The sequence below is a fragment of the Halichoerus grypus genome, chromosome 5 (genome assembly GCF_964656455.1).
Source record: "Halichoerus grypus chromosome 5, mHalGry1.hap1.1, whole genome shotgun sequence".
Classification (NCBI taxonomy): Eukaryota; Metazoa; Chordata; class Mammalia; order Carnivora; family Phocidae; genus Halichoerus; species Halichoerus grypus.
The window spans coordinates 10,336,495-10,480,673 of record NC_135716.1 but is presented as its reverse complement, the minus strand read 5'-3'; the positions used below and the strand labels follow the sequence as shown (position 1 = coordinate 10,480,673).

General features: G+C 39.5%; 1 long non-coding RNA gene across 2 annotated transcripts; it reads left to right on the top strand.

The window, feature by feature from the left end:
• The first annotated feature begins 24,570 nt into the window (after window positions 1-24,570).
• LOC118548251 (uncharacterized) lies at window positions 24,571-91,988 on the top strand. 2 transcript variants are annotated; one of them, XR_013447468.1, is made up of 6 exons: window positions 24,571-24,766; window positions 25,455-25,548; window positions 58,572-58,651; window positions 61,158-61,575; window positions 65,783-65,930; window positions 91,702-91,988. It is a non-coding gene; the product is annotated as an uncharacterized LOC118548251 (long non-coding RNA). The 2 variants fall into 2 exon arrangements; XR_013447467.1 differs by having other exon boundaries at window positions 58,572-61,575.
• Window positions 91,989-144,179: the final 52,191 nt, after the last annotated feature.

The following is a 144,179-nucleotide window of genomic DNA, read 5'->3' as shown; positions in this document are numbered from 1 at the left end:
TCTATTTGGGGAGGTTCTCATGTGTTTTTTCTCAATTTTACACAATGAATAAGGTTTGGCCACGTAGTGAGCTTCACAGTAAAATATTCCAATTTATTCCATCATTATTTAAAAGGATTAAAATTATTTTCCAACTGGTGAAAATGACTTCTTGGGGTTTTCTAGGAGGATCCAGTTGACTATGTCTTGGAACTGATGATAAACCTGCTAAGTTTAATGATCACACAATACTTAGAATGACATTAAAAAAAAATGACTTTCCAATGGTGCCAAATTAATGCAACTATAGACTGTTCTGGCAAATGACCCAGACATCTCTGCCAACAGAATTTTATTGATTTAGACTTCTTTTGCTGTTTCTTACTGTATGTACTTAAACCTGTAAAATTCAGAAATTTTATAATTACAAGTTGATTTTTACTCAGTGCCCAAGAATGAGGGATTAAGTGAATATTATGAAGTTTCTAATATGTACTTTATTCTTAGCTTGAAATGCATTATCTCATTCAATTCCTTCAAACCTCTTTTTTTAAATTTTATTATGTTATGTTATTCAAACCTCTTTTAAAGTAAAGAAACCAAAGCTCTGAGAGGTTGCGGGGGGGTGGGGGGGAAGAGGATACCTGATGGAACATAGCTAAAAAGTCATAAAGTAGCAACCTGAAACCAAAACCTCAAAACCCATGTTTTTTTTGAGTAAGAAAATACCTACACCAATGAAATTTTTTTCTCATTTAAAATCTGAAATGTGCAACACTGCAGTGATGAATTTGAAATCCTATGATGACTCCATTGTCACCTTTGTGCTTTCTGAAATTAGATGTGGACAAATTTATTAATGAACAGCTTTTTTAATGGAAGAAATCCACATACTGAAGAAATATAACAAGAGGCAAATCACATACTGAAGAAATATAACAAGAGGCAAATCACATTCAATTATAAGATAAAAAATATTCGTTCCATAGTTAAGAAAATGGCACTCTTATAGACAATTCAGGAAAAATACTTCTTTTGTATCCAAAACCAGGAATAATTCTCTTATCATAATGAATCAGTTTATGGAGCTTGAGGTACACCAGAGAAATATGCATAATATTTTATGTGTGTCTGCTCAGGGAAAGAGAATTTAATCACTGCACTTGGGCTGATAATGATTATGAAACTCTGTAACATTGTTCTATTTCAGTAATAATAATGATTTCCCTGAACATATATGCTGCTCTTCATTTAACAAAATGCTTTCAGTAATGTAGGTCTATTTGATTTACAGAATCCTCAGAACAGTGCCAGCAGGAATTAACATCCTAATTTTAGCAGTAGTGAAATTGAAGGTCCTAGAGGTCAAATGCTGTGGTTGGGCCACACAGCAGGTAAGTAGTGACACCGGGGATGGTGGCAAGGACTTTGACTCCTGGGCTATCCCTACTACAACATACTGCTTCCAGAAAAACAGCTTTCCAACTTGTTGGGTTCTTTAAAGAACATGGAGTCTGTTAGATTATTTCAGAGTCACAGAATGCTGGGGGGTTTCTGAAACTGTCTGATAAATGGCACCCCTCTTCCCAACCCAGGTTCTACACAAATGGATAGGGAAAAAAAAATATCTTGGTGGATAGAGCACCAAACTGTCCCCTTCGTACTGGGAAGACAGAGTTGGACTATAGCTTGGAGTGAGAGCCTATGGAGCCTAGTACTTAAATCTAGAACTGAGCTAATTACCCATGGGTTACAGGTGGCTCTGAATGGGGGCAGGCAGCATTAGGTTAAGGACAGCCTGGCTTTGGAGGAGAAGCAGCAGGACATGGTGTCAGACAGCATACTTGTAAGGAGAGGAAGGGAGCGTCTGAGCTGATCATGTCTGTTTATGCTTCCCAAATTTCCCAGTTCCTTTGTCTCCTACAGGGAAAATTGAGTAAAAAGATGAAGTGCATTACAATCAATGGCGATTCATGTCTTTCCAAGAAACATCAGGTTTGCAGGGAAAGAAATAAAGCCTGACATGCCTGTATGTCATTCATTCATTCATTCATTCATCTGTCTAGTATTTATTCGGCACTTCCTCAGTGCCAGGTACTAGTGACATACAGGCAAACAAATCTGTGACAGTCCTTAAATTCATGATCATTAATTTCCTGTCCAGATTAGGATGGCTATTATCAAAAGAATGAAAGATAACACAGGCTGGTGAAGATGTGAAAAACTATAACCCTCGTGCACTGTTGATGGGAATGTAAAATGGCGTCACCCTGAAGGAAAGCAGTATAAAGTTTCCTCAAAAAATGAAATATAGAACTGCCATAGGATCCAACAATCCCACTGCTCAGTATCTATCCAAAGCAAATGAAATCGGTATCTTGAAGAGATATCTGCACTCCCATGTTCGTGGCAACATTATTCACAATAGCCAAGATATGTAAACAACCTAAATGTCCAATGATGGATGAATGGATAAAGAAAATATTGTACATACAGAGGAGGAGCAAGATGGCAGAGGAGTAGGAGACTTAAATTTAATCTGGTCCCAGGAATTCAGCTAGATAGGGATCAAACCATTCTGAACACCTACGAACTCAACAGGAGATCGAAGAAAAGAATAGTAACAACTCTCTGAACAGAAAAGCAACCACTTTCTGGAAGGTAGGACGTGCGGAGAAGTGAATCCGCGGCGATATTCGGGAGGAGAGACGGCGGGGGAGGGGCCTCCGTCGGCCGCTTCTGGCAAGTGATAGAGCCGCGGAGCACAAAATAGGAACTTTTAGAAGTCGGCTCCGCTGAGGGACGTCGCTCCGGTGGCTAAGCGGGGGATGGAACCCTCACGGGACTGTGTGGTCTCAGGACCCTTGGGGTCACAGAAAGACGGGGGTGCCTGAGTGCAGCAGAGCTCACTTTGACAAAGTACAGCATCCTTTCTTGATCAAAACTCTTCAGAGTATAGGGATAGAGGGTACATACCTCGATATCATAAAAGCCATCTATGAAAAACCCATAGCAAATATCATTCTCAATGGGGAAAAACTGAGAGCTTTCCCCCTAAGGTCAGGAACGCAGCAGGGAAGTCCACTATTACCACTGCTATTTAACGTGGTATTAGAAGTCCTAGCCACAGCAATCAGACAACAAAAAGAAATCAAAGGCATCCAAATCAGCAAAGAAGTCAAACTCCACTCTTTGCAGATGATATGATACTTTATGTGGAAAACCCAAAAGACTCTGCCCCAAAACTGCTAGAACTCATACAGGAATTCAGTAAAGTGGCAGGAGATAAAATCAATGCACAGAAATCAGTGGCATTCCTATACACCAACAACAAGACAGAAGGAAGAGAAATTAAGGAGTCAATCCCATTTACAGTTGCACCCAAAACCATAAGATACCTAGGAATAAATCTAACCAAAGAGACAAAGAATCTGTACTCAGAAAACTATAAAACACTCATGAAAGAAATTGAGGAAGACACAAAGAAATGGAAAAACGTTCCATGCTCATGGATTGGAAGAACAAATATTGTGAAGATGTCAATGCTACCTAGAGCAATCTACACATATAATGCAATCCCTATCAAAATACCATCCACTTTTTTCAAAGAAATGGAACAAATAATCCTAAAATTTATATAGACCAGAAAAGACCCGGAATAGCCAGAGGAATGTTGAAGAAGCAAAGCAAAGCTGATGGCATCACAATTCCGGACTTCAAGCTCTATTACAAAGCTGTCATCATCAAGACAGTATGGTACTGGCACAAAAACGGACAGATCAATCAATGGAACAGAATAAAGAGCCCAGAAATGGACCCTCAACTCTATGGTCAACTAATCTTCGACAAAGCAGGAAAGAATGTCCAGTGGAAAAAGACAGTCTCTTCAACAAATGGTGTTGGGAAAATTGGACAGCCACATGCAGAAGAATGAAACTGGACCATTTCCTTACACCACCACAAAAATAGACTCCAAATGGTTGAAAGACCTAAATGTGAGACAGGAGTCTATCAACATCCTAAAGGAGAACACAGGCAGCAACCTCTTCGACCTCAGCCGCAGCAACTTCTTCCTAGAAACATTGTCAAAGGCAAGGGAAGCAAGGGCAAAAATGAACTATTGGGACTTCATCAAGATAAGAAGCTTTTGCACAGTGAAATAAACAGTCAACAAAACCAAGAGACGACCGACAGAATGGGAGAAGATATTTGCAAATGACATATCAGATAAAGGGCTAGTATCCCAAATCTATAAAGAATGTATCAAACTCAACACCCAAAGAACAAAGAATCCAATCAAGAAATGGGCAGAAGACATGAACAGACTTTTCTGCAAAGAAGACATCCAAATGGCCAACAGACACATGAAAAAGTGCTCAACATCGCTCGGCATCAGGGAAATCCAAATCAAAACCTCAATGAGATACCACCTCACACCAGTCAGAATGGCTAAAATTAACATGTCAGGAAATGACAGATGTTGGCTGGGATGCGGAGAAAGGGGAACCCTCCTACACTGTTGGTGGGAATGCAAGCTGGTGCAGCCACTCTGGAAAACAGTATGGAGGTTCTTCAAAAAGTTGGAAACAGAGCTACCATATGACCTAGCAGTGCGCTACCGGGTATTTACCCCAAAGATACAAATGTAGGGATCTGAAGGGGTACATGCACCCCAATGTTTATAGCAGCAATGTCCACAATAGCCAAACTGTGGAAGGAGCCAAGATGTCCATCGACAGATGAATGGATAAAGAAGAGGTGGTATATATATACAATGGAATATTATGCAGCCATTAAAAGGAATGAAATCTTGCCATTTGCAACGACGTGGATGGAACTGGAGGTATTATGCTGAGCGAAATAAGTCAATCAGAGAAAGACATGTATCATATGCTCTCACTGATGTGAGGAATTCTTAATCTCAGGAAACAAACTGAGGGTTGCTGGAGTGGTGGGGGGTGGGAGGGATGGGGTGGCTGTGTGATAGACATTGGGGAGGGTATGTGCTATGGTGAGCGCTGTGAATTGTGTAAGACTATTGAATCACAGACCTGTACCTCTGAAACAAATAATACATTATATGTTTAAAAAAAAAAAAAGATAGTAGGAAGGGAAAAATGAAGGGGGGGAATCAGAGGGGGAGACAAACTTTGAGACACTATGGACTCTGAGAAACAAACTGAGGGTTCTAGAGGGGAGGGGTTAGGGGGATTGGTTAGCCTGGTGATGGATATTAAAGAGGGCACGTACTGAATGGAGCACTGGGTGCTATACACAAACAATGAATCACGGAACACTACATCAAAAACTAATGATGTAATGTATGGTGATTAACGGAACATAATAAAATAAAAAAATAAATAAAAAGTAAAGTAAAAAAAAAGAAAATGTTTTACATACATACAATGGGGTATTATTCAGCCTTAAGAAAGAAGGAACTATTCCCATGTGAAACATCATGGTTGCACCTTGAAGACATTATGCTAAGTGAAATAAACCAGTCACAGGACAAATATTACATGATCACACTTATATGAGGTAATCTAAAGTAGTCAAAATCATAGAAGCAAAGAGTATATTGGTGGTTACCAAGGACTGGGAAGAAGGGAAATGGAGAGCTGTCCCTGGGTATAAAGTTTTAGTTACGTGAGAAGAATCTTTTGGAGGTGGTAGGTGCGCTTAAGATTTTGTGCGCATATATGTATGTGTTCATTCCTGCCAATTTGTGTATGTTAAATTTGTACAGCTTTTTGTATATCAATTATAACTCAATAAACCTGTTCAAAATAATATAAACAAGTAAACAGTCAGCAAATGATGATTTCTCCAAAGAATAAAGGCTACAAAGTAAATGATCCAGAGTACAATGATAGTGAGTGATTGGAGAGGTGTGTGCTTTATCCCCTTTCTCTTGTCCTCAAGGTCAGATGCACAGAGAGAGCAGAACTGGCCCTGCATGGCTGCATGCCCTTGTTTGAATCACTTAGTTTCTCCCAGCCTTGATTTTGCCTGGCTTTAGCCACCTTTCTCCACAACCTTCTATGTTAGGTTCATCTTGGTCCCCAGGAGCCAAGGTTGTTAAACATACAGATCCTCAGCTCCCTTGCCCCTATATCTTCTCCCACAAGAGTGTCTGAGACTATAGCCCCTGGATCTGCATTCTTGACAAATCCCCAGCTAACACAGGTGATTCTTGGATTATATGTGGTACAAAGTTGCTCCAGAGACATAAGTCGCTCCAGCCCCAAATGGGTGTCAAGCCTCACTCACTAAAAGTCTCACCTTCTCATAGTTTTGGTATTTGTTGAAATCCCAGCTCTGCAGCTGTGTAGCCCTGGGCATGTTGGACAAATTTTCTTTGCCTCTGTCTCCACATCTGCAAGATGAGAAAAAATAGCTCCTGTTTCTCAGGATTGGTTTATCTATTAAAAGAGATGATATCCATGAAAGGATATAACCGAGTGACTGGATTCTCGCAGGTGCTCATAAATCCGTGATGAGTCAAATAAATTAAAATAAATGAATGAATACATCTATGGCACCTTTTCAAAACCTAGTTCAACTTCTTCATTCCTTGTTCCTTTTATGAGAGCTTTCTCATATTTTCATGTCTGAGCTGCTCCTTAGTAACATCCTAATACTCCAAAACCTCAAGGACCAAGCCCTCCACCTCTTTGTTTATCCTATTCCACCTCCTGGGCAGAGTCCTTGTTCTGACCTCATGCTCATAGCTTTGTTGTCTGCTAACAGGCCCCCTCCCTCCAGCACTATCAAGGAGTCAGTGTACAATCTCCCACTTGCTCAGTGTTAGCATTATTTTTAGGGGAAGAGCATCCTAGGAGAACTTACATCCATATTCACCACTTACATGTTACAATTTGAAAATTCTGTGTTTACCACAGTGCTTTACTTTATACACCATGAGGGTCGATGCTCCATACTCAGCATTGGTTTGGCTCAGAAATATAACAGTGGCACCCATGGCCAGCACCAACTTCCAGGGCATCTGTCTTCACTCTGTGCATGACTTGGCTAAAGTGTTTGATCTGGGAAATAATGCAGAGAAGAAAGCATTTGCTTAGTCTGCCATGAAAATGGGTTGGAAAGTGAAAACAAGAAAATCTTGGCTTGTGGCACAGAAAATAGAGTAAGAAATGCTCCAGAAGAGCAGAAAAGGGAATGCGAGGAGGAAAGAAGGTGAGAGGAGCTAAGACATATGTGTTTTTAGAGACGAGGGTTTTAGAAGGGAGATTTTTAGAAGATACAACATAGTCCCTTTACCAAGAATGTTTCCTCATCTAGATTATGAACTTTTTACTTGTCAATTGTGCCTTTTATGCTTCATCTTTATGATTTATTATTCACCATCAGTGTATTATGGGATGGGGGATTTACAGTGGCTCAGAGAGTAGACTCTGAGGGGAGAATATGGGTCAATTCCATGGTGATCTTGAGCAAGCTACTTCTGTGTCAATGTCAATGCCTCCATTTTTAAAGTGGAAACAATAGTAAATATGACACAGGTTTTTTGATTTTTAAAGGAGGAGATGTACTTAAAACACTTAGCAGAGTGGTTTCTTTGGGGTGTATGCTCAATATGTTTGCTATCATCATAATCGCCTGCTCTTCAGTCCTGTTGGGCTGCACTCTCTGCTGGAGACCTCCTTGAGAGAGTAGGCAGTGACCTATCTCCTGGCCCAAATAATGCAGGATTCGATCTTCCATTCTTTAGGTGTCTGATTTCATGTTATGTATCAGAAAACTCTTTCTGGAGTGTCCAATCTAACAGAGCACCTTTTACTTCCCATGGTCACTCTTTGCCCTGTATCTTAGTTTTTCTCTATAATGTCTATCACTGGGGGTCACACTATGTGTTTGTTTTTTCTGTACCTCCTTTTCTCACCCACCCATAAAATTGTAAGTTTCATGAGGTCATGACTTTGTTCTGTTCACTGCTCTAAGCCCGAAGGCCTGACTCAGAGTGGGCACTCAAAGAATATTTGGTGAATGAGTGAAAGAATAATGTGTACTTCATGAACACAGACACAAAATGTTAGGACTATTAGTCAAAGGGATGTTTAATAGTAAAGTAAAATTGTAAGCAACTTGGAGAAAGGGTATCAAGAACTATTTTTCCTGCCTACATTCAATCTCTGATATTTTGAATCGCTTTGATGGTCATACATTTTGTAGTTCCATCTTATTGTTCAGAAAGCATCTATTACTTCCCATATGTCAGAGATAAGAGCCATCTTCACAGACAGGAAACATTTAAGTTCCTCAGAGGCAAAAGACCTTCTCGAATTAAGTGTTCAGGTGCCAATACTATATTAGCAGATTTTAAATCTAGTTTATTTACCAGTTTTGGGACCTCGACTCTGGTGTTTTCATAAAATAATAACAATCAATACTTACTCCATGGGGGTTTTTATAAAGATAAGGAGATGATGTATGAAAGCATTCAGTACAATGTCTGGCAGATGCTCAGCACTCAGTAAATCTTAGCTGATGTTAATATGATCTCCAAAGCATGAAGTCACACACCCTGGTCATGGTGTGACTATGGAAGGTCACAGATAAGCCAAATCTCCTCATCAAGGGGCCATGTGGACTTCTTCTCCTGCCCATCAACTCTAAGATACACATCTCTTTCAAATTAGAATGGATTTCACATTACTAACAGCTGGACAACAGTCATGACTTTGATCTTATAGCCTCTGAATGTGCATCAAAACTTGCAGAAGGAGCATAAATAGCTTGGAAGCAAATTCCAGAAGTAACAATGGAATAGCTTTGGTAACATGTTACAATTCCAACACCATAGTCACAGAGGATGATGTTCTGCCAAAGGGGGGAAAAAGAAGATTTCAAACTCCAAATGTGATTTTGAAAAATCAGATAGTGTGGAGAAATTAACCAATGTACTTCACTTTTATCCTTTTTATGTATACACATAGATGATATTGGATAAAAATCTATTCCTTAAAAGTATAAAACAATCTTCCAATAAATATAAAATGAAAACTTCAAGTGATAAGAAAACATTGTAGTATCATTTAATTGGTAGTTTTTCCTTTGTTGGACATTCATAATTAATGTTGCAACTTACAGTTGATGGTATTTTAGATTCTTTAGACTTCATTGTGTAGACTGTCATAAAAAGCTATTGGGAGTAAATTGCAGAATATATTACAATGTTATACTGAAACTATGTAGAGAGAATTTGTCCTTCAGAGAGCCTGACTCCTATGATATGATGGATGTAATGTGATCAGTCAGATCTCCGAAGATTATTCCAACACAATTCCTGTGTTTTCCAGGATCCTTAGATTCAGAGTTGCAGGAAGGATGGGCTTTGGAACTAATAACAAAATGCATTTTTGAATGAGATACCAAGTTAGGTGGATAAAAGCTCAAGTAGAAATAATGTAAATCATGGTTTGTCTTTAATCTAGACACCTCACTCAAAAGTAGACCATAGCTCCCTATCATCAGCATAGACTGCTTATCTTTTTTTTTTTTTAGATTTATTTATTTATTTGGGAGAGAGAGAGAGAGCGGAGGGAGGGGTAGAGGGAGAGGGAGAAAAGCAGACTCCCTGCTGAGCGTGGACCTTGACGTGGGGCTCCATTTCACAACCCCAAGATCATGACCCCAGTCTAAATCAAGAGTCGGATGCTTAACCTAGTGAGCCACCCAGAGACCCCCTGCCTACCTTTTTTTCAAGGATTCCATGACTGACCTCTCTCAACCTATCCAACTCTATCCCTGAACCTTCTTAATTATATATCTTCTCTAGTATAATTTATCAATCAAACCTGGCATATATTTGAGAATGAAATGGGGAGCCATTAAAACTGGGAGGGGGGCAATTAAACAGTAAAAAGAAAGAATGGAAGCTTTTTTTTTTTTTTTTTTTTTTTTAAGATTTTTGTTTATTTATTTGACAGAGAGAGATACACAGCGAGAGAGAGAACACAAGCAGGGGGAGTGGGAGAGGGAGAAGCAGGCTTCCCGCAGAGCAGGGAGCCCGATGCGGGGCTCGATCCCAGGACTCCGGGATCATGACCTGAGCCGAAGGCAGACGCTTAACGACTGAGCCACCCAGGCGCCACCAGAATGGAAGCTTTTAAAGCTATTAAAAATGTTCTTGTTGTTGGGGCAATAAATAAAAATAGGGACTGTCCCAGGAAAACAGGACATATGTTCACTGTATTTATGTGCTCCAACTGGAACAATTTCTTCAGTGAGCTTCACAGACATCATACCCAGTCCCCTTTCGTAACTTTTCTTGGGCCATGCTTCTTCTTTTCCTCACTAGGTATTGATTCCTCACTTCATATTTTTGGATATTCAAATATGACAGTTTGACCCCAAGATAGGAGTTTCCTTGAACAATCTTTCTCAGTGAGAATCTTCCATGAAGCATTATCCGATTCAGGACTGGGGGTGAGGATGGGTAGGGGATGAAGAGGAAAGCGACTTTTTTCCCTGGCTTCATTCCAGGGTATTATTTTATCTCATTTAAATCTCACCGAAACTTTGTAAAATAATTTTCTGATTCCCATTTCAGGGATTCAGTCACTAACATTAACACAGCTCATCAGTGGCTGGACTGGGGTTCAAACTATGGAATATCTGACTCCAAAGTAAAATATCTTTCTGGTATTGCCTCTTCTGTAATAATGTGTTTTTATCATTTTATTTTACTATGTGTTGTCCCCACAACTAGATTATAAACATTTGAGGTACAACTACTTTTTCAAAATTTCCCACAATATTTATCCTAATGGTGAAGACACAGGAGACAGGTATATAATTTACGTCATTGTGAATTTAAGTATAAATTAAAGTATGATTACAGTAATTTCCACAGTTCATCTAGGTTAGAAGTAGGATTAAAAATAAACAAATTTAGTGATTATTTCCATAATGCCATCCCTTGGACATAGGATGATTTCTCTGTAAAATGCCTTTATTTTCATTACCCAATTTGATTTTCACAATTAGGAGGGTACTATTATCCTCATTTGACAAATAAAGAAACTGAAGCTCAGAGAGGTTAACTGGTATAATGAGACACTGTGGAATAATGGAAAAGAGATAAATTTTCAAGCAGAAACAGTATTCATTAAGTATTGCTTTGGACACTGTTATTTTCTAAAGCTCTGAAATGTAGAATCGTGCAAAATGGCATTTTTAAGGGAAAATGTCAACTGCTATAAAAATAAAATTTAAAGTTTAGCTGTGATTTATATATAACCCTAGAGATTTTTATCAAGATTTTCTCTTAAGGAACCCAGTTGTGAGTTTTAACCAATCAATTTCTACTATAAAATAAGTACAAGCAGATTTTATCAAGCACTTGCTAATAAATCCACTGATAAGGATTTGTTGCTTTTAAAACAATATATTATTAGAAAATAAAAATAACTTTTCACATAGTCCTAATGCTTAGAAATCCCACAGAATGATCAAAATTTATCAAAATTTTCATTTGGAATATCAAGGAAATACAGAAATAACATGAAATTATAAGTAATGAACAACATCCTATCACCTTTTTTTAAATTTTATTTTATTTTTTATTAACATATGATGTATTATTTGTTTCAGGGGTATAGGTCTGTGATTCATCAGACTTACATAATTCACAGAGCTCACCATTATGAGGCACTTGTGTCTGCACTTTGGGAAAATGGACATAAAGTGTCATTAAAAGAAAAACAGAAAAATATGAACATAAATAGTGTAGAAGGATTTCATTTTTAGTTCTACATGTGAGGAGCTTGAAAGTCACCACTCTGTCCTAAAAAGCTGAACTAACTGAAAAATCAATTACTTTTCTAGGATCTGTAAGAGAAGTGAAGACATGGGGCAAGCCCCACTGCTCCCAAGATTAGAGAGACCACAGGTGAATGGACAGAGTAACAGCTTAGCAGAGCACAGACTCACAGGCAGAAACTATATCCACACAAAACCTAGGGTCGACATCATAATTAACGGTGAAAAACTTGAATCTTTCCCACTAAGATCTGGCACAGGGCAAGGATATCCATTCTAACCATTCCTTTTCAACATCATACTGGAATTCTTTACTAACACAATATAGCAAATGAATAAATAAATAAAAGATATACAGTTTAAATGAAGACATAAAGCTGTTATTGTTCATAGATGACATGATCATCTATGTAGAAAACCCAAAAAATTTGATAAGAAAATCTCTTGGAACTAATAAACAATTATAGCAAGGTAGCAAGATACAAGGTTAATATACAAAAGTCAATTGCTTTCCTGTATACTAGTGATGAACAAGTAGAATTTGAAATTAAAAACACAATACTATTTACATTAGCACCCTCAAAAATGAAATACTTAGGTGTATATCTGACAAAGTATGTACAATATCTAGAGGAGGAAAACTACAATACTCTGATAAAAAAATAAAAAAAACTAAACTTATGGAGAGATATACCATTTTTATGGATGGGGAGACTCACTGTTGTCAAGATGTCAGTCCTTCCCAACTCGATCTATGGATTCAGTGCAATCCCAATCAAAGCCCCAGCAAGTTATTTTGTGGACATAGACAAACTGGTTCTAATGTTTGTATGGAGGGGCAAAGATCTAGAACAGCCAGTGAGACACTGAAGAAGAACAAAGTTGGAAGGCTGATGCTACCTAATTTCAAGAGTTACTATAAGCCTATAATTATCAAGACAGCATGGTATTGGTGAAAGAATAGACAATAGATCAGAAGCCAGTTTCTTAAAAAACTAAACATACTCTTACCATATCACCCAACAATTTATACTCTTTGGTATTTGCCCAAAGATTTTGAAAAATTATATCCACACAAATACACATACGAGGATATTTGTAGCAGTTTTATTCATAATTGCCAAAACTTGGAGTCAACCAAAATGTCTTTCAATAAAAGAATGAATAAATAAATAATCTTTGATACATCTACACAATGGACTATTATTCAGTGCTAAAAAGAAATAAGCTTTCAAGGGAAGAAAACACAAGGAGGAATCTTAAATTCACATTACTAAGTGAAGAAGCCAATCTGAAAAGTCTACATACTATATGATTCCAACTGTAGGACATTCTGGAAAAGACAAAACTGCACAGACAGTAGAAAGATCAGGGTTACCAGGGGTTGGTGGAGGAGGAATGAATAGTCACAGTGTAGAGGATTTTCAGGGCAGAGAAAATACTCTGTATGATACTATAATGATGGAAACATATTATTATAAATTTGTCCAAACACATATAATGTACAACACCATGGAAGAACCCTAATGTAAGCTATACTTCTGGCTGATTATGATGTGTCAATATAGGTTCATCAATTTTAAAAATATATACCACTGTGGTGGGGAATGTTGATAATGGGGGAGGCTGTGCATATGTGGGGGCAAGGGGTATAGAGGAAATCTCTGTACTTTTCTCTCAATTTTGCTGTGAACCTAAATTTGCTCTAAAAAAAAATACTGTCTTTAAAAAGATTTGGAGAAAAGAATTTTGAGAAGAACCAAAGGATGACCCCACAGAGTCCTAAGCAAATGACATGTCAACACCAACCATCTGCAGCGGGGCAGTCTATAAGATAGAGTGCCCTTAAATAAACCGTGGGAGCACCTGGTAGCTGAGAGGGGGCACAGAAAGGAGTGACAGAACCACAAGCATGGGAAAGTGACTATAGTGTCTGAGGGTCCCAAGTTCTCACAGTCATGGCCCTTGCTCTCTGCAGGTGGCTTCTTCCCCAGCTCTCTTTTGACCTTATCTTAGCAAGGGCCAATATTTTGCTTCCCAGACTGCAGTTGCCATCAGAAATCGGGATGCTGATATGGCAGAATACCAGGTGCCATCCAGATGGGGGAAATATGATTCCTAGCACCTGCAGTGTACCCCTGACCAAGGAGAAGTTCCCTCTGGCATGTCCTTGATCTTTCCCAGAGCTATTCCTATACTCTATAGTCTCTTGGTTCACAGGATCTGAATGTGAGGACCATTTCTTCTCAATATACCCAAAGGTACTCACCGCTGCCACACCCATGTCTGATTTTACCGAGTAATAATCTTGTTCAGTTTCTACTTTGAGAAAAAAGCACTACCAACTCCATAAATTTGGGAGTTTCCTTGATTTAACTCCTGAGCTGATCTTGGTCTATGTTGTCCTATAACTACCCCGACCTTACCCTCATTCACCCTCTGACGCTGTGCATGTGAATGTTGGGGTTACTCTGATGGACTCTATGAAAGCCCTTTGGGTAAGGGATGAAGTGCACTAAATTTTCACTACTAATCACTTGAAGAAAGTCAGGTTCTTAATAAGTAAAACCAGAACTCAGAAGATAAATCCTAATGATGTAGGAAATGGGATTACCCTCTTTCTTCTGATTTCAATCTCTTGTGTCTAGACTCTAAAGAATGGATTCTAGAGGTGTGATCCTGGATAAAGATACTCAGATGGTGTTCTTCCTCTGGTGGCAGGTTGGGAGCAAGGAAATGATAGTACTCAAGAATATCCAAGACTCAATTTCTCTTGGAAACCTAATGAATTATTTTCACATGGTTTCCTTTTTATTGTCTATTATCTGCTGAAACATGAAGAACATTTTGTGTGCTGGCTAGAATTTTGTCTCAGCTAAGCCTCAAAGTGCAACATTGAAGGATGAAGCCAATAATGAGCATGAAAATGACCCTTTCTCACTCTTCCTACCTTCTTAATTCCAGAGATAAAATAGTCGTGATGGCAGCAGATCTCAGTGAGACATCACCACAGGGGCTACAAGGTGAATAAGTGTCTTTCCCCATTTAAAGAAATTTCTTTTAGCATGAATCCTGAAAAACCTGGCTTTTCTCTTCCTTGAGATAGATTCAATTTTCCTTTCACTTGATTAACTCGAACTTAATTAAGTTACTAAATTACAAAATATTTTGTAGGACTAAATCCTATTAGTGGCTGTTTATCATTTTGGTGAAGATCTAAAACACATACCAGTCTTTATGGAATAATGAAGACTGACAAAACGAACAAAAAACAAAAAATCACAAATTTTTATTTAGATCTCAATCATAACATTGCCAATTAAAGGTGTCCAAAGAATGCAAGAATTTGTATTTTCTCATGCTCTTTTTTTGTGTGCTTATATAAGTTTTCTATAATTGGAACTGTTGCACAGATACAATTTTGCATTCTTGCTTTTGACAGAAAATTAAGAATCCCCATTTTGGTACATTGTTTCTATACTTACTCTTTTAAAAGTCTGACTCTTAATTCCTCCAATTTACAATAAACAGACACACAGATTAACAATATAAATAGTTTGTCTTCAGCTCATTTGTTTTGTTCTTGTACACATTTTTAAATCTCAGGAAATAGGATCCAAACAGCATCTGAAAACCTTTTGTAAGTATGATTTTTAATTGTTCTCAAGGAAAATGATGTTCAGAAAAATGGAATGACAATGGGAGCCACAGAACATACTAGTGCTGAAAAGAGAAGAGAAGCCAAATTGGTCTGGAAACTTCTGGTCTTGGAACCCGAGGCTGGTGAGAGAAAAGATATTAGGAAAAACAACTTTCTCCTCTGTCTTGGGAGAAAAAGAAAACATACCTTGCTCTTCAGACTCCCTAGGAAGCAGCAGACTGGTGTTGCCAAGTGTGGCATTTCATACACAGTATAATATACAGGATGATTTCAACAGACTCATTTTATAGTTACACCTTTATTTTAAAGGGCATTAGAAAAAATATTACCAGTATTTCAAACACATATAATTTTAGGGTTATTTTGCTTAACACAAATATTGAAAAGTGAGTAGATTTAAAATCAACTTAAAGAAAAATATCAACCGTTGCTCTGTTGGTACATTGATGTGGTAAGAAAAAAAATGGTGGCACATGAATGACTTGAGACTGGAAACACTGGTAATAAAGGAGTCGGGAAATGATAATTGAGTTTCAGCTCTTTTGCTGATTGGCTGCACTGATTGGCTGTAGATTTTGACATCATTAAGACATGAGGATTTTAATTAGGTGATCACTAAGCTACCCTGTACCTTTGTGCTTTAGAGGAAACATGAAAATCACTTTGGATAAGAAACATGGAATCTTCTGTTTCTTGAAAAGTGATGATCTGACTGTGGTCTACATTATCATGCTCTGTTCATCAGAACAGGTGATTAGCTAGATCCCCTCCTTTTCTCTAGGTGAACTTCTGATACGCTGGATATGACAGAATCTAGAATTTCACTGTTCTCATTGTCTTGAATGGATAATATTTCCAGGCTTACAGCTCTCCCAAACCATGACACAACATATAATAAAATTGTTGAAAAACAGTCAGAGGAAAAAACCTAAAGCAGCCAGAGATAAAAGATGTTACCTAGAGGTGGACAAAATTAAGAAATTCACTGACATCAGAAACAATGCAAGCCAGAAGATGATGGAAATGTCTGATATTTTTAAAGTGCTAGAATAAAAATAGAAACAAAATTATCATCCTAGAATTCTATGTCCAGATAAAACATCCTTCAAAACTAAAGGCTAAATAAAAACATTTACAATAAAAGGCTTAAAGATTTTGAGGCAGGGCGCCTGGGTGGCTCAGTGGGTTAAGCCTTCCTTCGACTCTTGATCTCAGCTCAAGTCATGATTTCAGGGACATAAGTTCAAGCCCTGCTTTGGGCTCTACACTGCACGTGGAGCCTACTTAAAAAAAAAAAATTGTCACCAGCAGACCTTCACTGCAAGGAATATTGAAGGAAGTCTTCAAGTTGAAGGAAAATGAAATAGGATGAAAAGTCAAACCTACCAAAGGAATTAACAGCACCAGAGGTGGTTAAATATGTGGGTAAATATAAATGGAGAAGGATTGATTGTTACTTATTTAGCAACAATTTTTATATTCTACATTCATTTTTAATGATGATAACATCAGATTTGGTTATTTTTCAGTGAAGAAGTTGTGTCCAAAGCTCACAACCTACAGCTTGTCATTTCATTGGGGGTATTACATATTTGCAATATTCTCTGTTAATTCATTTTTAATAGTTAGATCCATTGGAAACATTTTGCTGAGTATGGGGGAGAAGAAGATAGGAAACTTGATAGTATATCCAATTATTGAACTCTTTACTTTGTTCTTATATAATTTTCCCTGGAATTCATAGGTAGGCATCATAAATCCATGATAGAGATAAGAGACTAGACTCTGAGAAGTTAAGCAATGTGGCCAAGGTATAGAGTTATTTAATTTGCTTCTCGAGTCCCAGATCCATTTAACTTTAAACACTTTATGGAGACACTGTGTTTTATTTTATTTTTATTTATTTATTTTTAAAAGATTTTACTTATTTTGGGGGAGAGGGGCAGAAGGAGAGGGAGAATCTTAAGCATACTCCCTGCTGAGTATGGAGCCCAATGTGGGGCTTGATCTCAAGACCCTGATATCATGACCTGAGCTGAAATCAAAAGTCAGACGTTTAACCAACTAAGCCAACCAGATGCCCCTGGAGACACTCTATTTTAAAATGTTCTAAAAGTCCATGCCAGAAGGAGTGCTCTAAGAATAAATAGCATCTCCTAAGTAAGCAAGTCACTATACACTCCTCTGGTTCTCAGTTTTTCTGTCTGCAGGGTGGGCAAAAGGGCCCGGGATCAAATGGTACCTTTTTTCCCTCCCATCTCCAAATCTGCCATTCTAAGCCCAAGCACTGTTACTGAAGTGGTAGATTCATTCTGTACTCAACACCACTGGCCAAATGGCCAAATAACAAAATAGTATTTGATGGCAAACAGGTAATTTATTCAATGGCCAGAGAAGGAACGGAGAAGGGAAGCTCATGCTCCAAAGGCATCTTCCCCCTGATTAGGTCTCATGGTCAGGGTTTTATGGGGTTAAGGTAAATAAGGGGCTGGTAAGGAAGCTGACATCAGGTTTTTTTCCGGGAAGGGGGAGCCTTCTCAGGATCAGAATGCCACCTTTTTTGTCCCTTAAATGGGTGCAGTAAGACCTATCACTGGCACTGGTAGGTATGTGGGGTTTTTTTTCTTTATTATGTTATGTTAATCACATTACATCATTAGTTTTTGATGTAGTGTTCCACGATTCATTCTTTGCGTATAACACCCAGTGCTCCATGCAGAACATGCCCTCCTCAATACCCATCACCAGGCTAACCCATCCTCCCACCCCGCCTCCCCCTCTAGAACCCTCAGTTTGTTTTTCAGAGTCCATCATCTCTCATGGTTCATCTTCCCCTCTGATTTCCCCTCCTTCATTCTTCCCCTCCTGCTATCTTTTTCTTTTTTTTTTTAAACATATAATGTATTATTTGTTTCAGAGGTATAGATCTGTGATTCAAGTCTTGCACAATTCACAGTGCTCACCATAGCACATACCTTCCCCAATGTCTATCACCCAGCCACCCCATCCTTCCCATCCCCCAACACTCCAGCAACCCTCCGTTTGTTTCCTGAGATTAAGAATTCCTCATATCAGTGAGATCATATGATACATGTCTTTCTCTGATTGACTTATTTCACTAACCATAACACTAGCCAGTTCCATCCACGTCCTTGCAAATGGCAAGATTTCATTCCTTTTGATGGCTGCATAATATTCCATTGTGTATATATATATATATATATATATATATATATATATATATATACCACCTCTTCTTTATCCATTCATCTACTGATGGACATCTTGGCTCTTTCCATAGTTTGGCTATTGTGGACATTGCTGCTATAAACATTGGGGTGCATGTACCCCTTTGGATCCCTACATTTATATCTTTGGGGTAAATACCCAGTAGTGTAATTGCTGGGTCATATGGTAGCTCTATTTTCAACTTTTTGAAGAACCTCTATACTGTTTTCCAGAGTGGCTGCACCAGCTTGCGTTCCCACCAACAGTGTAGGAGGGTTCCCCTTTCTCTGCATCCCTGCCAACATCTGTTTTTTCCTGACTTGTTAATTTTAGCCATTCTGACTGGTGTGAGGTGATACCTCACTGAGGTTTTGATTTAGATTTCCCTGATGCCGAGCGATGTTGAGCACTTTTTCATGTGTCTGTTGGCTATTTGGATGTCTTCTTTGGAAAAATGTCTGTTCATGACTTCTGCCCATTTCTTGATTGGGTCATTTGTTCTTTGGGTGCTGAGTTTAAGAAGTTCTTTATAGATTTTGGATACCAGCCCTTTATCTGATATGTCATTTGCAAATATCTTCTCCTATTCCGTTGGTTGTCTTTTGGTTTTTTTGACTGTTTCTTTTGCTGTGCAAAAGCTTCTTATCTTGATGAAGTCCCAATAGTTCATTTTTGCCCTTGCTTGCCTTGCCTTTGGTGATGTTTCTAGGAAGAAGTTGCTGCAGCTGAGTTCGAAGAGGTTGCTGCTTGTGTTCTCCTTTAGGATTTTGATGGACTCCTGTCTCACATTTAGGTCTTTCAACCATTTGGAGTCTATTTTTGTGGTGGTGTAAGGAAATGATCCAGTTTCATTCTTCTGCATGTGGCTGTCCAATGTTCCCAACACCATTTGTTGAAGAGACTGTCTTTTTCCACTGGACATTCTTTCCTGCTTTGTCAAAGATTAGTTGACCATAGAGTTGAGGGTCCATTTCTGGGCTCTCTATTCTGTTCCATTGATCTATGTGTCTGTTTTTGTGCCAGTACCATACTGTCTTGATGATGACAGCTTTGTAATAGAGCTGGAAGTCCGGAATTGTGATGCTGCCAGCTTTGCTTTTCTCTTTCAACATACCTTTGGCTATTTGGGGTCTTTCTGGTTCCATACAAATTTTAGGATTATTTGTTCCATTTCTTTGAAAAAAGTGGATGGTATTTTGATGGGGATTGCATTGAATGTGTAGATTGCTCTAGGTAGCATTGACATCTTCACAATATTTGTTCTTCCAATCCATGAGCATGGAACATTTTTCCATTTCTTTGTGTCTTCCTCCATTTCTTTCATGAGTGTTTTATAGTTTTCTGAGTACAGATTCTTTGCCTCTTTGGTTCGGTTTATTCCTAGGTATCTTATGGTTTTGGGTGCAATTGTAAATGGGATCGACTCCTTAATTTCTCTTTCTTCTGTCTTGTTGTTGGTGTATAGGAATGCCACTGATTTCTGTGCATTGATTTTATATCCTGCTACTTTACTGAATTCCTGTATGACTTCTAGAAGTTTTGGGGTGGAGTCTTTTGGGTTTTCCACATAAAGTATCATATCATCTGCAAAGAGTGAGAGTTTGACTTCTTCTTTGCTGATTTGGATGCCTTTTTTTCTTTTTGTTGTCTGATTGCTGTGGCTAGGACTTCTAATACTATGTTGAATACCAGTGGTGATAGTGGACATCCCTGTCGTGTTCCTGACCTTAGGGGGAAAGCTCTCAGTTTTTCCCATTGAGACTGATATTCGCTGTGGGTTTTTCATAGATGGCTTTTATGATATTGAGGTATGTACCCTCTATCCCTATACTCTGAAGAGTTTTGACCAAGAAAGGATGCTGTACTTTGTCAAATGCTTTTTCTGCATCTATTGAGAGGATCGTATGGTTCTTGTTCTTTCTTTTATTAATGTATTGTATCACATTGATTAATTTGCAGATGTTGACCCAATCTTGCAGCCCAGGGATAAATCCCACTTGGTCATGGTGAATAATCCTTTTAATGTACTGTTGGATCCTATTGACTAGTATTTTGGTGAGAATTTTTGCATCCATGTTCATCAAGGATATTGGTCTGTAATTCTCCTTTTTGATGGGGTCTTTGTCTGGTTTGGGATCAAGGTAATGGTGGCCTCATAAAACGAGTTTGGAAGTTTTCCTTCCATTTCTATTTTTTGGAACAGTTTCAGGAGAATAGGTATTAATTCTTCTTTAAATATTTGGTAGAATTCCCCTGGGAAGCCATCTGGCCCTGGGCTTTTGTTTGTTGGGAGATTTTTGATGACTGCTTCAATTTCCTTAGTGGTTATAGGTCTGTTCAGGTTTTCTATTTCTTCCTGGTTCACTTTTGGTAGTTGATACATCTCTAGGAAAGCATCCATTTCTTCCAGATAATCTAATTTGCTGCCATAGAGTTGCTCATAATGTGTTCTTGTAATTGTTTGTATTTCTTTGGTGTTGGTTTTGAACTCTCCTCCTTCATTCATGATTTTGTTGATTTGGTTCCTTTCCCTTTTCTTTTTGATACGTCTGGCCAGGGGTTTATCAATCTTGTTAATTCTTTCAAAGAACCAGCTCCTAGTTTCATTGATCTGTTCTACTGTTCTTTTGGTTTCTATTTCATTGATTTCTGCTCTGATCTTTATTATTTCTCTTCTCCTGCTGGGTTTAGGCTTTATTTGCAGTTCTTTCTCCAGGTCCTTTAGGTGTAGGGTTAGGTTGTGTATTTGAGACCTTTCTTGTTTCTTGAGAAAGGCTTGTATTGCTATATACATTCCTCTTAGGACCACCTTTACTGCATCCCAAAGATTTTGAACACTTGTGTTTTCATTTTCATTTGTTTCCATGAATTTTTTTAATTCTTCTTTTATTTCCTGGTTGACCCATTCATTCTGTAGTAGGATGCTCTTTAGCCTCCATGTATTTGAGCTCTTTCCAACTTTCCTCTTGTGATTGAGTTCTAGTTTCAAAGCATTGTGGTCTGAAAATATGCAGGGAATGATCCCAATCTTTTGGTACTGGTTGAGACATGATTTGTGACCTAGGATGTGATCTTTCTGGAGAATGTTCCATGGGCACTAGAGAAGAATGTGTATTCTGTTGCTTTGGGATGGAATGTTCTGAATCTATCTGTGAAGTCCATTTTGTCCAGTGTGTCATTTAAAGTCTTTATTTCCTTGTTGATCTTTCGCTTAGATGATCTGTCCATTTCAGTGAGGGGGTGTTAAAGTCCCCCACTATTATTGTATTGTTGTCGATGTGTTTCTTTGCTTTTGTTATTAATTGCCTTATATAATTGGCTGCTCCCATGTTAGGGGCATAGATATTTACAATTGTTAGATCTTCTTGTTGGATAGACCCTTTAAGGAGGATATAGTGTCCTTCCTCATCTCTTATTACAGTCTTTGGTTTAAAATCTAATTTGTCTGATATAAGGATTGCCACCCCAGCTTTCTTTTGGTGTCCATTAGCATGGTAAATTGTTTTCCACCCCCTCACATTCAATCTGGATGTGTCTTTAGGTCTAAAATGAGTCTCTTGCAGAGAGCATATCGATGGATCTTATTTTTTTATCCAGTCTGATACCCTGTGTCTTTTGATTGGGGCATTTAGCCCATTTATAATCAGGGTAACTATTGAAAGATATGAAGTTAGTGCCATTGTATTGCCTGTAAGGTGACTGTTACTGTACATTGTCTGTGTTCCTTTCTGGTCTATGTTGCTTTTAGGCTCTCTCTTTGCTTAGAGGACCCCTTTCAATATTTCTTGTAGGGCTGGTTTTGTGTTTGCAAATTCCTTTAGTTTTTGTTTGTCCTGGAAGCTTTTTATCTCTCCTTCTATTTTCAGTGACAGCCTAGCTGGATATAGTACTCTTGGCTGCATATTTTTCTCATGTTGTTTCATCTTATGATATTGCTTATCTCTTGAATTCTTCCCTTGTGATCCAGTAGTTGCTTATCTCTCTTTTCTCAGCTTCTTTGTTTTCCATCATTTGGTCTTCTATATCACTAATTCTCTCTTCTGCCTCATTTATCCTAGCAGTAATAGCCTCCATTTTTGATTGCACCTCATTAATAGCCTTTTTGATTTTGACTTGGTTAGATTATTTAGTTCTTTTATTTCTCCAGAACGTGTTTCTCTAATAACTTCCATGTTTTTTTCAAACCCAGCTAGTATCTTTAAAATCATCATTTTGAACTCTAGTTCCAACATCATACTAATGTCCATATTGATTAGGTCCCTGGCAGTCAGTACTGCCTCTTGTTTTTTTTTTGTTGAGGTGATTTTTTCTGTCTTGTCATTTTGTCCAGAGGAGGATAGATGAATGAGAGAACAAAATGCTAACAGGGTAACAATGTCCCCAGAAAATATACACTAAACAAATCAGAAAAGACCTGAAACCGGGGGAAAAGAAAGGGAAAGAAAGAAAAAAGAAAAAAAAGAAGAGGAAAAAAGAAAAAGAAAACGATAAAAACAAACAAAAACAAAACAAAACAAAAAAACAGAATATGATCAAATATGATCAGGCTGGTGCATAGATCAGTGCCACACTCTAGATTCTGGGTGTATTTTGGTCTGTTAGAAGAAAGTGCCTCCCAAAGTTTTAAAGAAAGAAAAACTTATATATGTACAAAAATAAGGGTTAATATGATGAAGGGATGGAATATGACTGTAAAGATGAAAATTTTAAAAGATTTTATAAAAGGAATTGATAAGAAGTTGGTTGAAAAAAGAAAGAAGAGGATTTAAAAAAAAAAAGGAGAGAATGTGATCAGGCAAGAGACTAGAATAAAGCCATACACTAGAGATTTAGGGTATATTTTGATCTGTTAGAAGAAACTATATCTCAGAATTTTAAAGGGAGAACAACTTATATATATATACCAAACATAAGGGTAACTACTATGAAGGGATAGAATATGACTCTAAAAATGAAAAATAAAAAAATATTTTTTAAGAAAGGGATTGATAAGATCTTGTTTAAAAAAGGGAAAAAGAAAAATTCAAAAAAAAAAGAAAGAAAAAGAAAGTTAAAAAAATTAACTTTGAAAGACTAAAGAATCATAGTAAAAAAGCCATGGATTCTATGTGCTTATTCCCCTAGCGCTGGAGTCTGCCGTTCTCTTTAATTGGTAAACTTGGTCTTGGCTGGCTGTTCTCGCTGATCTTCTGGGGGAGGGGCCTGTTGCCGTGGTTCCCAAATGTCTCTGCCGAGGCGGAATTGCCCCGCCCTTGCCGGATCAGGGCTAAGTCATCTGCTCGGGTTTGCTCTCGGGAGCTTTTGTTCCCTGCAAGCTTTCCGTATAGCTTTGGAGGCCGAGAGTGAAAACAGCGGCCTCCCAATCTCCGCCCGGAGGAGCCGAGAACTCGGGGTCCCGCTCCTCAGTGCGCCCCCAGAGAAAGGCAGTCAATCACTCCCGTCTCCCCGGTCTCCGGCCACACTCGGTGCTCACCTGGCCTGTGACCCAGCGTTTCTATCTCCGGCACCCGACCCCGGGTGGAGTCTCCAAACCCAGCAGATCCCTGTGGTGCGCTCCCGCCCCTCTCCTCCCGGGGGAAGAAGGTGAGTCTCCCCGGATCTGCCGCTTGTTGGGTCCCTGCTGGAGGAGCAGTGGCCCGACTGTGCCGCGGATCACGGTTTATGGCAACCCCGAGCTGAGAGCCTGTGCCTGGGCTCCGATCCCTGGGAGCTCTGCCGCACTCAGGCACCCCCGGTCTTCCTGTGACCCCGAGGGTCCTGAGACCACACTGTCCCGCGAGGGTTCCACCCCCCGCTTAGCCACCAGAGTGACGTCCCTCAGCGGAGCCGACGTCTAAAAGTTCCGATTTTGTGCTCCGCGGCTCTATCACTTGCCAGAAGCGGCCGACGGAGGCCCTTCCCCCACCATCTATCCTCCCAAATATCGCCTCGGATTCACGTCCTACCTTCCAGAAAGTGGTCGCTTTTCTGTTCAGAGAGTTGCTGCTATTCTTTTCTTCGATCTCCTGTTGAGTTCGTAGGTGTTCAGAATGGTTTGATCCCTATCCAGCTGAATTCCTGGGACCAGACGAAATTTAGGTCTCCTACACCCCCACCATCTTGCTCCGCCCCCCGGTAGGTATGTTTTTTGTTCATTATAATTGGATGCTGATGATCTTGAGGTCTTCCGGAGGGTTGGCTTCATGCCTGAACTGGATTAAATCTGTTGAAAAGTGGGTCCTGGGGGCTTGCTTGGAGGTTGTGGCTTCTGACATCCAGGCTTAGTTTCCAGCGGCAAGGAGCACCTGCAGACAGGACTAGAAAGCGGGTTACTGTGGCTTGTGAGCGAGTCCTTGGTGACAGCATTTGTCCATGGTACCACCATTCACCCAGTTGCTGTCACTGCATCATTCTGGGATTCTACCCAAGCATCCACCCACAACCAGTCACTAAGCCCCATTGATTCTATTCGCTGCCTAGTTCTCAGAGTAATCCCTTGCTTTCTATTGCCATTTCTTCTGTCCTAGCCCAGGACAGCTGTGTGTCTTATCTGGACGACTGCAACAGCTTCCTAATTCCCCTGTATCCTCTATATGCAACAAATGGATGTCGACATGTTTTTAGTCCTTTTGAAAAAGGAGAAATATTTCAAACATGTAGAGAAATCAGAAAATCATAGAAAATAGATACAACTACATTCAGACTCAACATGTGAATTTTGTCATTTGTTTCAGATAACTTTTAAAAAAAGTAAATGTAATTTTTATTGAAGTTCCAATTTGTATGTCTCACGGTTTTGGTTTCCTTGCTTCCTCTCATAAAGGTATACATTGCCCTAAAGATGGTGGGCAGTCCCCCGAGCTATTTCCAATATAGAAGGTCTACGTGTTGTGGGGCCTAAAGGCTATGCAATTTCGGTGGGTAAATATTTTGTCTTAATTTAAAATTATGAATTCAAAACATAAACAAAAAATATTTTTATGTTTTTATTTAAATTCCAGTTAGTCAACATACAGTAGTAATATTAGTTTCAGATGTACAGCGTAGTGATTCAACACTTCCATATCACACTAGGTGCTCATTACAACAAATGCCCTCTTTAATCCCTATCCCCCATTTCTCCCATTCCCTCACCCACCTCCCCTCTGGTAACCATTAGTTCTCTAGAGTTGAGAATCTGTTCCTTGGTTTGCCTCTGTCTCTCTTTTTTCCCCTTCTCTCATTTGTTTTGTTTCTTAGATATAAACAAGAGTTTATATTTATTTGGAAAGTAAAACTTATAGCAATTGAAAAAAAATAGCTGACAAATGTTACATAAATGACAAAATACAGAAAAATAACATAATATTGTGTTAACTAAAGGCTTGAGTCATCTCTATAATACTTGTTCCCTAGAGTTTTGGCTGCATATTCTTTGACTGACACTTCAAATTGGAATGCTTTTGTAATACCATTTTGTATAGAGAGAACAGAAAGATAATCCAATCATTTCTCCAACACAGTTAAAACTTGCTTCTTTATTATTGATACTTTAGAATAATTTGTTCAAGCTTTACTTCATTTTGGTAGTGCCTTGTAAACTTGGGGGATTTTTGTCCAATTTGGTGACAATTTAATTAAACTTCCTTCATATATGAGCTGTAATATTTCAGAGTAAATTAAGTTTTCTTGTGCAGTGACTAATCTTAAACACCTTTTGGGTGGACAACCTTGATTAATCACCTCTCATGTCTTCCAGTGCTAGATACTTTAGGAGACTTTCATATTCACATATGGCCATGCAAGTATATGTCCCAATGTCTGGTGGGTTAGCACACAGGATGATAAGAGTGCTTCTAGAAGCCATTCCTACATGGGGTTATGTATACAGAGAAGTGACTGAGCCACAAAAACATATTTCTCTAAACCCAGACTAAATTATTTCTAATTCAACTTTCCCTTAGCAGATCCTGAAAGTTCTCAAGTCTATTCCAAAGTCATTGGCACCAGAGAGAGTTGAATAAAGGGAAAATGGAGTGGAAAGAGGTACTGGTCTTAACCAATTGGGTTAAAATATCAGATTTTTGCAAAATTTACGAAAGCATATGACAGTGAGAACAGCATGCCAGGCTTCCTCCCAGGACTTTGGAAGGAGCCCATAAGGGAGACGCTTGAAGGTGAAGTTTCTATTAACTTCCTAGCAAATCCTCCTCTGATGACTGCATACACAATGCTGTGTCTGCAGACCCTGCTTGTCTAACATGGTACCTTGTGCTAATTGGTTAAAAAAAAGTGCTCCACTAAGTGGACACACCTCCACAAGTGAATGGCTTTATGAGAAACAGCATCTTCGTGTAAATAACATGGTGCTGATTTCCTCCTGGCAGATGAAGCTCTGATAAGGTGCAAGGCTTGGCAAGCAGGGTGGGGGCCAGATTTTGTCCCCGCTGGTTGTGTTAGCCTGTTGCCTGATGTTGCACAATCCTGGGCTCTGTATGCACCCGCTCAGAAGAAAAATGTAGTACACTCTCGTGCGAATTAAATTTGTATTTAAATGGAATCACGCGGACATATCTTTCTGCAATTATCTCTCTTATACAATAGGTTTTTGAGAAATACTCATGATAATTTGAATAGATAGATGGATAGATATAATCCAATCATTTTGTCTGCTATAACTGCATTCCATTGTTTGAAGATTTCGAATTATATTTAATCGATTCCCATACAACTTAACATTAAAACTATGTCCCCCATCCCCTCTCCCCCACCATTTTTTTATTACAAATAAAGCAGCAATAGGCATTTTGGACATGTTTCTTTTTTGTTCATGAGAGTTTCCAACCTATTTAATTGGAAGTGGGATTTCTTGGTGTGTAATTCGGTGCATATTGGCAAATTATTCTCCAACATTTTTGAAACTATATACATCTCTTCCAATAGCATATGACTTCCTAACTCCCTACATTTAAAAAATAATTATTTTTGGTAGATTTAAATTTTTGCCAATTTGAAGAGGAGTGAAACTGTATCTAATTTTATTGTAAACTATGTTTTCTGTGAATACAAGAAAGGTTGAGGAAGTTTTAAAATACCTATCACATTTCTAGCTTCCTCTGTTGTGAACTGAATACTTATATGCTTTTTCCATTTTTCTATATGGTTGTTTTACTTTAACAAAAACTAAATTGGCAGCTTTTTTAACATTTTCTGACCTCTAATATTTTTTGTGTATGTGGGTGACAATTTTTCCACTCTGTTGATTATCTTTTGACTTTGTTTATAGTGAATTTTCCACACAGAACATTTTCATTTTAATGTAGTTATGTTTATTAGTCTTTTTATTATGGTTTTCACTTTTAGTATTTTTCTTAAGTATTCATTTCTTATCCCAGATGAGTAAAAGTTATTCTATTTTATCTTAGTTATCTGAAATAGGTTATTCGATTTTATCTAGATATTGAAACATTTTAATGGCAACTTTTAATCCATCTAGTATTTTTTTTTCCTGTGCAGTATAAGATAGGAATCATTTATGTTTGTGCTTACCTAAAAGTAACCAATTTTCTCCCAATGCCATTTATTGAATTGCTCATCTTTTGCTTCTGACCTGCAATGCCAACCCTATCACCTGCCAAGCTTCCTTGTGTGAGCAGGTTGTTTCTGAGTTCTTTATCTGCCTCATTTATCAACTTGCTCAGTCTTATAACATCCTGCAATCTTCTAATTTCAACTTCTTTAAAATGCCTTGACATCTGATTAAATGATCCTCCTTTCCCTTTTATTCCTTTACCTGCAAAATTTCTTGGCTATTCTTGGCTCTGAACTTTTACACATATATTTTAGAACCAGCTATGTAAGTTACACACACACACACACACACACACACACACACAGCATCCACATATATCAAATATATTGTGATTTTGTTTGAAATTTCATTATGTTTATTGATTACCTTGGGGGGTATGACATCTTTATGTCAGTTTATTCATCCTATCTATAAACTCTACTAATATCTCTATTAATGTAGGTCCTAGGACCAAAGTAGTATCAGAAGCTTTTAGGGACAGATGGATTAAATTAATCTAGGAGCAGAGTCATTAATCTGTAAGTGGAAACATTCTGGAGGAGGATGACATTTAAGTGTTATCTGGGCACTGACTCAGCTTTCTTTGCCTGGGGATTAGAATGTGGCTGGAGAGGGTTTAATGTTTGTAAACATGGAACACAAGTGCAGAGATTGTTGGTATAGGCTATAATTCTAACACACGCTTATGGTTTAAGGCAAAGAGTGTAAAGAAGCAAAGGGATACCAAGTTTTCCTTCTTTCTCAATTCCAACCATACTTTCTCCATATGGAGAGAGCCACTTGCATTGTGGGTCCTGTAGGTAAGCAAGAGCCAAGGGGAGAGCTGAATTCATCTAACTCTGTGGAGCCAACTCAATTCTACTATGTTCTAAATCCTAGCTAAAAACAACTAGAACTTGTGTCAGAAATAATGTCATCCCCTGCTACCACTGCATTGATGGTCTGCAGTCACTGAAAGGAGTCATTTAAAAAAAAATATCTTTCTTAGAACTTAGTGAGCTCACTGCCTTTAAGGACTCAGTGTATGGATGTCGTCAAGCATTATGTATTTAATATTGTCGCTGCCTTGTTTTGTTTTGTTTTTTCATTTTTTTCAGCCTGAAACCCTTTTAGATGTATTTGGATCTCCTCAATATGTACTTTATAATGTCTTTTTATATGTTTTTTTTATAGTTTTCCTTTCTTTACATGTCTGATCTGTGACGTTCTGCATGGTGACTGAGGTTGCTACTTGAGGAACTGTGAAAAATCTGAGATTTTACACTATTTACAACCAAGTTAGCTTGTCACCATTTTGAATGTACACTGATAGGAAAACAGAAGACCTCTGGGTCAGAGACAAAAACAGCTTATTAGTCACAGCAAAGCAATAGCCAAAGTAACATCATAGCTTTGGATTGATAAGCCCAGCACTTCCATAGGGTGACAGAGAGAACCAAGTAATACCAGGACAGGCAGCAGGAATGTTTTATAGGAGAAAATCCTGAGTTTAGGAAACCCCAATCTTATATAGAAGCTTCTGGTAAACCTGCCTATCCTGTCATCTAGAGAGAGACATGATTTTTCTCACCCTTGCATGAAAACAAATGTTTCTGGGGAGGGAAGAAAATGTCTCTAGCTTTATTACCCTGGAATATCTCCAGGGAGAGACACCTCAGAACCTCTCCAGAAGGAGTTACTGTCTTTATCTTTACTTATCCATAATGTAAATGCATTTCTCCAGGGGAGTTCCTATCTCTATCTTTCCAGAGCTGCCTGCTTGTATAAACATTTCTGAAAAGATAGTCCTGGAACACATGAACTGTTTAATGCCAGGATGTGTGGAAATGTGACAAATTCATGGAGAAATTATTTCCCAACACCACATAAATCCTCTCTTGAGATGTTCTAATCTATTTTTAAACTCATGCCCTAAATATTTAATTTGTCTGTATAATTTTCGTTTCAAAAATTTCATGTTTCTTTTAAAATCTTTTTATGTCTTCTATTCTTGAATTAAATTATTTTTTTAGTTTTCTGTAAATTTTTTTCAAATTGTTCTTGCTTTGCTAATTTTTCTGTTGATTGGGTTGGGTCTTTAGTCTTACTCTTAGTGGTTTTATTTCCTCTTGTGTGTGCTGTTTTGGTTTTGTTTGTTTTGATGTGAGAATCATGTGCTTTGACTAATAAAGGTACCTCAATGTGCTCATGTTTGTACCTGACAGATCGCTAGGGTTTCTCTAATTCTAGATCAATTATTCCACTAGATGTTTTGGTTCTGGATTTATACACCAAAAGAGTAGAGTAAACTTGGACCACCAATTTGGACCCACAATTTCAGCTAAAGTTTCTACTTTCTACTGGTTTTTTAGTGCCAAGCATGCAGCAACTAAAATGTATCGAACACTTATTATGTGCCAGGTACTCTGTTAAGTCTTTGACATATATTACCTTACTTTATCCTTGCTATAACCCTGAGCTATATATTATTATTAATCCCATTTTGTGGATGGGAGGGTGAGGCTTGCAAAGATCAAATTATTTTCCTATAATCCAAGCTATTAGGTAGCAGAACTAAGATTCAAATCCAAGCAGTGTAGCCTCAGACCACCTACTCCTAACCTCTATATTAACTATCCCTTGAAGAAGACAAAAGAAATATGTGCTAAGTGAATGAATGAATGATCTAGCAATAATTCATAAGTAGATGCTGCCAGTAACCCATCTCCCCACAACCTCCCAAACCCATCTCCCAAGGTCAGTGTCAGGGTATCCACAACCTCATCAACTCAACTGTAACAACTGTGGTGATCTAAAACCTGAAGAACACTCAGACCTACTGCTGTCTTCCCAAAAAAGCCTTAAAGGCATTTCATGGTCTTTCCACTGGCATGGAAAATGCTATTAAAAGATTGTGCTGCAAAGCTCTACAGAGGCCAGTGTGCTCACAATCTTAACAGCTGCCATCCCGTCACCATCTGCAGCCTTTATTTGTCTGGGTGATATGTGGCACTTCTGAAGAGATCTGGGCTTTCGGGCAATGACAGGCCATGAGTGAGGGGAAACATGAGAGACCCTAGTTTGAGGGCCATTATCGAGTGGGTGACAGAGTGACTAGCCATAAAAGGCAGTCAAGTGTCCCAGCTCTGCAAATGCTATGCAGAAGCATTCATAGCTGTGAAATTAAATTCAGTCCTTTGTGGATTTATGGTGACCGTCTTCTAAATTTGGAATTAGCCAGGCTGTAGGATTCCAAGTCTCCCATTTACAGTGCAGGAGGTGGGGATGGCTGATAGGGGATAGGTTTTTTCCAGAGTCACAGGGGACCAGATAAGTGAATGTTCTGGCTGTAGATGTTATCAGGATAAATAAAAGCATCTCTGATAGTCCAACACCTATGAACAAATAAGTCTCTGTAAATACATTTTATTAGATTTAAAAATACTATAAAAGTAATACATGCTTATTGTAACATATCAACCAACTCAGATCTACTTACCAGAGGTGATGATGTTAATTATTTTGATTTGTGTCCTTCCATATTTTTCTTTCTGCTCTTAAAACATTGAACATGGGTTATGGAAAATACCAAGATCCTCAAAGGCAGAAAATTTTGCCTGTTCTGTTCACTGGTGTATCTCTAGTCCCTAGAACAGAGCCTAGTATATATAATAGGTATTCAATAAATAAATATATGCTGAATATGTCATATTTCACTGATTTTTACTTTTAAAGAACATTTGAACGACACTGAAAGTGATACATTGTGGTATCTCACAATTTGAAAAGGTAGCACATTTTGTTTTTTCTTAGTGGTGTAAGTTAATAATGTATCAAGGAATCATGCATTGGGTTCACTGAAATACTGTCTACACATAGACAGAGGGTTTTATTAATTTTTTCTTTTTTTAAAATAGAGTCATTCTTTATCTATTACTCTGGGACTTGATTTATTTAGCTATGTTTATGGACATCCTTCCATATAAAAGTGTCTAGATCTAACTCATTCCTTTTAATGCAGATATACTATTTTATAGGGTAGATATTAGTCAACCCATCCATTCTTCTAATTACTAACATTCACGTTCTTTCTAGTTTGGGTTTTCATTCTGAACAATATTGTAGTAACTATCTGTGTCCTTATATCTCTACAAATTGTATTTTTTATGTCTACAAGAAAGATTGTCCAATGTTACTGGTGACTTATAGGGGATTATCATTATTACCTTTAAAAGATACTGCCAGGTTACTTTCCAAGTAGTTTCTGGTAATTCATACTTTCACTAGTAACATGGAGTGTGTTAATAGTCTTACATTTTTACCAGCATTGTCTGTTATTATCTTCTGTTTATTTGTTTAAGGTTTCAATTTTTTAGAGCAGTTTTAGGTTTACAAAAAAATTTTGAGGACGGTAGTAAGATTTCCCATTGGCCATTGTAATAGGTATGTGGTTGTATCGTTTTGTTTTAATTTGCATTTTCTTGACGACATGTGATGTGGGGCATCTTTTCACAATCTTACTTGCCATTGGTATATCTTCTCTGCTGAGTTGTTTGTTAAGGTCTTTGGCAAAATTTTAAATCAGGCTGTTTTCTTATTGTTAGGTTGTAAGAGTTCTCCGTATATTTTGGATAGTAGTCCTTTATCAGATATGTCTTTTGCAAACTTTTTCTCCTAGTCTGTGGATTATCTTCTAATTCTCTTGATATTGTCATTTGCAGGGCAAAAGTTTTAATTTTAATGAAGTTCAGCTCATGAATTATTTAATTCATGTATCATGCCTCTGGTGTTGTACTTAAAAAGACATCACCATACCGAAGTCATCTAGGTTTTCTCTTATAGTCTAGATTTACATTTTTACTAAGTCTGTGTTCCTTTTTTTTTTAAATTTTATTATGTTATGTTAGTCACCATACAATACATCATTAGTTTTTGATGTAGTGATCCACGATCCATTGTTTTCGTATAACACCCAGTGCTCCATGCAGTACGTGCCCTCCTTAATACCCATCGCTGGGCTAACCAATCCCCCCACCCCCCTCCCCTCTAAAACCCTGTTTGTTTCTCAGAGTCCATAGTCTCTCATGGTTCATCTCTCCCTCCAATTCCCCCCCCATTTTTCCCTTCCTTCTCCTAATGTCCTCCATGCTATTCCTTATGTTCCAAAATAAATGAAACCATATGATAATTGCCTTTCTCTGCTTGACTTATTTCACTTAGCATAATCTCCTCCAGTCCCCTCCATGTTGATTTAAAAGTTGGGTATTCATCTTTTCTGATGGCTGAGTAATATTCCATTGTATATATGGACCACATCTTCTTTATCCATTCATCTGTTGAAGGGCATCTCGGCTCTTTCCACAGTTTGGCTATTGCAGACATTGCTGCTATGAACATTGGGGTGCGTATGGCCCTTCTTTTCACTACATCTGTGTCTTTGGGGTAAATACCCAGGAGTGCAATTGCTGGGTCATAGGGTAGCTCTATTTTTAACTTTTTGAGGAACTCCACACTGTTTTCCAAAGTGGCTATACCAACTTGCATTCCCACCAACAGTGTAAGAGGGTTCCCCTTTCTCCACAACCTCTCCAACATTTGTTGTTTCTTTCCCTGTCCGTTTTTGCCATTCTAACTGGTGTAAGGTGGTATCTCAGTGTGGTTTTGATTTGGATTTCCCTGATGGCTAATGATGATGAACATTTTTTCATGTGTCTGTTAGCCATTTGTATGTCTTCTTCAGAGAAGTGTCTTTTCATATCTTCTGCCCACTTTTTGACTTGATTATTTGTTTTTTGGGTGTTGAGTTTGAGAAGTTCTTTATAGATCTTGGATACCAGCCCTTTGTCTGTAGTGTCATTTGCAAATATCTTCTCCTATTCTGTGGGTTGCCTCTTTGTTTTGTTGACTGTTTCCTTTGCTGTGCAGAAGCTTTTTATCTTGAAGAAGTCCCATAAGTTCATTCTTGCTTTTGTTTCACTAGCTTTTGGAGATGTATCTTGAAAGAAGTTGCTGTGGCCGATGTCAAAGAGGTTACTGCCTATGTTCTCCTCTAGGATTTTGATGGATTCCTGTCTCACATTGAGGTCTTTCATCCACTTTGAGTTTATCTTTGTGAATGGTGTTAGAGAATGGTCGAGTTTCATTCTTCTGCATGTGGCTGTCCAATTTTCCCAGCACCATTTATTGAAGAGACTGTCTTTTTTCCATTGCATGTTTTTTCCTGCTTTGTCAAAGATTATTTGACCATAGAGTTGAGGGTCCATATCTGGGCTCTCTATTCTGTTCCATTGGTCTGTATGTCTGTTTTCGTGCCAGTACCATGCTGTCTTGGTGATCACAGCTTTGTAATATAGCTTGAAATCGGGCAACGTGATGCCCCCAGCTTTGTTTTTCTTTTTCAACATTTCCTTGGTGATTCGGGGTCTTTTCTGATTCCATACAAATTTTAGGATTGTTTGTTCCAGCACTTTGAAAAATGTCATTGGAATTTTGATCGGGATGGCATTGAAGGTATAGATTGCTCTGGGTAGCATAGACATTTTAACAATGTTTATTCTTCGATCCATGAGCATGGAATATTTTTCCACCTTTTTGTGTCTTCTTCAATTTCTTTCATGAGTGTTCTGTAGTTCCTAGAGTATAGATCCTTTACCTCTTTGGTTAGTTTTATTCTGAGGTATCTTATGGTTTTTGGTGCTATTGTAAATGGAATCGTTTCTCTAATTTCTCTTTCTATAGTTGCATTGTTAGTGTATAAGAAAGCAACTGATTTCTGTGCATTGATTTTGAATCCTGCCACATTACTGAATTGCTGGATGAATTCTAATAATTTGGGGGTGGAGTCTTTTGGGTTTTCCACATAAAGTATCATGTCATCTGCGAAAAGAGAGAGTTTGACTTCTTCTTTGCCAATTTGAATACCTTTTATTTCTTTTTGTTGTCTGAGTGCTGTTGCTAGGACTTCTAGTACTATGTTGAACAACAGTGGTGAGAGTGGGCACCCTTGACGTGTTCCTGATCTTAAGGGAAAGGCTCTCAGCTTTTCCCCATTGAGGATGATATTCGCTGTGGGGTTTTCATAGATGGATTTTATGAACTTGAGGAATGTTCCCTCTATCCCTATACTCTGAAGAGTTTTAATCAGGAAAGGATGTTGTATTTTGCCGAATGCTTTTTCTGCATCAATTGAGAAGACCATATGGTTCTTCTCCCTCCTCTTATTAATGTGTTCTATCACATTGATTGATTTGTGAATGTTGCACCACCCTTGCATCCCGGGGATAAATCCCACTTGGTCGTGGTGGATGATCCTTTTAATGTATTGTTGGATCCTATTAGCTAGGATTTTGTTGAGGATTTTGGAATCCATATTCATCAGGGATATCGGTCTGAAATTCTCCTTTTTGATGGGGTCTTTGCCTGGTTTGGGGATTAAGGTAAATCTGGCTTCATAGAATGAGTTTGGAAGCTTTCCTTCTGTTTCTATTTTTTGAAACAGCTTCAGTAGAATAGGTATTATTTCTTCTTTGAATGTTTGGTAGAATTCCCCAGGGAATCCATCAGGCCCTGGACTCTTGTTTTTGGGGAGGTTTTTGATCACTGCTTCAATCTCCTTACTGGTTATTGGCCTATTCAGGTTGTCAATTTCTTCCGGTTTCAGTCTTGGCAGCTTATAGGTTTCCAGGAAGGCCTCCATTTCATCCAGATTGCTCAGTTTATTGGCATATAGTTGTTGATAATAATTTCTAATAACTGTTTCTATTTCCTTGGTGTTAGTCATGATCTCTCCCCTTTCATTCATAATTTTATTAATTTGGGTCCTTTCTCTTTTCTTTTGGATAAGTCTGGCCAGTAGTTTATCAATCTTATTAATTCTTTCAAAAAACCAACTTCTAGTTTCATTGATCTGATCTACTGTGTTTCTGGTTTCTAATTCATTGATTTCTGCTCTAATTTTAATTATTTCTCTTCTAATGCATGGCTTAGGCATCATTTGTTGCTTTTTCTCTACTTCTTTAAGGTGTAGAGTTAGTTGGTGAATTCGGAATTTTTCTATTTTTCTGAGTGAGGCTTGGATGGCTATGTATTTCCCCCTTAGGACCGCCTTTGCAGTATCCCATAGGTTTTGGACCGATGCGTTTTCGTTCTCATTGATTTCCATGAATTGTTTAAGTTCTTCTTTGATTTCTTGGTTGACCCAAACATTCTTGAGCAGAGTGGTCTTTAGCTTCCAAGTGTTTGAATTTCTGCGAAATTTTTTCTTGTGATTGAGTTCCAGTTTTAGAGCATTGTGGTCTGAGAATATGCAGGGAATAATCTCAATCTTTTGGTATCAGTTGAGACCTGATTTGTGACCCAGTATATGGTCCATTCTGGAGAAAGTTCCATGTGCTCTCGAGAAGAATGAGTATTCTGTTGTTTTAGGGTGGAATGTTCTGTAAATATCTCTGAGGTCCATCCGGTCCAATGTATCATTCAAAGCTCTTGTTTCCTTGTTGATTTTCTGCTTAGATGATCTGTCCATTGCTGAGAGTGGAGTATTGAGGTCTCCTACAATTAACGTATTGTTATCAATATGACTCTTTATTTTGGTTAACAGTTGGCTTATATAGATGGCTGCTCCCATGTTGGGGGCATAGATATTTACAATTGTTAGATCTTCTTGTTGGATAGACCCTTTAAGAATGATATAGTGTCCTTCTGTGTCTCTTATTACAGACTTTAGTTTAAAATCTAATTTGTCTGATATAAGAATTGCTACCCCAGCTTTTTTTTGAGATCCGCTGGCATGGAAGATGGATCTCCATCCCTTCACTTTCAGTCTGGATGTATCTTTAGGTTCAAAATGAGTCTCTTGTAGACAGCATATGGATGGGTCCTGTCTTTTTATCCAATCTGCAACCCTGTGCTGTTTTATGGGAGCATTTAGGCCATTCACGTTGAGAGTGATTATTGAAAGACATGAATTAATTGTCATCATGTTGCCTGTGAAGACGTTGTTTTTATAGATTGTCCCTGTAAATTACTGTTGTATATCACTCTTGGGGTCTTTCTCCTTTTATAGAACCCCCCTTAATATTTCTTGCAGGGCCGGCTTAGTGGTCACATATTCTTTCAGCTTCTGCCGGTCGTGGAAGCTCTGTATCTCTCCATCCATTCTAAATGAAAGCCTTGCCGGATAAAGTATTCTTGGCTGCATGTTCTTCTCATTTAGTACCCTAAATATGTCTTGCCAGGCCTTTCTGGCTTGCCAGGTCTCTGTGGATAGGTCTGACGTTATTCTGATGTTCCTCCCTCTGTATGTAAGGAATCTCTTCCCCCTAACTGCCCTTAAGATGGTTTCCTTGGTTCTAAGATTTGCAAGTTTTACTATTACATGCCGGGGTGTTGGCCTGTTTTCCTTGATCTTAGGAGGGGTCCTCTCTGCCTCTAGGACTCGAATGTCTGTTTCATTCCCCAGATTAGGGAAGTTCTCAGCTACGATTTGCTCAAATACATCTTCTAGTCCTCTCTCTCTCTCTCCTCCCTCTGGGATTCCAATTATTCTGACATTGGAACGTTTCATGGTGTCACTTATTTCTCTGATTCTATTTTCATGGATTCTGAGTTGTTTTTCCCTGGCCTCCTCTTTTCCCTTTTTATCTATTATATTGTCTTCCAGGTCGCTTATTCTCTCTTCTGTCTCAGTTCCCCTAGCTGTTAGATTATCTAGATTGGATTGGATCTCACTGATAGCATTTTTAAGTTCTGCCAATTCACCTTTTATTTCTGCCCTTAGAGACTCTATGTTGCCATTAATTGATTTCTCCATTCTAGCCATTGTCTTCACAATTGCTAGCCTGAATTCCATCTCCGACATCTTGGTTATATCTGCATCCATTTGTAAATCTGCAGCATAAATCATAATCTCTGAGTCTTTTCTGTTTTGGGGGCTCCTCCTCCTAGTCATTCTGTTGATGGGTGTTTGAGGGAATGTATAGAGTCCAAATTATTGACCAGAACCCAAGCAAGATGCACCTGTTTTCTTGGGACCTTAGGGTTGCTGGCCTCTTGTTTTCCCAGCCTGTCTCCTGGGGGAGGGGCCTGCCGCGCTGTTACTCAGGCAACCCTGTTTGGGCGGTGTTGCCCTGCAACACCCAATGTTACCTGTTATATCAATTAAGAATAAGAAAAAACAATTTTTATTTTACTTAAAATCTTTCACTTATTCTTTCTTTGATGCTCTTCCTTTCTTCATGTAGATCTGAGTTCTGACCTATATTATTTTTCTTCTCCATAAAGAATTTTGAATATTTCTTGTAAAGCAGATCTATTGGCAAAAAATTTCCTCAATTTCTGTTTGTCTGAGAAAGTGTTTTTTTCTCCTTTACTTTGGGAGGATAGTTTTGCAGGGCACAGAATTCTAGGTTAGTGGATTTTTTTCTCTCAACATGTTAAATATTTCATTCCACTCTCTTCTGTTTGCATGGTTTCTGAAAGAAGCTGAATATAATTCTTATCTTTGTTCCTTTATAAATAAAGGGTTTTTTTTTTTTTTAAAGATTTTATTTATTTATCTGAGAGAGAGAATGGGAGACAGAGAGCATGAGAGGGGAAGGGTCAGAGGGAGAAGCAGACCCCCTGCTGAGCAGGGAGCCCGATGTGGGACTCGATCCCGGGACTCCAGAATCATGACCTGAGCCGAAGGCAGTTGCTTAACCAACTGAGCCACCCAGGCGCCCTATAAATAAAGGGTTTTTTTTTGTTTTTTTTTTTTGATCTGGCATCTTTCAGAATTTTTTCTTTATCTTTGATTTCTTGTAATTTGAAAATAATATGTCTAAGTGTAGGCTTTTTTTTTTTTTTTTTGACATTTATTCTGCTTGGTGTTCTCTGAATTTCCTAAATTAGTGGTTTGGTTTCCAGCAATAGCTTACAGAAATTCTCACTCATGATTTTTTCATCTTTTTCTGATCTTCCCATTACATGCATGCTACACTGTTTGTAGTTGTCCCACAGTCTTTGGATATTCCATTCTATTTTTCTCAGACTTTGTTCTCTTTGCTTTTCAGTTTTTAAGTTGGATCTTGATATATCTTCTAGCTCAGAAATTCTTTCCGCAGCTATGTCCAATCTACTAATGAGCCCACCAAAGGCATTCTTAGTTTCTATTAGTCTTTTTGATCTTTAGCATTTCATTTTTTTCTTTCTCAGGATTTCTATTTCTCTGTTTACATTGCCCATCTGTCCTTGCATGATGTCTACTTTATCCATTAGAGGCCTTAGTATATTAATCATCATTGTTTTAAATTCTAGTCTGAGAATTCCAACATTTTTGCCATGTCTGGTACTGATGCTTGTTCTGCTTCAAATTATTATTATTATATTATTATTGCCTTTTGGTGTGTCTTGTCATTCTTTATTTATTGTTAAGATGGAGTGGCAGCTTCTAAGTTCTGCACATGTGGAACCAGAAAACTTATTATTTTAAAAGAAATGGTTTTAAAAGGACAGTTCACATATATCAAAATGACTATAATACTTTGGGGTTTCTTTCTAACTCTAACAAACCTTGCTTTTAATTTTTCAGAAAATAGTTTTGTCTCAACTATTAAATATAATGTCAATAAAAAATAATTCTTCATATTATAGAAATAGAAAACAACTTATCTCTAATTTCTGGATATTGAACATAGGCTAGTGAAAATAATCTTGAAGTCAGTGAGAGGTCTTGCATTAAAATTTGTTTTCCGTTATAAGAAATCATCTGATGCTGGTCAATTTATTTAAATTTTCTGTGTTTTAGTTTCTTAATTTTAAGATTCAATATAGCCATTCATTCAACTTACAGTTGTGAGTTCCTATTACAGCCAGTCCTTGAGATAGATACTGATAATACTAGGACTATTAGAGAGATTCACCTTGTAAATTGAGCTGGATTCATGGAGGTTGTTTTTCAAGATAGAGTGAAGGGTCACACAGTCTGAAGAGATGGTGTCACATGTCATTATAGAAGTGGTTGTCTCTACGATGAAATTTCGTGTCTGGCCCTCCAGTGCTCTTACATTTTGGATTTTTTTCCTCTTTCATTTCCATTTATTTTTACACTCTATAAAATATAAGTACTTTGAAGGTAAGCCAATGCCTTATTTATCTTAGTATTCTCTGCATCTGTTATAGGACCTGACTGTAATAAGGACTAATACATATTGGCTGAATGAGTGAATTCAGAGTCTGAATAGAAGCTAATTCTAGACTATGTAAAATATATTCCTCCTTTTGGAAGGAGTAAGTGATATATAAATTCTGTAAAATAATTCTGTAATACATTATTTATTAAGACATGATTATTTTGCCCTCCATCTGTCCCTTCTTCCTCTTTTATTATCTTTCTCTGTACAAATTTAAGTAGAGAGATCTCAGATGAGATAGTCATAGATAATGCAAGATACATCTTTTTCAGGAGATAGTGATTGATATGAGTAACTGCATCAGCCTTTTGCCACAGCATCCTTTCTGCCCTTTTGCACTATGATTTCTTGACTTTGCACTCTGCATGATCCGAACAGCAGGGCAAGGCAAGTTAGGAGGGACATCCCTCTGAGAAGTGCATTTATCTGAGGGAGAAAGATGATAAAAAAGATGCCCTCTGCACATACGTGCTACGCAGCCCTAAGGGGACTGCTGTTTTGTGCAGGTTGGACTGTGGTAGACATGATAATGCTTTTTAATAATGTCTAAAAGCAATGTTCTAAGGAGAGAAATGTCCTTCTGTAGGGCAAGTACACGAAAATTGATTAAATCAAGGGAGAAAATATCATGATAAAGCCTTGGGAAGGGGTGTGAGACAAGAAATTTACAACAACATATGCCTAATGTTTCATGTTTTTATGTATACCTGGCATTTGTTCAACCCTTCACAATTGAGAGGACTTTCACACATCATTCATTCATTTATTTATTCACTAAACACATTTTACCAAATAGCATCTGGAGTTCAGGAAGAAGAAAGAAGGACTGAATCACAAGGGTCCTGACATTTAAAGAACAGTCACCCACCTTGTGAAACATAGCCCAATAAAGTCCTGGCTCTGACTGGTGGCTCTACCTCTCTTGGGAAAGAATCAATAGAATGAGTGAAGGGACAGAGACATGGGCAGAAATGTTCCTTCACCAATGAGCTGAGGCAAAGTATGCAATCCTTGCCCTTGCTGCTTTTAAGGAACTGATGGGAAAGCCAGGCAACAAAAGAGAGCATTTCAGAACTCATGATAAATACCACCAAACAGAGGCAAAAGGATACTTCAGGAGCCTGAACAGACAAATTTGCCCTGGAGTGGAACCCAGCTTGGCACTGGAATAGAGTCCACCCCAGAAGGGAACTCCCCTGAACAGTAACAGAATTCCCTGAGTCCACCCTGGAAGGTGGGAGACTGAGCAGCCAAAGAGACAAGTGCCCTGGTGGAGATCAGGACTCAGACTCACTTCTTTTTGTTTTAAGTCTTAGACTTTTTGTTTTATAATAACCTACAGTGATTGTTTCTCCTTTATTGAATAATCATTTCCCCCCAAATCCTTCAAAATAATATTAAATGTTTGATTTGTACCAGAAACTGTTCTAAGCATTTTACATATGCAACATATTCAATTCTCCCAAGTACTCTATAGGACAGATATTATTAATGTCCTGATTTTACAAATAAGGAAACTGAGGCATGGGGACTTAAGCACAGATTTAGTAACAGCAAAGCTGGGTTTTGAATCCAGTTTCCCTCCAGGATCTGAAATCAGTATGTGGTGCTACTCTAGTTTACCACTAATGGAACCTCACTTATTCTAAAAGATGAATTGCTAGGGACACCTGAGTGGCTCAGTTGGTTAAGCATCTGCTTTTGGTTCAGGTCATGATCCCAGGGACCTGGGATCGAGCCCCACATCAGGCTCCCTGCTCAACAGGAAGTCTGCTTCTCCTGCTTCTCGCTCTGCCTGCTTGTGGTCCCCCCCCCCCCCGTCAGATAAGATCTTTAAAAAAATAAAAATAAAGAAAAGATGAATTACCAATAAAAGCAAACTGAATTCAGAGGGAAGGACTAAGTTTCAACAAGAATGGTAGCTAAGAAAAAATAGGCAGAAGCATCAACCAAAATAAACAACTTCTATAAAAGAGTAAATCAATAATAGCACTATTAATGATTACTTTTGTGGCAGAAAGTGAAAAGAAGTGAAAATACAGACAATATAATATGTAGGAGAGGAGAGGAATACTAAGAGGTTAAATGTTTTGAGTTCTTATAATTTTGAAGAGACAGGTAGAAAAATTTATATTAGAATCTCTTTAGTGTGAACTTTAACTTCTTAAACATTACCTAAAAGAAGGCATAGAGTCCATAATCTTGAACAAATGGAAGGATAATAAATGAAAAAAAAATCTGGCCACTCAAAAGAAGGCAGGAAGATAGAAAAAAGCTTAGAAAAAGCAAGACATATAGAAAACACAAAATAAGATGGTAAAGTAAGTCAAAATAAATCTACAATTACCTATATAGGTTGTAAGAATGAAAAAAATCTTACCAATAAAGGGAAAGAAGATGAACTACTTGACTACATACTATCTATAAGAATAGTAGGACTGAAAGGCTGAACTTAAAAGGGTAGAGAAATATATGTTAGGCAAAGCCTAAGCAATAAAAAAATTGATGCAGCTATATTAAAATCAATCAAATAGATTTTAAGGAAAGACTCATTATTAGACATAAAACCTTACTATATGATGACTATAAGTTACACTTCATATAAAAAGATATAACACTTCCTAAAATTAATAGAATTCAAATTGACAAATCCACCAATACAGTGAGAGTTTGAACACACTTCCCTCAGTAATTGCTAGGGGAACAGACACAACCTTAACAAGCATATAGATAATATGAACAATGCATCAACAAACTCAATCTAATGGACAAATACAGAACCCTATGCCCATAAGCAGAAAATGCACATTCTTCTGAAGCACAAATGAAACCTGCATAAAAATGAACCACATATCAGGCCGTAAAACAAATCTGAATAAGTGGCAACAAATTAATATCATTTTAAAAAGAGATCTTCTGATGTATAAGCTATAAGAGGCAGCATTAAGGTGGAGAGTTCTTTGTGCACACTCATTCCCTCTTTCAAAGGGAAACAGCATCAATCCTGGAAAGGAGTTTGAAGTTGTGAGCCCAGGAATGAAGCCAGGTTGAGAACTGAAATAGCTGAATCAAGAATAAAAGATATCATATGTAGAATCCAAAAAGGCTAACTCAGAGAACCAAAGTAGAGTGGTGGTTACCAGGGGCTAGGAGGAGGAGGAAATGAAGAGATATTGGTCAAAGGGCACAAACTTTCAGATTAACAAGTTCTGGAGATCCAATGTACAGCATGGTGATTATAGCTAATAATACAGTATTAGAGGGACACCTAGGTGACTCAGTGAGTTAAGTGTCTGACTCTTGATTTTGGCTCAGGTCATGATCTCAGGGTCGTGAGATGGAACGCTGTGTCTGGCTCTGCACTGAGAGTGGAGCCTGCTTAAGATTCTATCTCTCCCTCTCTCTCTCTGCACCCCCCCACTTGCATGTGTGCATGCACTCTCTCTCAAACAAACAAGCAAACAGTATTATATACTTGAACGTTGCTAAAAGAGTAGATTTTATTTTCACCAAAAAAAAAAAAATTAATTATGTAACAGGACAGAAGTGTTAGCTAAGGCTATGGTGATGATCATTTTGCAATATATAACACATAGTACACTCTAAGCTTACACAATGTTATACATAAATAGTATTTCAATAATGGTAGGGGAAAAAAAGACAAGAATATGATCCCAGTCTTCTTGCTGCTCAGATATATTTTGCAGAAGGCATACATTGGCTCTCACCCAGAAGGCATCTTAAGCCACCTGTTGGCATGGGGCTGTGCAGACAGATTCACTGAAGTATAATAGGCAGGCAAGAATGGAATTCTGTTTCCCACTAACATCTTGCTATAGGACCGGGACCTCCAACTCTTGTATCAAAATGTGAGTCATGCTCACCAATCCAATGAAAATAGGAAAGTTATTGCTTTATTCCCCAGCTCTGCCAAAGGACACACTCCATTTGTGAGAGTATTTGTGGAGAAGTCCTTTCTCAGCCAATTACAAAACAGGCTAAAATATTTCAATCTCTGTTTGAACTCAGATGGTTATCACCTTCCTTTCTAAGCCACACGTTTTAAAGGAAAATCAATGCAGATTGTATTTGGGGCTAGTAAGAATCTAGTCCTACAGTAATTTCAAGTACATTACTTTTTATTCATTCAATGTTTTTCCAACCTATGGAGCATTGTTCTATTGTAATCAAATCACCATAAAACATCAGAAGAATTTTTCAGGAGTAAACACAGTAATCTGCAAGATATCCCATTCCAAGAAATTTCCACTATTTGAATCACACCACTCAAAAGACTTTCATGTCTCAGGGGCACCTGGGTGGCTCAGTTGGTTAAGTGGCTGACTCTTGGTTTTGGCTCAGGTCATGATCTCAAGGTCGTGGGATCAAGTCCTGCATCAGGCTCTGCGTTCAGCTGGAGAGTCTGCTTGTGGATTCTCTCTCTCCCTTTCCCTCTGCCTCTCCCTATGCTCACACACACTCTCTCTTAAATAAATAAAAATAAATAAATCTTTAAAAAAAAAAGACTTTCATGTCTCTTACAGTCTAAAAACCATACCAAAATTCCATAACAAAACTTTAAAAATGTAAGGTGAGTGTGTTTTAAGTAAATTGAAGAAAGGTTGGATGAATCACAGCACAAAATGGAAGGGATTAAAGCAAATTAAGAGAAAGCACATTTTAGGGATGACCCAAATTTATGGAAAGATCTGGGTCCTACAAGTTTAGGACCCCTTTAAAATATATTCTGAATTCCAAAGAAATCTAATTCTAGCCCTCAAATATCATGATCAATAGCATATAAATCCTCAAGGGAGACTGACTTATTTCCCCCTTGTAAGAGCTAAGGCAAACACAATTAAATTTTCTTATTATCTCTTTTATCTGGATGTTTATTTTTTGGTCTTTTTTCTCAGGATGCCATATTTCAGGGTTTCTGGTTTTATTTGGAGGAGGCAGGGCACTCAAATCCATGTCTTTTATTGAATTGATTTTATCTCCTGTCCCCGTGTCTTTCTGTAAAGCCACCTCTTTGGGCCATCACAAGTCAGCAGGTGCCTCCTGACCTGCTTGCTCACCTTTTTGAATATGTATTTTCTCCATGGATTGGCCTATGAATACTTTCCTTACTTTTGTCATGTCACATGTCCATTGAAAAGGATTGTGAAATGCATTGTTCTACCTGTTGTCGTAGCTTCAATTCTCATAAAAATGGAACCAGACACAAGGCTTGCATTTAGGCATTGATTTTAGGGAATGAGAGTGCAGAGGCCAGAAAGAGTAAAAGCAAAGGTGAGAAATCCAATGTCACTGTGAGTTATGGAAGCTGGTTAGTGCTCTGGGCATCTTGGGTTCAGTCCCACTGGGGACCTCTGAGAAACCATGTAGAACACACCTCAGATCTGTCCCCCAAGGCACGGGAAAGGGGAATATCTGTTCAGTATTTTCAGCCCCATAACCTCGGGAGGGGTTGTCTCTGTAGAATATTTTAGTGTGGGCATGTGCGGGAATGGCCAAGTAGGCACATGTCAGATGTCCCACCTCGCTGAGAGAGAGGGGATCAGGATACACCTGTGCAGAAGTGGTTGCCATAGAAACAACCAGAGCAAGAAGTTGCAACCAGAAGATATAAGAAGTGTCATGAAAGATGACCACCATGTGTGTTTTGCCAGGAATAACAAATTAGAGACTGGGTAGGTCATATTGCCAGAAACGTAACGTAAGGCTGGCTAACCACCTTGGGACTCTGGCAAGCTCAGCCTGTTCCACAGTCTCACAATGCTCCTCATGGCGGTTGACTTACTGTATTTTGGACTGCTTTACCTTGGGCCTTTGCCTTGCCCACCTCAATCTTAACTCAGGAAGGAAAAAGAAATGGACAAACAGGAGCATCTTATAATTTATCTTATTACTGTGGCTAAAACCCCATTAGGGAAAGCTAACACCCAAGGACATCAGGATTCAAACATGAGTAGTTGCTAGAAGTTACAACAGAAATTAACTAGTATGTGCTGTGGTCTGAATATTTGTGTTTCCCCACCCCACCCCACCCCACCCCAAAAAATCCAAATGGGATCCTAATGCCCATTGTGATGGTGTTAGCAGGTGAGACCTTTGGGAGATGATTAGATGGTGAGGGTGGAACCCCCAGGAATGGGATTAGTACTTTATAAAAGAGCCTCCAGAGAGCTCCATCATCCCTTCTGCCATGTGAGGACATCATGAGGTCTTCAACTTGGAAGAGAGCCCCCACTGGCATCCTGACCTCAGAGTTCCAGTGTCCAGAACTATGAGAAACACATTTCTGTTGTTTATATCAGCCCCAAAGGACTAAGACAATAAAACTGAACAAAATCAAGATGGAGAAATCTGAAGAAATTAAAAGACATAGGATGTCTTTAGGGCAGGTGCAAGTGCAGACTTCTCAAAGGAGCACTACCCACTGAGGCTGTCTCTTTGGAATGCAAGTTCTTAGCAGGTACGAAAGCACTTGAGAAGAAGAGCCATATGTGCTTTCTGCTGCATATCTAAACATTTAATGCATATAAAACACCTAATAAATATCTAGTAAGTTGAAAGATGACAACCACCTTCATATTAATCATGCATTGAATATATGAAAAATGTCATGTGTTGACTCCAGCAGTAGAGTGGAATGGGTGCAGAGTAGACACAGTGTGACAGGTCTGATTTTTCATTCACTTTCCCTTCCTTTCATGCTGCATTGTACTGGGCAACTCAATTAAACCTTCCTGAGCTCCTTGTAGATTCTGCATGGGTAAAAAGGTTGCGGTGGGGAACCTTATGTGTATAAGAGAATGTGCATGTCAATTTAGCCTGCCTGTTCCTTGTTCTTTGAACAAATTCCTTGTCCTGTGACCTAGACACAAGCAGGCAGAAGCAGAAGTGTATGTAGATTCTCAGTGCACTTTTGGAATTAGTAAAAGAAAGAATGAATGATTGTTTTAGTTCCTTGAGGGCAGGAATAATCATGTTTATATTCCCAGCCCTTAGATTGGAAACAGAGAGGGCAGGTACCCTGTCTTTCAATCATCTCTCTGTGCCCTGCCCCATGCTTAGTGCCTGTACAAAAGAAGCTCAACAGACATATTTTGAATAAATGTGTTGAATGAATGGAGGTTTGTTGGTTTATTGAATGGGTAATCAAATGATGAATGATTGTGTAAAGTGTACTTCTTTCCCAAGACATGACTCCCTACCCAAATGAAAATGTTCACTAAACCTAATTATTTTTCTTAGTGGAGATTCCATAGCATGTGTGAACCCCAAATGGTAGTTGAAGTGTGCATTTCATATCCTGTGCTTTATGGCACTAATAATGGCCTCACCAATTCAGAAGCACTTGAAAAAGGAAACAATCACCCTTTTGTAATTTAGGTCCCAAATATTAGTTTTGAATGGAAGTGAAACAAGACCCGGAGGACCTGTTCATGTGAGATTGGGTGCCAGCACTTCTAAGCAACTTCTGGTATAGATCCTCCCATTCATTGCACTTGAACAAGGTCAGGAGGCTTTTTTAAAGATGTTATCCACATATTTAACTTCTCTCAAATTCTCTCCTTTGGCTTCTCTAGAATAGCAACTTTCCCATTCATGATCTGTGGATCAGTATTCTCCAATTCTGTCCGTGTGAATTTTGCAAAGTGTGTGCATGGAAGCCAGATCCATGTGATCTGTCATATGTGAATTTTATGTGAGGAGCACAGGAGAAAAATCAGTGGTTTTGTGAGTCATGCAACCAGCATCTAGGCCCTGGATCTGCTCCTAACTCACTGGACGTTATGGGCCTCTGTTTTCCCATCTGTAAACCACACAGAGGTATTTATCCAGCAATCAGTAAGTTCTAGTCCTTGGGAATCCAGAGATAAGGTGGATGGGATTCACAGCCTCAGAATTCTGCTGAATCAGTGGAGAGACAGAAGTGCACACAAACACTTTCTTTTTTTTTTTTTTTTTTAATTTTTTTATTGTTATGTTAATCCCCATACATTACATCATTAGTTTTAGGTATAGTGTTCCATGATTCATTGTTTGTGCATAACACCCAGTGCTCCATGCAGAACATGCCCTCCTCAATACCCATCACCAGGCTAACCCATCCTCCCAACCCCCTCCCCTCTAGAACCCTCAGTTTGTTTTTCAGAGTCCATTGTCTCTCATGGTTCTTCTCCCCCTCTGATTTCCCCCTCCTTCATTCTTCCCCTCCTGCTACATTCTTCTTCTTTTTTTCTTTCTTAACATATATTGCATTATTTGTTTCAGAGGTACAGATCTGAGATTCAACAGTCTTGCACAATTCACAGCGCTTACCAGAACACATACCCTCCCCAGTGTCCATCACCCAGTCACCCCATCCCTCCCACCCCACCCCCCACTCCAGCAACCCTCAGTTTGTTTCCTGAGATTAAGAATTCCTCATATCAGTGAGGTCATATGATACATGTCTTTCTCTGTTTGACTTGTTTCGCTCAGCATAATACCCTCCAGTTCCATCCACGTCGTTGCAAATGGCAAGATCTTATTCCTTTTGATGGCTGCATAATATTCCATTGTATATATATACCACATCTTCTTTATCCATTCATCTGTTGATGGACATCTTGGCTCTTTCCACAGTTTGGCTATTGTGGACATTGCTGCTATAAACATCGGGGTGCACGTAGCCTTTCGGGTCCCTACTTTTGTATCTTTGGGGTAAATACCCAGTAGTGCAATTGCTGGATCATATGGTAGCTCTATTTTCAACTTTTTGAGGAACCTCCATACTGTTTTCCAGAGTGGCTGCACCAGCTTGCATTCCCACCAACAGGCACACAAACACTTTCTGAAAGATGTTTTAAGTGCTAGAGAGGGAAAGTGAAACATTTAAGGAAAATAATTACATTTTGACAACATAAGAAAACACATAGTATTCAAATTCTAGTGTGATGGTTGTAAGCTAGGAGTCGGTGGGGGTAATCTTAAGATGGTCCTGAATGAGAAAATGTTCAGACTTGCATGGTTTCATTGGAGCAAACAGAGAAGCATTTCTACCAACCTGAGGATTCCAAAGAGAATTTACTGGAAATCCTACTTGAGCTGAGAGTGAAGACATGAGTAGGATGTTGACAGGTCAGGTGAAGGATAAGGGAGGGGAGGCTGTGTTTATGACTGGAAGGTTCTGTGGAGCAGTGTCATGGCAAATCTTCACCATAGGAATTTGAACTTTATTTGAATGAGGTGGATGTTAGTGGTGTAGACTTTGGATTCAGATTATTCAAATTTAAATCTTGACGTCCCACTTATTAGATGTGCAGTTTGGTTAACTGTATATATAACTAACTATAGCAACTAATATAATATCTTTTTCAGTGTCCTAAACAATGAATGAAATCACAGAGCAAAATACCTAAAACACTGCATTGTGCACTGTAAGCACTTAGTGCATGGTTACTGTCCTCATTATAAACTCAGTGGCATCCCTCTTCTTTCAGTTTGAGATCCAGGGAGATTCGGAAATGCAGCTGGGGTGAGCTATAAGGAAGACGTAGATGGATCTAAATACTTTTCTTGCCATTAAGAGATCAGAACATCCCTGGCTAGTTAGGAAATTGTCCACTGCTAATGAGGAGATACAGTTCCCTGAAAAATGATGAGATCAATGCCTGAAAACAATTACTTCTAATTAGAAACAAAGTTTAAGTCACAGATTCGTTCAGGTTACTTGTCCTCATAAGGACCCTGATATTTATCATGTAATGGCAGTTGTTATGACAATAGGAAGATGGCTAAGCTGGGAAAGCATTGAGAAAGATCTTGCAATGAGGACATAGTTTTAACTTACATCAACCTTTGTCCATCTTTGATTTCTTGATGTGAATTTGAAGCAAAGCTCAGCATATTTCCATGGTGCTGGTGGACATCATTCAGATAATGAAATATCCCATGGGCCTATGTGGGAGATGGTCTCTGCATTCCCTCTGTCCTTGAACCCTGAAGGGCAGTCCATGGGCCATCAGCAGCAGCATCACAGGACAAATTAGAAATACAACCTCAGGAACCACTCCAACTCTCTGAATCAGAACTGGAATTTCTGGGCGCCTGGGTGGCTCAGTTGGTTAAGCGACTGCCTTCGGCTCAGGTCATGATCCTGGAGTCCCGGGATCGAGTCCCACATCAGGCTCCCTGCTCGGCGGGGAGTCTGCTTCTCCCTCTGACCCTCCTCCCTCTCATGCTCTCTGTCTCTCGTTCTCTCTCTCTCAAATAAATAAATAAAAAAAAAATCTAAAAAAAAAAAAAAAAAAAAAGAACTGGAATTTCTACCGGCTTCTCAGGCATATTCCAGTTTAAGAGGCACTGTTCAATGTCACATTTGGATCCCAGATAAGATCAGCTAATGAAGAAATAACCCACACGTGCTAACCAATTAAGATTTTGAGGAAGCAATTTTAGGTCAAATGTGCAATAGAGGGACTGGAATACTTATCCTTCGTGTATAAAATGAAAAGGCTTAAATGAAACCTGGAAATAACAACCTTCTACTGAGGTCATACTCTTCAGAGTAGCAAAGTCTGGACTCAAACCATTGTCTTTTGAATTTAGGGTGTATTTTTTTAAGATTTTATTTATTTATTTGAGAGGGAGGTGAGGGCACAGAGGGAGAGTGAGAGGGAGAAGCAAACTGCCCGCTGAGCAGGTAGCCTGACGTGGAACTCGATTCCAGGACCCTGAGATCATGATCTGAGCCAAAGACGCTCAACCGACTGAGCCACCCAGGTGCCCTGAATTTAGGTTTATTATTCTTTTCGGTGCCACATTCAGGAAACTTGAATTCTAGGTCTGATTTCCCTTCTTACAAGCTGGGTAGCCTAGAATGTGTTGCTTCACCTCTGATCTTCAACTTCCCCACCTGCACAATGATTGCCTGGGTGTTTCTGTTGACCCCCCAACATCTCCCATGTATGAGGAGATTACCATGGTAATACTTACAAATGAAGTCTGCTCTGATACCAGTATCCAAGTCAGCATGACCAATGTATCTGTTTAATTATTTCAGTCATTTTTTTTTCCATTCATGGGGGGAAATATCCCTGAGAGAATGATTTCCCATTAATTCATGGCTTGGCTTGGCCGTCAAATTAACTGCAGCTATTTTCATTGCTGATCAGAAGGACACACATGCTTTGGACACAGTCTGATGCTGATAAAAGTTATTATCGGTTTGGAAATCTGCCTGCCTTTCTCCTCCTGCCTGCTGTCGAATTTTAATAGCATTGAATCAGATCCTTAATAAGAATTGTAATGACAACCTACATTTTATAGTGCTTTGTACTTCCCAAAGCACTTTCAAGGGAATTACACACATACATTATCTCACTCATCCTCCATGGCAGGTGGGGAAAGAGGGAACACAGTGGATGTTTGCATGAAAGCTGGGATTAACTTCTCTGATTGAACAGTTACCCATGTTCACCCTGTAGAGAACAGAGATTTAGAGTTAAATATGGCTTTTATGTATTGTAGGTCTTTGATACTTTTGGCCAGACATTATCTCATTTATTCCTCAGCACCGTGCTTGGAGGTGCATGTTTCCTGTTTTTCAGGTGAAGGAAACAAAAGCACACATAGGCTAGGTAGCTTGTCCAAGGTCATCTGCTTAAAACAAGAGGATTCAGGCTGTAGATCACAGACTCCTGACTCCCCACAGTGTCCTCCCTCATTCCTATGGAAATGAAAATACAGAGTGTTCTTGTCTGAGTGCTGGCATGGGGGGAGAGGTGTCCAAGGACAGTGCTTCATAAGCTTTTTGGTACCTGACTGGTTGAAACTGGAACAATCACACTATTAATAGGTGTTACGGAATAATGCTTTCAGGAGCACATTTATTGACATTTTTTGTTTGTCAAAATAACATTGTACACTTGATATCATTAGATCTGTTTTATGGATGGGGAAACAGAATTCTGGTTTCACCCTGGTTTGCTTAGTTGTTAAATGGAAGAAGCAGATATTTAACCTGAAAGTCTGTGCTTTTTACAAGCCACCACTGTTCTACAGTTACATTTATTTTACCAAACTGCTTGCTTGGTCTTCATTACCTAAGGCCCCAGTATGTCATGATTCCATTTTTTTTTTTTTTAAGAGAGTGCGCACAAGTGTGTGGGGGTGGGGAGAGGGGGAGAGAGAGAGAATCTCAAGCAGGCTCCATGCCCAGTGCGGAGCCCAGTGTGAGACTTGATCTCCCAACCCTAAGATCATGACCTGAGCCAAAATTAAGAGTTGGATGCTTAACTGATAGAGCCACCCAGGCTCTGCATGCTTTCTTTTCCATTCATTTACAAGTATCTATAAAGCCATATGCATTAGGATGACTGTTATTAAAACAAAACACAGAAAATAATATGGGAAAGAATATGGAGAAATTGGAACCCTTGTGCACAGCTGGTGAGAATGTTAGATGATGTAGCCACTGTGGAAGACAGTATGGAGGTTCCTCAAAAATTTAAATATGGAATTACCATATTATCTAGCAATTCCACTTTTGGGTATATACTCAAAAGAATTGAAAGCAGAGACTCAAATATTTGTACCCCAATGTTCATAGCAACATTTTTCACAATAGCCAAAAGGTGGAAACAATCTAAATGTCCATCAATGGATGAATGAATTTACAAAATATGGTGTATTCATACAAAGCAATATTACTCAGCCTTAAAAATGAATGAAATTCTCACACATGCCATAATGTGGATGAACCTTAAAAACATGATGCTAAGTGAAATAAGCCAGCCACAAAAGGACAAATATTGCATGATTCCACTTAAATGAGATAGCTAGAATAGTCAAATTCATAGAGACACAAAGTAGAATACTGACCACTATTCTACATACCAGGTTCCCAGAGACTGGGGAAAGGGGTAAAGAAGAGTTAGTGCTTAATGGGGGCAGAGTTTTAGTTTGAGATGCTGAAAAGTTCTTGAGATGGTTGGCACCGATGGCTGTGTGCCCATGTGAATTTACTTAATGCCACTGCGTTGTACACTTAAGAATGGTTAAAATGATGAATTGAATTCTATTTGTATTGAGCCACAATTTTAAAAAGCCATATTTACTTACTTATTTATTTATTTATTTATTTATTTATTTATTTATCTTTTTGAGAAGTCTGTGGTTAGTCTAAACTCCTCCCTTGATGGGTCCCTTCTTTTCTGCTTATTTTTATTTATTTATTTATTTATTTATTTATTTATTTATTTTATTTTTAAAAAATTTTATTATGTTATGTTAGTCACCATACAATACATTATTAGTTTTTGATGTAGTGATCCACGATCCATTGTTTTCGTATAACACCCAGTGTTCCATGCAGTACGTGCCCTCCTTAATACCCATCACCAGGCTAACCCATCCCCCCACCCCCTCCCCTCTAAAACCCTGTTTGTTTCTTAGAGTCCATAGTCTCTCATGGTTCATCTCTCCCTCTGATTTCCCTCCCTTCATTTTTCCCTTCCTTCTCCTAATGTCCTCCATGCTATTCCTTATGTTTCACAAATAAGTGAAACCATATGATAATTGACTTTCTCTGCTTGGCTTATTTCACTTAGCATAATCTCCTCCAGTCTCATCCATGTTGATGTAAAAGTTGGGTATTCATCCTTTCTGATGGCTGAGTAATATTCCATTGTATATATGGACCACATCTTCTTTATCCATTCATCTGTTGAAGGGCATCTCGGCTCTTTCCACAGTTTGGCTATCGCAGACATTGCTACTAAAGAACATTGGGGTGCATATGGCCCTTCTTTTCACTACATCTATGTCTTTGGGGTAAATACCCAGGACTGCAAAAACAGTATTTATAAAGCATATTTTTTATCTATTTATTTATTTTGAGAGAAAGAGAGAGTGCATATAAGCAGGTGCGGAGAGGCAGAGGGAGAAGGAGAGAGAATCTTAAGCAGGCTCCATGCTAAGTGTGGAGCCCAATTCGGGGCTCGATCCCATGACCCTGAGATCATGACCTGAGCCGAACCAAGCCTCGGATGCTTAACTGACTGAGCCCCCCAGCATATTTATTTTTATAAATAATGGTGAGTGATACAGTGATGAAGAAGACATGGCCATTATTTCAAGAAGTCAACCACCTATCTATCTGGGGCAGTAGATGTATAAACAGCCCACAGTAATACAGGACCCTAACAGCTCTAATTGGAGATACTCTGAATCAATGAGTCCTACTAAATATTGACAATTCTCTGTCAAAACACCCAAAATGTTTTAAAGAGGTTGTAACAATCTGAGATTGAAACGTTTCTAATCCATTACCCCATGTCCCTGTCTAAAGGAAACTGAGGATATATTCATTATTCATCTGTTCATCTATTTATTCTGTATTTTCTCTCACTGACACAAATTTATTGGACAAATATTATGCACCAGGCACTGCTCGAAGTTTAGGGACATGAAGATAAACAAGACAGGGCTCTGGCCCTAACATGCCTAACGCCCAGGGTTGCACAGAACAGACATGTCAGAAATGAACACTATAGGGCGCCTGGGTGGCTCAGTTGGTTAATCGGCTGCCTTCGGCTCAGGTCATGATCCCGGGGTCCTGGGATCGAGTCCCACATCGGGCTCCCTGCTCCGCGGGGAGCCTGCTTCTCCCTCTCCCTCTGCCTGCCTCTGTGCCTACTTGTGCTATCTCTCTGTCAAATAAATAAATAAAATCTTTAAAAAAAAAAAAAAAAAGAAAAGAAATGAACACTATAGACAGTAGTTCTGGTGAAATCTCCTTGTAGTACGGGGCCGGGGGACAATATAAAATCCATATATTTGCACCAGAGTAGTCAGAAAAGGCAATTAAAAGTAACAACTGTGTGAAATTGTGAAAATGGGAGTATGGTTTTGCTGGGTGTATGGTGGAAGGAAAGAATCTGGAGGGGTGGGAAGAGTGAGCTAGTGTGTGGAGGCCTGAACTACAGCTTGCTCCATATGACTTAGAGGACTCAATGGTGCTCCTTTTGGAGATGAGACTGGCTGCAGGGGCAATCATGAAGGACTGTGTATGGCAGTTTGAAAAACACACCATTGTCAATAGAGAGTCCCTAAAGAGTTTTAGCTTCAAAAAAAAAAGTGGCTAGTGAGAATTGCATCTTGAAGAGACCAGCTTGGCAGCTTCAAGAGGGATAGATTGGAGTCAGAGCTGTTGAAAAGAGGTATGACTGGTAGGAAATTAGTATAATAATCCAGGCAAAAGATGATATGGATGTAATCCAAGATGATATCAGGGGAAATGGAGAACCAGGTGTGCACACAGGAAATAATAGGGAGAGGCAATTGATAGAACTTGGTTATAAATTAAGTGGGGAAAGGAATGAGAAAAGATTGAGCCTTTTTGCAAAGCATCAGTCATCTTTATGCATATCAGTAAATTATATTAGCTGTAGTATAAAGGTATTTCCAGACATTATAGATTAGATGAGCTATACTTTTCTGGTGGAAGATTTGTCTGTCTTTTCCCTGTTGTTGATCATCATTCAGTCTTCACCTCCAGCAGGTTGTTCCCTTCTAATCTGCAGTCTGTTATAACCTAGAAAAGACAAAGGTGGGGACGGTATTGTCTTACTGAGAAGATTACATAGGTTGTCTGAGACTGTAATGCTAGAAGGAAGCCATTGTTAAGGACCATGCCTTGCTTGTTTCTGTATCTCCCTCAAGAGTGCTTGGCATATAATAGCTCCTCAAAAAAATGCTTGTCACATAAACAAAAGAACAAATGAGTGGATGAAATGTAGAAGACAGTGTTTTATAAATAGGTCTGATGCTTCTTGCATGAAATGTCTTGGGTATGAGAGAGGGGACAAAACTGGAATGATACCCAGGACCTGGCAGAAGTAGCTAGCATAAGTTTATGAAAATAGGTAATGATATATTATAGCTTATTCTAAGCAATGCCATATAACTAATGCCTGTGCGTAGGCATGCTGTGTGTGTGATTAGTGTGGACAAAGACTTATGGATCGTTGGAGTTTGGTCAAAGGTACTGGGCCACCAGTACCACTGCTGAAGTTCCTTACAGGCTCCAGTAGCCCCTGCATTGGTGCCCGTGAGGCAGCAGGAGTTTCAAGGGCTACTCTCCAGCTTCACACTCTTCAAAGTCAACTCGGTGCCCCCAGGCTAAAATCCAAACTCCTTGGCTACCATCTGAGGTCCTCCCCGTGGGGCTCTTACCTGTTCTTCCACCCTGGCCTCCTTCCACTTTAGATTCCAACCAAGCTAGCACGGTAAAGTCCTCCAAAGGAAGCACGTTGGTCATTTTCTCAAAGACCTTCCTCTTTCCAAAACTCGCTGTTCAGAATTACCAGACACTCCTGTGTTGCCCATCCTCCTTCAAATCACTGACCCCCGGGCGCCTGGGTGGCTCAGTCGTTAAGCGTCTGCCTTCGGCTCAGGTCATGGTCCCAGGGTCCTGGGATCGAGTCCCACATCGGGCTCCCTGCTCCGTGGAGAGCCTGCATCTCCCTCTCCTGCTCCCCCTGCTTGTGTTCCCTCGCTCGCTGTGTCCCTCTCTTTCAAATAAATAAAATCTTTGAAAAAAAAAAAAATCACTGACCCCAATTAGAGCAGCTTGCTTTGTGTTTGCTCTTTTTCGGCTTCCTACCTTAGACTTCACAAGGGTGAAGTCCTTGAACTGTGATTTTAGCACAAAAGGGATGCCTGAGACTCAGGCAGTGTCAAATAAAATGAGTCACATACTGATATTTTCAGGGGCTGACTTTTGTAATTCAGAACCTGTTTCAACTCTTTCAAGTGTATCCACCTCATTTGACTGACTCAGAGACTCATCAACACAGGGCACTTAGGAAAGTCCAATGATTGTGTATGTGAATCAAAAGGAAAAGATATAAATGGTGCAAATCACACAGTCCCATTCTCCTAGCCATGGAGTGAGGGCTGGAAGTTGTTCCCCCCAAAATTTGTATGTTGAAGCTCTAAGCTCCAGTACCTCAGGATGGGACTGTATTTGGAAATAGGATCTTTAAAGAAGTAATTAAGTTAAAATGAGGTCGGTAGGGTAGGCCTTGATCCAGTATGATGGCATCCTTTTAAGGAGCGGAAGTTTGGACACAGACACAGAAGGAAGATTATGTGAAAACAGGGAGAACACAGCCATGCAGAAGCCAAGCAGAGTGCTATCAGAGGAGACCAACCCTCCCAACACCTTGATCTTGGACTTTCAGCCTCTGCAACTGAAAGAAACCAAATTTCCATTGTTTAGCCACCTAGTGTGTGGCCCTTTGTTATAGCAGCCCCAGCAGATTGGCTTAGAGATGTGGGCATGTCTGCACAGCTCCCCAGAATGGACCCCAGGGCAAAGGCTCCTTCTGGCCACAGCACCTCTGTGTGAGATGCTATCTCCACTAACCAGAAGGAGTAGGACTGAGGCTTAAGACTTGCCTTGTCTGAGACCAGGAACCAGTTCTTATTCTTTCCATTGGCAATACTCCCCATCCAAGCAGACCCTTTCTGGTTCTGCTTCTCATTAGTCAGTCTTGCCCCTCATGTTGGTTCTATTAGGAGATGCAGAGGAGTGATATCTTTCTTTGGCTTGTTTCTTCATAAATTCACACAGGGGATTTGAGACAATTTATTTTGCCTCAGCAATTAATACTTTATGCTACCTAAGGTGACCAATTTAATGCATCAAAACTCTCTTCTCTCTGAGTCCTGTTGACTATTACAAGGTTATATTTTACTCAAGAAACAATTTAAACAAAACATATACATGCTGTGAATCTTGAATAGCAAGAAGAGATCGAAACCAGCCTCCCTGTCTTTATGCCAACTTTCAAGTGTTGACAAATACAATTAATAATAGTGATGATAAAAAATTTACAGTGTAATTATTTCTCACTGCACAGATGACGAAAGGAGAAGTTTGGGGCCTTACAGTCACATTAATCATAAATGGCAGAGTTAGGGGTTGAGCTTGGGTCTCTCTGATCCCCAAAACTCTAGTGCATGCTATGCTGCACTTAGTTATCCACTAGTTGCAAGTGTGTTATATGTCAAACATATTTTAATTTTTAATTTAAAAAGTTTTTAAAAAAAGAACATTAAAAAGGTATGCTCCTCTGCCTTGGAAAGGGAAGGTAGACCATGGGAAAAACACTTTCCAACTCTACACTATGTAAACTCTGTATGTCATTCTGTGTTTCAGAGCACCTCCGAAGATTGCATTTTAACTGATGGAGCAGCTGGGATTGAATTGTCACCTTTCCTTCAGCAATGTGCTTGAGGGTATGAAATAGAAAGGATGGAACTGTAGCTTTTGGAACAATGTCAGAGCAGAACAGGAATTCTTTGCCCACCCTGTTGCAGAGGAGAGCAATGCACGCACCAAATGACTAGTAGGGCTCTTTCAAACTTTCACACCTTTGACTTTCTGACCAAGATGCAATTGTGAATTTTTACTTCTGGAAAAGTCCTCAGACTTCACCTCAATTAAATCTCTTGCTTTACAGAGGAGAGGAAGGTCAGGAGAGGCAGCCAGACTGTCTGATGTTCTGTGGCTCATTAGTGGCTAAGACAGGAAAGCAGGAATTCACTGTCCTCCCCTTAGAAGCTCTCACACCACCCACTGATCTCACTCACCAGGAGGCTGGGGGGCTCATTCCATGAGCTCTGTCCTACAGCTGATGAGGGTGATGTCCTCCAGAGATGATTTCCTTTAAGCCAGGGGACAGGAGCATTTACACAAGAGGCAGAAGCATGGAGCTTAGCTAGTTTCCATGTGACATCTAATTTCAGTGATCTTTTAGAAGAAATGGAATCATTGGCCTCTGTCCTTCCTCACCTTTAGTGGAAAATAACCAAGAGCTAGAAAAGGCAAGTAGCCACATTTTAACTTTCGATCACTTATTTTGAGTGCTACAAAATAATGATTAAGTTGGCCTTGAAAACCAGTTTCCTGCTGTCTTCCCATTCTGGTTCACAAAGTTACCACTTGAGCTTTTGAGGTACCGGGGAGGTCACTAAGCAGCAGTTGGTCAAACACTGGACTTGGAGCCAGAATGTGAAGAAATAAGAACATTAACATTTTTGTGGCCCTCACTCATTCTGTGTGCCTCTGAGCCGTGCGCGGGGTATTGGAGTTAAGAGTTCTGCATTTATGGGGTCGGGGATTCACCCAAGCATGGGAGAAAAACATAAACCCACAACCAAAAGGGTGAACATGGAATCCCCAACATGATCTAGGCTGTAAGGAGAGCTGCCTGGTAGGATGAACATCCTCAGCAAGAGTTGATTCAGTCAGGTGCCAAACACTTCCTTCGGGAATTAAAGATGGAGCTGAGAAATCTCAATGGAAGCCCTGTGAAGTCACTTTTAAACTCCTATAAAGCCCCTTTTTGAAAATGAAGAAACTGAGGCTCAGTGAAATAAAATGAATTCCCGAGGCCCCTGCAGTAAGTAGCAGAGTGTTTGTATTCAAAGCCAGGACTAACTCTTCACGGCACCCTCTCCATTACACCACCATTGATACCCTGGGACCCCTTTTGCCCAGACTTCCAGGCCTCAGAGAAAAAGCACGAGTGGGAGGAGCAGAGGGAGAGGGAGAGAAAATCTTAAGCAGATGCTGTGCTGAGCGTGGAGTCCAACTCAGGGCTCTACCTCACAATCCTGAGATCATGACCTGAGCCGAAGTCAAGAGTCAGATGCTTAACTGACTGTGCCACCTAGGTGTCCCACTTTGAGTATATTTTTATTCTCTGAGACACCACCAGAATCTGCAGGAAGAACATGAACTTTAGGGTCTGATGAGCTTGGGTTCAAATTCTATTTCTCTTACCTGCTGTGTGAACTTGGACAAGTCATCATCACTGTGGGCCTCCCTTTCCTCAATAATAAAGAAGGAATAATGCTGGGTACATCGCCGGGTCGCTTCCAAGATTGGAAATAAAAAAATAGAAGGTGCTTCATAAAGTAACAATAACACTAAAACAATGAACAAAGAGTTGTCATGTGTGGAGGACCTACTGGGAGCTGGACACACGCATTATCCCATTTATTCCTAACAGTAACCCTAGGAGACAGGCACATTTATTGTCATTCTGAAGATGGCAAAACTGTAGTATTATTAAGATAAGTTGCTCCAAATCATAAAGCCAGGAAGTGGCAGAAGTGGGGTAAAGTCCCAGATAGCCTGGCTCCAGAGCCCTTACCCTTAACTACCGTACTGTACCCCCCTTCTAATTTCTGTCTATAGCACGTACAGGAGATGGGGCAAATCAGATTGGGTGTTCCTTCCAGCATAAACCTTCTGATCAGCTTTCCTTGTGGATAGTTTGAAGCACGCACACACACACACACACACACGCACACACACAGCAAACTTGCCCTTGTGAGGCTGCTGGGGCCGGCCCCTTTCTCTACTGTTTCAAGGTGCTCTGTGGCTGCTCTTGGCCTCACGGCATCTGCTCCATTTCCTCCAGCTGCAGAGCTGTAGACAGAGATGAGTTTATTTTTGGTAGCATGTGTTTTCTGAGCTGAAACCAATGCAGGCTGCTGTCCAGATTCTCTGAAAAATCCTTCAACCAGCTCTGAGAATGGCGGACTCATTTTTCCTTTGAATCTCAATTTTAAAAAAATAATTTGGGAGGAGGAGAAAGACAAAGTAATTAGAATGGCTGGGGAAAAGGCAAAGAAGGAAAGGAGCATACGAACCCGACTGACTATGTGAGAGTTTGGAATAAAATAATAGCAGCACAGCACATAGTAAAGGTCTACTTATTTAACGATATTTCAGATTCCCCAAAAGTAACATGCTGTTTCCTGCTTCCGAGGCTCACATTTGCTGAACCCTCAGTCTGAGAAAGGGCTCCCCACATCTCCTATCTACCTGAAGATCTCTTTCACAAGATGACATCTCTCTCCTCCACCCCTTGGAGCCTCCCTGATTGCCTTCTTCCCAGGCCAGTTAAAGATACAGATTTTAAATTCAGAAAGGCTGAAGATCCTAACCCAACTTTACCAATTGTTAGCTTTCTGAGGTTGGCAGGAGCTACTGAGCCTTTCTGGGGTTCAATCTCCTTCTGGTTGAAAGAAGCATTGCAAAATCACCTGTCTCCTGATTTCGTGATGAAATGAATGCAGCAGGATGGTGTGAGAAGATAATGCAAGTGACATCACAGTGCTGGTACCAATGGGCTCCCAGCAAATGTTTGGTAAGTAAATGAATCAGAGAAAGAGATTAGCCCAGAGCCTCCACAGAACAAGTGCTTAGCAAAGGCTTTCTGTTATTAGAGCCCTACCTATTCAACCCCCTCACTACGATGAACAATCAGGAGGCAGAGGAACCTCTTGTTGTCATCCTTGTATCTGTAAAGATTAGCATGGTGCATGGCATGTGGAGGACCCTCAATGACTATTTGTCATTGACCTACTGGGAGCTGGACACACGCATTATCCCATTTATCCCAAATATAATATTTGGGATCCTAATCCCATTATCCCATTTATCCCAAATATAATATTGGGATCCCAATCCCAAAATATATTTGACATTGACATATGACATTGGCTAGTATTTTAACATTGACATATGACATATATTTTGACACTGACATATGACATATATGTATATATATATATCTGTATCTATCTATATCTATATCTATTTATATCTATCTATATATATATCTCACTTCCCACTTCCCAAATCATTTTTCAAATATTTGTTTTGATGATCACATATGCTCAAAGTGGTAGGCATTATTATCATAATTTTACAAGTGAAAAAAAACCTAAGCTTAGAAAATAAAAATACTTCCTTTAATTCACAGCTGGTGAAGACTAGAGTAGAGCTTGGTCCCAACCCTCTGATGATTCCTGGAGTGCTGTCTGCTGTTCCACGGATAGAAATACCACAGGTTGGGGTGGGAGAGATGTCCAAACCACCTAGTCTAACTGTCCTTGTTTCATGGATGATGACCAGGAGGAAGGCACCTGCCCAAGCTTACTTTTTATAAATGCTCCAATAGCTCAGGGCTGAGAGGCAAGTACATTTTGATAAATAAATCATATAGCTGTTACTCACCAGTCCCAATGGGTTGTGTTCAGCATTGCTAAATATTTATAGTCGACAAGGAAAAATTGAATGCGTTTATGTCTCTTTTGACAAATTGGTTACCTCATGTAGAATAATTGCTGCTTTTACTCATAGTACTTGAGTTCTACTCTGCACATTACTGAGTCATAGCTTAGTTAATGCCTGATTTCAGTTGGCAACATGCTATTTATGGGAGAAAATAAAAGACTAATGTTTTGGATTTGAACCAGTCTTTTTTTCTTTGAACTTTGCATGCATATCACTGAAGATGTTAACAACTCAAACCTAATTTCAAGTAACGGAAAACGGATTCATTGAAAAGAGCAGTGTCTGGTTGCACGTTTATCCTCTGTAATGGCATCCCCATTCAGTGACACGTTTCAGAAAGGCTTATCTGTATCTGGATGGGAGACCTCCCTGTCTTTTCAAAAACTCTTACCCACAACTCAGAAATACTGTGTGGGGTCGTTTGTGACCTTGTCTGGTCCTGACTACCCTGACCAATACACCATCTTCGCACTCGCAGTCTCTAGCATGGTTAGTGGAACATGGTGGTTGTTCAGGTAGTTCTATCTGACCTTATTCCAGCAGGTGGGTACTTAACAGCTGGGCAAGTAGATTGCAGAGGTGGAGTGTGGACAGATCTGGGGCAGAACCCTTATTTCACCCCTCCAACCAGCCTGAATGTCTTTATATATAAAACTCACCTTGTTTATATACTTTGGAGAATCAAATTAATTAACACACAAATGTGCTTAGCATAAGGGCTAGGATGTAATAAATTCAGGAATTAAGTGATAAGTATTTAATAAGCACTTAAAATAATGTTACATTTATTTAACTTTATAATTATAAAATAATTATAATGATGACAGTGATCTGACCCTCCTCTTTCACTTTGAATTAGTCAGAAAACTTCATACTAGCCAATGCCCTAAACTCTTAGTGGCTTACCACCATCAAGTTGTGTTTCTCCTTCCTTCATGGTCCTATACAATCTGGTTGCTCTTTTGATGGCTATCCCCCAGGAGAGCAATAATTAAGGGACCCAGATTCTTTCCTTCTTGTGGCTCTGCTCACTAGAATCCTTTACTTCCAGCTGCCAGGAAAGAGCACAGGGAAAACAAAATTTTTCATCTGCAGTACTCTGAGCATAATTTAGTCCCAAGGCCCAACTGTTTTGTGATAGAGATAGAAAATGAAATCTTCCTCTGATGTGGCCAGGACTGGTACATTCAACTGCCACACAATTAACAATAAACATATAACTTAAATTTGGAGTCTTGCAGAGGTTTACTCTACAATATGGACCAAAGAGCATCACCAGCATTTACAAGGTTATCATTCTACATGGCAAATATATACTGGATACATAGAAGGATGTAACGAGGTATCACAGGTAGAGCATATTTAAAAAAAAAACAACATAAAACAGAAGTAATGAATCAGGGAGAATTAACGGACCTCTAAGACACAAGCAATCCAAGAAGAAGCAGAGCTTTTTTGGCCTTCATGGATGGTAAGATAGTAAAACAAGGATGGCAACAAAGCCAAGATAATGGACCATTATGAGAGAGGGTCCAACGCTAAGAAGAGAATCCAGAGCAGAAGGTGTGTGGAGCACAGGGAATGTGGAGTAGAGATATGGTCAGATGGGAATGGTGGAGATCCCTAAAAACAGGTTGAGTAGTTTAGTCTTTATACATGGAGATACTGGGGCCATTATGCTTGTTTTATTTATGGGACAAGTCGCAGTGCTTTGACTCTTTATCCATTTACATTCGCAATGCTTTGACTCTTTATCCATTTACATTTGTATATTTTCATTATTTGGTCCCACATAGTACCACTTACTTATTTTTTTATTGTTTATCATAGAGACATCTAAAATGGAGGAGAAAAACAAGCATACCACTTCATTTATATTACATTGTGAGGAAACAAGACTTTCACGAAAATTAGTATTACAGGCAACAGAGGCTTATCTTTTGTAATGTTCATAAATGTTCTTCCAATATTATCTAATCTACATTTACCTATGTTTCAATATATTTTCCTCTTTCTCAAAACCAAGAGTTTTTTTTTTGAACATGATTTAATTTCTGTATGAATTTCATTCAAGGGCTATTTACCGAGGCCCCCCCGTGTAGAAGGAACTATCCCTATCCTTAGGGGTTGCTTTTGCAGCCTGGACTAGAAGAGAGAAGAAGCATGCCTGCAAACACATTTTCATTTTGAAGCCTCATCATCTACATTTATTTTTGTGATGGTGTATTATTGTCCATCTTCCCTCCCCCCATAGGTTCCTGTCTCTATGAGGCCAGGAACCATGTCTGTTTCCCCTGTTGACCAGCACCATCTCCCCAGCACTAAGCAGAGTGCCGGGAACACAACACAATTGGCTCTCAGTAAATATTCTGAATGAATAAATGAATTAGATAAACATTTTTAATTCTTCACCTGATGCAAATTGTCTTTTTTCTATAAGTCACATTTTTGTCTAGTGTGGTCTAGTAAAAAGCACAGACTTGGAACCAGAATACCTAGGATCAAATCCTGGCTTTGTCAATTCCTACCCCTTGGGAAAGTTAATACCTGTTTCCTTATCTGTAGAGTAATAATAGTGCTTACCTCATAAACTTATTGTATGTATTAAATGAGTTACTGTTTGCAAAGTGTTTACTATCTAGTAAATCCCATATAAAAATTAAAATATCTGCCAGGGAAGATCTGATTGGATTAGCTAATCACTATTACCTCACTTTGGGCAGGCAGTTAATAGAGTTACTTTCTCCCACTGGGTTAATCTTCTGTGGGTCTAAAGGGTAAGGCCACATGATCCAGAACATCGTAGCTTATGCAAGAAGACTTCTTTCTTGAAAAATGGTCTTTAAGGAGGAATCACAAAAGGGAGTTGTGAATGACCATGCCTAGCAGGTATTATCTTAAGAAAACTGAAACAAAGAGCAGCTAAATAGATTACACACACCCACACACACACACACACACACACTCACACACACACACACACGCACATGCTCGTACCTCCCCCCTCCATACACATGCACATGCAAGTGCATGCCCCAGGGGCAGAGCCAGCATTTGAATCAGGTCTCCTGTCTCTAAAAACTATGTTCTTTGAAGAACTTCTGGCCAAACACATTAATTAAACAACTCTCATGTTTATTATCAATAGAATGCTCATGTTATATATAATCAAACAGAGCATTAGTGAATTTTAGTGATTTGCGCAGGTTGCAAGACACAAAAATTGTGAAAATGAGGCTTCTTCTATGTCACCAATTTTTGTTTTTTATTTTCAGGAAAACAACCACCACAAACAACCTTGTTTCTTCTGTTAACCGAAGTTTTATCGCCCGAAATTACCCGGCCTACATCAAGGTCACAACTGTATTTCACAGCTAAGTGAATCTTCCACTCAAAATTTATTGAAGCTTCAAGAGTTTGAAGGTTGGTAGAACACCCCAAAAACTTGCAGTGTGAGCAAAAATTGTTGAAATTAACACTGTTAGGGTTATAATTTCTCTTCTCAATTTTCCATATGTTTTATGGCCACCATGTAGAGTTTTTATGTTGTTTTTCTTTCTTTCTTTTTTTTTTTTATACTGAGTGGTAATGATGGATGCATCTGGCATTGTTAATGAGTTCTATATATGTCTGGTGCTGAACATGATGAAAGATAATCCTGAGACATTATATTTTCCATCGATGTGACACCCAGCTTCTTATTATAGATCACAGTTTCCATTTATCGAACTGTCATGTTTAAACTAATTCATTCATTAATTCAACAAACTTTTATTGGGCAAAATAATATATGCCAGATACTGTGCTAGGCATTGGAAACATAAATAAATTTGAGTCATAAACATCCCCTTAATTAAAAGAGCACAGAGTCTAGGAGGAGAAACACTAGTGTCAAAAGTTTTATTCATTATTAAAAAAAATTTTTCCCCGTAGAGTCTAAGGCTATATTCTCTGCTGTGTGGCATGTATGCTATAAGTTATGGTATAAACTTTAATTCCACTGACATTTTATGTGTTTACTTTAAAAGTTTAAGGCTTTATTTTTTTTCCCCCAAAGGCAGGAAGAGAGATTCATCACTAGGAAATTGAAATGTTTTTAATTTATACAGGTATGAGTCTGATTCTAAAACAGAGTCTGCTAAAATGGAAACTCCATAAGTGTAGACTTTCTCTGGGGGGTGGGGTAGGGGGTGGGGGGAGGGTGTCTATTTGTCCACAGGTGCTTAAAATACATTGCCTGACTTATAACAGATGTGCAATAAATACTTGTTGAATGAAGGAACTCACTGTGTGCTATTGGCCTAGTTATTTAACCTCGCAGGACAGAGAATGCCACTGTGTTCTTGCTCTCCACCTGGGCTACTGGATGATGTCAGAGGACATGATACAGCCTTACAGGCTGATGATGCCTCTAGGCATTCATGGTGTGTGGTCTCCCCTGTGCCGTGGGCAGTACCCATCAGCCCGTCTGCTTCCCTAGTCCAGTAGTCTCAACTGCTGTCCATGCCCCAACCCTTCTGCACTCCTGTGGCAGCACACTTTTCTCCCATCCTTTTTTTTTTTTTTTTTAAAGATTTTATTTATTTGACAGAGAGAGACACAGTGAGAGAGGGAACACAAGCAGGGGGAGAGGGAGAGGGAGAAGCAGGCTTCCTGCCGAGCAGAGAGCCTGATGTGGGGCTCGATCCCAGGACCCTGGGACCATGACCTGAGCTGAAGGCAGATGCTTAACGACTGAGCCACCCAGGCGCCCCACTCTTTTCCCATCCTTCATCTGCATTTGGTGGGAAGCAAGTCTTGTCTCCCATGGAAGGGCATCCTTCCTCCTGTGTGCTCTGGCCCATACCTCCTGCCACCATGGCTGGGGATGCACTCCATGATCCCCTCCTCTGTTAGAAGCTGGCTCCTTCCAATAGCATTTAAACATCTTAAAATCCGCTTCCTTTGTTAAACAAATGAGGGAAAAGGAGGGAAAGTGGGAACCCAGCCTCCAGAAACTTCTCATTCCCCTTTAGCTAATTCTTTATCCTCTTCCCTGCATGACCACACTGGAAAAACTGTCTTCATTCCCTGGCCCCTCTTTCTGACCTCATGCTTCTGAACTCACTTCAATCTGGCCTCCCCTTCATTTTCCCCTGAAAGGCCCTCAGCTAGGTCACCCGCAGTCTCTGGTGGTTAGGGATAATCAATGTGTTTCTGTCCTCGGTCTACCTGACCTCTCTGCTCCTCTCTCCTGACTTGGAAATGTCCACCTCCCCATAGCTCCAGCTCTTCCCCTTATTTGTAAATCACCAGCTGGTTCAATTTAGTTGGCTTTGCTGACTGTTCTTCCAATATCCACCCCTTGTATATAGAGCGTCCTTGGGCTTCTGCCCCAGGTCTTCTGACTTCCTCACCCTGCATGCCTTGTATGCAATCTTGCCCACATTCATGGCTTCATTTTATCACTTATTTCTGTATCCCCAAATTCTCTTGTGAGTTTCAGGCCAGTGTAGCAAACATTTCAGAGGCAACCTCCCCTCAAAAGACCTGTGGTCCCCTAGAATAAACATGTAAGCTTACTAAGACCTATTTCCTCAAATGTCTGGGGTCCTTTGGACCTCAGATTATCTTAGAATAATTTGAAGATCAATTGGCAAAATCCTAAGAGAAGTTTCCTAGAACATGGTGTCTCTTAACTCTTAAAGAGAGTTAAGTAACATCTTGGCCCAAGCACAATTTAGAAAAAGGTGTTTGTGCAAAGGTTTTAGAAGACACATTTCCAGAAAATCTGCTTAATTTCATTTCTTTCACGAACCAACTCAATAACCATATGGAGGAGACATGTCAATAAATAGTGCTCCAAAATTTCATTTATGGCTACAGAGTACATCCTTGTGAACATTATAATTTATTTAGCTAATCTCCATGTTAAAAAATGTGTGTCATTTCCAGAAGCTTAAGTTAAAAAAAAAAATTCCAGCACTGACATCTTTGCTTCTCTTGGACAACTCTTTTCTTGGAATGTGCTCCTAGCAGTGTGAGAGTTTTGCCACAGAGCACATATGGTTCTTAAGGCCCCGTGTATGTCACCAAGGTGTCCTCAGAGACATTGTGGCCATGCACGTTCATGTCACCAGTGCAGAAGAGGGAGAGGGCCTGCTCCCCCACAACCATGTTAACACAGGGGGTTATCACTCTATCTGTTGAAACAGTTCAGTTTGTCATCCACTTGTTTGGGGGAGCCATTCCAACTTCCCAGAGCTCCTCACAATGACAGCTGTTCATCACTAATCATGGTATTTTAAGTGTGCTGTGATTACTGCTGAGTATGACACACCATTCTTGTTCTAAATCCAATTTTCCAGGGTGCCTGGGTGGCTCAGATGGTTGAACATCTGCCTTCGGCTCAGGTCATGATCCCAGGGTCCTGGGATCGAGTCCTGCATCGGGCTCCCTGCTCCTTGGGAGCCTGCTTCTCCCTCTGCCTCTCTCTCTCTCTGTCTCTCATGAATAAATAAAATCTTTAAAAAAAATAATAAATCCAATTTCCCTTAAAAAAAAAAAAGACATGATGACAAAAATGGGTGTTGGCAGCACCATCAAACTGGGTTATCATGCAAGGGCTGAGCTCTCTACAACCATTCATGTTCTTTTTTTCCCCATCCTTTACCTTCTGACATGGACTTTTTCACCCAAAGCACGGCATTCAAGTTAAACAGTCAACTCTAAAAGCCAGAATTAGAGAAAACTTACTCTCTAAGTACTTAAAATGAGTATCTACTGTGTAATTCAAATAACTTGAAAAATTAGCTGGGATGAGACATCCAGAAAGAAACTTCAGATAGAAAACAATTAGCCTTGCTCCTCCAGCAGGTGAAAGAATATTGTGGTTTCAATTTTTCTTTTGATTCTATTTAATTCCCTTTCATGGGCAATTATCCTATTAAATTGGCTCTTTTGTTTTGGCATAAGTAACTAAACCCTTAGAGCTCAAGATTGCCTCCTTCAAGAGCAAAATTTAGCTCTGTGCATTTTTTCCCCCAGGATTTCGCAGGCTGCAGAGCTCTAGTAGAAGTGTGTGCACTCCAGGCTTTTCTTGGGACCAGACTCCCAGAGACCTTGGGGAGCAAACTCTGAGGCTTTATGCCAAGAGACTATTTATTGAGCACTTACTACATGACTAAGACTGAGGACTTAGAGAATCATTCCTTATCCAAAAAAACAAAAAACCAAACCAAACCAAAACAAAACGAAACAAAAACAAAAACAAAAACTGAAACAAAAAAACATAGTTGGGGTAATATATTTAATAGTGTACAGAGAAAAGCTCAATGGTCTTTGGAATCAGATCTGGGTTCAATAAAGGACAATTGCCATTGTCATCATAGCTGAATAATTTGTTATTTTGGAGAACATTACTAAGGGGTTGGGTGCTGCTGTTACTGTATTTATGGTAGACAGATCTTTCTAGGGTGTCTGGCATGCACACACATATAGGAGATATTCAGCTGGGCCAAGTAGCCTTGAGGGTTTCAGGAATCAGGGCACTGGAGCTGGACCTCAAGTAGCAACTGGAATGATATCCTTGGGGGTAAGCACCTGGCCAGAGCTAGAAAGGAGGTCTTAACCCATTTAGGGAAACCAGGTGTCAGGGAAACCAACTCTACTCTGGAGTTAGATTGCTGATGGGAAGAGAATGGGATTCTTTCAAATCAGTGTAAATTTGTGTCAGTGGGAGTTAAGAATTTCACGGTTGGGCCTCAGAGATCTATGAATCTGTATATAGCAACACAAAAAGCAATTTTTCTGGGGAAAGAGTTGACTACTTTATGATATTCTCACAGGAGTTCATTGCCCCCAACAAGTGAAACCAAATGCTTGAACTAGAGGATATTCTTCATGCATTAAAATAGAAACTGGCACAGAGTCAGATTCAATGAGATATTTTGAAATTTCACACTGCATGGAGGGAGCTGGTAAGATTTTACAGGCCACAAACAAGAAGAGGGAATTTAAGGAACTGCTAAAAGGCACTCAGAACCATTTAGGAGGGACAGCTACTTGACCTAATTACTAAAAGAGTGCCTCTGTGACTCTCAAAGCATTTGCCGCTGCCCATCTCATTGGATACATCACCTTAAACACTCAGAACATAATTGCAATTAAATGAACGAAAGGCTATGTGGGTGATGACAGAACATAATTAATAGGATGTTGGAATGGAAAAGAGGCTTTTAAAAGTTAAAATGTGCAGCCTATTGTCAGCTGCCTCCTTCCCATTTCCGCCAACCAGCATCACTCAAATCCTATTGATTCCTACTTTCCTATTTTACTTATTTTGCAAATAGGTCACTATAGATTAAAGACTGTGACCTAAGTGAGGAGTTGCCCCAGAGAAGCAGACCGAAATAAGCAAACACAGATATTCCACAGGAGGAAAGAAACAGATATATTAATTCAAACAAAATCTTTAAAAAAAAAAAAGTAATGTTCTGAGGTCATTTAATGTGGAAAGAGAGATTCCTGTGCAATTCAGAATATTTTCAGGACATAATTATAGAACTATGATGTAAAATTCTTGGAATCTGTCTCTTTAAAAATAAGGGCATTGGCTATTCTGAACGTTTGGATATTTTGGGTAGACTAATGCATGTCTCTTAACCTCTCCAAGTCTACTATTTTCTTCATGGCTAATTTCAAATATATAAAGTGATATCATGTGGACAGGGGACAGAAATTTTCTGTTTTGCTTAAGAATTAAGAGAGGATAAGAGTTATCAGAAAGCAGATTTTAGTGGATGAAACTAGAAGTTATTATGCTAAGTGAAATAAGTCAATCAGTTATCAAATGATTTCAAATTCAAGTTATCAAATGATATCAAATCAATTATCATATGATTTCACTCATATGTGGAATTTAAGAAACAAAACATAGGAGCACAGGGGAAGGGAGGGAAAAATAGAACAAGAGGAAATCAGAGAGGGAGACAAACCATAAGAGACTCTTAATCATAGGAAACAAACTGAGGGTTGCTGGAGGGGAGGGGGTAGGGGGATGGGGTAACTGGGAGGTGGGCATTAAGGAGGGCACATGATGTAATGAGCGGTGGGGGTTATATGCAACTGATGAATCACTGAACTCTACCTCTGAAACTAATAATACACTATATGTTAATTAATAAAATTTGAATAAAAAATAAACCAAAGAGAAAAAAAGAAAGCAGATTTTATTTGAATATAAGAAAGTAGTTTTTACTAATTGGCACTAACTTGCTGAAAAACAAGCTAGTTTCTAAAGTAGTGAGCTCATAGTTTGCAAAGGTGTTCAAACGAGGCATGACAACTCATCAGGGATGTTGTAAAAGTGATTTTTGCATTGCATTTGAATTTAAAGTAGCAAAACAGATCCAGATTCTGTGATTGAAGAGGTTTGTTCAAACAAGTACAAGAGAATTTCCTTACCAAGCCCCTGTAAAATTCCATGTTTGACTTTAATACCCACGCACTCTTTCTGCTGGGTGATTCTTGTCTGCTGAGAAGGCTGGTAGGAGGAAGGAGTGGGTTTGAAGGTCATCAACAGGATGGCCACTTCATAATGAAGAGCTCAATGACACAGTGGCTTCTACTTCTGCACCTTGCCCTGGTCAATCTTCAGGGTCCAGTAGAGATGGGATGGGATGGAACATGTAAGTGGAGATCCCAGATTCTACCTGATAAGAAAAACAAATAAAATGACAATGACTCATGGTTTAGAGTTTACCAGGAACTCTAAAAGGGAGTGATGAAGAACCACAAAACACCTCCCACCATGGTTAGAATGGAAGATTGGAGCTTGGGCTGACAGGAGCCCACCAATCTGGAATGCATCAGCCTCTGAAAGCCTGAGAGTTGGTGGAATGGATACACCAGGATGGTGGCTCTGACAGTGCAGAAAGGGAGGGCTCTCTGCTGGTAAAAACTTCTGACCCTGTAGCAGAAGTGTAGCAACTTTTCAGGAGATCCACTTGTCCTGCCCCTAAACCACACCATATTAGAGACTCATAAAAAATTCTATCTCTTCCTTTTTAATCTCTGTATTCCTAGATCGACTCCCTTGTTCCCATTATTCAGAATAATACTGAATGCATCCATCAGGCTGTGATGTTTGCCATTCTTGGAATAGTCCATGCACGCTTGATCATCCAACAACTTCATACATAATCTTCCAGTGAATGGGTGAGAGCACAGATTAACCTATAATTACAAGGCAGTGTGAGAAGTTATCATCTCAGAAAGGAAGCTGACCTTGGGAGTGCATAATCCTGATAGTTCTGGCTGTGGTGGTGATAGTGGAATGGAAATAGAGCTCCAGGCAAAAGGGAAGATTATGTATGAAGTATTCATCACTGTATCTATAGTGCCTGGAATATGCCTGCCACATAGTAATTGCTAAGTAAATAATTCTGAATAAATGAACAAGGGAGAGAGCAAAGTTCCTTTTTGAAAGGTGCATGGTGTTCTTTCCTCCTGACTGCCGGTGCTAACTTCCTGTCTTGTGCAGATGGCATCCTCTGAGAAAGGAGATGCAGAGAAAGCCATTTCCCCTACTGGTGGCCTGGAAAGCTCTGGCTCAAGCCTGGCATCAGAAACATGAACTTCCGGGGCGCCTGGGTGGCTCAGTCGTTAAGCGTCTGCCTTTGGCTCAGGTCATGGTCCCAGGGTCCTGGGATCGAGCCCCACATCGGGCTCCCTGCTCAGTGGGGAGTCTGCTTCTCCCTCTCCCACTCCCCCTGCTTGTGTTCCCTCTCTCGCTGTGTCTCTTTCTGTCAAATAAATAAATAAAATCTTAAAAAAAAAAAAAAGAAACATGAACTTCCTTTCACCTTTTCCTCCAGGCAATGGTGTCAGCAGATGGGGAGCAGAAATAAGGCAATGAGCTTTTAAAAGCACAAGATTTATTAACTTCACTAATGTTAACAGTCATCAGCTCAAGAAACCACAGACGGGAACTTCCCTAGAAGTGCTTTTATTTTTTTTTATTTATTTTTTATTGTTATGTTAATCACCATACATTACATCATTAGTTTTTGATGTAGTGATCCATGATTCACTGTTTGCATATAACACGCAGTGCTCTATGGAGAACGTGCCCTCTTTAATACCCATCACCAGGCTAACCTATCCTCCCACGGCCCTCCTCTCTAGAACACTCAGTTTGTTTCTCAGAGTCCATCGTCCCTCATGGTTTGTCTCCCCCTCCGATTTCCCCCCCTTCATTCTTCCCCTCCTGCTATATTCTTCTTCTTCTTCTTCTTTTTTTTAAACATATAATGTATTATTTGCTACAGAGGTACAAATCTAAGATTCAACAGGCTTGCACAATTCACGGTGTTCACCATAGCACATACACTTCCCAATGTCTATCACCCAGCCACCCCATCCCTCCCACCCCCCACCACTCCAGCAACCCTCAGTTTGTTTCCTGAGATTAAGAATTCCTCACATCAGTGAGATCAATGATACATGTCTTTCTCTGATTGACTTATTTCACTCAGCATAATACCCTCCAGTTCCAACCACGTCATTGCAAATGGCAAGATTTCATTCTATTTGATGGCTGCATAATATTCCATTGTATATATACACCACCTCTTCTTTATCCATTCATCTGTCGATGGACATCTTGGCTCTTTCCACAGTTTGGCTATTGTGGACATTGCTGCTATAAACATCGGGGTGCACATACCCCTTCAGATCTCTACATTTGTATCTTTGGGGTAAATACCCAGTAGTGCAATTGCTGGGTTGTATGGTAGCTCTATTTTCAACTTCTTGAAGAATCTCTATACTGTTTTCCAGACTGGCTGCACCAGCTTGCATTCCCACCAACAGTGTAGGAGGGTTCCCCTTTCTCCACATCCCCACCAACATCTGTCATTTCCTGACTTGTTAATTTTAGCCATTCTGACTGGTGTGAGATGATATCTTATTGAGGTTTTGATTTGGATTTCCCTGATGCCGAGTGATGTTGAGCACTTTTTCATGTGTCTGTTGGCCATTTGGATGTCTTCTTTGGAAAAATGTCTGTTCCTGTCTTCTGCCCCATTTCTTGATTGGATCATTTGTTCTTTGGGTGTTGAGTTTGATAAGTTCTTATAGATTTTGGATACCAGCCCTTTATCTGATATGTCATTTGCAAATATCTTCTCCCATTCTGTCAGTTGTCTTTTGGTTTTGTTGACTGTTTCTTTTGCTGTGCAAAAGCTCCTAATCTTGATGAAGTCCCAATAGTTCATTTTTGCCCTTGCTTCCCTTGCCTTTGGCGATGTTTCTAGGAAGAAGTTGCTGCGGCTGAGGTCGAAGAGGTTGCTGCCTGTGTTCTCCTTTAGGATTTTGATGGACTCCTGTCTCACATTGAGGTCTTTCAACCATTTGGAGTCTATTTTTGTGTGTGGTGTAAGGAAATGGTCCAGTTTCATTCTTCTGCATGTGGCTGTCCAATTTTCCCAACACCATTTGTTGAAGAGACTGTCTTTTTTCCCCTGGACATTCTTTCCTGCTTTGTCGAAGATTAGTTGACCATAGAGTTGAGGGTCCATTTCTGGGCTCTCTATTCTGTTCCATTCATTTATGTGTCTGTTTTTGTGCCAGTACCATACTGTCTTGATGATGACAGCTTTGTAATAGAGCTTGAAGTCCAGAATTGTGATGCCGCCAGCTTTGCTATTCTTTTTCAACATTCCTCTGGCTATTTGAGGTCTTTTCTGGTTTCATACAAATTTTAAGATTATTTGTTCCATTTCTTTGAAAAAAGTGGTTGGTATTTTGATAGGGATTGCATTGAATGTGTAGATTGTCCTAGGTAGCATTGACATCTTCACAATATTTGTTCTTCCAATCCATGAGCATGGAACGTTTTTCCATCTCTTTGTGTCTTCCTCGATTTCTTTCATGAGTATTTTATAGTTTTCTGAGTACAGATTCTTTGCCTTTTTGGTTAGATTTATTCCTAGGTATCTTATGGTTTTGGGTGCAATTGTAAATGGGATCGACTCCTTAATTTCTCTTTCTTCTGTCTTGTTGTTGGTGTATAGGAATGCCACTTATTTCTGTGCCTTGATTTTATCTCCTGCCACTTTACTGAATTCCTGTATGAGTTCTAGCAGTTTTGGGGTGGAGTCTTTTAGGTTTCCCACATAAAGTTTCATATCATCTACAAAGAGTGAGAGTTTGACTTCTTTGCTGATTTGCATGCCTTTTATTTCTTTTCGTTGTCTGATTGCTGTGGCTAGGACTTCTAATACTATGTTGAATACCAGTGGTGATAGTGGACATCCCTGCTGTGTTCCTGAACTTAGGGGGAAAGCTCTCAGTTTTTCCCCATTGAGACTGATATTCGCTGTGGGTTTTTCATAGATGGCTTTTATGATATTGAGGTATGTACCCTCTATCCCTATACTCTGAAGAGTTTTGATCAAGAAAGGATGCTGTACATTGTCAAATGCTTTTTCTGCATCTATTGAGAGGATCATATGGTTCTTGTTCTTTCTTTTTTTTTTTTTTTTAACCATTAGGTCTTTTTTTTTTTTTTTTTTAAAGATTTATTTATTTGACAGAGAGAGATAGCGAGAGAAGGAACACAAGCAGGGGGAGTGGGAGAGGGAGAAGCAGGCTTCCCGCAACACAGGGAGCCCGATGTGGGGCTCGATCCCAGGACCCTGGGATCATGACCTGAGCCGAAGGCAGACGCTTAATGACTGAGCCACCCAGGCGCCCCTCTTTCTTTTATTAATGTATTGCATCACATTGATTGATTTGCGGATGTTGACCCAACCTTGCAGCCCAGGGATAAATCCCACTTGGTCATGGTGAATAATCCTTTTAATATACTGTTGGATCCTATTGGCTAGTATTTTGGTGAGAATTTTTGCATCCTTGTTCATCAAGGATATTGGTCTATAATTCTCCTTTTTGATGGGGTCTTTGTCTGGTTTGGGGATCAAGGTAATGGTGGCCTCATAAAATGAGTCTGGAAGTTTTCCTTCCATTTCTATTTTTTGGAAGAGTTTCAGAATAGGTATTAATTCTTCTTTAAATGTTTGGTAGAATTCCCCTGGGAAGCCATCTGGCCCCGGGCTTTTGTTTGTTGGGAGATTTTTGATGACTGCTTCAATTTCCTTAGTGGTTATAGGTCTGTTCAGGTTTTCTATTTCTTCCTGGTTCAATTTTGGTAGTTGATACATCTCTAGGAATGCATCCATTTCGTCCAGGTTATCTAATTTGCTGCCATAGAGTTGCTCATAATGTGTTCCTATAATTGTTTGTATTTCATTGATGTTGGTTGTGATCTCTCCTCTTTCATTCATGATTTATTTATTTGGGTCATTTCTCTTTTCTTTTTGATAAGTTTGGCCAGGGGTTTATCAATCTTGTTAATTCTTTCAAAGAACCAGCTCCTAGTTTTGTTGATCTGTTCTACTATTCTTTTGGTTTCTATTTCATTGATTTCTGCTCTGATCTTTATTATTTTTCCTCTCCTGCTGGGTTTAGGCTTTATTTGCTGTTCTTTCTCCAGCACCTTTAGGTGTAGGGTTAGGTTGTGTATTTGAGACCTTTCTTGTTTCTTGAGAAAGGCTTGTATTGCTATATACTTTCGTCTTAGGACTGCCTTTGCTGCATCCCAAAGATTTTGAAGAGTTGTTTTCATTTTCTTTTGTTTCCATGAATTTTTTTAATTCCTCTTTAATTTCCTGGTTGACCCATTCATTCTTTAGTAGGATGCTCTTTAGCCTTCATGTATTTGAGTTCTTTCCAACCTTCCTCTTGTGATTGAGTTCTAGTTTCAAAGCATTGTGGTCTAAAAATACTCAGGGAATGACCTCAGTGTTTTGGTACCAGTTGAGACCTGATTTGTGACCTAGGATGTGATCTATTCTGGAGAATGATCTATGGGCACTAGAGAAGAATATGTATTCCGTTGCTTTGGGATGGAATGTTCTGAATATATCTGTGAAGCCCATTTGGTCCAGTGTCATTTAAAGTCTTTATTTCCTTGTTGATCTTTTGCTTAGATGATCATCCATTTCAGTGAGTGGTCCCCCACTATTATTGTATTGTTGTCGATGTGTTTCTTTGCTTTTGTTATTAATTGGCTTATATAATTGGCTGCTCCCATGTTAGGGGCATAGATATTTACAATTATTAGATCTTCTTGTTGGATAGACCCTTTAAGTAGGATATAGTGTCCTTCCTCATCTCTTATTATAGTCTTTGGTTTAAAATCTAATTTGTCTGATATAAGGATTGCCACCCCAGCTTTCTTTTGGTGTCCATTAGCATGCTAAATCATTTTCCACCCGCTCACTTTCAATCTGGGGGTGTCTTTGGGTCTAAAATGAGTCTCTTGCAGACAGCATATCGATGGGTCTTGTTTTTTTTATCCAATCTGATAGCCTGTGTCTTTTGTTTGGGGCATTTAACCCATTTACATTCAGGGTAACTATTGAAAGATATGAATTTAGTGCCATTGTATTCCCTGTAAGGTGACTGTTACTGTGTATTGTCTGTGTTCCTTTCTGGTCTATGTTGCTTTTAGGCTCTCTCTTTGCTTAGAGGACCCCTTTCAATATTTCTTGTAGGGCTAGTTTCATGTTTGCAAATTCCTTTAGTTTTTGTTTGTCCTGGAAGCTTTTTATCTCTCCTTCTATTTTCAATGACAGCCTAGCTGGGTATAGTATTCTTGGCTGCATATTTTTCCCATTTAGTGCTCTGAATATATCATGCCAGTCCTTTCTGGCCTGCAAGGTCTCTATGGATAGGTCTGTTGCCAATCTAATGTTTCTACCATTGTAGGTTACAGATCTCTTCTCCCGAGCTGCCTTCAGGATTTTCTCTTTGCCTCTGAGACTCGTAAGTTTTACTATTAGATGTCTGGGTGTTGACCTATTTTTATGGATTTTGAGCGGGGTTCTCTGTGCCTCCTGGATTTTGATGCCTGTTTCATTCCCCAAATTAGGGAAGTTCTCTGCTATCATTTGCTCCAATATACCTTCTGCCCCTCTCTCTCTTTCTTCTTCTTCTGGGATCCCAATTATTCTAATATTGTTTTGTCTTATGGTATCTCTTATCTCTCGAATTCTGCCCTCATGATCCAGTAGTTGTTTATCTCTCTTTTTCTCAGCTTCTTTATTTTCCATCATTTGGTCTTCTATATCACTAATTCTTTCTTCCATTTATCCTAGCAGTTAGAGCCTCCATTTTTGATTGCATCTCATTAATTCTTTCTTCCATTTATCCTAGCAGTTAGAGCCTCCATTTTTGATTGCATCTCATTAATAGCCTTTTTGATTTCTACTTGCTTAGATTTTAGTTCCTTTATTTATCCAGAGAGGGTTTCTCTAATAACTTCCTTCCTTTTTTCAAGCCCAGCTAGTATCTTTAAATCGTCATTCTGAACTCTAGTTCCGACATCGTACTAATGTCCATATTGATTAGGTCCCTGGCAGTCAGTACTGCCTCTTGTTCCTTTTGTTGAGGTGATTTTTTCTGTCTTGTCATTTTGTCCAGAGGAGAATAGATTAATGAGAGAACCAAATGCTAACAGGGTAACAACGTCCCCAGAAAATATACTCTAAACAAAGCAGAAAAGACCTGAAACCGGGGGAAAAGAAAGGGAAAGAAAGAAAAAAGAAAGAGAAAAAAAAAAAAAAGAAAAAGAAAAGATAAAAACAAACCAAAACAGAACAAAACAAAACAAAACAAAAAAACAGAATATGATCAGATATTATCAGGCTGGTGCATAGATCAGTGCCACACACAGATTTTGGGTGTATTTTGGTCTCTTAGAAGAAAGTGCCTGCCAAAATTTTAAAGAAAAACTTATATATGTACAAAAATAATGGTTAATACAATGAAGGGCTGGAATATGACTGTAAAGATGCAAATTATAAAAGATTTTATAAAAGGAATTGGTAAGATAAGAAGTTGTTTGAAAAGAGAAAGAAGGGGATTAAAAAAAAAGAAAAAAAAAAGGGAGAGAATGTGATCAGGCAGGAGACTAGAACAAAGCCATACACTAGAGATTTAGGGTATATTTTGATCTGTTAGAAAAAACTGTATCTCAAAATTTTAAAGAGAGAACAACTTATATATATATATGCCAAAAATAAGGATAACTACTATGAAGGGATAGAATATGAATCTGAAAATGAAAAATAAAAATGTTTTTTAAAAAAGGGATTGATAAGATGTTGGTTGAAAAAGGGAAAAAGAAAAATTATAAAAAAAAAAGACAGTTAAAAAAAAATTAACTTTGAAAGACTAAGGAATCATGGTAAAAAAGCCATGAATTCTATGTGCAGTATTCCCCTAGCACTGGAGTTCTGCCATTGTCATTGATCAGTGAACTTGGTCTTGGCTGGCTGTTCTTGCTTATCTTCTGGGGGAGGGGCCTGTTGCCGTGGTTCCCAAATGTCTTTGCCAGAGGCAGAATTGCCCGCCCTTGCCAGTCCAGGCTAAGTAATCTGCTCAGGTTTGCTCTCGGGAGATTTTGTTCCCTGCAAGCTTTTGGAATAGCTTTGGAGGATGAGAGTGAAAATGGCGGCCTCCCAATCTCCACCCCAGAGGAGCCGAGAACTCATGGCCCTGCTCCTCAGTGAGCCTCCAGAGAAAAGCAGTCAATCACTCCCGTCTCCCCGGTCCCCGGCTGCACTCCGTGCTTACCCAGCCTGTGACCGAGCGTTTCTATCTCTGGCACCCGATCCCGTGTGGAGTCTCCAAACCCAGCAGATCCCTGCGGTGCGCTCTCATGCTGCTCCTCCCGGGGGAGGCAGGGGAGCCTCCCTGGATCTGCCGCTTGTTGGGTCCCTGCTGGAGGAGCAGGGGCCCAACTGTGCTGCGGATCACAGTTCATGGCAACCCTGTGCTGAAAGCCCATGCCTCGGCTCCGTCTCTGCAGCTGGCTTCCTCACTCCAATACCTGGGAGCTCTGCCGCACTCAGGCATCCCTGGTCTTTCTGTGACCCCGAGGGTCCTGAAACCACACTGTCCCAGCGAGGGTTCCACCCCCTGCTTAGCCACTGGAGAGACGGTCCCTCAGCGGAGCCGACTTCTAAAAGTTCCAATTTTGTGCTCCGCGGCTCTATCACTTGCCAGAAGCAGCCAACGGAGGCCCCTCCCCCGCCATCTAGCCTCCCGAATATCACCTCGGATTCACTTCTCCGCACGTCCTACCTTCCAGAAAGTGGTCGCTTTTCTGTTCAGAGAGTTGTTGCTATTCTTTTCTTTGATCTCCTGTTGAGTTCATAGGTGTTCAGAATGGTTTGGTCCCTATCCAGCTGAATTCCTGGGACCAGACAAAATTTAGGTCTCCTAACTCCTCCGCCATCTTGCTCCACCCCTCCTTCCCAGAAGTTCTTAAACATACTTGGACTTATATGTTTCCAAAATAAAAATTAAATCAAATCAAAAAAGCCCTTCCCCTTCCATTGCTACCTGTTTTCACTCTACAAAGGTTCCTGCTTAAATTAGATGTGTACAGGTGCCTCATTGCATCGCCAGATCATACTGGAGAAGTGGAGACTTGAACATCTTATGCTACTTTCATTTGGCACTTGCAAAGTTTTTCCTTTCTAACTGGTTTTGTCCCCAAATTTTCCAAGGCTATCATTTTTATGTAATTAAAATTCTACCTAGATCTAGATTTCACTTTGTATTCTATCATATAGACAGCCATAGGTGTTAAACTGAGTCATCTAATGTATTCTTTCCCACATGTCTTGGGCTCTATTTCTTTCTTTTTGTGTGAGCAAGGCAAATTGGCTAGGTCAACGTTTTTCTGAAGTACAAATTGAATTTGGTCATTCTGATACATTTGTCGATTTTACTTCTATTCATTTTACTCCCCAAAGTTTCACAAATGCTAGTGCATGATGCAGTTTTCACCAGACCATGAAAAACGAGAATACAGACAAATATGTGTGTGCATGCGTCTATGTGTTGTAGGTGCTGTAAATTTGCCAATGGTCTTTTCTTTATTGGAGATGACCTTTGTTACTTTTCAAATTGTGGTCCTAAATTGTCTTGTCTTTTATGTAATGCAATTATGGTTTTTGTAGATGGGAGTAGTTTTTAAAAATATCTTTACTCAGAAAAAAACCCCAAATCTGGCAATTTTGTCTCAGGCTTTTGTTATTTTGTTTATTAAAATTCTATTGATTGAGAAATCCCAAACTGGAAAGCTCTGACTAATAATATCACTGTTTAATTCCAAGAACTATAGAACCACTAAATCACAGAGCTGAGGGAGTACTATCCATCATCTGCGATCACACCACCAACGGAGAGGAAATTGAGGTCCAGTGCGAGGGAGCCCCATGCTCAGAGGTAGCCAGTAAGAAAAAAGAATCTTGTTTGTTTGTTTGTCTGTTGGTCTGCTTTTTATTGATATGTAGTTGACATACAATGATATGTTTCAGGGGTACAACATAGTGACTCAGCATTTATATACATCACCAAGTGATGGCCATGATAAGTGTACCTACTGTTTTTCCCTGACAGAAGGGTTACCTTGGCAGGGGAATGTAGCAGAGTCTTCCTGTCTTGTTTCTTCACGTTTAGAACTGCATTTTTCAGAAATCTCCCAGGGTTCATATTCAATATTTCTAGGTTGAGAAAAATTGCAAGTATCTGGCAAAGAGGCACCTCTTTCCTTGGAACTGAATGCATAATTGAGGATTTTAACTCTTGCACATTATTCAGTCTTAATCTTCAGTGAACTTAGTAAAATATTGTTTTGATCGGGATAGGTTTGCATATTTTTCTATGACTTCCCAGCCATAATTAGATTCCTTGGGCACCGCAGGAGTTCTAATTGCAAGGGCAGAGCAATTTCCAACTCAGCCACTCATGTTGTCCATGTTGAAAGACTTTAAGGAGCAAAAAATTAAAAAAAAAAAAAAGAGTTCTTTCATTTCTGGGTGAATTTCAAAAGCTGACATAATGTCATTACTTTTCCTCCCATAATTTCCAGAAGGAAAGTTTTTTATCATTCCCCTCTTAAAGGTTTCAGGAATAACATATTATAGATAAATTTAATAGAACTGCCAGAGACCCTAAAGAAGGGGATTGGATTTCTGAAGAAAAGGGAAGATGGCACTTGTCCATAAATCAGGATAATGTCATGTATTTTCTTGTCTCAGGGTTTGACTGGACTTAAGGGTTTGCTTCAAGGCATGGTCCACTGAGAGGTTTTTTCATGGAATCTTAATACTTAAATTTAATCATCTCAACCATGCAGACGGTTGATTAAAGATAACAGCCTGGCAGTTTCATTCCCTAGGATCTGCTATGGTTTTGCCATTGCCTACTTGGTTTTCTCAAGCAGGCACTTTGTTTTTCTGCCCCTCTGTACTTTGATGTGTTGGAAGTAAGGATTGAAAATACTGGCCTAACTCACAGGATTCTGTGTTGATAAAATGAAGTTAGATATGGGAACATACTACATAAATGAAAACCCTACCAGGGGGTGCCTAGCTGGCTCAGTCAGTAGAGCATGGACTCTTGATCCCAGAGTTGTAGGTTTGAGCCCCACACTGGGTGTAGAGATTACCTAAAACCCCACCTGAATGCAAGGTGGTAAAATTATAGTAATAAGAAAAAGCTTTTCCAGAGCTCACTACATGCCAAGTAATTAAATGCTTCATGCATTCTAACTCCTTTATTCCCCACAATAGCCCAGTGGATTGGGGACTGTGAGTGTCCCAAGTTTATAAATGAGGATGTTGAGAATAGAGAGGAAAGTCGCTTGCCCAAAATTACACAGCTGGTCAGTGGAGTTTGGTTTTGAACCGGAGCAGTCTGGACCCAGATCCATCATCTTCGCTGGTATGTTATATGGCTCCCAATGCAGACATTGGTGACTGAAGGGATGCCTGAATGGGAATGGCACTTTAGACTAATGAGGAAGAACATTTGTGTTGCCGTGGGTTGAAGTGTGTCCTGTTAGAAGTTATATGTTGAAGTCCTAACTGCCAATACCTTGGAATGTAACCTAATTTTGAAAGAGGGCCATTGCAGAAGTAAATGGTTATGATGAGGTCATCATGAAGTGGTGTGGGCTCCTAATCCGATAGGACTGGTGTTTTTACAAAAAGGGGAAATTTGGAAATAGACGTACACACAAGTGCGCGCATACACATACACACACACACACACAGAACACCATATGAAGACTGGAGTTTAGCTGCCACAAGCCAAGGAACCACCAGAGGCTAGAACACATCCCTCCCTAGAGCCTGCAGAGGGCTCGTGGCCCTGCAGACACCACACTCTCAGACTGGCCTCCAGAATTGCTAAACAATACTCAGCTTGTGTTACTTTGGTATGGTCACCCTAGAAAACTCATTCATGCATATGTGTATATGGCTTATGAGAATCAACTTTGTGATTTATTTACTCATCCTTTGAAAATCCATGGTGGGGGGGACATTTGTAGTGCGTGTGTGGGTCTGAGTGCTGTTCAGGCCAAAGTGAGTGGTCAGAAGCCATCAACTTCCACTGACAGTGACTCTGTGCTCTCCTCAGCCCATTTGTGAAAGCAAAACCGAGTGCTATCCATAAAGTCACAATGAGGACACTCAGCATTAATTTAGGGAAAGCTAAGAGGACACCAACTTTTGGTTCTGTTCTTAATCACAGAAAAAAAATATATACTTTTCCCTTGACTTCTTAGTTTTCCTCCTACATTCGAGGACATTACTTCTCAGTGACCTCTGCAGCCACCTTATCTGGGCTCATCTCTGTAATGTTGGAGTTTCTCAGGCTTAGTTCCAGGACAGGTAAATTCTCATTGTATGTACTTTCTGGTGACTGTCCTCTCCTATGGTTTAAATGACCTCTTATGATGCCACTCTCGCACACAATTGTGGTTAAAACTCTAATTTTGCCTGGCTATGTGAGCTTGAGGGTAAATTTCTTGACTCTTTTGTGCCTCATTTTCTTCATTTGTAAAACAGAGGTAAAAATAGTACATTCTTTATAAATTTTGGGAGAGAATTGAGTGAAATATTACATAATTTACATATTACATAATATAATGCATAGGTATTATGATACAAACTGTATAAAGGAGAATAATCATGTACTCATAGAGTTTAAAATCTGGGAGTGAAATAAACAAATATATCAATCATAATATGCAAATATGGGTTAAGAAATAGGAAAATAAGCGAGAGAAAGAGGGTGTCAGGCGTGGGAAGCGTTGGCTAGGGTGTTCATGGAGGGTCTTTGTGATAAGAATCTAGGTGAGAAAACCCCTTGGCACAGAAGATACATGACTTCAGTGGGCTGGCTTATGGCTGGAGAAGGACCAGAAAGGGGTATTCTAAACTGTGGGTTCCAGCATCCAGGTAGTTTTTAAACACAACAAAATTGATTGCTTGGCACCAATTAAACACCTGTTGTTTTGGCCTGGTTGTCTAAAAAACAGCGGAGCTAGGTGTGGCTTCTGGATAAGCTGCTTGCTGTCTTCCCAAGACAAATTCAGGGCGTAGGAGGCTGCAGTTCATTGGAACAGTCTTGCCTATTGGGGAGGAAGAGTCGAAAAGGGATTTTTCAGATTGTTCCCTGAAGTCTCCTACTAGCTATTGTTCATTTCCCCTATTTTGATTTCTCATATTGTTTCTTTTCTTTCCTTTTTCCTACTCCAATCTTGCCAGAATGTCTATGTTCATGATACTTTGTAAAGTCTAGCTTTTGGTTTAGTTGATCACCTCTTCTATTGTTTTCCTTATAGACAAAGAAATTAGTTTCTGTTCAGAGTTTTATTATTTCCTTTCTTGTACTTTCTTTGGCCTTCTTTTCTTTTTTTGGGGGGGGTTCCTTTTTTAAAAATTTAAGTTCAATTAATTAACATATAGTGTATTATTAGTTTCAGAGGTAGAGTTCAGTGATTCATCAGTTGCATACAACACCCAGTGCTCATTCCATCACGTGCCCTCGTTCATGCCCACCACCCAGTTGGGGGCGGAAGATTTGTCTGAAGAAATAATAGCTGAAAACTTCCTGAATCTGGGGAAGGAAAGAGAAATCCAGATCCAGGACGCACAGAGAGCCCCCAACACGGCCTTATTTTCTTACTCTGTTGGTTCTCATTTTATCTTCTTTGTCCAGTGCTTAGCTTGCTAATATTCAATCTTTTTTATTTTCCAGTATATGCATTTATATTATACCTTTTCTCTATATGTTAGCTAATTCCATAAATTTTGATATTTAATTATTTCATTTCACTTGTTCCTAATTACTTGTAAACATTTGTGTTTTCTAGTAGAATATTTTTTTTTTTTTGGTACCTAAAAATTATTTTCAAGTGCTTCTTTTTGTTTTAAGTCTGTTTCTAAATGTAGCTTTCTGGTTTTTTTTCTGGCAATGTATTTCATGATAGTTAGAGAATGTTGCCCAAAAGAGATTATTTTTTGGTACTTGTCAAGACTTTGTGAGCAGGGAGCCTGATGCGGGGCTCGATCCCAGGACCCTGGAATCATGACGTGAGCTGAAGGCAGACACTTAACTGACTGAGCCACCCAGGCATCCCATGTTTCTTTTCTTTTTTTAATAAATCTTTCAACACTGTAAAAAGCAGGTGCTGAATCCAAAATCATATAATTGATTTTGTCTGTATTGTGCCTGTTTCATTTTTTTAGACTACAAAGAATTCTCAGCTTGAGCAGGAAAGTCTGACATAGCCTTGCCAATTTGTCCATTTCTACAGCTTTCAAGATGTGTTTCTTCACTTCACCTGAAGACTGCAGGTTGACAAGTTTCAAAACCTGTTAATTGGTTTATTATAGGCACCAGCCTTTGGGGATCTCATTTGCGTGTTTCAGTGAATTTTTGCTAGTGTTCAGGTCTTTACTGCAAAATTAAATGTTATCTTGGCCATAGATTTTGTAAGCTCCCATCTCCATATGCTTAATTGGATCAGATTACAAAGAAAAAAATAAAAATATAAATATTTCTTGAAAATTAAGCTGTGAGGAAAGGTTTGCTTGGCTGTTTTGTGGAGGCTTTTAGTTAAAGTAGTTGCTGTGTGGGTAATGCCAGAAGCTCCAAGTGGGTTCTGAGCTGGCCTCTGAAAATGGCCTGTTATATTTCTACTGTGTACTAGGGAGTAAGGATTACTGGACAGTTTATAATCCCACTGCAGAAGAGATGTCCTCTTAGAGACTCGTAGGAAATCTCCCAAACATGGACCAAGAAGACAGTGGTCTGTATGAGTCAGAAGAACAACTTTAAGACTTATTTGTCAGGTGGGAATATGTGCCAAGGTGAATAATAAAAAGAATGAAAGGGACAGAGATCAATGGAGAGATGTTGGTCAGGAAAGTCCTTGTTATAAAGATAACATTTGAGCAGAGGTCTGAATAAAATTCAAAAACCCCAACATGCTGAGGGATTCCAGAAAGATAAATGTAAACTCACGAAAGTTCTCTGCATTAACCGTGGCTTGCCCTCTATCTCCTGCCATCTGATAGGGTGAGGACATACCTGGGCCAGTCAGACCCAAGATGGAGGAGCAGAAATCTGGCCACCAAGACCATCTGTGCATGTGCTGGTGGCGCCTTCCCTGTCCCCCATATCAGCATTAGGCCCGAGATACATTCATTTGTGCAGAGTACTTTTATAACGTTGTCAAATGCATCACTCATTCTGCTTCTCATTACCACTTTCCAGATCATCCCTTACTTTCTTATGCTATAGCTAAAATTACCTTCATTCTTGTCTTAGTCCGTTCAGGCTGCTTTAACAAAACACCATATACTCGGTGGCTTATAAAGAACAAAAATTTATATCTCAGGTCTGGAGGCTGAAAGTCGTCGATCAAGACATCACTGGCAGATTTAGTGTCTGGTGAGCGTCCACTTCCTGGTTGGCCATCTTGTCTTCTCCCTGTGTCCTCATGTGGTAGAAAAGGCAAGGGAACTCCCTTCTATTAGGGCACCATGCATTCATAAGGGCTCCATCCTCATGACCTAATCACCTCCCAATGGCCCCACTTCATTGGAAATTAGGTTTCAACAAATGGGGAAAAAAACATTTAATCTCTAGCAATGGTATTACTCTGAGTTCTTCTTACCCACTTCCTTGTTTGAAGCAGCTACAAGCCTATCGGAAGCAAACTCTTATCATAAAATGTTGTGTGGAAGGTACTGCAAGAGGGGAGTCTTTTCTAATAGGAGGGGGCACAGGAAAAGAATATGCTCTACACCATTCAGATGGCAGGGACTCTTTCTGACTTGTCTTCATGTCTCTGAGAGCACCCAGCACAGTGCCTGGCACCTCCTTGATGCTGAATAAAGACTTTGAGCTCCAATTCACAATGGATCCCTAATTCCTAGCAACAAATTAGACCAGAGGAGTTCATTTTTCAACCTGTCAGAACCCAAGGTGCAAAAGTAGACCAAAACTGTTATTCAACAAACATGTTTCCTTAAAGAATCTCCAAAGAGACTGCCAACATACACCAATGGACTCACTTTCTAAATCGGTGCCACACGTCATAGGCTATATATGTGTGCTCGGGAGATGAAAACTGGTTAACTGCCCACCAAGATGCCAAATGTCTTGGATTAGCAGGCTGAGTCCCAGATGCAAAATGTTGACACAGAATGCCCTGAAACAATCTCCTCCTTAAGCACATACCTCAGCTCATTAATATCTAAGAAGACAGGTGAGGACTGAGAAATTGTTAGCTCAGTTATGTTGAGGACCAATTCATTTTCCTGCTCTCAGTCCAAAAAGTGCAAGATTCCTTTATCCTCTGAGGCTTCAGGTGTCCTCTGGAGTCAGAGGGCTCTTACATTATGCATTGCCTTGCGGCAGCTGTCACAGCTCACATTTACTCCTGAGGCCATGTCTTGTCCCCTCTCTCTGTCCTGCCTACCCAGACCTCACACATCTGCCTGGACCAGAGAGGTGTCCAAGGTGGGCCTGGGCATAATGCAAAAATCTATAACCTGAGGGGAGGCTCAAAGTAATTATGTTCCTTATGGAAGTGAGCATATAACATCTAGTCCCTAAGGTTGTGGTAAGAATTCCATATAAAAATACAGCCATTACACTCTCTGTTTCTATGAGTTTAATTATTTTAACTACCTCATACAAGTGGAATCAGGCAATAATCATTCATGTGTGACTGGCTTACTGCACTTGACATAACCTCCTCTGGGTTCATCCACGCTGTCGCATGTGGTAGTATTTCCCTTTTTAAGGCTGAATAATATACCATTATATATATATATATATATATATATATATATATATTTATTCATATTTTCTTGACGATTTATTTATTTATTTATTTGACAGAGCGAGAGAGCACAAGTAGGGGGAGCGGCAGGCAGAGGGAGAGGGAGAAGCAGGCTCCCAGCTGAGCAGGGAGCCCCATGCAGGACATGATCCTCCATTTGTAAGTCAGGAGATAAAATATCCATTTTTATCTCAGGAGATAAGATGCTAATCGATGGTTATAAAAGTTCAATTATGCAAAATAAATAGGTCTAGAGATTTTTCAAACAAGACATAAAAGGCATGAATAAGAAAGGGATTGACACATTTGCCTATATTAGAAATTAAAATTTACGTCCATAAAATATCCTATTATAAACAAAGCAAAGAGAAAATTGGCAGCCCCAGAGAGTGGGTGGGAGAGAGCGGTTGACTATGTATAAATATATAAAATCATTCAATTACTTTTTTATATGGCTTAATCTCATCCATATGTATTCCAAAAGAATATATATTTAGACAAATTTCATAAAAAGAGTGCCATGGTATATGTAGTACTGGGGACTTTTTTTTCCTCAATGAAGATTATATTGCTAAGATACAATCATGTCGATGTATGCCACCATACTTAATTTAGACTGCTATATGCTATTCCATTGTATGAGTATTATTCATAAAATTTACTCCTCCTCTCTACTAATGACTTGTATTTAGACTGTTTTGAGTTTTTTGCTATTGGAACATTGCTGCTATAAACACTTGTGTATATTGTTGCTGATATAAACAAGTACGTAATAGTTTTCTGAGATTTATTCCCAGGAATGGAGTAGATGGTTTGTAGGATTTGCAAATGTCCAGTTGACAAAAGTGTCAAACTATCTTCCAATTCACTCTTCCACCAGTCATGGAAATGCATATATTCTTCAAAATTCGGTTTTATCAGACTTTTAAATATTTTTTCCAATCAAATGAATATAAAGCATATCTATTGAATACATTTTCATGATCATTAAAAGAGGCCGAATGCCTTCTTAGATATTTATTGAGCATTAATTCCTCCTCTTTGAAATTCCTGCTTATATTTTATGCCGATTTTTTGTATTGGGTAATTTGTTTCCGTTATTGTAGTTTTTATTCTGTAAGAGTCCTTCACTAGTTGTGTGTCTTATATCTATCTCCTCCCTGTTTATACCTTTCTGTTCCACTTTTCATATCCTTTTCTTAATGACAATTTAATTATACTTAGATCTACTCTTTCCTTTTAAAGTTAGTGCTTTTTAGAGTCTTATGTTAAAAACTCTTGCCTATGTCAGGGTCAGAAAGAGAAGGACCTGGATTTTCCAAGAATATTTGAGTTTAGCTATTGCAGTTTAATTTCTGATCCACGTAGAGCTGCTTTTGATGTAGAATATGAGGTAGCTAAATCACCATTGTCAACATTTTTTCTCCAAATGGTGACCATTTTTCAAATTTCATTTGTTGAACACTCTCTCCATACCCAATGACATCACATGATACCTCTCATATGTACTCACATTCTATGCACATGGATCTGCTTTTGGCCCCTCCATCATGTTCCATCAGCCCATTTGTTTATCCAAGTACCAAGTCCACATGGCAATAATTGCTAAAATTTGATGATAAATTCTAACATCTGACAAATAAATTTCCCTCTCCCTGCTCTTCTTTCTCAGAAATATCTCATTCTTCTTAATCCTGTGCTCCCCCATAGACATTTTAGAGTTAACTTGTAAAGTTTGCCATTGAGATTTTGATAAAAATTACATTGAATTTTAGTTCAATTTGGGGAAAATCTGCTTTTATGATGTTATGCTTTCTTTTTATTTATAGGCATAATATGTGTATCTTGAATTATTTAGGTCTTCTTCAATGTATCATCAAGTTTTATAAGATTTCCTATAGAGATTTTGCATGTGTTTTATTAGATTTATTCTTAAGTACCTAATATTCTGTGGGATTTCTCTAAATAGTGACTGCTTTTCATTTTGTTCCTAGTAATTTGAGACTTCATGTATATCTTATATCAAGCTGCACTACCAACCCTTATGATTTTTTAAAATTTGTCTATAAACAGACCATTTTGAATTCTCTATATGAATAAAAGTATCATCCCCAGTAATGATGGTCTTATTTTTTACTTTCTATTTTTTATTCTTGTCCATAGTACTCTATCTAAAACCTGCAATATGATGTTGAATATATGTCCATTGACATCTTTGTCTTATTTCTGACTCAATTTTTTCTAATGTTTTCCTACTTAGAATAACACTTACTGGGGGCTTTTAATAATTACTTTTTTAAAAAGGCTTTATTTATTTATTTTAGAGAGAGAGAGCATGAGAGGGGGAAAGGGGGAGAAGTAGAGGGAGAGGGAGAAGCAGATTACCCGCTGAGTAGGGAGCCTGACATGAGTCTCGATCCCAGGACCCTGAGATCATGACCTGAGCCAAAGGCAGATGATTAACAAAATGAGCCATCCAGGCCCCATTTTAATAACTTTCTTATCATGTAGAGAACATTTTTTAAATTCCTAATTTAAGAGATTTATTATGAATTTATGTTTAATTTTATCAAATGTTTTTTCATATCTATCGAAATGATCATATATTATTGATTAAGGGATAAGATATTTGTAACACTAACACCAACAAAGAATTTGTATCCATAAGATAAGAACTTCTACAATCCAAGAAGAAGAAGAAAAAAAAAAAGTACATACAGGACAAATACTTTTGTGGCAGACACTGCTGATTGCATAATCAACGGGCTTTCTCCCAACCTTTCTTACTGAGAGTACTTTGATTTGTACTTGGGGCCAATTTTCTCAGCTTAATATTCAGTTCCTTTGTTTCAAGATATCGTTTTTGCCATTAAAATATAACCTGAGTGTTTCTGAGAAAGTTTTTTTTTTTTTTTTTCCTGAAACAAGAGCTTCTCTGATTGCCTGAGACCATGATGCTATACTGGAGAAGGGACAGCCATCTTGTGACCATGGAATGGCAAGCTTATCATGCTGCATTTGGAAGGACTCACCACTAGAAGCAGCATGGAACACACATCATAAGTATTTTCCATCAGTCCTGACCTACCCTTCTCCATATTCTCCTTAGATGGGGGGAAAAAAACAAAACCAACAAACTCATTTAGGTTTTTGTTACTTTTACCGAAAGCATTTCTAACTGATTAAAATAAAAATTGGCAACCTATAGAAAAAAATCCCAAGTGGTTTGTCGGTGTATGTAAAAAGAAAGTTTTACTTCACAGCTACACTGGTAACCAGGAAAATGAAGATTAAAGCTATGGTGGGTGAGTATTCCATACCAAACAGTTCAGCAAAACAGTGCCTCCATGACCATACCAAGATTTGGCAAAGATGAGGAACTAAAGGAGCTCTTATTCACAGCTTGCCTTGTGGGTATATAAATTGCTACAACTCATTTGAGGAACACTTTGGCAAAATCTAGAAAATTTATATATGTATTCAAGAGGGAAAAAGAAAGCCTCAAAATATTCTAAATGTCCACCAGTAGAAGACTGTATATAAATTGTTATAGATTCACTTAAAAGACCATGATGTAGGAGTGAAAATGAGTGAGCCAAGTTCTACATATCCATATGGAAGAAACTCACATAAAATCAGCATCCAGAAAAGTGAATTACAGAATGCATTTAGTATGATATGATTTATATAGTTTAAACAGTAGGCACAGCAATAGTAAATCATGAAGAAATCTAAGAGACATTAACACCAAAATCAGGATAGTTATTACCTCTGTTGAGGGAAAGAGAAGGGTGCAAGTAGTGTGATAAGTGTAAGAGGCTCTCCTCTAATGAAAAGATGCTACTCCTCAACATGGATGGTAGATTCATGGATGTCCACTTTATTATTTTCTATACCTCCTTGTATATCTTCTTAAATCATTTCATATCTTCTTGTTTGCCTCAAATCATTTCTAATATTTTAATTAAAAATAGAAGAATACTTAAATATTATTTCAGAAAATAAGTGGACGTAAAGTGTGTCTGCGTATATGCATTTGCATGGGCATGCACATCTTAACACCAGCAGCTGGCATGTGCCCTCATGTCATTTTATCCTCCATGGTTTGTTGGAAAATCATCTGTATCGCCACTGGGTTCAAGGCAGCTAAGTGACCTTCCAAAGCCACACGTTGGTCAGTTGATCTTGGCCCCATGGTCACTAACCACACATCACCACAATTCCCGAACCCCCTGCTGCACACATCAATACCCTAGAATTGGAATGCCAGTTACTAGTGTCTCCTTTGGCATTTGTAGGACACTGATGATGGTTTCAGTCTAAATAATGGGCAGTTTGTGGTGAGACCGGTGTGAAGTGCTTCTGGGCTTTGAAAAATTGACATCTGGAGTTTGCCCCTTGCTGTGTTTGAGAGCTGCCTGCTGGGCGTTCAGCGTGTCCAGGCGATGCTGTCATTAAAGCCACTGTAGCTGTGTATTACATGAGCTCTGAAGTCAATCCCTGGCAAACAAGGGTGAATTAATCACAGCTGGTGATGCTGGACAAATGCATGCTAATCAGAAAAGACTTCTCAATACTTCTCGTGGGCCCCCAGAGCAGCTTTTTTTTTTAATTTATTATTTTTTATTTTTTCCCAGAGCAGCTTTTGAAAATAACCTCCCTTCTCCAAACAGGACATTTCCAGAGCTTTAAAAGAGATATTTATTCATTTGCTCATTTTTTTAACCATTAATCCTTTTATTCATTTGTTAAAAAAAATATTTAGAGTGTCTCCGTATGCTGGGAACTGTATTGAACCCAGAGTACACCTTGTGAATAAAAAGAAGTGGCCCCTGCTCTCACAGAGTTTACAAACAGAGAGCGTGTCCAGAGAAATATAAGTATCTTTCTTTCCTTGTATTAATATGAATGGTGGAGGAGGACATACTTTGACAAAGTCCTTCAGGGAATCACTCTTTGAGGAGGGGGCATGAAAGTCAAGCCAAATTTTAAAAATTCTGAAAGAATTTTAAGTCTTCTGAAATACTTCAGATTTCTTGGGGACAGGAAATTTGGGGACAGTGATTTCTAGTTCACCTTTGCCTCCCTAGAAATTGCCACCTGCTCTGAGACAGTTGAGATCAATGGGAAAACATGCTGGTTATTGCAGCAACAAGTGAAAGCTTTCCGGAGAAAATCCGACTCCATTGTTGCCTCAAGGCACCCCAGGCTCAGATCTTCCACCTTCCTCAAACACTTGCCTATAATTCAGAGCAGGACCTCTCCACCTATACTCTGTTACAAACCATTGACAGAAGGCATTCTCCTGTGCAAACACTCTGGAGTACATGTAGACCCAAACTATGCAGAAACATTAACCCCAACTTTTTCTGACCCATTCAAGAAAATATATTAGAAAGCAGATGAGTGAGCATAGCTTTATTACTGAATTAATCTTGAACCCACTTTATTTTAAAAAATACAAAGTGCATCATTCATATATTCTGTAGGATTATTAATAACAAATGACTGGGAGAACACATGACCATTGATGGTGGCCCACCAGGTTTTCTAATATTACAGCTAGGATTGCTGCTGTGCGGAGCTCCACACCTCACTCCCACTCCTGAGAATGGGCCTCAGGCTCTATCTCCTGATGCATCATTTTCTTATACCCTGTACCTCACTGAAGACTTACTCAAGGTTCCCAGTTCCACAAGACCATCCTCATCCCATCCACATGGCTTCAGACACACCTTGTCCAATGTACTCTTTATTTAAAATCAGTGCTCTTATGTCATCTTACCTACACTCTGTCCCTGAATTATGAATCCCTGGTGTTGAGGTTTATAAAGAACCTACACCACAATCCCACTGCAAGACTTAGGGTTATCATGAATAGTCTCAATACATCATTTATTCAACAAATGTGTATTGTGCCTATAATATCATCATCATCATCATCGATGTGTGGAAGGCTCCTGAGAGGCATTAGAGCATCAGCAGTGAACATAATAGATACAGTCCTACCTTCATGTAGCTCACAATCTAGAGGAAATTTTTTTAAAGGTTAAGATTTTGAAAGATAAGTATAGAAGATGTGTTTTTGTGAAGGAATAAATGGCTTGAGCCAAGTACCTAAGGTAGGAAACAGCAAGACAAACGCTGAAAATATGGGAGTAATGTGGAACTTGGCATTCATCCAAAGATTGGATAGTGATGGGGCTCACCTCTTTGGTGGTTTCTTGCTTGCCAGGAATCCCTCAGAATTTTCAGCCATTCTGCTAATTCAGGGCTTTGTCCTCTGAGACTTCAAACCTGTGAAGCTTCAGTTTCTTGTCACCTGAGCTGTTCAGAGTTGGGGGATGCACTCAATGAAAACAAAACCCAGCATACCCACAGGTCAGACCTCATGTAGCTCTCTCTTTCTAGATTACATGTTTCCTTGTTTTTTGTCTGCATTTTGTATTGGTTTCCTGGGGATATTCTCCATACAATCATACTTGACATCCAAGGACTTAGCATGAGTTTATAGTCTGATTTTGGTTCTTATTCCTTCTGTTCTTTCTCTCCAAGGATTCCCCTTTAAATTTCCAGCCGCTAGTGTTGGCAAAAATGTGGAGAATAGGGAACCCTTGTGCACTGTTTATGGGAATGTAAATTGGTGCAGCCACTGTGGAAAACAGTATGGAGCACGGAATAATGTATAGCATTGTTGAAACATTATATTGTACACAGGAAACTAATATAACACTGCATGTTAACATACTGGAATTAAAATTAAAAAAAGAAATAAAAAAAGAAATTTCATGTAATCCAATAATTCCACTCCTGAGTATGTACCCAAAGAAATAAAAACACTAATTTGAAAAGATACATGCACCCCTATGTTTATTGCAGCATTATTTACAATAGCCAAGATATGGAAGCAACCCAAGTGTCCGTCAATAGATGGATGGATAAAAAAGATGTGACACATACACACACAATGGAATACCATTCAGCCATAAAAAAGAATGAGATCTTAACCATTTGCAACAACATGGATGGATGTAGAGGGTAAAATGCTAAGTGAAATAAGTCAGATAGAGAAAGATAAATACCATATGATTTCATTCATATGTGGAATTTAAGAAACAAGACAAACAAACAAACTGTTAAATACAGAGAACACACTGGTGGTTACCAGAGGGGAGGTGGGTGGGGGTATGGGTGAAATAGGTGAAGGGGATTAAGAGTACACTTATCTTGATGAATACTGAATGATGTATAGAACTGTTGAATCATTATGCTATACACCTGAAACTAATATAACTCTGTGTGTTAACTATTCTGGAATCAAAATTTTTAAAATAAAATAAAATACTATTATTTCAACATATAACTAATCAAAACTATTAATAAGATAAAAGAAAATGCACTATCTATGTATATTTAAATATTTAAAAAGCAGTTATTTCATATATTTTATCCAGCAAGTGGCCTTAATCTGTATCAGGTCCTCCACCATCGCTGGCTATGAAATTCCTACCTTATGTTTTAGCAGGATCCCTTTGGCTGCTATGTAGAAAACAGATCACCTGGGCAAGACTTTGGGAATCAGCAAGCTACCCTGATAAACCTGGAGATGGTATTGTGGTGTCCTAGACCAGAGTGGTAATGATGGACATGGTAAAACGATTGGGATTCTGGAAATCCAGAATGCCCCTAAAATTCTGAAGGTAGAGTAAGTGGCATTTTGTATTTATTTGTAATTATTCTTACTAAGATGTGCACAGGAACTTTATATAACACTATAGTATTGCCATCACCATATTATTTTGTATGTATTTGCCTAATGTTCATTTCCCCTACTCTCAAGGAACTCCCTTGAGAACAGAGAATATGTTTCTTTAATCTTTGTAGTCTTTGAGCTTTGTAGCCCACAGTACTCCAATATTGATCTGAACTCATCTCACTAAACTTTTACCCATCGATTCTTTTCCTGCCCTTGAGGGCTACACACAACAAGCTGATTTTCCTTCCACATAAGAGTCCTTCACACAACTGAAACTATTTCTTTCCTGCCATTCTGCACACATACAAAATTCCTGAGGTAAACGGACATGAGTATCGAATAGGTTTGAAGACTTTAATGGAATTGGATTGAGTTTTGAGGACCACCTTCCCACCTCACCAAGGAGACCACAATATGTCCCTAGCCTATTGCCCAATAAAGAGAAACATTTCAGAAGGCTGGTTGAAGCAAGAATGAGAATGAAGAAAGGAATATTACAGGAAGACAATTGCCTTATCGAGAGCCTGGATTCTTCTTCCCAACCAGGGCTCCCTTTTTCCTGTGAATAAACAAGCAGTTCTATATTCTTCAAGGAAAGTTCCCTGCCTCAGCCACAGCACTGCATCCTGGGGCCCTGCATCGTGCCCCATAAAAGTGGGCAGGAGCTGGAGAAGCTTCATGACAGAGCCACCAGGATAGAGACCCAGGCTGGCTTCCTCTCTTTCTCCCCTCTTCCTTCTTTACTTCCTCAAGGAGGAGATGATGGTCCCTACAACTTCATTGTAAAGTCTTGATCTCTACAGCTCTCTGTAGTTTATGAAGTACTTCGACATGAATTAACTCACTGCATACACACAACAGATTTGCAAGATAGATTTTATTATCTCCATTCAATTTGCTGAAGACGCAAACACTTTAAAAGGTCATAAGGAGTTACTTTGGATGATTTTCTCATTACCTGACTGGGGCACAGAGAAAAGGGGGAAGTTGAGTACTGTGCTCAGATTCTGGAAGAGCAAGAAAGGCTTTGATGCAGAAAAATCAGGGCCAAGACTTAGTCAGAATATGGTGATATTTATGAGAAAAGAAAAAAGTCTGATCACTGCCCATGATCATCCTAAATTCAAATCCATAAATTTATATTGAATAAGATTCTGGGAACCTGTTATGAGCATGTGTGCTCTGCATTCAGGAAATTCCATTGGGATTCTTTGAATTTTAATGTTAATTGTATTTATTTCCATAAGAAATATATAAAGACCTCACAATTCTTCCCGTTTTTTTTTTTTTTTTAGCCATCTGCTTCTTTTCAGAGGCCTTCAACATTATGTATTTGTTGGGTACCTTTCCAAATGTTCTTTGAGTATTCCGTGCATATGCAAATATAGGATATATAAATACAATAGAATTTAATAACTGTGAGGGTTTGATTGGTGAGTAATTCCATAAAGCAGAATAAATGTTCCATTAAATCACTTCCTTCAAGCCCTGAGCAGCTGTTACCTTCTGAATGTGGGCACCCAACTATGCTGTTTTAATATATAAAATTGCAATCCCCTACATTTTTTCATCGCCAACATTCCCAATCCCCCTGACCCTACACTGCTCCTTATTTTCTCATAATTTTTACCTCCCTATAACATACTAAATATAGAAATAATGTAGAGATTTTCTTGCTCATTGTCTAGTATCTCAAAAATGTAAAATCTTGAGGTCAGACTATTGTCTCTTTTGCTGACTGATGTATTCCAAGCATTTAGAACAATACCTAGCACATGATAGGAACTCAATTTTTTACTAAATTTAACTGAAAGATTTTTAGCTATAATGTGTCAGACACTGTGACAAGCGATGGTGAGGATAAGAAGATGAAGAAGTGGAGAAGGGTGTATTCACCGAAGGAAGACACCGAACATAGAATTTGGATGGCAAAATGTTGTAAGAATCAGAACCTGTCAAAGGAAGATGGAGGAAGCAGGATTTAGCAGAGGGAGAAGGCACACTTCAATGCAGATCCAGCAAAACCTCAGCCAACCAGGCACGGTACTCTAGAGCAAATTTTGCCTATCAGAGTTGTCCCACATCAAGCCAAATTTACCCTGTCTTGATCAGTCTCTAGATGCATTCTTCACAAGGCAGCAAGTCCTTTCTTTTTATTTATTTATTTATTTATTTATTTATTTATTTATTTATTTGAGAGAGAGAGTGAGAGAGAGAGAGCACAAGAGGGGGTAGGGTCAGAGGGAGGAGCAGACTCCCTGCTGAGCAGGGAGCCCGATGCGGGACTCCATCCCAGGACTCCGGGATCATGACCTGAGCCGAAGGCAGTCGCTTAACCAACTGAGCCACCCAGGCGCCCAAGTCCTTTCTTGAAGAGAGATCTTGGAAGTACATCTTCTTGTCTACCCACAGGAAGGCACAATGATGGTCCTCCAATAGACACAATTAACAATTATTTTTTTTGAGGTGAGGGAAGCTTCTTGAACATCCCTTGTCAATCACTCATTCAGCAAATACTTATTGGTATATCACCCTGTGGCAGGCATGTACCAGGCACTTGGGATACAAAGGTAAAACAGCATGACAAATCTAGACATTGCCCTAGCTTGAAGTTGAGGGGGATTTATAAATGTAAACATGCAATTATAGTGCAATATGATATGAAAGGGATATCTGGCCAGATTTCTATAAAGCGCAATGGAACACCATATAGTCCATATTTAGTGGAAGTCACACACTCCTGCTACTCAAAGTGTGCTTCACGGACCAACCAGCAATGGCAGCATCACCTGAAAGCATGTTAGAAATGCAGAATATTGGCCTTACTCAGACCTTCTGCCTCAGAAAGTCTACTGTAACAATATCCCTAGGTCATCAGTATGCACCTTCAATTTTAAGAAGCATTAATGTAAGTGACATTTAAGCTAATGATAAGTCAGTTAGCCAAGCAAACTTGAGGAGAGACAGAGAGAGAAGGAACCTAGAGCAGAGAAGAGCAGAGTTGTGGACAGGGGAGTTGAGATAAGAAAGCCAAGGTAACATGCTACATCAAAAACTAACGATGTACTGTATGGTGACTAACATAACATAATAAAATATATGTGTGTATATATATATATATATATATATATATATATAAAATAAAGCCAAGGTAAATTAAAGTCCTTGGAAGTAATTCAACGGGGCTTCCTGAGGGAAGAGGTGAGAGAAGACAGAAAGTAGTACAACAGATCACAGAGGGCCTTACTGTATTAAGAAAATTGGACTCTATCCTGGGGGCAACGGGGGCATCATTGTAGAGCTTTAAGGAGAGGAATAACATGATCAGTTTTGCATTGTAGATTTAGAATGTCCTAGATTGAAAAGACTGGAGAAAAGAGAGGGAGACTGGGAAGTTATTTCAGTGACCAGAGAGTAGATGAAAATGTTCTGAGCAAGAGTCAGGGCGGTGATGCTTACAGTGCATATGTACCTGCTCATTTATCAGCTTCAACTCTTAATTCAGTTTTTTCTCTCCTTGCTCATCTTAGGTAGCATTAGACTCTCTGACTCTGTGGCTTTCTGTCCAGCTCTAAGAAGGTAACTACAGAAGTCATAGTAGCAACCCTGTGAGATTTTAAATAATAACCATAATGACAAAGGTCCTTGTCTCATGAATAGTTTGGTTTCCTTCACCAGTAGCAGCACATGAAAGCAAACCTCAGTGCCTGTCAGGAATTACCTGATAGGTCCTGGCTAAAGCCTCTTTCTTCTGGGAATTTACAGTGTCCATAGAAATGGAAAAGCCAGGCACACAGGCAACTACAAGAAAAGGAGAGATTTATATTCATTTAGAACTTGCATTCATTGAATGGGAAATAATAATAAAAAGATCAATAATAGCAAACATCAGTTTTTAACTGTTTGCTAAACTTTTTACAGGCATCATCTCATTTAATCCCCACCTCAACCCTGACTGGTAAGAGCTGTGAATATCCCCATTTTTTAGTTGAGGAAATAAGGATTCAGAGAATTAGGTCAATTGGTCAGTTGTGCAAGATCACAGAGTGAACAGATGGCAAAGCCAGGATTTAAACCTTCGACGACCTAACTCTAGAAATGTGACCCTTTACACTTGGCTAACCCAAGGACCAAGGGAAAAGGCAGCCCTTCAGAACCTGAGATGTGGCACTGATCATAGGTTGCAGACAAAATATCATGCTTCTCATGCAGATAAAAATAGTCCACTTATACCATTCCAAAATTGCATCTTAGGTACAAGTAGGACAAATTATATGCAGCCCTTTCATCCAACCAAGACCTAATCTAGTCTAGGATGAGATGATAAACAACATCCAAATTTCAATGGTTCAAACCAATAGGAATGTATTTCTTCCCTGTGAAAAACCCCCTACAGATCTAGGAATATCTCCAGGGCAGTTCAAGCCTGCAGAGACCACAATGTCCTGTGGCTGCACCACTTGGAAATGAAGGCAGCTTTGATTGTCAAGGCAGAGGACAAGACTGCTGAAGACGTCACACCAGCAATTATGTACTTTGGCCTAAAATAATCTCACCTCTGATCACACCTCATCAGTCAAAGCCAGGCACATGGCCTGGCCTAAGTTCAAGTGGGTAGGTAAGTGTAATCCTCCCACTGGACAGGGAGGAATGGAGAACCGAATAGGAGTGAATACTAGAAATCTCTACCATGGCAAGTCTTAGAACATCCCTAATAAATGTAAGTGTCCCACTAAATGTGATTTGTCAGATCAGCATCTTCAAGAGCTGTAGCATCAGCTTACATTTAGTAAGTCTTTTAAGCTCATAAGTCTTTTTATATACACCATGGATTAAATTTCCTTAAAATTCTATAAGGAAGACTATCCAACAAATATCCAATACTTTCACTAACGTATGAGCTCCTTTGAAGCAGGAACTCTGTCTTTCTTGGACCTCTTCCTAGCACAGCCTTTAGCTCTTAGTAGGTACCCATTAAGTGAGTCTGGGTCCTTCATCACATTGAAAACAGAGACTTGTAGCAGCTATGTGACTTCTCCAGACTCATAAAATCCAGAGGTGAATAAACTAGGACGCGAGCCAAGCCACCTAACCCCGAGTCATCTGTCCTCACTGCCTCTGTGGCATTGCTCAGGGGAGATTTCCAGCCACATCATAATTGAAATGTATGCTGCCCTTCACCAGGGCCAAGATTAAAGCATCCTTCAAGCATTCAGCCCTGCCTGAAATGTGGGAAGCCGGGCCACTCAGGCATGATAATGATTGCCATCTTTAGCGAGGCATCTGGAAGCAAAGACATGGAGCAGGACTCCGAGGGTGCTCCGCCCCTTTCAGTCCTGAATTGACGGGTGACTCCTGCTGAGAGGTGGCAGATGTGCTGAGATACCAGGATTGTTGGCTTCATCTGTCAATTGCCCAGCACTGCTGGGTAGCTTTCCTCCTGTGATGTTGTTTGTGTGTGTGTTACTCCTCAGGAGCACACTTTAGCTGAACGTAACAGCTCAGGGAGGAAGTCCTGAGGAACAGAAGCTTCAACTTAATCACCTATTGACTAACAAACACTGGTGGTGGAAGCAGGGTGACGCCATTAGAGATACAAGAGAACGAATGTCTATCCATTTTGCTAAACCATATGGAAAACAAAATAATTGCTCCAGTGTCTTGCTATAACCGGGTCATTTTCTGAAGGCTCCGATTTACCACTTGCTTTGAAAATTTTCCAAGTCTCTCCGTGAAAGGAATTCTCAGCTCTTGAGTCTAAGCTGAGGTAAATTTGTTCTAGATCTATGAACTGTCTTATGCTCATTCTTCTCCCAGTCAGAGCTCAACATGGATGGCACGACAGCCTAATAGATTCAATTCTGGTTCTAACCTCAGAGTGCGTCACAGAAAACAAACCGTATCAAGTGCAATTTGGTTCAGTTACACATCCTAGAAAAGCCCAAAATAACAAATGTTTAAACAAGAGTTTCTCTCTCACATAAAAGAAATTCAGAGGTGGCAGGCATACCAGGGACCCTGGTACCTCCTGCAAGATGGAAGCAAACCTCTCTACCTCTCTCTTCCCTGCCATTCACATCTCCACCATCGCTATTCATCTGGAGATGATCAGAGGAATCTCACTGTGCACTTTGTACCTCTTTATCAACCCCACATGAAGACAAGACTTCCAGGACATCATCCACACCTGGACTCCTCAGCTCTGTACAACTGTGTTCATCCCCTTTGTGGATCCATCTTTTATGTCTTCTCAATCCCAGAAGCACACCCCACCATGAATCCACCGGAACTTATGGTCAGTCATCATAAAAATTCCCCAGATTCAATTTTCTGAATGTTACCTTTGCCTTGGTGCTCTACAGAAATCGGTCTCTCCCTTGAAAATGCTTTAGCCTACAACGCTATTAAGTATATGATTTTTCTCCCTTGCACTTTTTGGCCTAAAGTCCTCTTTGATCCCAAATGACACTTGCAGGTCATTCTTCCTCCTTCTTACCCAGCCATCCCACTTTTAGTCCCCACCATCAGCAATGGTTTATGACACCTCTTTGTGACAGTCATTTGCAGATGTACAGGCCAGTCCCCCTAAACCTCCCCAACACTGGAATGATGAGCTTTTGAATTTTACCCATGATAGCAAGTGTGTAGTGTTCTTATTGTAGTTTTAGTTTGCATTTCCCTGTTACTATTGGTTTGACTATCTTTTCATTTGTTTATAGACCATTCATGCATCTTCTTTTGAAGTGTCTGTTCATATCTTCTGCCTAATTTTTAAATGTGATTCTTTCATTTTTATACAGCTGCAAGAAGTGTTATGTATCCTGGACAAAATTCCTCTGTCCAGTTTATATATTGAAAGTATTTTCCCCATTCTGTAAGTATAGATTGTAAATATTTCCCCCATTCTAGCTTTATTATTTTTTAATGAAAACTGAATTACTTTACTAAGACTGATAAGGATTAAATTTTGCTTAATAATATGGCATGCTTTTTAAATTATTTTATTTTGAGATATTGTAGATTTACTTTTAGTTATAAATTACACACATATAAAGCCTCATGAATGTGTCCTACAACTCACTAAGTCATTAATTAAAACTCTCTTTTCTCTCTGTGTTTCATTTTGAATAGTCTTTTATTGCTATGTTCTTCAATTTCACTAATATATTCTTCTGCAATATTAGACCACATCCATTGTATTTTTCATTTCAAACATTGATATTTTCATCTCTGTAAGTTCAACATGGGTTTTTTTTTCTATCTTTTATGACTGACTCTAGTTAACTTTTTCTGTAAGTGGCATATAGTAATAATAACTGTTTTGATGTCCTTGTTTGTTTATTTTGATATTTGCATCAGTTCTAGGTTAGTTGCAAAGGATTTATTTTTCTCCTGATACAGGTCATCTTTTTGTGCTTCTTTCCATGACTCATAATTTTTATTGGATGCCAGACATTGTGAATTTTACCTTTTTAGGGCCAGGTATATTTTAATTGGGTTTTGTTTTGGTCTGCATTTAAATTACTTCAAATATTTAATCCTTTCGAGACTTTGAAATGTGCTAAATGGTATCAGATCAATGCTCAATCTACTACTTACTCTCAGCATGAATGTAAGACCCTTTTATATACTCTATCCAATGTCCTGAGATTCCCAATCTTTTCCAGTCCTAATGGTGGGAAAAGGCACTATTCCAGCCCCACGTGGGTATTGGACACATCTCTCCAATTCTTCCAGGTAGTTCTTTCTTTGACCTTGCATAGTTTCTTCACATGCATGCACACATTGCTAGTCTATTGAAAATGGGGAGGACTCTACAAATCTCCAGAGTTCTCTCTTTGTTCTTTCTTCTTAGTTACTCTGTTCTGTGAATTCTCTATGTATGCATGTGTTAATATACAGATCCACTCACTATATATCATACACATATACAGACATCCATATACATATGTACATACCTAGTTTTATCTATTCTGTCTGGTTTTTGGTTGTTTCAGGCTGAAGAGTAAGTCCATTTCCTAATTTACTTAGGACGGGAAATTTTAAGCAACAGTGTTGAGAGCAGTCACCCCTGCCTTTTTCTCTGGTGCTGGGGACAACCATTAGGCATGTCAGTTATAGGTTTCTCATACGTACCCCTTATGAGATTAAAGATGACTACCCTTTGTGCACCACTGCTCTGAAGTCTATAAATGCTTCTTTATGTCATTGCAGTCCAGCTTCACATAATATCCCACTACTTCATGCCTCACGTAAGAACCTACACTGGGTGCTTACATCTATCCTCCTGTCCTTGTGCTATTTACTTCCACATATTATACAAACTCATAATACATTGTCATTTTTTACTTCCACATTTAAATTACATTTTATATGACTGACGTCTTACTTGCCCCATATTTAACATTTCTGGCACTCTTCATTCTTTGTGCGTGACAACTTTTTTTTTATTGCCTTTTCCCTTCATCCTGAAGGACTTTATGGCATCCTTTTTTCACTCCTTTCTTTTATGAATAACCCAAATCCAATGCACCAGGAAATCCTTTTTCTCTTTCTTCTAAATAGTGATAGAACCCTAGCTCTTCTCATATTTTCCAATGTAAATACACTGACATAAGCCTCTCCGTTCTTATGTGTTCAATATTGCCAGTCTGCTAATTGGTCTCTCTGCTTCCACATGATCTCTCTACCGTTCAGTCTCAGTGCACCTGCTATAACCATCCTCTTGAGATGTGAGTTAATTCCTATCCTCCCTATGTGGAGGATACTCTACAATGGTTTCTGTTCCATTCAGACTAAATTCCAATGGCCTACAAGGCCCTGCACATATCAAGCCCTGTGACCTCTCTGACCATTTTCTCCTGTTCCTCTCTCCCCATCACTTTACTCCAGCCACACTACAAGGGTGCAACATGGTTTGTCCTGTTGGGGAAAGCCTGGCAGTTTCTTACAAAGTCCAATAGCCACAGACTACACAGCTCCATCCCACTCTGGGGTATTTAAACAAGAAAGATAACTTTTATTCATACAAAAACTTTTATGTCACTATTAATAATGGCTTTGTTATTAATAGCCCCAAATTGGAAACACTCAAATGGCCTTCCACTGATGAATGGATGAAAAACTGCAGTACATCCATGCAGTGGAATACTACCTGCCAAGTGGAAGGAAAGAATGACACTTAAATGCATTATGCTAAGTGAAAGAAACTGGACTCAAAGTCCATATACTGATGTTCCATTTGTAGAACCCCCGGGCCAGTGTGATGGCATTGACTACAGAGGGGTGCATGGAGATTTTTTTTTGGAGGTGATGGACATGTTCTATATCTTTATATCTTGATTCGGGTTGGACTTACAAGACTGCATGCATTTCTCAAAAACTTGGCTAACACCAGAAAAAGGAAATTACTGCATGGAAATTACACCTTCATTTAAAAATGGGGTAAAAACATATTCAAATACCATTCTATAAAATGTGTATAGAATAAATCATAGAAATATGAATATACATAATTATAGCCTTTGAACTAGTGGAGAACTTAACTCTGTGGATTTAGCAAAGCGTAGGTTGCAGACACTAACATTAGCTCCTCCTAACTGTTATAGTACAGCGAGGATGCATTGTTAATTAACACCAGAATCACATGGCCATATTTCCAATTTTTCTATTGTGTAGAGTTCACATATGTTCATGTCAAAAATTCTTTTTATTTTTAAAGATTTTGTTTCATTTGAGACAGAGAGAGAGAGCACAAGAGGGGGTAGGGTGAGAGGGAGAAGCAGACTCCCTGCTGAGCAGGGAGCCTGATGCCAGACTCTAATCCCAGGACTCCAGGATCATGACCTGAGCTGACAGCAGTCGCTTAACCAACTGAGCCACCCAGGCGCCCCCATGTCAAAAATTCTAAGAATGCTTTTGCCCCAGGAGTATTTATTGTTATGTAAATATCCTTGGTTGTGTTTATAAAATCTTTAATTGTAGACCTTTTTAAGTATTATAAAGGTTAATGAGATAAATGAATCAGCTGGACTCAACTTATATTTTTAGTTACCTCCTGTCTTCCAGTGGGATCCAAGTGGATCAGCTGCAGTTCTGTTAAAATGAGGCCTGCACAGCACTTGTTTTTTATAAGGGAGTTGGCAACTTTAAAAAAAAAAAAAAAAGGTATAGCCTGACGTTGTCTTCCTTTTATCCATTCTAAAGTGACAAGAGCTAGCTCTGCCTTATCTTCTAAGAAATACAAGGGTTTTTGTTTTTTGTTTTTTTTTTCCCCATCATCTTTTCTCTCTAGGAGAACATCAAAACCATTCCATCCTGTGTATTTATGAAATGTGGAACACTCAGCTCAAAAGCTGCTCTTGTTATAAAATTATTTGCCGTAGAAGGACTGTTTATCTGCCTAGCGCCCCACTGGGGGTAGAGCTTCCTGGTGTAAGTGTCCCTCCACATAAAAACTTGGAGGAATTCTTGAACGGAAGATGCTATGATGCCAGGAAAGGATTTGTTGAGGATGACTGAGGTCACGATCTGAAATAAATATGTTATGTTAATCAATTGTAGTAATCCTTAAAGGCACACTTCATATCTGGCTGGGAATGAAGAAATTGGACCTGATGAAGAGCAGGCTTTAGGGTCAGATTCTGTGAATCCCTGTACTTTCACTTACTAGTTGTATAAGTTTGGGCAAATTATTTAAAATCTCTCGGTGCCTTGATTTCCTCATTTGTCAAGACTGTTAACATAGACTCTCAATTATTCATTTTGGGAGCAGTTAAACAAGCACAGGATGACAAGTGAACATATTTATAGTATGAACGTGTGGACCTATTGCATCCATTTTGAGAAAGACAGCAGCTGAGAAAATTTACCATGTAGTTTATATAAGTCCTACTCTAGCTGAGCACTAAAATGGCCCCTTAGTTTTGCTGATATCAGTAGCACTTTAGACCTTGAATCTAACTATCTTCAAGAACTCTGGTTGTTCACTTCCCCACTACCTAGTTACTCCGGAAAACAGCACGGATTTCCCTGGGGAAGAATTGAGACAGAGCCCACCATGCATGTGTTTGGTGGCATGACAAGATCCTTTTTCAAGAGGACTGGCTCTCCCTTGATCAGTGGGCTCTAGGACCATGAACGGAGCTAGGTCTGGGACCTGGATGTGATTTTGATTTTGTGATGTGGTCTGTGATTTTCCATTCTGGTGGTTGATGTCAGCCTTTTCTTCACCAGATCTAATTTCTTCTTTCTGATTTTAGAAATCAAGCAATACCATATTAGGTCTCCATCTACTGCCCTCCCAGAATAGTATAATATATTAGCCATAGCCATAGATTTGGTCAACACACCGTATTGTTGCTCTAACCTTGACTCCCATTATACCTACTTTGTTTATGATGGTTAAGTCTTAAAACCTGGCCTCTACTAGTCCAGGATCCTATCATCTTTAAGATATCTAAGGGTTCTGGGGCGCCTGGGTGGCTCAGTCGTTAAGCAGTTGACTTCGACTCAGGTCATGATCCCAGAGTCCTGGGATCGAGCCCCACATCGGGCTCCCTGCTCAGCGGGAAGCCTGCTTCTCCCTCTCCCACTCCCCCTGCTTGTGTTCCCGCTCTCGCTGTCTCTGTCTGTCAAATAAATAAATAAAATCTAAAAAAAAAAAAAAAGATATCTAAGAGTTCAATTCCATGGCCCATAGAAGAGATCCTATCTCAAAGGTATTAATAGCCCTCTCTCCCCCTGCTCACTCTCTCTCCCCATCTCTCTCTCTCTCTCTCAAATACATAAATCTTAAAAAAAAAAAAAAAACACTGCCATGATGGCCTTCTGATTTTCATAGCAACCATAATGTCAGTAATTTACTAAACTTGTCCTTTTCTGCTTGCTCCAATGCAAGCAAAAGGAGACACCACATTGTACAATTCTTCAATTACCCTTTCCTTTATATAGATTAATACAGAAGCTACTTGATTCTGTAATGACTTAATCTCATCCTACGCTTCATCATATTATCTACAGATGAGCATTTTTATAATTGTGATGCCATTACCGCCAGAGGTTATCAATACTGCACCTACCTGCAACAATGGGTTTCCTATTGCTTTTAGAGAGTCAGTCTTAGTACTGAATCTCAACCTTTAGGTCTGCTTTCCAGGACAACTCTTGGAAACAACCGTCTTATCCCAGTTTCCCTAGAAAATAGCCTGAATCAAAGCTCAAATGTTGATGGCTTATCAGGAGATGTCGTTCCAACTAAACAAGAGTAGGAGAAAAGGGAGTAAAGTAGGGTAGAGTTGCTGCTTGGTGAATTACAGAGCCATCTATAAGTCCAGAAAAATACATAGCCAGCTGCTGGGTCATGTAGGGGGTATCTAGTTAGGCTCTCAGTGGGAGAGACAGAAGAGCTGACATGTTTGCTGTCTCCCATCTTCTCTCTCCAAGTGGTCAAATTTCACTGAATGAGACAATGACTTCACACATTTTCTGCATTTCATCACCTGACACTTCATGGAAACTGCTCTGAATATCGTATCTCATGCTCTGTGGTATGGCATCTCACCCAAGACTAGAGGGGTAGGAGGATCTGGAGTGTCCTTGGTCAGAGCCAGAAGACCTCAGGGCCACAGCTACTGTGGTTCCAGCCATGATGGGTATGATGAAGACCATACAGGAGCCCAGTGCTCATCCTGGGAATCAAGCAGAGCTCAGCTGATTACCCCTTATTTATATTTTTCTTTCTAATGCTTTTTTGTGCAGCCAATTTTTTTATACAATTATATCAGGGATGGAAGAAATAAAGTGGAAAATCAGTCATACAGCTTTTGAAAGGCTAAATCTGATGTTGAAGAGCAGATTTGGGCCGAATAACAAGGACAAGGCTGACCTTAGGCAAATCCCTGGTTTTGAGAGACATTTAATAGAATTCCTGTTCTAACAAGTGTGTTTTTAGTTAGAGATATCTATCTCTAATTTAAGTGACAGACATTTAAAACTGTTATTTGGTTTTTGCTAACCTATAGAAATTGGCTGACATGATCTGGATGTTAGCTATTAAGACATGTCCACATTTTTTAGAGGCTAGACTAGACACAAGGGAGGCTTGTGCTTTTGCATAGAGACCTAACTGTAAAAAAACAAAACAAAACAAAAAACAAAGATAAACTTAAAAGGATTGAAGTTTGATAGCATAATTTTTTGTTCTAGTAATTAAATGTGGGCCTCCATGTCTTTCTGTTTATCTGTCTATCTGTCTATCTATCTATCCATTCATCTATCATCTTTCTTTACACCTATCTGTCTTATACACACACAGGCATACATATATACATATAGTCTTTTTTGGGTTAACCTTTCATTTTCAAGGTCAAACACTGAGCTGGTGAAAAGGGGGATTTAATTAAGAATGCTTAAGACACCTAAAAGAAATTGTACCTTTAAAATACAAGCAGTTAGACATCATTAATGGAAAGAGAGTCTTAAGGATTAGCATCTATTACTAAGTATTCTTGTGATACATCCAGAAAAACAACCTGCCACCATGAAGGTACTCTGAAAAGAACAGTAGATCAAAGTGACACCCAGCATTCATTTTTTGACAAGCAGCTACGGTTTGGAAAGCACACTGGGGTACATATTAATATCTGGATTGAAAAAGGAATCTGTGACAGCATTCTAAGTGCTTGACAAAAGCAGACTGAGGGAAAATATTATAATCCAACAATATAAATCAACCACCAATCAGTTAACACTTACCCTATGTCAGGCATAAGGTTAAACACGACACATACATTATCTTCTTCGGTCTTTCACTGCATCTTTTAAGTGTGAGGTCTCATCATTTTACCAAATGCAAGTGAATTCCAGAGAGTTTTAAAAATTAATTCCCTGGAGACAATATTTGGAATCAGATCTCTGTGCTTAAGGCTTGTTCTCAGAAGCCCTACAGTGTGTATGCCCTCACTAGCATTAATAGAGTTCCTCCAGTGTGCTGGGTACTCTACACTCATGATCTCAGGAATGTTCTCAGCCACACTATGCTCAGTGATGAGAACACTAGGTCTCAGTAAAGAGAAGAGGTTTTTGTAAACCACAGAGCTAGTAACTGACAGAGACCACTACAGCCACAAGCAACCTCATTCCAAATCCCCAGCCTTCCCATTGCTTTGTGATGTTGCCTAATTCTCAAACAATGCAGCTGGTTCAGCTTTGTGAATTCTGTCCATGGCTTCATTCCATCCCATAGTTCATTTGCTCCAGAAAAATGCATGTGTCGGAGCAATTCTAGTTAGATAAATATTAGCTAGGAGTCCCACTGATGACTCACACTCATTTAAAGACATCCTACTTTTTCTCCAGCCCAAAAACTATCAGGGCTCTGCCCAGTTTACAGGCTAAGAAAAATTTTAATCTCTCAAGCATTTCTGAATTCAAATGGAATAGTAGCAAGTCAAGCTGTTATTTTGCCTTACAATATCAACTTCAAAGTAAAAAAAAAAGAAAAAAAGAAAAAAGGCTGGCCATCTGAAGATCCAAAGGCAGCAGTATAAAAGGCAAGCTGTTCTTTCCATGATTCCTTGCAAGTGTGTCTCCAAATTTTAGCCCTCAACAAAAACTGAGAGGATGAAGATAAAGGGATCAACTATCATTTCTGTTTAAAGAGCTGGATGCAGTGAAGGCATCAAACTGGGTCGCCAAGAGAACCAACGCAGATTTGTATATTTTAATGATGTCACCTAAGGCTGGTGATAATGCAGCAAAATGAATTTTTTGATCAATTATTGGTGGGTATAACCCTTCTGGAAATCAATTTGCAAGACATAGAAAGAGCCTTCAAAATGTTGTCATCTGTTCGTACAGGAATTCCATTCAGAAATCTCTGTTAAGGGGGTGTCTGGGTGGCTCAATCGGTTACGTATCAGGACTCTTGATCTCAGCTTAGGTCTTGATCTCAGGGTCATGAGTTGGGAGAGGAGCCTACTTAAAGAAGGGAGGGAGACAAAGAGGGAGGGAGGGTGGGAGGAAGGAAGGAAGGAAAGAAAGAAAGAAGAAGAAATAAAGAAAAAGAAAGAAAGAAAGAAAGAAAGAAGGAAAGAGAAAGAAAGAAAGAAGGAAAGAAAAAGAAAGAAAGGAAGAAAGAAAGAAAAAGAAAGAATGGAAGAAGAAAGAAAGAAAGAAAGAAAGAAAGAAAGAAAGAAAGAAAGAAAGAAAGAAAAAGAAAGAAAGAAAGAAAGAAAGAAAGAAAGAAAGAAAGAAAGGAAAGAAAGAAAGAGAAAGAAAGAAAGAAAGAAAGAAAGAAGAAAGAAAGAACGAAAAGAAAGAAAGAAAGAAGGAAGGAAGGAAATCCCTCTTAAGGAACTGATGCCAAGTAGAAATAGCTTCGTGGGCTAAAATACTGTCCAGTTGTCACAGGGTGTTTGTGTTGTATTTGATGGACAAATATTAATAGACAAGGACAAAAGTTATAGGTTCTTTAATAGAACTAAAAGATACAACTTAGGACAAAAACAGTTCTGCAGAGCACAGGTACAGCAGTATCCAAATTAGAGGAGCTCATTCTTCTGGCCTTGTCAAGGCCCCACAGAGGTGCTCACCCACCAACTCTGGGTGAGGACAGTGTTGGGCTCTTTGAAACCATCCTTTTTCATTCTTCCAAGACCTGGCCAGGGGATAAGGGAGTATTACTGATTCCTACCAGCCCTCCTGGAGACAAGTGACAAGGTTCTCTGCTCCCCAGGAGAAGGTGGCTGGTAACACTCTAGCACATGGGTGATGCTTGTGGCAAAACTGAGTGAATCAAGTGTAAATTTCCCTCAAGATATCCCCTACAGCTAATTTATAAATCTAAACAGATCCTGTAACATGGAATGGAGAGTTACAGGTTCAAAGACATGAACTTACTAATGCTGATCATATTTAAGCTACAAAAATGGTAGTGTCGTATGGCTCAATCTAATAAATGATGACACGTGCATTCAACAGAAGAGTATATAACCACTAAAAGCGATGTGTATGAAGATTTCATAAGCAGGAGCACCTGGCTGCCTCAGTCAATAGAGCATGGGATTCTTGATCTCAGGGTCCTGAGTTCAAGCCCCACGATGGGTGTAGAGCTTACTTAAAAAGAGAGAAAGGAAGGGGCGCCTGGGTGGCTCAGTTGGTTGAGCAACTGCTTTCTGCTCAAGTCATGATCCTGGAGTCCCAGGATTGAGTCCCGCATTGGGCTCCCTGCTCAGTGGGGAGTCTGCTTCTCCCTCTGACCCTCCCCACTCTCATTCTCTCTCTCAAATAAATAAATAAAATCTTAAAGAGAGAGAGAGATTTCATAAGCAACGTGGAAAGTGCTTTTATTATGGTATTAAATTAAAAAGTGGGCAGAAATATTACAAATGAAAGATGGAGATGTTTTCAAGCACGTAAATAAGGTCGCAAAGGAAAAATCCTGAAAATGAATGCATCTTTCCAGCCCTCCACCCTCCCTTCCTCTCTCCACATCCTCAAAAACCAAAACACAAACAAACTAAAAAAGTACTGAACTGAGAACTGGCCCACCTGGCTTTTGGTTCCAGCTGTGCTGTCAACCATTTGAAGTTATCCGGAGGAAGACCCTACAGATCTGTCCATGCTTGGTCTCACTGGCCCATCTGTCCCATAGGAGAGGGGTTCTACATGACACCTGAGGGCCCCAGAGCACTAAGATTTCATTCAAAAAGTCAATATAACTTGAGCACAGGATTCTCTATTTTGGTAAGCTATGACTTTGTTAGGCTCAGAAAGACAAAAAGCAGGGCTTGTTAATAGTTACAGAACCCATGGAAAATAGAAACTGGTGCATGGCTGTCCTCCCAAGTCAATTTTCTAACCTAGTCAGGTTGATCAGCCTATTTTGTTACTCAATTAAAACAATGTTCTTTAATTAAGTCCTTTGAAATTGCTTAGTTTAATTGGATTCTTGGTTCTCAGGGAGGTAAAAAGACAGTAGATTTTTTTAGATGGCAACATATCAAGAGTTGGATTCCTGTATGAGTTCTAGCAGTCTGGGGGGGAGTCTTTTGGGTTTTCCACACAAAGTATCATATCATCTGCAAAGAGTGAGAGTTTGACTTCTTCTTTGCTAATTTGGATGCATTTTATTTCTTTTTGTTGTCTGATTGCTGTGGCTAGGACTTCTAGTACTATGTTGAATAGCAGTGGTGATAGTGGACATCCCTGCCATGTTCCTGACCTTAGGGGGAAAGCTCTCAGTTTTTGCCACTGAGAATGATATTCACTGTGGGTTTTTCATAGATGGCTTTTATGATATTGAGGTATGTACCCTCTATCCCTATACTCTGAAGAGTTTTGATCAAGAAAGGATGCTGTACATTGTCAAATGCTTTTTCTGCATCTATTGAGAAGATCATATGGTTCTTGTTCTTTCTTTTATTAATGTAGTGCATCACATTGATTGATTTGCGGATGTTGACCCAACCTTGCAGCCCAGGGATAAATCCCACTTGGTCGTGGTGAATAATCCTTTTAATGTACTGTTGGATCCTATTGGCTAGTATTTTGGTGAGAATTTTTGCATCCATGTTCATCAGGGATATTGGTCTGTAATTCTCCTTTTTGATGGGGTCTTTGTCTGGTTTGGGGAATCAAGGTAATCATGGCTCATAAAACGAGTCTGGAAGTTTTCCTTCCATTGCTATTTTTTGGAACAGTTTCAGGAGAATAGGTATTAATTCTTCTTTAAATGTTTGGTAAAATTCTCCTTGGAAGCCATCTGGCCCTGGGCTTTTGTTTGTTGGGAGATTTTTGATGACTGCTTTAATTTCCTTAGTGGTTATAGGTCTGTTCAGGTTTTCTATTTCTTCCTGGTTCAGTTTAAGACATGTATCATATGATCTCACTGATATGAGGAATTCTTAATCTCAGGAAACAAACTGAGGGTTGCTGGAGTGGTGGGGGGTGGGAGGGATGGGGTAGCTGGGTGATAGACATTGGGGAGGGTATGTGCTATGGTGAGCACTGTGAATTGTGTAAGACTGTTGAATCACAGACCTGTACCTCTGAAACAAATAATACATTATATGTTAAAAAAAGAAGAAGAAGATAGCAGGAAGGGAAAAATGAAGGGGGGAAAATTGGAGGGGGAGATGAACCATGAGAGACTATGGACTCTGAGAAACAAACTGAGGGTTCTAGAGGGGAGTGGGGTGGGGGAATGGGTTAGCCTGGTGATGGGTATTAAAGAGGGCACGTACTGCATGGAGCACTGGGTGTTATGCGCAAACAATGAATCATGGAACACTACATCAAAAACTAATGATGTAATGTATGGTGATTAACATAATGTAATAAAAGAAAAAAAAGAGTTGGGAGGGGGTGTTTTTGTTTTGCGCATGAAAACTGTTTCTTAACTATTTTTCTTCCTATTTTCTTGACTTTTTGGTGTTATAAACAGAGTCTGAGATAACTGGGTATATTCCAAACAGAGTTCAAGGCTTCTCTCAGAAAAAGGTCACCCAAAGATATGTCACACACTTTATAGAACAAGCACATTAGAGTTTTAAAATAAGAATTTTGTTTAAATTTCAAAACAACAGAAACAAGAAGGCTTTGTTAGGAACGGCCACTTCTAATGTTCAATTTGAAATAGGTTTTAATATACAACTTTTCCTTGACATGTTCAAATATCATAAGAATTTGTATTACCTCCCTCTTGAGTCTGTATTCCAAAAATAGAGTGGAAATTGTCCAATTTATGCTTTCCTATCTATCTTGCTTATAATGGAAGATAGAAAATCAAACAACATCAATCCTGGAATATAATGTTGACATTCACCATCATCAAAATCAATTCTCTCACATTTTGAAGAAAATTTAAAATCGGTATATAGAGTTATACAGAATTTACTATTTTAACCAATATTTAAGTGGCACTGCTTACACAGTGAACATTGTGTTGGACACCGGGTGCTCAACAGTGAACTCACAGTCCAGAGGGCAAAATAGACCTAAACCAAATAATTGCAACAGTGATTGTCATAAAGTGAGACATATTGTCATAATGTGTGACATTATAGTCATCTCTTCTGGCCCAGAGGAGGAACAGGGCTATCTGGAACATTTCCCTGAAGATGTGACCTTTCAGCTGAAAACAGAGGAGCTGGTGGAAAGATCTTGGATCTTGTTTTCTCACACAAGGCCTATGAGAGACATAGAATGTTGAGTTGGAGAGGAATTTAAGGTTCAAGAAGTCTAACATTCTGATTTGACTCCTGAGGCAGAATGGCATTAGTACTGCTGATTTTCCTACCCAGGCTCTGCTACTTCATGGACAGGCAACAAGGGGGATCAGTAGGACAGCTCCTTAACTTCCCTGAGTCATTTCTAGTTAGCTATGGCCTCACTCTACCATCACCACCCGCTCAAATTGTTTTCTGCTTTGCATGTATCAGGCACTGTGTTCAGCCTTTTCTATTACCTCACTGAACTTCACAAACTTGAGTGATGGGTAACAGCCACACTGTGCAGATAAGCAGGAGCCACTGTTAATCCCAGCTGAACAAGAGACCCCAGGCAAGATCCACCCAACGAATTGTAGAAAACCCACAGAAATGTGAGAGAGAATGATAAATTGTTATTGGTAGCCACTAAGTTTCGGAGCAATGTGTTAGTAGGTGACCAACTGTTCCCTTTTGCCTGGGATTAAAGGTTCTTATAAGATATAGGGACTTTCAATGCTAAAAACTTTGACAAACCATTCAATGTCAGCTGGGAACATGTGTATTAGGGGACAAACCAGCATTAAAACCCTAAAGCTGCAGATTCGAGAGTCTCAGTGAACCCTACGCATAAGAAACATCATGAAAATTATACTTCAATTATGCTCAGAGGTTTTTTTTTAGGTTGTAAAGAATCCGACTCACCAGAAAACCACAAGTCTCTGCTTCTGAAAATTTACAAGGTTGTATAGTCATCTTTTAATTGTGATTATTACCCTCCATCTCTGAGGAAGTGCAAGGAGCAGACTATGACAACAATTCTATCTCCAGTTGTGCAGAAAATGCCAGAAACAAAGACCTCTGGCTCTCTCCAGTCACTGTGGCCTCCCAGAAAAACCTGCTGATTAAAATCCCTCCACCAATGTGGCAGAGTGTATAAGAAATAAGCTACTGGATCAAATCCTTTTAGGTTTCAGTTGGTCTATGATAATGGCCACAGGTCTAAAGATCTTTCCAAATATCTCTTGGTCTCTTTGGATCCCTGATAAAAATCTTTGGATGACATGTTCTTCCCCTCCCTGTACTGACCCTACCTGTCAGTCACCTTCAGTCTTAATTCCTTCCTGTTGCAGAATCAATGAAAGTTCTATCTGTAAACTTGTTAATAACAGTACTCCCATCATTATATTTTCACCTTATATAATTTTAGTTTCTTATGATTACCATATGGACTCTTGAGGATGACTAAATAATAGATAATATTTATAAGCATTTCCTATGCTCTAGGCATCTGCCTTACATACCTTACATAACCTAAATTATCTTATTTGTTCTTCACAAGAACCTTATAGGGTAAGTACAGTCGATTCCTGTTATTCACAGTAGTTATGTTCTAGAAAGTCAATTCTTATTATTCATAGCAGCTGTTACTCTCTGCATTAGTGAACACTCAGCTGCTGATTTTAGGGGAAGTACAGGATTAGGATTAGGTTTAGACATTAAGATTGGGAGGGGCGCCTGGATGGCTCAGTTGGTTAAGCGTCTGTCTTCCGCTCAGGTCACGATCCCAGGGTCCTGGGATTGAGTCCAGCATCCGGCTCCCTGTTCAGCGGGGAGCTACACCTCCCTTTCCTGCTGCTCTTGCTTGTGTGCGCTCTCTCTCTCTGTCAAATAAATATATAGAATCTTAAGAAAAAAAAGAAATTAGATTAGGTTCCTGGGAGCCTACAGATCAACACCTAACCTTGTTTTATGTGTGTCTCTGTTGAAAGATACCTTATTTAATGTATGTGGTTAACTCATCAACATTGAACTCACCATCAACAGCACTAGAATTCATGACTAAGGTTTGTCCAATGCGCTTAATTCCTGCAGAAGGCCCATCACAGCAATCTTGAGCTCAGGAGCAATAGTGCTTCAGCACCACACTGGAGGGCATTTTAAAATGAATTCACTAACAAAAAGCGCAAAAATGCAAAAAATGTGGCACTGACTAGACTACTTAAAGGACATTTGTTTACAGTATGAGAGCTGAAACAAGAAGATAGAGCATCGCCTTGTTCAACATCAGCTGGGAACATGCGCATCAGGGGACAAATTTTTCACCTCTCTGCACATGCCCACGAATGATGGTGAATACACCACGAGTATGCATTTGGAGCCTACGAATAAACTTTAGTGAGTAGGTGAATTTGCAAATACAGAATCTAGGAATATTGAGGATTGATTGAATAGGAATGCTCATGACCCACCTTTTACAGGGAAAGAAACACAGAGTAGTTAATTAATTTTCTCAAGGTTATATTGCTCATAAATAAGAGTCAGGATTCAAACCCCAACACCTTGACTCCAGAGCTAAGCTCTTAACCATTGTGCTGTCTCCTATGATACAGTACTTTCTATTGAATGGCACTCATTCCAATCAGCAATAATGAGGTATAACAAAGAAATATAAAATCTCAGTGGCTTACAACAACAGACACTGATTTATCTTGCAGACAGATCTGTGGGTTGGCTGGTATTCTGCTGACCCCATTTAGGCTTACCTGGGTTCAGTTTGGGTTCAGGTCTGCTTCATTCTCCATTCTACTTAAGCAAGTGCCTACTCAGAGCTTGTTCTTATCACAAATAGCAGAAACAAAATAGGCCAAAGTGTTCAACACAATGTATTTAATACAAACACATTGAAGGCTTGGTTCCTAAGTCCATTAAATTTCAAAACAAGTTATTTGGCCAAGCCCAAAGACCATGGTTTTATCCACTCAAGTCACAGATACTGCAAGGTCACATGGCACAGGGTGCAGATGTATAATTCTAACAAAGAATGGAGTGAAGAATAGAAACAGTGGTTGACTTTTTAACAATGTCTCTGGTTAGATCAAAAAGCATTGCACTTTTGCCAAGGTCCTTATTGTCTTTCTTTTTTTTTTATTGAAGTATAATTAACATACAGTGTTATATTGGTTTCAGGTGTACAATATGATTCAATAGCACTATACATGACTCAGTGCTCATCATGATTAGTGTACTCTTAATCCCCACCACCTGTTTCACCCACCCCCCACCCACCTCCCCTCTGGTGACCATCAGTCTGTTATCTGTATTTAAGAGTCGTTTTGTGTTTGACTTTTGTTCATTAGTTTTGTTTCTTAAATTCTACATAGGAGTAAAATCATATGGTGTTTGTCTTTCTCTGACTTATTTCACTTAGCATTTTACTGTCTATATCCATCCATGTTGTTGCAAATAGTTACGATCTCATTCTTTTTTATGAATGAGTAATATTCCAGTGTGTGCGTGTGCGTGCGTGTGTGTGTGTGTGTGTGTATACTACATCTTCTTTATCCATTCATCTATAAATGGACAGTTGGGCTGCTTCCATATCTTGGCTATTGTAAATAATGCTGCAGTAAACACAGGGAAGCTTGTATCTTTTTGAATTCATGTTTTCATTTTCTTTGGGTTCTTTTAGAAAGGCAAGTGTTCATCCTAAACCCCTTACTTCGAGCTGAAGAACCACACTTACTCTCCTGATTCATGTTGGTTCTGCACTGGGATGGGTTACCTCTTGCTCTGAGGATGATCTAGGCAGTGGTATCTTGAAGTTCAATTTAAAAAGGCAAAGATTCTGCAAATATGGTGTCAACTGGACAGAACTGGACAGAATTGGAAAATCTAAGTATGTGCCAAAGTTAAGAATAACAGGCTGTCCACATAGAAGTGACAATTCAAAGGTCCAAGACAATGCCCTCAGAAATTTGTGAACTGACCAGCCCCTAGCTGTGGTAATTGTTCAGAAGATTCCTGGGACATAGGTTGCTGTATGCACACAAGCTTAAAGAAATCAGCCCAAAGCTGACCACTCAGGCACCCAGCCCTTTGGCCTATACCAGTCAATTCCCCTTCCTTCTACCCTCTCCTGGCTTTCAGGAGACATTTATTGGCCCCAGTGCCATCACCTGACTATCACCTGACTGCTTCTACCTGTACCTTCTAACTCTGCAATCCACCTGCTCCATTGTGCCAGATACCCCATTCCCGGCTCCCTCATTATCTGATACCTTCTAGGTTGAATCTGAGTCTTCTTTTCTCCTTCAGGACTTGTTTTGTGTTCTCCTCCTGGTAAGCTGAGGAACATCTATCTGTATAGTCTTTCATTAATTATTAAATCTGTCCCTGTATGAGCCAGTTAAAACTTGGTTTCTTTCATTTGGTTGGTGTTCCTCATTTACCTTGCAACTGGCACCAGGCCAGAGGGGGCAAGATCTGACATGTAACATTTCCCTATCCTTAAGTTCTCATCAAATGACTCCTCTGTGGCATTCTGATTAAGGGAAAATCCACTGGATGAGGAGTTCAGAGACCTGTGGTCTTGTTCGTGCCTCACCATTAACTTAATTAATGACTTTGAGAAAATTATTTCTCTGCTTCTCTGCGAATGGGCTGGTAGAACCCAATCAGGTCTTCTTCTTTTTTTTTTTTTCCCTTGCTGGTCTCTTTTTTTAATTAGTATCTATTTTTTATTTAAATTCAATTAATTAATCTGTAGTGTATTATAAGTTTCAGAGGTAGAGTTCAGTGATTCATCAGTTATATATAACACCCAGTGCTCATTCCATCAAGTGCCCTCCTTAATGCCCATCACCCAGTTACCCCAACCCCCATCCGCTCCCCTCCAGCAACCCTTAGTTTGTTTCCTATAGTTAAGAGTCTCATGGTTTGTCTCACTCTATTATTTTGTCTTATTTTATTTTTCCCTCACTTCCCCTATGCTTTCCACATATGAGTGAGATCTTATGATAATTGTCTTTCTCTGACTGACTTATTTAGCTTAGCATAATACCTTCTAGTTCCATCCACATCATTGCAAATGTTAAGATTTCATATCTGATGGCTGAGAAATATTACATTATGTGTGTATATCTTCTTTATCCCATCAGCTCTTCTTAAATTCCTTTAGTAGCCAAATGCATTTTAAAAAATAAAATCTAGAAGGGGAGGAGCAAGATGGCGGAGGAGTAGGAGACCTAAATTTCGTCTGGTCACAGGAATTCAGCTGGATAGGGATCAAACCATTCTGAACACCTACAAACTCAACATAGATCAAAGAAAAGAATAGCAGCAACTCTCTGAAAAGAAAAGCGACCACTTTCTGGAAGGTAGGACCTGCAGAGAAGTGAATCCGAGGCGATATTCAGGAAGATAGATGGCAGGGTAGGGGGCCTCCGTCAGCTGCTACTGGCAAGTGATAGAGCCGTGGAGCACAAAATAGGAACTTTTAGAAGTCTGCTCTGCTGAGGGACATCACTCCAGTGGCTAAGCAGGGGGATGGAACCCTCGCTGGGACAGTGCGGTCTCAGGACCCTCGGGGTCACAGAAAGACCGGGGGTGCCTGAGTGCAGCAGAGCTCCCAGGTATTGGAGCGGGGAAGCCGTCTGCAGAGATGGAGCCGAGGCGCGGGCTCTCAGCTTGGGGTTGCCATAAACCATGATCCACGGCACAGTTGGGCCACTGCTCTTCCAGCAGGGACAAAACAACTGGCAGATCCAGAGAGACTCCCCTTCCTCCCCCGGGAGGAGCGGCACAGTGTGCACCCCAGGGATCTGCTGGGTTTGGAGACTCCACACAGGATCGGGTGCCAGAGATAGAAATGTTCAGTCACAGGCTGGGTGAGCATGGAGTGCGGCCGGAGACTGGGAGATGTGAGTGATTGACTGCTTTTCTCTGGGGCTCACTGAGGAGCGGGGCCCCGAGTTCTCGGCTCCTCCGGGGCAGAGATTGGGAGGCCACCATTTTCACTCTAGTCCTCCAAAGTTGTACTGAAAGCTTGCAGGGAACAAAAGCTCCCGAGAGCAAACCTGAGCAGATTACTTAGCCCAGCCCCCCGCAAGGGCTGGGCAATTCCACCTCCGGCAAAGACATTTGAGAACCACGGCAACAGGCCCCTCCCTCAGGAGATCAGCAAGAACAGCCAGCCAATACCAAGTTTACTGATCAATGAGAATGGCAGAAATCCAGCACTAGGGGAATACAGCACATAGAATTCACAGCTTTTTTCCCCCTGATTCTTTAGTCTTTCAAAGTTAATTTTTCTAATTGTCTTTTTTTCTTTTCCTTTTTTTTTTGAATTTTTCTTTTCCCCTTTTTCAACCAACATCTTATCAATCCCTTTTAAAAAAATCTTTCTTATTTTTCATTTTTAGAGTCATATTCTATCCCTTCATAGTAGTTAACCTTATTTTTGGTATGTATATAAGTTGTTCTCTCTTTAAAATTTTGGGATACAGTTTCTTCTAACAGACCAGAATGTACCCTAAATCTCTAGTGTATGGCTTTGTTCTAGTCTCCTGCCTGATCACATTCTCTCCCCGCCTTTTTTTTTTTAATTCCTCTTCTTTCTTTTTTCAGCCAACTTCTTATCAATTCCTTTTATAAAATCTTTTATAATTTTCATCTTTACAGTCATATTCCATCCCTTCATCGTATTTACCCTTCTTTTTGTACATATATAAGTTTTTCTTTCTTTAAAACTTTGGGAGGCACTTTCTTCTAACAGACCAAAATACGCCCAAAATCTAGTGTGTGGCACTGATCTATGCACCAGCCTGATCATATTTGATCATATTCTGGTTTTTTGTTTGTTTGTTTCTTTGTTTTTATCTTTATCTTTTTCTTTTTTCTTTCTTTCCCTTTCTTTTGCCCCAGTTTCAGGTCTCTTCTGATTTGTTTTAGTGTATATTTTTCTGGGGTCATTGTTACCCCATTAGCATTTTGTTCTCTCATTCATCTATTCTCTTCTAGACAAAATGACAAGACGGAAAAAATAACCTTAAAAAAAAAGAACAAGAGGCAGTACCGACTGCCAGGGACCTAATCAATACGGACATTAGTAAGATGTCAGAACGAGAGTTCAGAAAGACGATTTTAAAGATACTAGCTGGGCTTGAAAAAAGCATGAAAGATATTAGAGAAACCCTTTCTGGAGAAATAAAAGAACTAAAATCGAACCAAGTCGAAATCAAAAAGGCTATTAATGAGGTGCAATAAAAAATGGAGGCTCTCACTGCTAGGATAAATGGGGCAGAAGAGAGAATTAGTGATATAGAAGACCAAATGATGGAAAATAAGGAAGCTGAGAAAAAGAGAGGTAAACAACTACAGGATCACGAGGGCAGAATTCGAGAGGTAAGAGATACCCTAAGACAAAACAATATTAGAATAATTGGGATCCCAGAAGAAGAAAGAGAGAGAGGGGCAGAAGGTATATTGGAGCAAATTACAGCAGAGAACTTCCCTAATTTGGGGAAGGAAGCAGGCATCAAAATACAGGAGGCACAGCGAACCCCCCTCAAATTCAATAAAAATAGGTCAACACCCCGACATCTAATAGTAAAACTTACGAGTCTCAGAGACAAAGAGAAAATCCTGAAAGCAACTTGGGACAAAAGATCTGTAGCCTACAATGGTAGAGACATTAGATTGGCAACAGACCTATCCACAGAGACCTTTCAGGCCAGAAAGGACTGGCATGATATATTCAGAGCACTAAATGAGAAAAATATGCAGCCAAGAATACTATATCCAGCTAGGCTGTCATTGAAAAGAGAAGGAGAGATAAAATGTTTCCAGGACAAACAAAAAAGAAAGGAATTTGCAAACACAAAACCAGCCCCACAAGAAATATTGAAAAGGGTCCTCTAAGCAAAGAGAGAGCCTAAAAGCAACATAGACCAGAAAGGAACACAGACAATATACAGTAACAGTCACCTTACAGGCAATACAATGGCACTAAATTCATATCTTCCAATAGTTACCCTGAATGTAAATGGGCTAAATGCCCCAATCAAAAGACACAGGCTATCAGATTGGATAAAAAAACAAGACCCATCGATATGCTGTCTGCAAGAGACTCATTTTAGACCCAAAGACACCCCCAGATTGAAAGTGAGGGGGTGGAAAACCATTTACCATGCTAATGGACACCAAAAGAAGGCTGGGGTGGCAATCCTTATATCAGACAAATTAGATTTTAAACTAAAGACTGTAATAAGAGATGAGGAAGGACACTATATCCTCCTTAAAGGGTCTATCCAACAAGAAGATCTAACAATTGCAAATATTTATGTCCCTAACATGGGAGCAGCCAATTATATAAGCCAATTAATAACAGAAGCAAAGAAACACATCGACAACAATACAATAATACTAGGGGACTTTAACACCCCCCTCACTGAAATGGACAGATCACCTAAGCAAAAGATCAACAAGGAAATAAAGACTTTAAATGACACACTGGACCAAATGGACTTCACAGATAGATTCAGAACATTCCATCCCAAAGCAACAGAATACACATTCTTCTCTAGTGCCCATGGAACATTCTCCAGAATAGATCACATCCTACGTCCCAAATCAGGTCTCAACTGGTACCAAAAGATTGGGATCATTCCCTGCATATTATTTTCAGACCACAATGCTTTGAAACTAGAACTCAATCACAAGAGGAAAGTCGGAAAGATCTCAAATACATGGAGGTTAAAGAACATCCTACTAAAGAATGAATGGGTCAACCAGGAAATTAAAGAAGAATTAAAAATTTCATGGAAACAAATGAAAATGAAAACACAACTGTTCAAAATCTTTGGGAGGTAGCAATGGCAGTCCTAAGAGGAAAGTACCAGACAAAACTATAGAATACTCATGAAATAAATTGAGGAAGACACAAAGAAATGGAAAAACGTTCCATGCTCATGGATTGGAAGAACAAATATTGTGAAGATGTCAATGCTACCTAGAGCAATCTACACATTCAATGCAATCCCTATCAAAATACCATCCACTTTTTTCAAAGAAATGGAACAAATAATCCTAAAATTTGTATGGAACCAGAAAAGACCCCGAATAGCCAGAGGAATGTTGAAAAAGAAAAGCAAAGCTGGTGGCATCACAATTCCGGACTTCAAGTTCTATTACAAAACTGTCATCATCAAGACAGTATGGTACTGGCACATAAACAGACACATAGATCAATGGAACAGAATAGAGAGCCCAGAAATGGACCCTCAACTCTATGGTCAACTAATATTCGACAAAGCAGGAAAGAATGTCCAATGGAAAAAAGACAGTCTCTTCAACAAATAGTGTTGGGAAAATTGGACAGCCACACACAGAAGAATGAAACTGGACCATTTCCTTACACCACACACAAAAATAGACTCCAAATGGTTGAAAGACCTAAATGTGAGACAGGAGTCCATCAAAATCCTAAAGGAGAACACAGGCAGCAACCTCTTCGACCTCAGCCATAGAAACTTCTTTCTAGAAACATCGCCAAAGGCAAGGGAAGCAAGGGCAAAAATGAACTATTGGGACTTCATCAAGATGAGAAGCTTTTGCACAGCAAAAGAAACAGTCAACAAAACCAAAAGACAACCGACAGAATGGGAGAAGATATTTGCAAATGACATATCAGATAAAGGGCTAGTATCCAAAATCTATAAAGAACTTATCAAACTCAACACCCAAAGAACAAATGATCCAATCAAGAAATGGGCAAAAGACATGAACAGACATTTCTGCAAAGACATCCAAATGGCCAACAGACACATGAAAATGTGCTCAACATCGCTCAGCATCAGGGAAATCCAAATCAAAACCTCAATAAGATATCATCTCACACCAGTCAGAATGGCTAAAATTAACAAGTCAGGAAACGACAGATGTTGGCGGGGATGCGGAGAAAGGGGAACCCTCCTACACTGTTGGTGGGAATGCAAGCTGGTGCAGCCACTCTGGAAAACAGTATAGAGGTTCTTCAAAAAGTTGAAAATAGAGCTACCATACGACCCAGCAATTGCACTACTGGGTATTTACCCCAAAGATACAAATGTAGGGATCCGAAGGGGTACGTGCACCCTGATGTTTATAGCAGCAATGTCCACAATAGCCAAACTGTGGAAAGAGCCAAGATGTCCATCGACAGATGAATGGATAAAGAAGAAGTGGTATATATATATTTATATATATATATATATATATACATATACATATATACACACACACACACACACACACACACACACACACACACACACACACAATGGAATATTATGCAGCCATCAAAAGGAATGAAATCTTGCCATTTGCAATGACGTGGATGGAATTGGAGGGTATTACGCTGAGTGAAATATGTCAATCAGAGAAAGACATGTATCATATGACCTCACTTATATGAGGAATTCTTAATCTCAGGAAACAAACTGAGCATTGCTGGAGTGGAGGGTGTTGGGCGGGATGGGGTGGCTGGGTGAAAGACTTTGGGGTGTGTATGTGCTATGGTGAGCGCTGTGAATTGTGTAAGACTGTTGAATCACAGACCTGTACCTCTGAAACAAATAATACATTATATGTTAAAAAAAAAAAAAGAAGAAGAAGATAGCAGGAAGGGAAGAATGAAGGGCAGGAAATTAGAGAGGGAGAGGAACCATGAGAGACTATGGACTCTGAGAAACAAACTGAGGGTTTTGGGGGGGGGGTGAGGGGATGGGTTAGCCTGGTGATGGGTATTAAAGAAGGCACGTACTTCATGGAGCACTGGTTGTTACACGCAAACAATGAATCATGGAACACTACATCAAAAACTAATGATGTAATGTATGGTGATTAACATAACATTATAATAAAAAAATAAATAAAATAAAATCTAAGAAGTAAAGTATAAAATGATAAAAGGTGAGCTGTTGTAATTTCATAATGGGTGCTGGCCAGGGATAGGAGGGGATGGGTGAGAATCCGCTAGTGCTCCAGCCACCCCACTCCAGCCTCTCCTGCCTGTGGTGTCTGAGGCATCTCCTCAGGATGCTGAAGGCTCCCCAGAGTGAAATTTAGAAACCAGTAGATAAGACTGTGCCTTAAATCTAGTTTAGGTCTATAGTTGCTTAAATCTTTATTATCTCTTAAATTATGTATTACATTCCAACTCCTATAACATCAAATAAAAACTAAATATCATTTATTTTTATTTCAGTCCACCAACACAAAAGAATTAAATGAATTAGCGGCTGGGTTTTAGCAATCACTATGCCACTCCTCAGCTTGTGGGACTTGGATCACATCACTCATGCTTTATCTTTTCATCTATAAAATGAAGGTCTCAGGTTAGAGTATCTCTAACACCCCTTATATATCTTCCTCATTCTAGAATTCAAGCCTTTCTAAATCCTTCCCCATCTATTAGCAGCTCATTTGATAACACTTGTATAAAACAACAAATTATGGTGTAATGAGTAGGCGGGAAGTGTGTGCCTTCACCGCCCAAACACAACAAGCCTGTTTGTAAATATGCAAACTTCACATTCATCTCTATGAGGCCCCATTTGTCTTTTGGCATTTCCGATGAGTAAAACAACTCCAAACCAATTTGGAACAAGCAAAATACGTTATCATGAGATATTTGTTTTCTCAAATGATTGTACTCACAAAGTCTCTTTCTCCCACCCTCCCTCTCTTTTGGTCTCTTGTTTCTGAATAATTATCAGAAAGCTGCGGCTCTGGGATAAGACAGATCCCAAACCCATGGAGATGGAGAGCTAATGCACAAGGACCACATCAGAGAGGAAAAGGAATAGTTGGGGAGGACACACAGGAGAAGGGCAAGAAAGATCATGACCAACAAAAACCAAATTCCCCTCCCTCTTCCCCTTCATTGAACTTTTCAAGCCAAAAATACCCACAGTACCAGCTCCAGATGGAGAGTGGCTTGCCATCTGCAGAGACAAAACAGCCCAGTGAAGCTGCCATTTAAAGGTGAAAGTCCTCAGAAATAGAGCTAAATACTGTATGTCGGAATTGAGGGATGTGGTACCAACCCTGTGTGGAAACCCTGGGGCTGCTCTCTGTGGGCGTGTGTGGTTCTGAGTGAAAGCGAAATCCTCTGACAACCAGAAAAGAAGTGTGGGACCTCTTTTGGGCAGTAAATAGAAGACTTTAAGTGAAAATCACACATTACTGAGGAGGAGGTAGAGGGGAATCAACAACATTTGCCCTGCGGCATTTGGATATTTTATGGGCCTAAACATAGACTTCACACACAGAAGCCTGGAAGTCCCCATTCAGAGACGTCATGTGTTGCATAATTAAAGAAGATTAGGACCAATTCAGAAATCCAGCTGGGAAAATGCTGCTGAGCATTGTTATTCTTGAGATTCTGTGATCTGGGTCATTCTCCAGGGGATGAGGAAGAAGCAAGGGATACTGGGTGATAGCCCGCTGCCCTCATCCCCATCTCCCCATGCAGTGTTCTTAGGAAAGGATGTGGGCTTTGCAGTCAGAAAGACCTGACTTTTTATCTCTTCCCCACTCTTCATTGTCTGGGTGGCCTTGGGAAAGTTTTTTAAGCCATTTGTTCTCAGGTATCCCCATCTGTAAGCTAAGCATCGGGGAGACAGCCAACATTGTGCCAGATACTGTTCAGAATGCTTCAGAGACATTAACTCATTTAATTCCTACAGCAGCCCCAGGAAGAAGGTCTTGTTGTTAGCGCTATTTTACAAACAAGGAGGAAATTGAGTCACAGAGAGATTAAGTGACTCACTCAAGATAACACAACTAACTAATAAGCAACAGAGCTGTGAGTTCTGGTAGTTGAGGTCTGGAATAGCCAGCCATACATAGCACATGGTACTTCTGATCGTGAAGGGGATGTTGGAAAGCTCCCAACACAGTGGTTCATATTGGAAACTCAACAAATACTGGCGTATTGGCTTTCCTTCTAATCAATCATGTGTTCATTTAATAAATATTTATGAAAATGCTATTATGTGCTTGAAATCATGCCAGATAATAACAGCATTTTTACTCTGTAGTAACTCATTTACTTCTGATAATTCTCAGCACCTCTGATATCAGTGCTGATGTCACTCAGGGGTTTTGTCTTTGCGGTTCCCTTTGCTGTAAATAGTTTCCCCCTACATGTCTGCATGGTTCACTCCCATGCCGTTCAGGTCTCTGAAGGGCTTTTCCTAAACACCGTATCTGAAACAACGAACTTCATCATCCCTTCTCTGCTGACCCTGCTTTATTTTCCTTTAGAACATATAAAACACCTGGCGTTATTCTATCTACTCCTTCATTAGAGCAGGAATTTCACCTGTCTTGCTGAGCCCTGTCCCATATTGCCAGCCCCTGGTAGACACATATTTGATGCGTAAACGAATGATTGTCTCCATTTTACATTTGCATAAGTGGAGACAGAGAAGTTCCTGAAATGGCCCAAGGTACAAAGCCAGAAAATGCCAGAGGTGGGCTCCAAAAGCGCAGCCCCACTGGAGTCAGTGTTCTACCTACTATGCCATCTTGGGGGATGCTCCTACCCTCAAGGATTCCACAGTGCAATGGTGGATAGGCTTATACACAAAAACTCTAGTGTATGATGCATGCGTCCATTCACCCAACATGCATGGAGCACCTGCCAGTTACAAGGTACCATGAATATTACTGTAGGGACATAGAACCATGTAAGACAGTCTCTGCACTCACGGGACTTATGATTTAATGGGATGAATAGGGTGTACATAGTCTAGAAAAATACAGGACAAATGAAAAGGATAAACATTAATTGAAAGCAAAAGTTGTATGTACAGAGCACCTAAAAAAGAATGTATTTTTTTTTAAATAATCAGGGGTGGTGGAAGAGTCAACAAAGGAGGCAGTAGTTTATTTAGTCTTTCACATTCTTTGGGAAGAAGGGTAGGGCTTATAAGCAGAGTTTATAGCCAGAGAAAATGAACTAAAGGATGAAAAAAGAACAGTAATCTTTTAAAGAATTTTATGGAAGGAAAAGAGACATCAAAAAAAAAAAAATAGTGTTCAGAGAAGCTCAGGAAGTTATTTAATTTCCATGCTAGGGAGTTTGCACTCTATTCTGTAGGTTATATAGCATTGGGGGAGGTCTTCATGGGAGGCAGTGCTATCTTTGAGAGACATAACTGGCAGAAGGTAAGAAATGTAAGAGCAGGAGATAGGTACAATTATCTAGGAAACAGGATGGAGACTTGATCTAGAAGAGGAGAGAAGAAAGAACGAGGAGGAAGTTGCATCTGAATGAAAAAATCCAATCCCTGTGCCTCCACAGATCAGAGAGAGGAATGAGTTCATGAGTTTACATTTTGAAAACTGGCTGTATAAGATGGTAACTCTTTTAAGTGAAATCGAAAACACAGAAGGAAGGGAGGGGTCTGAATGGAGAGCTGGAGGATAGGCAGCTAATTCACAGAGGAGGGGCCAGAGCTGGGGCAGGGAAAGGAACGGCAGAGTGGGCAGCCCACTGCTCCTAACCTGATTTCTTTGGTGGTTCCTGCACTTTCCCACCGTCTCTCACACCATGGTACCTGCAGAAAATGGTACTATTTGTAGGGCACACTGGGTAAACAGATGAAGCTGGTTGTGCCCTGAAAACCTCAGGCTGGCAGACTCCACCCCCCAAACCTCCGCCACTGCATATTTGGCCACCTGTAAAACATTCAGGGCCACAGGACACCAGCCAAAAAGCACTGTCATATAGGATTTAGAGTTCAGGGAGCTTTATTTAAATAAGCAGGTAGTTCTTAATTTATAGGGAATGCCCTATTCCCCTTGCAGAGACTTTCCATGGGCTTTAGTTTTTCTATCAGCATGTAGACAGCTACAAATCACTTCTGGGGGAAAGGAAATACCTGTATTAAAAATGGCAGACTAATATGCTATTTTGGAGGCTGGGAATCTTGTGATTTGACCAAGGGTCGTTCTATGCTCGTATCCTTTATTGAAATACTTATAACTTATCTTTTGTGAAGGGCTATCCAGAACTTAGGGAGATTTGATTAAGAACAGTTAGCAATAGTCACAGTTGGCTAATCCTTTCTTCTTTTCTTTTCTCTTTCTTTCTTTCTTTCCTTCTTTCTTTCTTTCTTTCTTTCTTTCTTTCTTTCTTTCTTTCTTTCTTTCTTTCTTTCTTTCTTTCTTTCTTTCTTTCTTTCTTTTCTTTCAACTCCTAGACACTATTAGGGCTTCAAGCCCACCACCATGGGCTTAGAACATTTGAAACATTTGGGAAGAAATTTTTTCTCTCTCTAAAAGTTGTATTTATTTTCTTCATGATGGGAAAAAAGGGCTACCTCATTCACCATGCTCCAATGAAGTCATAAACACATGTTTGGACATCACCTCGGCTCATCATCTACTTTAAGGAGATAATGAAAGGATCAGAATACCTGCCTCTTTTCAAGCCATGAGTTTCAAGTGAACCTCAGTGTGTCTGCCTTAAGTCCCAGCGAGTTCTGTCAGCTTGAGATCCACAATCAAATGGGACTATGGGGGGCAAAAGAGTCCCACCTTTGGTGGAGGACTGAAAGCAATACAGATCATTTCTGAATGTTGCTTAGCATTGTCTTGAGTAAGAAGTATGGGGACATCATTGCTTTCACTTAATGTCCTGAATCAAAGAAAAGCATGGCTGAGAAAGGGAAGCCAGTCCTAAGTTTTGGATACATCTAGAACGCTTAAGGTCACTGCTCTTCATCACAAAAATAATGAGATTGGACTAACCACTGGTTTTCCAAAAGTGCCTCACTGGTGCTCCTCAGTGACCCCTGGTGGAGATTGCTGGAATGTGTGGAGGCGGGGCCTGTCCCAACTCCAGCAGAGCAGCCCCACTGCCCTTTGCAGGGTACTGTGAGCTTCTTGGTAAGATCTTATTTGAATAAAAGGACCAGCTGCTTTAAAAACCTTCGGAAGCGATCACACTCAACAATAGCTAAGGGCCAGGTGGTTTTTCCAAGGCGGTGACATCCAATTTTAGGTTCCTCCTCCAGAAGCCTGAGCTGAGTTCAACTTGTCAAAGTGTTCTAAACATCTTAACTGAAAATGTTGGAGTCCTTTATAGTTTCCATAAAAAATGTCCAAGTTATTCTGAAATTTAGCCTCTCATTGTTTCATGGGTCCCTACCAACTGTCTGTTTTTGGTAAACATTAACAGGTCCAATGTGTAGTTTCAGGAATTCTATATTTTAAGGATATTCAAGCCCAGTGCTGAATTCCCCAGCAGAGAACATTCTCACACACAATCAATAAAAATCTAAATATATGTTTATCTTATGATCTGGTTATTGTACTTGGGATACCTATTCTAGAGAAATAAGCACAGGAAGAACAGAGGGCTATCCTGGCAGCATTGTTTATATGGGGGAAAAATTGGAAACAACCCGAATGTATAACAATAGGGACTGGATTAAAAGTAGTAGGTACATATAATGGAGTAGAGGTTCAGAGAAGTCAACTATGTCTACATGGAACAACAGGAAAAGATTTCCAAATAGTTTTTTTAAGTTAAAAAGAAAGTGACAGAATGTTACATGCAGTACTAAGCACATGCGTGAATTGAAAATTTATACTACATATTTTCTATGGTTTTGTATGTAGAGTATAGAAAACACTGAAAGGATTCCCAAACTCAAAATAATGCTATCCTTCAAGGGGTACATGTGGGTTTGGGGTGGAACTGCGTTTGGGAGAAGACCATGTGTAAGACAGGGGTCAACTAGGGCTTCAAGCTTTAACAAAAATGCTCTAGATGTTTCTGAAAAAGGTAAATACAATCTGCATATATATTACTTGCATAATTTAAAAAGTATTAACATGTATAGAAAAAAAAGTGACTGGAAGACAATGGGCCAAATGTGAATGTTTATTCTGGCTGATGAAGATATATATTAGTGTTTCTCCATATCTTTTTCTATATTTTTAAAATTTCATAGCCCACCATTCAAGCCTCTATGTTTAAAAACTATTCATTAAGGCAGGGCTTGTGGTATGTGGTGCTTGCTTGAAATAATTCAGTCTCCACTGATCAGCTTCCAGCAACGCACCCTGGAATCATTCGGCCACTAGCAGTGTCTCCCTTAGCGTGAGAAGACAGTGAAGCAGGCATGTGTGAACAAAGGATTGGACTGGGTGAGCCTTAGAAACTCAGTGGACACACAGAGTCTCTTTCCAGCAAAGGGGAAACAAGAAAAAAGTGGTGGTGGTGGGGAACAAAATAACAAACAATTAAATTTTATCCCCTTTGGCCATGTTGAAAAGCAGCCCAGGAAGCAGGGCATGGAGACCAGAACTGATTGCTGGAAAAGATAGAAGATATTTTGACTGAAACCGAGCAGAAAAGGGAATTGCAGGTTTGTGCATCTGAGGGAGGCATGGGATGCTGGGAAGCTGCACATCAAAGCAACAAATACAACCCAAATCTCTTAGAAACACTTGGGAGAAGGGAGAAAGGACTAATGTGCACCCTGGAGTCACCCCAAAATTCTTAATCTCCAGAGTACCTCAAGCAGTCTATATAGATAGTGCTTACGAGAGTATCCGAGATTAAGCATTATACATATAGATTGCTATTAAGCACTATCTATATAGACTGCTTGAGGTACTCTGGAGACTAAACTCTAAGAAACAAACTGAGGGTTGCTGGTGGGGAGGTGGGTGGGGGGATGGGTAACTGGGTGATGGGCATTAAGAGGGCACTTGGTGGAATGAGCACTGGGTGTTATATGCAACTGATGCAAATGATGAATCACTAATTCTACTCCTGAAACTATATGTTAAATAATTGAATTTAAATAAAGAATTTAAAAAAAATATAGGGTATCCCAGAGTATTTCCTGCTTGCTGAAGTTCTTAAAATAGCTTTCTGTCAAGACGGCTTATCCTCAATTTCAGTAATTAGCAGAAGGTCTGAGAAGAAAAACTATGCCACCTGACAGTTTCCCTTGAAGACAATGCCCAGAGGGACTTTGTGAAAATCTGAACTGAGCATGACAGGATGATCCTAGATATCCTCTGGTGCAAACTTAGCCCCTCTGGACAGCTTCTAGGAGGGAACTTATTACATCGTGTTATAATTGTTGGACTTCCCGATGAACTCACCTACTGAAGGCCAAGAAATGATATTCATCAGTGTTGTCACAGCACCTGATATAGTGCTTGGCACATTGAATATTTATAATATGGTTTTCACTGATGAATGATTTATGACATTCTTAACTAGAGTTGCATGCCTACATCGTCCAAAATCCATTCTCCCTCAATGCTACATGGCCTTTCACAAACCTTACTTCTTATCTATGTATTTGCAAAATGAGGCGAATGCATCTGTCATTTCTTGACATGAGTCATTTCAGCTGACATATCTCAGACAGGCCCATCTTCCAAACATGAACTGTGGCTGCGTGCCATTGGCCAGTTGGGTGGTAATAAATTAACTGTCTACAGCCCAAAGAAGAATTGAAAATTCAGTTCCTTCTTCTGGTTTGATTTTCTAGCTGTTTCAGAGAAAATAATCCTAAGAAGGGTTAAAAAGCTCATTCTTATGCTTCTGGACCCTGAGTTAGCAAATGAGAGTCAAGTATTTTAGCAAGCAAGAAGCATAAAGAAAAATTCACCAAGTAAGGGCAGGGGCTCAGTGCTAATCTAGCTGATTAGAAAGAGAAACACTAGGGCAAAGCCAGTGGAATAGAGACAGAAGAAAAGGTTTGGTTTATGGGGAAGTTGCGGTGGAGATGACAGACATCGAAACAAAAAGAGAGACTCAGACCCACAAAGAGACACACAAATAGCAAAGACAAAGACCATTCTCTAATACTTATTTTGCAACTACTATCCCAGGCACTGTGTTAAGTACTCTAGACAGAGACTTGAAAAGATGGGGCCCTGTTTTGGAGGCACACACATGAATGCCAAGGGAAGGAAACCAGGAGGCCGTGGTAGAAGCCAAGATTGGGGATAATTACAGAGAGTCTTGGAAAGTTGAGGTCAGAGGGCATGTGTTCTGAGCAGAAGGGAAAAACATGTTCACAGCCACAAATATGTGAAAGTGTGTGACACATTTGGGGATGGTCAGGCCATCTGAGAAGAAGGTGGGCAGGGGGAATAACAAGGACAGAAGCGGAACACCCTTGGATTTCATATGAAGAGTTTGCAATATTTATGTGAGGTCAAGACAGGCTGTAAACTTTTTTAATCAAATGATCACGTCTGTGTTTTAAAAGGAGGGAGACATTTTGAGAGCTAGAAATGGACATGCAGAGGAAGAAATGGAAACATACACATTTCCTGTCTAAGAGTGCAGTTCGATTAGTGGCAAAATTAGTTTGATCAGTATCCTAACTCCAGACACCTAAATAGCCAATGTGCACACTCTTGTGAAATTCCCAAGTCTGTTGTGCATTATTCTCATTCCCTGGAAGTCTGGGAATAAAGAGTCATATGCTCTCAATCTGGTGTCCACATAGACCTCATGCTGGGCTGGCTTCTGGCTGGCAGAGAGAGGAAGAGTGTGGCCCAGCCAGACAACAAACTCCTGCCCAAACTTCAGTCAGGACCTGGCCCTCATGGCTGGCTGCCAGCCTGTCTTGCTGCCCTTGCTGGCAGTCACATGGCGATGCTTTGGGGAATTGCCACATTTGACTAACCCAGCGTAAGAAGCCCTTTTATTCACTTCTATTTTCTAGAGACAGATTCAAAGGCAACTACAAGGCTTCCCGGAAGCCTGAACTGGGCTTTGGAGCCAGGGAGAGAGCCAACAGCTTTGGGACTTCACCCACCAATATGCCAAGTACTTACTGGGAGCTGCTTGAGTTGGAAGGCATCTAGGTAACCTGGGGTTCAAGCCTCAACACCCTCCTCTCTGGGTATGTGACCTTGATCAAGTTAAAGCCTCTATACTTATTTCCTCCCTGATGAAGTAAAGATAATGATGGCACATTCTACGTCACCAAGAAGACTAAATGACATAATCAGGGTTGAAATCATTCCTAGTGCATGGTAAACACTCAATAAATGTTAGCATATAATAAGAGTTATTCTCATTATTATTTGAGAATGGTGACCACATATTTATTTTTGTATCCCTGAACCTAGCACAACACCTGATACCTACTTGGCACTTGACCTTTTGTTACCCAAGTCTCTAATAGACATCAGATTCCAAAGAAGGCTCTAGTCTCCTCAAGTGTAAGAAGAAGCTATCTACACTGACTTCACATGCTATTGTGCACAGGACACATGACAATTTAAAAATAAAGACCCTAATCTGTCTTTATGAATAAGGCAAGCTGCCACAGATAGTATTGGTTTCCCTAGAATATCTAGACACTTTGTGGTCTTCTGAAAAAATTAGCATGTCTAACTGCATCAGGATCTCAAGAGCCAGCATCAGCACTGGTCCCAACAGGCATGTTATGCCCATGTATTGGTAAAGAAATTGAGTCTCAAGATCAGAGAGCTGGTAAGGAGCAGGACCAGGAGTGGAGAACCCAGGTTCCAATTCCAAGTAACATACTTTCATTTTCTCCCACAAACATGATGTTTATGAAGAAGTAACACAAAACAAACAAAATTTCTACATATTGCATTAAGTACCCTGCTAAAGAAAATAAGATGAATGTCTTCTGAATATAAAATTTCGAAGTACTCCTTCTTTTAAAAAAAAAAAGTTTTTATATTTCCTTTATATATACTATGGAGATTCTTTGGTTGATGCATCTGAGCTGAGAGCAGACCCCATCCATGTAAAAGTAATTTGCTTTTGAAAATAGATTTCAATGTTTTCTCATAAAAACCTCAATATTATCTCATGTTTGTACAACAAAATGAAGACTGGTTTCTAAAGGATAGTGTGTCTCAGATTTACATGATGTCTTCAAATAATGACAATGATGGCATCTCACCAACTGTCCCATCACCACCGGAGTTGAAGCCACCACCACCTCCTCCCTAGATGACTACAATGGTCTCCTTGCTGGACACCCTGCTTCTGAAAGGGTAAGCTCTTCACCACCTAATATCACAGCAAGCTTTTACAAATGCGAATCAGGTCAATGGATTCCCATCCACATTCCTGAGCACAGCCTCTGAAGCCCTACCTGATCTGAACACTGGCCACATGTCTTCTTCCCTGTGCTATTCTCCCCCAGGCATGCTGACCTTCTTCTGTTCCTTGAATGAGCCAAGTCTGCCTCTTCCTCTCAGACTTAGCACATGATCATCTCTCTGTCTGGCAGGCTCTCCCCCAGGTCTTCAGAAGTCTCTCTCCTCCTGATCACTCCAGTTTTGCTCAAATGTTATTTTGCTTAAGTGTTATTTCCTCAGAAAGGCCTTTCCCTTCCTACTCCTCTCCCAATCATTCCACCTACATGAGCCCTCTGCCATCTTTCCTATCACCCCATGAATCAGTGAGAGTAAGACAGATCATGCTGCAGGAGAAAACCACCTTCCAAACACAGTAGCTTATCACATCCAAGATTGAGTCCTTGTTCACTGCCATAGTGCAATATTATAACTTATAAGAAATACATATTTGGTCATGCAGATTATATATATATATATATATATGTATTTCCCATATATATTTGTCTTTGTCCACAGTTCCTGGCTCACACCTCCCCCAAACCCTTGAGATTCCCCTAAGTGTTGAGAGTGATCAGGGTGTCTTCTGTTATGTTAGGTGAGTTTAGACTGTATCTAAGGAGGGAGCCAACTGCCAACCATGTGATTAGAGGTTCAGAACTTTCAGTCCCACTCCTGATCTCCGGGGAGGGGAGAGAGGCTAGAGGTTGAATCAGTCACTAATGGCCAATGATTTAATCTGTCATACCTGTATAATGAAGCGTCTATAAAAACCCAAGAGAACAGGGTTCAGAGAGCTTCTGGGCTGGTGAACACGTGGAGATGCGGGGTGGGGAGAGTGGCGCTCCGAGAGAGGACAGGGAAAACTCCATGCCCTTGCCTCAGACCTCGCCCTGTGCATCTCTTCCAGCTGCCTGTTCCTGAGTGACATCATTTTTTAAATAAATTGGTAATCTACTGAGTAAATAAATGGGTTTTCTGGGTTCTGTGAGTCTCTCCAGCAAATCAATCATACCCAACGAGGGGGGCATGGGCATCTCTGATTTATACCCTGTTGGTCAGAAGTGCAGGTCACAACTGGCCCTTGTGATTGACATCCAGTTGGAGGAGGATGTTGGAACCTTCAGTTTATAGCTTGTGGGTCAGAACACAGGTAACAGCCTGGGCTTATGATTGGCATCTGAAGCAGGAAGGGGAGGCAGTCTTATAGGACTGAACTCTTAGCCTGTGGAATCGGATGCAATCTCTGTATAGGTCATGTCAGAAGTAAGTTGAATTTTCAGACACTCTGGTGGTATCTGAGAATTGCTTGGCGTTGTGTGGAAAGCCATCCCCCGACCCCCAACACACACAGTGGGATTGGAACTTGGTTTACTTACCCATTCACAAGTCAGCTGTGGGCTCTGCTTCAACGTTTCCTCCTGCAGGAACCAGGCTGGCAGGTCATCCACCATTTACACGTCACTAGTAACTACAGCAGGGAGACAGAGACAGGAGCATGCACAGTTCAAGCACCGGCTCTTAAAGCTTTCACTCAGAAGCGATGCCTGTTATTTCTGCTCAGGTTTAACTGGTCAAAGTGAGTCATCACAAGCATATATAACTCAAGAGGGCGGGAAGGCGCCATTCTCACATGGGTCCAGAGGGAGGACTGAAAGCATCTGTAAACAGCATTAATGACGACCATAGTCTACCTCATTCTTCTTAATAGCACATATTAGTACATGGAATTATATTTATTCCTTTTTAACATGGTTATGGTCTGGTTCCCTGCTAGAACCAAGTCTCCAGAAGGCAAGGACTCACGTTTTCAGATTTGCTGTTGCATCCTTAGCTTCGTGAACAGTACCTGGAACAGAATAGATGCTCCACACATATTTGTGGATTACTAAAGCACTTTTGAAAATAGCAAGAGGGCTCCCATTGAAAAATCAGGCTTAAGCATCGGGTAAATATTGGAGGATCTCTTAGAAAACTCTGTAGAGCTATAATTCAACAAAGTTTTTATCCATTTATTTATTAAATGTATTCATCCATCCATTTAGTCATTACTCAGCAAACATAAGCGAGTCTCTGTGAGGTGACCGGCACTGTGCTGAGTGCTGTGAATGGCACGATGAAGAGGACACAGTTCTTGGCCTCAAGGCGCTAACCGTCTAGTTAGGGAGACAGACAAGTAAACAAATGCAATAGGAAGTGTTCAACGCCAAAAGAGAAATGACAGAGTCTCTTTGAATTATTTGAAGAGGTGCTTTGCCCAGCACCCCCCCCACACACACTCATACACATGTAATAAAAGTACAGATTTAGACCAACTAAATCAGTCCATCAATCTGGATGTTTCTCTCAGGGCTAACAGTTCTAACAGTGTTGTCCCAATTGTCCATCAAGAGAAAATCGCTAAATTTTCCAGACATGCGCTCATAAGCAGTGTCTTATTGGCAGGAGCGGTGCACGGACAATAATGGGGGGTGAGCGAATTCTCTTGTATTGTGTGAGGCAGAGATTTTTTAAACATCTGCAGCTTATCACGGGGTAAAAATAAGTGCTGCGTTGCAGTATGCCAGATGTTCTTCCTCACTGAAACTACTTCATAAGAAGTACAGTATTGCCAAGGCAGAGAATAGAAGCAATCAGTGAGAAAAACAGCTTGCCCTCAGAGTAACCAAGTCCTAACCAGAGTCCCAGACCATTCAAGCTGGGAGGGACATAAGAGATTATACACAATCCCACTTTTTCTTCTTATGGACAAGGACATGTCAGACCCAGAGAGTTTCCAAGGTCCAGAGCAAGAAGCTGTTTAGTGATAGAAAAAAAAAAAAAAATTATTCTCTTTGTTTTCTCAGCCTGAATAAACTGTATTTTTGTCCTTTTTGTTTTAATCAAGAGCAGTCATTTTTTTTTCCTCCAGTGTTTGAACAAAGTCTTCTCAACCAGAAGAGCAGCAAGTCAATCCTACATACTTCCCCTTTAGATACGTTGCCAACATGTATTAAGAGGACATATGTACTCAGCCCAGTGCTAGGCATTGCTGTTGGCAAAGAAATATTGTCAAGTGAAATAAAACCAAATCAGGAAAGAGAGAAAACCAAGTGATTCTTGTTGTCTTTATCAGTCAGGGACCTAATAAGGACTTTAAGAGCTGAATAGATTATGGGGTTCAACCCAACTTTATATAAATTAAAAAAAAAATGAGCCTATGGAATAAATGTAAGAAAGACAGAATATTCTTGATTTTTATGACAATTATTTAAATTTTTACGTGACAAAGTAAATACTTAATTTAAAAAGTTATTGTGTCATGCAGTCATGAAAACATGACTCTCAGATCTCCTGCTACAGGGAGCAGAGGTAGCTAATAATCCTAGCTATTGTCCCCACTCTACATTAATTTGGTAATACAGATCTACCACTGTATTTATATTGAAGAAAAGTTCAGCCAATAATAGGGCATAAAAGAGAAACTAACACAGGCCCCCTGGGACTCCGAGCGGGTGACTTTGGTTTGAGGACTCATATCAATTTGGATGAACCTTTCTAGGAACAGTACTACTGAGATTCTTCTTACTCCTCCCTGCTCCCTCTCCTTCAAAGGTGTTGGACCTGTGCTGCAGTCTGAAAGCTCCCCCACCTTTTCTAGCTTTCTCCTCTTTAACTTTCACAGGTGTTTCCCCCAGTAAATCCCTTGTGCATCTAATTACATCTACTTCCCAAAGGACCCAAATCAACACATGCGTATGTACGTGTGGATGTGCTCCAGCTTCACAGGCTGTCGTGAACACTTATTTTGTTTGTCTACTGGCTAACCCAGACCTGGACACAACACAAAATAAAGATAATTACCTTTAATCATACCTAACTCTGAATCCTGGATGCATGAGCTTGATTATAATTTAATCTCTATAGTTAGCCCAGAAAAAAAAAAAAAGAAAGAAAGCAAGCTTAGTTGTTGAAAAAAAATCTCTATAGCTTTTGCATTCCTGTCTGCAAGAAGATGCTAATAAGATATGCTAGAAGAATTGACACCTTTAAGTACACATGTTACCTTATCTGAGTGATTTATAAATTGTGATATATAAAATTTTTCTTTAAATCTTAATGCTATTAGGCTAAAGTCATATATTCATAGTTATTTTTTAGGATTATAGACTTCCAGTTCAATATGCAGGATTGCATAAGTCCATTTCCTCTTCCCTTCAAAACCTTGTTTTAAATTATAGTACTTTTGGTTTTTTAATTGTGAAAACCCAAAAAAACAAAGAGAGAAAAATGGGGAAACAGCAGAAGAAAAGCCTCAGAATGTTGAGGAAATATTGAGGAAAAATAGTGAGTGGAGAAACAGCTATTGCAAAAGCAGGGAGAACAAACTCTGACTCGGTGCTTTGATGGGGGGCGGGGAGAGGGGCGGTACTGAGTAGGGAGGCCCATCTCACGCCCAGGAGCTTCACAGGGATGAGCATGGAGGCACAAAACATGCCTAAAGGCAAAACCAAAGAGTCTTGTTAGATGTCTGTATATACGGAACCAGTTAGACCTCACCTCTCCCCTCCCTCACTGGCCCTGGAGGAGGCTGCAGATTTGCTTTATGGAGAGATTGGACATGAGAGACTTGAGACTCAGGGGCAGCAGTGGAGTAAAGGGGGAGGGGGAGGGGCGGCACAGAACTGACAGAGTGGGATTTAAGAAAAGTCTGCCTCTACCCCCCAAATTATGGAAATAGTTCCTCTCCTCATTCCTCTAAGGTAAAATATTAGTGGATTACTTTCTGGAGAAACCTGCGAGTCTTCAAGAGGAAAACCATCTAGAGATCACCATAAATAGGGATGGTTCTTAGTGATTTCGGCACTGAGAGAAGGGATCCTTCTGTAACAAATACTTAAAAATGTTGAAATGGCCTTGGAATTGTGAAAAGTGCAACCTGGTTTCTCCTTGCTACTTATAGTGAAATGTGAGGTGAAAGAAATGGCCTGAAGAAGAAACCGTTAAGCCAAAAGGAAGCAGCTCTGGATGATTTGAGAGGTTCCCTGCCTATCTAGATTGCAAAGGAGGCTAACACTTGGAAACACACTGTTAGAATAGCATACTCCCAAGACATGACCCCGGGTGTGGCTAGATCTCTTTTTGCTGAAGAGAATGGGTGTCTGACTGATGCATCCATTCAATCATCTCAGCAGAAGCCAGGAGTAGAGATGAGGACTAGGAATAGGAGTTATTCAGGAAGAATCTGTGGAAGATCCTATTGTCTAATGGTATGAACCTGGGTATTGTACACAAGAGATCCATAAGGCTTTTGAGAATGTTATGCTGGTAGAAATGCTGCAAGCCTGGTTGCAAAGGGACAGAGACAAGATAAAAAAATAAGAGAAAGAAAGAAAGAAAGAAAGAAAGAAAGAAAGAAAGAAAGAGAAAGAAAGAAGATAGCAGGAGGGAAAGAATGAAAGGGGGGAAATCGGAGGGGGAGATGAACCATGAGAGACTATGGACTCTGAAAAACAGAGGGTTCTAGAGGGGAGGGGGGTGGGGGATGGGTTAGCCTGGTGATGGGTATTAAGGAGGGCATGTTCTGCATGGAGCACTGGGTGTTATACGCAAACAATGAATCATGGAACGCTACGTCAAAAACTAATGATGTAATGTATACTGATTAACATAACATAATAAAAAATAAATAAATAAATAAAAGGAAGTTGTCAAGCTCCCAAAATTCTATAGGCAGGACACTGATTCTGGTTTTGATCACTTTACAGTGAAGCCCAGCCGTAGATAAGCCCATCTTACAGACAAAGATTTCATTCTCTTGGCTTCCTTATAAAACAACAGATAACCAGATATTTAAGGAAAATCTCCAACTATATGAAAGAGCAAAATAATCAGACAAAAAAGGAAATTGGAAGAAACTAAAATGATGTCCAAACTAGGAAAAAGTAAACTACCCGCCTACACACACACAAAATAGTCCCAACTAGAATTTCTATCCTGAGGAAGCTAAAAGATGCTGTTGCTTTCATGAAGTAAGGATAAGATATTAGAAAAAAAGAAAGAGAATTTTTGAATTTTATATATTCCTTTAAAATATAAAAATCCAATAGCTGAAATTAAAATAGCATTAAAACATTGGAAAATAAGATTTAGAAAATCTCCCAGAAAATAAAACAAGAGATAAGGAATATAAAGTACATGAAAATCAGAGCATCATTCTAGGAGGTATAATATCCAAAGAATAGGAATTTAAAAAGACAAGGGAGTGAGACGCAGTGAACAGAGAGTACAAAAAGGAGGAAATTAACAATAACAAAAAAGACAGTAGGATTTTGCAGTGTTGAAAACACAAGTCTCTGGTATAGTATATGTCTGGGGCTGAATGGGAAAAAAAGAAACGCACGGTAAGCATATTATTAAAGAATTTCACAATAGCAAAGATAAAAAGAAAATGTTTAACTCTCCCAAAGAAAAAGACAAGTCACATACAAAAGGTCAAAAAATCCCCAAAGCAGCCATCTTCTTGACAATAACACTGGGCATTAGGAAACAGAATAGCAATGTTTTCAATATTTTGAATAAAAATAATTTCAATCTAGAATGGTCTACCCAGTCAACCAATCAAATATGAGAGGAGCAAAAAGAAATTTTCAAACATGTGAAGATACTATATCAAAATTTATTTGTTATAACCTATCTTCACAAGGCTAATAGGGAAAATAATCAGCAATATAAGAAAGTAGGCAAAGACAGAAGGCATATGATTTTGGCTCTAGGAGATCCAACAGCAAAAGGTATTATAGGGAAGTCCAGTGATGACGGTCCAGAGAAATCAAAAGAAGACAGCAAAGTAGCAGAGGAATTAGGCAGGTGGTAATGATGGCTTAGGGATTGTTCTAGGGAAAGAGGGGGCTAAAGATTTAGCTTATGGAAAATATGAATAGGTGTGTGTAAGGCATGATGGAGCATTTCCCCATATAAACAGAACATTGTCAAGAGAAGAGGTAGAATCATTTGGCACAACTCACTTCAGCAAAGAACATTTGTATAGTCATTGTCATGTAAATTCTGATCTTTAACTTAGTGAAGGATTATAAAATAGCTACTGGGAAGGGAAATAAGAAGCCATAGGAAAGCTCAGTTTACCTGTATCATTTCTAAGAGCCAAGAACTATTTTCTAACAGAAAAATAACAATCATTAAATGTTGGCATATTATTTAGAGGTATGGAGATAAATACCAGAGAAAAAATGCAGAATTGTTGAAGTTACAACCTTGAAGGAGATGACCCAGGGTTGACTTATACCAGGGAAATTTTAGGATTATTTGTCTATTTAAACCATGGATATATATGGCTTCTTTGAAATTATAAATTAATTAAAACAAAACACCTTGTCCAAATATAAAGCAAACCCCCTTAATTTGGACACAAGAGGCCATGCCACAAATACATCTTGTAAGATCTGCCATCTTTGGAAACAAGAGCTGACTAATGTGTAGGTATTTTAAGTAAAACCAATTGAGTGACA